Source organism: Drosophila pseudoobscura, chromosome X, assembly GCF_009870125.1.
Source record: "Drosophila pseudoobscura strain MV-25-SWS-2005 chromosome X, UCI_Dpse_MV25, whole genome shotgun sequence".
Classification (NCBI taxonomy): Eukaryota; Metazoa; Arthropoda; class Insecta; order Diptera; family Drosophilidae; genus Drosophila; species Drosophila pseudoobscura.
This window is the reverse complement of record NC_046683.1, coordinates 26,053,501-26,197,679: the sequence shown is the minus strand read 5'-3', so window position 1 is coordinate 26,197,679 and position 144,179 is coordinate 26,053,501. Positions and strand designations below refer to the sequence as shown.

At 43.3% G+C, this 144,179-nt stretch overlaps 3 protein-coding genes, 8 long non-coding RNA genes and 1 pseudogene across 18 annotated transcripts; 7 read left to right on the top strand and 5 right to left on the bottom strand.

The window, feature by feature from the left end:
* The first annotated feature begins 65,374 nt into the window (after positions 1-65,374).
* LOC117184826 (uncharacterized) lies at positions 65,375-67,547 on the top strand. The gene is made up of 3 exons (XR_004470294.1): positions 65,375-65,643; positions 65,727-66,649; positions 67,044-67,547. It is a non-coding gene; the product is annotated as an uncharacterized lncRNA (long non-coding RNA).
* Positions 67,548-69,567: 2,020 nt separating this feature from the next.
* LOC117184829 (uncharacterized) lies at positions 69,568-70,301 on the top strand. Its single transcript, XR_004470296.1, has 2 exons — positions 69,568-69,722; positions 69,806-70,301. It is a non-coding gene; the product is annotated as an uncharacterized lncRNA (long non-coding RNA).
* A 3,231-nt stretch (positions 70,302-73,532) lies between these two features.
* On the top strand, positions 73,533-74,320 carry LOC117184989 (uncharacterized). Its single transcript, XR_004470474.1, has 2 exons — positions 73,533-73,801; positions 73,885-74,320. It is a non-coding gene; the product is annotated as an uncharacterized lncRNA (long non-coding RNA).
* On the bottom strand, positions 74,261-83,849 carry LOC117184984 (uncharacterized). 2 transcript variants are annotated; one of them, XM_033384336.1, is made up of 2 exons: positions 82,665-83,849; positions 74,261-76,002 (listed from the first exon to the last, which is right to left on the bottom strand). In XM_033384336.1, the coding sequence occupies exon 2, from the start codon at positions 75,982-75,984 to the stop codon at positions 75,037-75,039; it is 948 nt and encodes a 315-aa protein (XP_033240227.1). In that variant the 5' UTR covers positions 75,985-76,002; positions 82,665-83,849; the 3' UTR covers positions 74,261-75,036. The 2 variants fall into 2 exon arrangements, with proteins under 2 accessions (XP_033240227.1, XP_033240228.1); XM_033384337.1 differs by lacking the exon at positions 82,665-83,849 and adding an exon at positions 76,071-76,162.
* On the bottom strand, positions 77,428-82,665 carry LOC117184983 (uncharacterized; annotated as a pseudogene).
* Positions 83,850-85,237: 1,388 nt separating the features above from the next.
* On the bottom strand, positions 85,238-90,403 carry LOC26532960 (uncharacterized). Of its 3 annotated transcripts, XR_001450748.2 has the most exons (4): positions 90,293-90,403; positions 89,857-90,228; positions 85,966-86,160; positions 85,493-85,898 (listed from the first exon to the last, which is right to left on the bottom strand). It is a non-coding gene; the product is annotated as an uncharacterized lncRNA (long non-coding RNA). The 3 variants fall into 3 exon arrangements; XR_004470470.1 differs by lacking the exon at positions 90,293-90,403 and having other exon boundaries at positions 85,238-85,898; positions 90,023-90,155; XR_004470469.1 differs by lacking the exon at positions 90,293-90,403 and having other exon boundaries at positions 85,238-85,898; positions 89,753-89,950.
* Rop (Syntaxin-binding protein Rop) lies at positions 89,572-121,765 on the top strand. Of its 4 annotated transcripts, none has more exons than XM_033384334.1 (9): positions 89,572-89,736; positions 103,883-104,062; positions 104,118-104,273; positions 104,388-104,429; positions 105,126-105,229; positions 120,115-120,634; positions 120,698-120,933; positions 120,986-121,153; positions 121,204-121,765. In XM_033384334.1, exons 1-9 carry the CDS (start codon positions 89,709-89,711, stop codon positions 121,609-121,611), a joined length of 1,842 nt encoding a protein of 613 aa, XP_033240225.1. In that variant the 5' UTR covers positions 89,572-89,708; the 3' UTR covers positions 121,612-121,765. The 4 variants fall into 4 exon arrangements, with proteins under 4 accessions (XP_033240225.1, XP_033240224.1, XP_033240223.1 ...); XM_033384333.1 differs by lacking the exon at positions 89,572-89,736 and adding an exon at positions 90,039-90,102; XM_033384332.1 differs by lacking the exons at positions 89,572-89,736; positions 104,388-104,429 and adding an exon at positions 90,356-90,389.
* Positions 90,440-91,361, top strand: LOC117184987 (uncharacterized). Its single transcript, XR_004470472.1, has 2 exons — positions 90,440-90,574; positions 90,644-91,361. It is a non-coding gene; the product is annotated as an uncharacterized lncRNA (long non-coding RNA).
* On the top strand, positions 101,831-103,760 carry LOC117184985 (uncharacterized). 2 transcript variants are annotated; one of them, XM_033384339.1, is made up of 2 exons: positions 101,831-103,423; positions 103,486-103,760. In XM_033384339.1, exons 1-2 carry the CDS (start codon positions 103,174-103,176, stop codon positions 103,488-103,490), a joined length of 255 nt encoding a protein of 84 aa, XP_033240230.1. In that variant the 5' UTR covers positions 101,831-103,173; the 3' UTR covers positions 103,491-103,760. The 2 variants fall into 2 exon arrangements, with proteins under 2 accessions (XP_033240230.1, XP_033240229.1); XM_033384338.1 differs by having other exon boundaries at positions 101,831-103,450; positions 103,526-103,760.
* Positions 117,351-118,992, top strand: LOC117184988 (uncharacterized). Its single transcript, XR_004470473.1, has 2 exons — positions 117,351-118,002; positions 118,087-118,992. It is a non-coding gene; the product is annotated as an uncharacterized lncRNA (long non-coding RNA).
* Positions 118,594-119,708, bottom strand: LOC117184986 (uncharacterized). Its single transcript, XR_004470471.1, has 2 exons — positions 119,668-119,708; positions 118,594-119,608 (listed from the first exon to the last, which is right to left on the bottom strand). It is a non-coding gene; the product is annotated as an uncharacterized lncRNA (long non-coding RNA).
* A 4,584-nt stretch (positions 121,766-126,349) lies between the features above and the next one.
* Positions 126,350-126,926, bottom strand: LOC117184990 (uncharacterized). Its single transcript, XR_004470475.1, has 2 exons — positions 126,544-126,926; positions 126,350-126,418 (listed from the first exon to the last, which is right to left on the bottom strand). It is a non-coding gene; the product is annotated as an uncharacterized lncRNA (long non-coding RNA).
* Positions 126,927-144,179: the final 17,253 nt, after the last annotated feature.

Sequence of the window (144,179 nt, the reverse complement as noted above, 5' to 3'; positions counted from 1 at the left end):
TCAGACAATTGATGCACAGGGATGCAGTTTTTGCGAATTCGAACAGTTGCATTGCTGCTAGCCGACCAAATGGACTGCAATCTGTCAACAAATGGCCTTTCGCATTGCAGTAGCTGCATTGTTGGTTTTTGGTATTCGCGGTAGAACACACGAATGAGCTCCGATTATGCGGCTTGCTTGGCACAGCTTTCTGCTCCTGCTTTGGTTTGTCCGAATTTTCGGCCGAAAGATGCTGATGTCTGCGATTAAGCAACTTTTCACAGTCAGTCCAAAGTGGCAATTTCTCATAATCGAGCTGTTCTTCCCATTTCTCTTTGGTCACCGGATCGACTCTGCTCAAGACGAGATGAATTATCATCGCATTCGAGATCTTTTTATCATCGCCTATCGACAACAACGAACCATATATGGATGAGGCGGTATCGATAAGGTTCCTTAAGGACAATGCTGATTGCTGGGTCATTTTGGGAAGATTAAATAGGGCATCAATGTGATTTTTAAAGATCAGACAATCATTATCGTAGACCCGTTTTAAACTAGCCATTGCTTTCTCGTAGTTGATCTCGGTTACTTGGAAAGCCCTAACTGTTCCCAACGCTTCACCGGAGAAACACGAAAGCAAATGGTTGAACTTTTCGATAATTGGAATGCTTTTGTCATTGTGAACTAGAGTCTCAAATAAACCTATGAAGTTTTTAAAGTCCGAAAAGTTGCGCTGAACTGCAGCAGAGCTAACTTCGGAAGGCGAGCACGAGTTGGGCCACCATAAGCTGGTACTGCCGGTATTGTCTCATCAGCTGTCTTCAATGCGCAAATGAGAGACATTAATTTTGCCTTTGTGACAATTTAGAGTTCTTCCAACTCGACTCCAAATTCATCTTCAATGTCTATATCTTCAATCTTCTCTTGAAATTCGCGTGCCGTGTCAACGCTACGCATCAGCGTTTCGAGGCTGCACTCGAGCTCCGTCAATACCAGCGGAATATCCCCCGCATCTAAACGGTCCGCTAATAAACGATTGCCTTTGACACGACAACTGCGCTTTTAGCTTCAGCTCTTCAAGGGCGATATTGTTGGCTTTTGAGGTCATATTGATTCTCAATACACGCAACTGAAGGCGAAAGATCGTTTCTAATAATCGTATTTAATGCCCAGGCAAACAATGAAATAATGGGTAATTGTACCCAAACCAGGTGAAAAACCAATATACCCGACAAATTTAGGGTAGTGCGTCGCTTGGCTGGCGCGTACACGAAAACCACACAAGAATAGCAACGAACAGCAACGAAAAATTTCACCGCTGTAGCTCTGAAGAATGGATGTTGTGTATACGTATGCACCGACAACGATCGACGCTAAATTGATTTGCGAGGCACGACTTTGTCTTAATTGATAGTTGGATCCTACTGACACCAAACGAATATACCCGACGAAAACAGGGTAGTGCGTCACTTGGTGTTTGGTTTGGATCAAGCGCGCCAAACAAAAGAACAACTATAAGCAAGGGTGAGGAGCGAAAGCGAGACGAAAAAAATCACAGCTGCAGCTGCGTATTGGTATGCGTGCTTGGCCAACGACCCAACTATATATTTGACACAACGAAAACGAGAAAGGGGTGACAGCGATTGCAGTTAAAATGAGTTATATGTGTAGTTATTGCGTCCAAGAGGGTTAGATGTACATATGTATTAATATATATGCTCAACTCTAACTACAGCATGCAAATCTAGCTCTACTATGTCATACGTATGTGCCAAGAATTGAATTGTTTCAGCACAAGACAATAATTGCGAGTTTTTTAATCTTTTCGTCTTCACTCGAGCTTTCAATTTTTGCACACATACCTCTTGATAAGATTGGAAATTCCAGGTGCTGTACTCTCCTCTTCTGATGCTGGATGCTCCACTTGGATCTCTTTTGGTAGATGGTATATATATCTCCTTTGGTATATAGCTGCAGACAGGGTATTGCACGACCGACGCGACGATTTTCAGTTTGTTTGTTGTATTCTTTGCACACACGTCGCGGTCAATTTGGAAATTTAGCTGTAGCACATATGCATGTACATAGGTATGATAGATTTTGGCTATTGATCTATTCTTCACTGGGTCACTGCCACTTTTGCCTTCCACTTTTAATTAATACGATTAATTTGCAAGTCCACCCGGGGGCGCCATGAAATTTTAGAATAGTTTTTCTAAATAAAAGAGACCAAAAAACTTGGGTGACTGCAAATTTGTATTTTACGACGACGAAAAAAAAGGAGTTCGTGCGTTCGTTTCAATAGGTTTTTCTCGACTTTCTTCATATATTCAAAACAATTTCTTCTTCGCCTATCTTACCTACGGTGGCAAAGCGGGGCGAATTCGCCAAGAACGAGAGAGCGAGCTTTTATTGCGCTCCCGCTTTGCCCTAGCCTAACTTACACTAGACTTCATAAGATTCGATCCTAATAAAAATTATTATACGCCAAATGGCGCAACAATAATATCAATTTGAGTTAAAAACAAACACACCCGAATCACTTCCGCTAATCACGCTAATCAAGCTAAAGTCTGAGCGAGTATTGCATGCCATTGAGGAAAAGTTTGCAGTTATGACAAATACAATTTTTGGTATGGCAGAAGAGACGAAAAAACTCAATCAACGTGCTTTGCAACTTTAGACGGCAGGTGAAATCATCCAAGAAGAATAGAGCAGCCAATCGTCTAACTTAAAAATGAGGTAGGTGGCATGCAAGAAATACGTGCGCGAGTTGTAATTTTAAGCACACAATTGTAACGAACCCAAAAGGGTTCGCTACAACGCCTCCCCCAACACCCAATAAAGATCCGGCTACTAAATTACAACACCTCGCCCAAAGTGATTTACTACACGAACACCCCCCTCCACACATAGCCACCGATTGACAGGCGCTGTCTTCGTAGCGCTGACCCAACACCAGGTCACGCTGACTTCCACCACTCCAGACCAAGCAACCGGCCAGTCGCAGTCTTCCGGGTTCATCGGCTACAAAACGATGACACCGCGGAAGCCCACGACGAGCCCCCAACGGCAAACCTGCCAGCTCGCCAAAAACACGAAGAGGCAGAACTAGGTCAACCCGCGATCGCCAGAACAGCGAAGTGCACTTCCGAACCCGCTGACACAGCGCCCGTTGGCGTATAAATAGACGCCGGCTGGAAACCAGAAGGCAACTTACGCAGAGATCCGGCTCACAGTACGGTCGTCGTACCAAAACTTACGCAGAGATCCGGCTCACCGTACGGTCGTCGTACCGAAACCTACGCAGAGATCCGGCTCACAGTACGGTCGTCGTACCAAAACTTACGCAGAGACCCAGCCCGGAGTACAGACGCGGTACCCGGAACCCACCAGAAGACATCGACGCTCAATTAAAAATAAGTCATTCAAACCGCTAAGAAATTTAATAAAGTGTTAAATTTGCAAAGTGAAACACCTCGATTGCGTAAGTTCACCCCAATCAGCCGAGACACCGACGTCCCCCCACCCCAAGTCCACACGGTCGTTCCATATACACAACGGTAGCAACGCCCGCCCGAGCCCCGATCCACCTCTCTACGACAGGCCGCCCTCTGACACCGCCCTCAAGGTTCCAACACATTTCTACAAATTTCTTGTGAACAGACCCCTGGACGTGGCTGAGTTTACCTCAGCCTGAAATAGGATCATCACACAATGTATTGAGCGCACCTGTGCTCCTCCTGTGATTATCCTGATTATCCTGCGGCAAGAGAGTGTGAGAGAGAAGATTGTGTTCTTGCGAGCTGTTGGCAATTATCACAGGGAATCGAAAAACTACTGTCACTGTCATTTAATGGAATTCGACGCCCAGGCTGCTTTTAATAGAGAGTCCTGCTGTTTTTAAAGAGGCCATTAAAGTGAAAAAAAAGAAAAGCACTGTTTTTACTCGTCGGGCGATGGTGCATGTTAAGGTTCTCAGCAGCATTACTAGTCACCTTCCCACTAGGTAGTGGAAAATTCCTGCGAACGTAGAATTAGCAAAGCCATCGTGTAGTCGTTTAGAAAATATGTTGCTTAGAATATACTCGTTTTTCGGTCTTTTTCGAACGGGTCAAATCAAACTTGGTGAAGGTGCCATATGTCTCCGACAGACAACACGGTTCCGCCAGGAGTGCGTTTTAAGGCCGGTTAACAGTTCCACTAAACTTTTAGTCGTCTTTGAAGCATCGAGTAAGACCACTACGGCACATTCCTTGAATGATTTCCAGCTCACAGTGATGGGAGAGCGTCCCGCTGATAAATTTCAAATACATTACTACACTAAGAAAAATCAGATTTGTTTGAACTTGCTTGCAAGAAGCCCTCAGATACGAGAACGCCAAAGCGTCCACAATTGTATCTCTTATGGAAACCGACGTCACACACTTCTGCTCGTCGAGCTTTCAACAAGCTGTTCGCTATTCCGGTTGAGGATCATGTTAAAAGGTTTATATTTCAATGGGCAGAGCATGTTCGGAGCAGCAGCCGTCAATAGCTCTTAAGACATTTCAATAATCCACATTTAACGATATCCAAGCGCCGATCAATGACAGAAGAAGTGGAGGACTGATTCCTCCTCTTCCTCGTCGCTACAACTCTTGAAGGAGTCATAATGATGGATTGACAGTCTAGCTGCGTGAGTGCCGATCTGCCAGTGTTCCGTGATGGTTCGAGTAAGTGCAGACTACTCTGCTTTGCTGACTGTTTACAGCTATGCCCAACGCTTCTTCGATCGATATTGCTATATAGATCTCGAGACTCTACAGGAAACGGTTTGCTGCCATCTCCTATTTGCACTTTGCTCGAATATTTCGTGCGTGAGAAGACGCACGTAGCCAAAGGCGTCGTTACTTGCTCCATCTCCGATGAGAGAGGGATCGTAGTGCCTTCCTTGCTAGCTCATCGGCGGCATCGTTTCCCTCGATATCCCTGTGACCGAGGACCCATATAAGGAAGATATCTAACTGTTCTTAATTCTCATGCAAAGACCTGCGGCAGTCATTTACAGTCGCTGAATTCGACGATATTGAGAACAAAGCTATAATAGCTGCTTGGCTGTCCGAGAAGACGCACACTAAGGGCCACTGTGGCCTTCCTTCCTCTATGCTCAGTTTCCAATCGAGCAACCGTCCTGCATTGCAGCATCCGATCGATTAGGCTCACCGTCCGGGAGTCAACCCCCACGTCCGTCAGTGCGTCCGGAATGGTGGTCGGGAGGATTTTATTAAAGGCGCCTTCTATGTCAAGGAAGGCTACCAAGGCATACTCCTTACAGTTAAGGGACGCTTTGATAATCGATGTGATCGAGTATAGAACCTTTTCGGTGGATATTCCATTCCGATAGGCATGCTGGGAGCCTGAGATCAGACTGGGCGGAATACTCAGTGTGAGATGCAACCTCAGGAGCCGTTCCATCGTCTTCAGAAGGAACGACGATAGACTAATGGGTCTGACATCTTTTGGAGCAGTGTTAGAGGGAGGAAGGCCTTGGGAATAAAAACAGTCTAAACCCAGGTGTCAGGGATGCACCCGTGGGAGATCCTTCAAATCAGCCCCCATACTCCGTTTGTACGCGAGCGCAGCCGACGTAGTCCTAATCCAGGAGCCTTGGGTGGTAGGAAATAAGGTCTGTAGATTGGGGACGAAGGAGTACAAAATCATTGTATCCCAAAATGAAGGTAAGACCCGTACCTGCATACTTGCGAGAAAGCACCAAAATATCTTTCTGCTCCATAATTATAGCGATGGCGACAACACGGCGGCAAGCCTAGAGATACAAGGGACTCAATTCAGGCTGGTTTGATCCTATATGGCCCTTGAGGAAAATGACCCTCCCAACGACCTTGTTCGCAAACTAGCCAATGACAACGAAAGGTCGGAGAGAGACCTGAGCCGTCTTGTGAACAGGTTCACGGAAGCATGCAATAAAGCCATCAAGGCAGCATGCCCTCATAACAGATCAAGAGGCAAAAAGAAGCCCCTTGGTGGTCAAAATAATTAGATATACTTCGCAGAAGCTGCAGGACTCTATTCAATATAACCACAAAAGCTAACGAGGATATTCAGTGGGCAGACTATAAAACCAGTCTAGCACCATATAAAAAATAAACTAGGAAGGCAAAAAGATCCTCCTGGCAAAAATTGTGCTCCGAAATCAAGGAAACGTCGGAGGCCGTAAGACTCCTGTTCGGTCAAACTCCTTTAAGGAACAAGTATTCAAATGATCCTCGTAAAATAGAGAGCCTAAGCTCACTTTTTGTATTTACTCTCACCATGATTGTACTAAATTCACCACTGTATTCTCTCTCTTATACCCAGTACTCAAGCACATTTTGGCGCCCAACGTGGGGCATGTGTGTTATGTTAATTCTTCTGTGAACAATTAAACTAATCGCAATCTACAAAGGCAACAATTACAACATTCGCTCGTCTCGCAGCTGCAATCGAAAGTTCCGAAAACCGTATCAGAATTGTTCGTCTAGATCGCGGGATCGTTGTCCTCGCCTTGCTTTCGCCGTTCTCGCTTAATTTTATCATTCGCTTGTCACCCACAACGCATTCAACGGCGCTTGCATTCTCGGTTCGTTTGCTTTGCAGCTACCTGCTTTGGTCCATCGATCAACGCATTCTTTCTATTGGAATTCCACCGCTTCACTTTCGTTTTGCTTTCGTTGCCGCTGCTGGAACTTTTGCTTTTGCTTTCACCGTTGGATTTTTGCTCTAGCTGCTGCTGCTTGCCGCGTTTTTTGTTGTTGTTATTTTTGGAAGCTCTAGTTCTGTGTCAGCGTAATTACACTACACAACAAATGACGACGCTCGAAGACTTAAAACGCCAACGGAGCAATATACAACGAAATATAACTCGGATCAAATCTGTGGTAGACGCTAAATCGGAAACCCCGATATGCAATGATGAGCTTCGCTATCGGTTGAACATCTTAGAAACGTATTTCAAGAATGTTTTAAATGTCCAAGCTAATATTGAAGACCTTAGTCCGAATGATGAAGAACGGGCAGATTTGGAGGATACATACATAGCAATCAAGCTAGCCATAAAGGAAACAATGGGAGGAGATCTGAACGCCAGCATTATTGCGCCGGACTACCACCCACCGCCAGTGAAGTCATCGTTACCAAGGTTGTCGCTACCCACTTTCGACGGAACATATGCAAACTATAAGAATTTCATTCACTCGTTCGAGCAAATTGTTGTGCGTGAGTCTGGATTGTCTAAAATAGAAAAGTGTAATTATTTGCTGACCTGCCTCACGGGGCCGGCATTAGATACAATTCAGGCATTCCAGGTTACAAGCGAAAACTATCCGAAGGCCCTAGCAAAACTCAAAAGCCGTTTTGATAATCCTACTCTTATATTTTTAGAAGGTATTGAGGCATTGTTTGCACATCAACCTGTGGAAAGGTCAAACAGTCAGCAGCTTCACAGCCTAGTGGATAAGGCATCCGCTATATTAAGCTCGCTGGAGTCCATCGGCAAACCTGAGAACATTGTTCACGCTATGGTTATATATATTATAATGGAAAAGTGTGATCAGCAAACTCGGAACAAGTGGAAGGAATCGCAGGACTACAAAACTCTGCCAACCTGGCTAGCATGCACACAGCTTTTGGAACGCCACTGTCAGTTTCTCCATTCGTCTGCAAACTCGGCTGCTACTTCGTCACAACGAAAGGCTGAATCCAATAAGTCAAATCGTCATTCTAATCACCAAATAAACTCGTCGTTTGCTATCACTAATCCGTCTTGTACACTTTGTTCTAGTTTTGGCCATAAGATCTCTAATTGCGCTCAGTTCAAGGCTATGAACAGCAACCAACGGTACGACAATGCAAAATGCCTCGGTCTCTGTATCAATTGTCTTGGAAATGGTCATAGAGTGGCGCAATGTTCATCGACTCATCGTTGCCGATCCTGTAATCGGAATCATCATTCATCTTTGCATCACTCTCAGCCGCAACAGCCACCCCAATCATCAGCAGGACAATCTTCAACTACTGAACCGGTACTCCAACCAGCGCAACCCTCCTGGCAAACGGCTCATCAAGCTGCTTCACACTCTCATATGGAGATCGCAGCAGATGATCAAATTTTGTTGGCAACAGGTATGGTTTTGGTAAAGGATGCCACAGGTGAATACAAACTCGGTAGAGCGTTGCTTGATTCATTTTCTCAGGTCTATTTTGTACCCGAAACCTTTGCACAAGAGCTTCGCCTTCGTCGCGAAAAAAACACACCATTGGAATTCGCAGTATAGGAGACTCCCTTACTAGTTTGAAGGCTCGTACGACTACCTCTATTAAGTCACGTACTTCCGGCTATCAGCTCACTCTCCAGTTTGGAATTACATCCCATATTGCCTACCAGCCAGATAGTGAGACCGACATATCGAATTGGAACCTACCAGCCAACACTCCATTGGCTGACGAAGCGTTCTATAGGACTAAACGTATTGATTTGTTACTGGGGACCGAAGCCTTCTATGGAGCTCTAGCTGTTGGCCAGATTCGCATTGGTCCAAATCTTCCCACTTTGCAGAAGACTCTTTTTGGTTGGGTTGTTGCTGGGAGGTACCATCGGCAATATAACAGACAGCCACCATTGTGCTTGGCGACTGTAGAAGAGTCGATCGACAAGAATTTGCAGCAATTATGGAAAGTGGACTCATTTGCCGATCCAAGCGCTAGAGTGCTCCCAAATCATCGTCGCTGTGAGGACCATTTCAGGGACACAACACATCAGCATGCCAGTGGGCGGATTGTCGTTCGCTTGCCATTTCAAGAAGATCCAAGTTGTCTTGGAAGTTTTTTCGATACAGCTCGAACTCGATTTTTTGCCATTGAGAGACGTCTCGCTCGTCTACCGGAAATTCGCTCGCAGTATATCTCGTTCATGCAGGAATATGAAAGTCTCGGCCATATGTCCCTCGTACTGAATCCTAACTTAGAGGAACCGCATTATTATATACCCCACCATTTCGTTCTGAAACCAAGCAGTACCTCGACGAAGCTCAGAGTTGTCTTTGACGCCTCTTGCCGTACAACATCTCAAAGGTCACTTAACGATCTACTTTTAGTCGGCCCTACCATTCAGGATGAGTTGTACTTGCAATTTCTGCGGTTCCGCATGCATAGGTTCGGCATCACAGCCGACGTCACAAAAATGTACAGGCAGGTACTTGTGAGTGAGAAGGATAGAAAATTCCAGTACATTTTGTGGCGAGCATCTCCAAATACGGATCTTCAAACCTACCAACTCAATATAGTGACATATGGGACTGCGTCTGCCCCATTTCTCGTAACTCGTAGTTTGCATTACTTGGCTGAGGATTGTAAGGATGCATGGCCATTAGGGGCTGCTGCTGTTAAAACTACATTTTATGTTGATGACCTTTTGTGTGGGGCTGATGATATAGATACACTCTTCAATCTAAAAACTGAAATCACATCAACTCTCGCTCGTGGTCAGTTTCCATTATGCAAGTGGCATTCAAATCATCCAGGGGTGATGGAAGACGAATCTACCAAGGAATTAAACATTTCAGAAAACTCAGTCAGCAGCACACTCGGCGTAACTTGGCATCAACGAAGTGATGCATTTAGTTTCACATTTAATCCAAAGGAAATCTATCCCACTACCACAAAACGAACAATTTTTTCTACTGCGTCGTCGCTATTCGATCCAATCGGTCTGCTATCACCGTTAGTCATTGTCTCTAAGATTCTCATTCTTCATTCTCCATTCTTCAGGAGTTGTGGCTTTTGAAACTCGACTGGGACGATTCTGTCCCCCAGAATTTAAGCCACGCATGGAGCAAGTGTTTGGAATCGCTGAATTCACTGTCGTCACTAGCAGTACCTCGTTTTTGTTTGCAGCCTGATACTAGGAGCATTCAAATACATGGATTTTGCGACGCATCGATTCGGGCATACGGCTGCTGTGTTTATGTGCGCACGGAGAATTCGCTTGGACAGGTCACAGTGAAATTGTTCACTTCTAAGTCTAGAGTAGCACCAGTGAAGAAACAGTCTCTTCCGAAGCTTGAACTATGCAGCGCACATCTACTTTCTCAGTTGTATAACAAAGTCAAGGCCATATTCAGTAAACACACTATCACATCTTATTTTTGGAGCGACTCACAGCTCGTATTGCATTGGCTGCAACAACACTCAGTCACCTTATCGACCTTTGTTGGAAATCGAGTGTCCGATATTCAGGATTTAACGTCTGATGGAAAATGGCGCTATGTGCCAACACATCAAAACCCTGCTGATATTCTGTCGCGAGGCTGTAACGTGAGCGAGTTGATTAAGTCTCCATGGTTTTCGGGTCCTACGTTTCTAGTCGAAGATTCACTAAACTGGCCCGCCACTGGTGGAAAACTTGATATTGACATGGACGTGGTTAACTCGTAGAATCGGAAAAGTTTTTTTGCTGCCGTACACGAGACAAATAATATCCTCAACATCGTCGATAATATCAGCTCGTACACTCACAGTCTGCGTCTCATTGCTTGTATGATTATGTTCATAAGGAGAGGTTTGCATGAAATGCATATGCATAATATATGCCAAAATATGCAAAATATATGCAGCATATGCAAAATATGCAAAAAATATGCAAAATATGCAAAAAATATGCAAAATATGCAACAATTTCCTATGTTAATCAAATCAAAAAAAAATTTAAAAGCGATTTAGAAGGTAGTATAGGTATTGAAATTTTATTAACTATTTTTTGCTATTAAACTAGATACTTAAAACATACGATATAATAAAGGCTTAAAATTTATTAGAAATAATTTGTATTGCAGTAAACAACTAAAATTTTCTCCAAAATTTTTATTAAGAGGCTCTGACGTTTCTCTCCAAAAATCATTTTGTACGCGGAAAAGCTTCTTTCAACGTCACAGGAAGTAATTGGAGCAAATTTATATTTTATTATATTTTCGTTTGTGACTGGTTCGATTCCAGACAGATCTTCAGCATTTAGATTTAATATACTATTTATCTGAATTATCTGAAACGCTGCTGGGCGTGTTGCTGGAAGTACGCGCATTTTCGTTGGAGTCTTTGGACCTTCTGTGAAGTGCAGTAGCAATATGCTGCTGCAATTGAAATTTTTTTTCGTAGGAATCTAAAAAATTAAAAGCGTTAGAACGTACGCAAAAGACTGATAATAATGGTTTAATATGGTTTCCAACAACTTTAAAACACTTTTCGGAAAGGCTGTTAAACCATTTTCCTAACAAATTTCTTTTATACCTGTTGATTTTCGGCATTTCACTACACTTCACTTCAAAGACTGTAGAAAAGTAAAGCAAACGCGCAAATCAATAGCTTAAAATAACGCCAGAGAACAAACTGATAAGAAATTACAGTAACAATATGTTACAGAGAGACTTCTTCATTTAAAGAAGCTGCACATCTTTGGTGTTGTCATAAAGCTTTGCTCTGATTTTAAGTCGGGCTTGCGATAAGAACAACACAACAATATATGGTAAAGCGTTGGACAAGGGAAAGTAGTATATGCTTAAATTTTACGATGAAATTCGTTTGCATATATTTTGCATATTTTTGGCATATTTAAGATATGCATTCAAATTCGTTATATTTGAATGATCAAACGTCTAAATAAAAATTTTGGTAAAAATCTGATGAAAATATGCAAATATGCAAAATCCGAGGTCTAGTCATCATCCATGAGGACAACCTGCCACCGCTACACTGGAAACTAGGCCGAGTGCCGTCTACTGTGCTTGGGAAGGATGGACTTGTACGTGTGGTGCAACTCCGCACTGCAAATGGAACATGTTGCAGGCCAATACACAAGTTGGCAATTCTTCCGGTGGTTTGAAAGCAGTCCTTTCAACGGGGCCGGGATGTTCGGTCAAACTCCTTTAAGGAACAAGTATTCAAATGACCCTCGTAAAATAGAGATCCTCCGCTCACTTTTTGTATTTATTCTCACCATGATTGTACTAAATTCACCACTGTATACTCTCTCTTATGCCCAGTACTCAAGCACTAAAAGTTGTAATAAATAGTTATTTCCTAATGCTCAACTGGATCGATCGACTTTTCTCTTTCTTGTATAGACTTTGATTCGTTTGCAGAAAAAACTAACACACCCCCATCCGTGAATTAACATTAATGCGGAAAACGCTCCGTGTACAAACAACTCCGGAAGGTTCTCTCAAAAACTACCCCTTCGGTATGTTACCTTAAAAAGAACTCATTTGCCCGGATGTACAACCACCGCGCCGACACACCTCTCAGGGACCGGTAAAATTGATGGACCACATCCTTACAAAACGGACCATAAGCTGGGCAGTAAACAGCTTCCATCCGTTTAAATCACTAGGCCCAGGACCCAACTTCAGAAGGCCGAGGATACGGCCATCAACTGGCTAAAAAGTATCTTTAGGAAGATATGTATGTACAATACCACAAGCTTGGCTTAGGCCTTGGATAGTTTTCATCCATATAGCAGGTAAAGCCCCATACTCAACCCCGAAAAACTTTAGACCAATCAGTTTATTATCTTTCCTACTCAAATCTTTGAGGGACTTATCGGGTGTCAACTTTGGACAACCAAAAGTCCTCAGCTGTATTCAAGTGCGCAGCATGCCTACCGGAAAGGAAAATCCACGGAAACGGCACTTCATGAAGTAATATTGAGTGTAGAAGAATCTCTGCATCTCAAAGAATACTCATTAATAGCGTTTCTCGATATCGAGGGCGCCTTTAACAACGTTGTACCGGGCGCTATTACAGAAGCCCTGACTGACCTGGGGGTGGACCGTCACTTGGTGATGCGCATTGATCAATTGCTCATATGCAAGACGGTGACATCATGGATGGGATCGTCCGCCCAGACAAGGTGTGTCCACAGAGGCACCCCGCAAGGTGGAGTCCTGTCTCCATTTCTGTGGAACATGGCAGTCAATAAGATTCTATGCGACCTGGAAGGGGGGGGGGCTTTAAAGTAGTGCCATACGCGGGCGACGTTGCGACCTAAAAGCTTTCTCGATTGTCCGGATGGACAGAATCGCGCGGATTGGGATTAAATCCCTCGAAAATGGAACTTGTGTTATTCACAAATAAATACAAGGTTCCGGCCCTTAACCCCCCAATACTAAATGGATACAGGCTCTTCTTCAGCGATAGTGCTAGTTACTTAGGGTTGGTAACAGGCTGGATGCCCCACATAATTAGTTCTGCCGGAGCTGCAGAGACGAGGACGAGGAGGAGACAGTAGAAAACCTGTTCTGCTCCTGTCCAGCTCTCAGCAGAAGAAGACTACAACACTTAGGCTCTGCCCTTCTAACCGACATTGCAGAGTCTCACTTTGCAGGAAGGGAATGATCCCAAGCGGTATCACAATGGGCCGAAACCGGCCTAAGGGCTCGCGCACACTATAGCTGAAATCTCCTTAAGTGGCATCAATAAATATCATTATAATTATTATTATTATATTGTTAATGAATTATTATTTCACAGCACGTACAGTAGCCAGACGGAAGTTTTCTTCATTTTTTTTTTTAAATTCCGTGTATTTTAATCACATTTCGGTTGAGTTTGTTTTTGTTTTACTTTTATTTTACGAATTATTATTACATTTTTCAATTATTATTTATTTTGTATAATAATAAACATTGTGATGTCTTTCGAGCGTTTACTGTACTTGGGGACATAATATATTATATTTAGTATTGACATATGAATAATATAAATAATACAACTTTTTTGCCCAATTTATCGCCTTCCAGAAATTATAGAAATAAAACTATTATTCAAATATTTTTAATAATCCCGCTTATTACCCTGCGCTGGGTTAACCGTAATTTTGCTTAACAATGTTTTGCCCATTTTCGATAACTTATGAACCAATACACTTGAACAAAATCAGCAATCAGCTTGCTGAAAAAACAAACACACTGATCGATCAAACTAAGCTGAGCTGATTTCAGCCAGCTTTTTCAGCTTTCTGCTCAGTCTGCAATGTGCGTACTTGCACCGGTGCAGTGTGTTTCTTTTTTCAGAGCTTATAAATAATCTATCAGCTCCGCTTTCAGCTCCGATTTCAGCTACTGTGTTCGCGAGCCCTAAGGGTGGCAGGTTCCGAGCGAGCCTTGAAACCTCCGCTACCTACCTAATTGACCCAGCTACAGGTCTATGTCATAAGGATTTTTTAAGCATAATTTTGTGACTGAACATATATGTATGGATGTATTTCGTATGTATGTTTTACAGCCTCTTATTTAACAAGATGATAACATTTTCAAACAAATAATTAAACTGTTTAACATCCGCATGCTTGCGGATGGTACACGGGAACTAAATTTCCGTGTGGTTGAGCGGAACTATTGGTCGCTGCGGAAACGTGCAACGCCTTTATAACCAAACAATTTTTTTTCCGACTCCGACCTCTCCGAAGTGCCGACCTCGGACTAAAGCGTCATTGCTTTTGGAATTGTACCTTCCATAAACGCTATTCTCATTCTAATTATATAGTCACTTATTTATACAATTTCGTACGCTTTTTGCTTTTACACGTTCTGCTCACCACCCTTTTCAGCCATTTTGATTTAAATTTAAGAGCAAAAAGTTCTAAACGTAAAATTTAATAGAGCAAACGTAAGTAAGAGAATATTTAATTATAAGCTGCGTTCAAAAAAACCGAAGTTTGAAACTAAGCGCGCATAACTTCGCGTATTACGTTCGATGAGATCATTTTTGAAGGAAAGAAGTTCGAACCGACAAGGTGCAGGGAGCAAACTCACACCAAGAGACGAATCACATTTGACCTGACTAGACGCGAGCCTTGTTCCAATGCACGACACGCGAAGCGGATGCAACCGAAAGCCAAGCTTTGGCTCGACGTACCAACCGACGTTAGAGCCCCGTTCGACCCCATACGAAGAAAATGTATTTCCAATGCGCGACACGAGCGCTTGCAATAACATAAGTAAGAGCAACATTTGATCTGAGCCGTCAACCATCGCTTGCTACAGGGGGATACACGGATGGCGGGTCGGCTTGTAAAACTGTAAACTCGGAATGAGGCGCAGCCGCTCCAGGTTAGGGCTGTACCCGAGACGGTTTGTACCCTGCACTCCTAGTATACGGTGAGTTGCGAGTGAACCGTCACCCACCTTAACTGTACAACCGGTGGAAGTGCGACCACACTCTCCCCATGAGAGCGGCTGAAAACAGGTCCTGGTACGGTCAAGTCTCCGCCAGGATGCTGGCGAATGGTAGTCGGGCGGATAGAAGAAAACTCTCGGTGAAATTACCCCAATCCAAGGTGACACTGTTATATGCCGAGGGATGCATGGCCGGGGGTTGCCCGGTCCCTAATATGCGGACTCTGGAAACTGACCTCCAGTTTAAATTAGGCTTCTCGGGGCAAGCGGGCTATGCCTCGGGTGACCAACCCCTTCCCGCCTACTCGTGGGAATAAAATACCAAAAAAATTAAATATAACAAACAAAAACACCGCAAAGAAGCTCGGTACTCCTTTTAAAGTGCCGGAGGGACAAACCAATCCCTCTACATCAACGACTGGTAAACCAGGTCCAAAGAAGACGGGGAAGGAGACTGAGTCGGTCCACCGTCTTCAAGCAGCAGCCGCAGCGAAGGGGAGCCCGAAAAGCCAATCGGGTCCTTCCAAGTCGGGTGGCTCCAAGGGCGAATCGGATACCGGGGTGGCTGCTAAGCAGAGCGTAATCGCGGCTGTTAAGCGCACCAGGACAGAATATCCCATGGGAGTCTGCCAGGCCAAGCCCAGCAAGCCAAGCGAGTGAAAACCCACCTCACAAGCTGATCGTTCGCTGAGGTAGGGAGGGGCAAGACCCTGATCGGCGTCCTGGACAGGGTCTGTGGCAAGTGGCAGCTGGTCGAAAACGAGCTCGAGGGCCGGTTCCTGCAAGAACTGGAGGAGAATGGCGGACCACCGCCAAAGTGTGAAGGGGCAAGATTGCATCAAGGCAAGGTGAAAGCCATCGCCTGCCAAGACGCTCGCTCTGCGGCACTCTACATGAAAGCGGTGGTTGCCCTCGAGGAGGTCTACCCAGGGGTGAAACTGGATATCCAAGGGCAAATGCGCCAGATAATCGTCCGACACCATGGACGCCACATCCGGCGCTGGGTTGGTCTGCGCACACGGGGCCTCTCCCGTTGGGATCTCAGGCAGCTCTAGGTCTGACTCGACTTCCGCTTGCCTGCCTTTGCGGTCGGCACCTTTGCCCTTCGATATCCTCGTCCTAAGTGAGGAGTCCCTAGAGCTGCTTGCCCAAACGGACGGAAGAGTTAATTATAATTACAAGAAAATAACCATACCCCCTACAAGTCCGACCGCAAGGGCAGGCAAGCGAAGGTCGAGCCAGACCTAGAGCTGCCTGGGATACCGAAGGGAGAGGCCCCGTGTGCGCAGGCCAACCCAGCGTCGGATGCGGCGTCCATAGTGTCGGGCGACATCCTGGATGGCTACCTGTCCGACGAGAGCGACGTAGCCAGGGGTCTAAGCCACAACGATGTTTGGGGGGAACTGGAGTCCTCCGACAGCAACCTGGAGACAAAAATGGTGAAGCGGAGTCTCGGGAATTTCACTGACGCTCCTGCAGATAAACTTCCATCATTGTAAGGCAGCATGCACTGCCCTACTGCTCCGTCTGGCCAAGAGTGGAGCCGACATAGTCCTCATTCAGGAGCCCTGGATCCTCGGAAACAGGGTCTCTGGTCTGAGGACTCCAGACTATAAGCTAAGACCACAGGTAAAATTCGTACTTACATACTTGCAAAAAGAGAGTTGCACTTGTTTTTGGTCCCAAATTTCAGCAGTGAAGACAACACAGCAGTTAGCCTTGAAGACCAGAAGCGCTCACTGAGGATCTGGTCCGCATACATGGGACATGATCAACCTGACCCCCCTCCACACGCGCCTCTCCGGGCTATAATCGCAGACTGTTCGGCCAAGGACATCAGCCTAATTGTGGGGTGCGACGCCAACGCACATCACTACCAGTGGGGAAGCACTGAGGTTGTCAGTAAGGAATGTCAATAAGGAACTTAGGAAAGCCAAACGCACCTCTTGGCGAAAGTTCTGTAGCGAAAACGAGAACAACTCAGAAGCCTCGCGCCTGCGGAGAGTTATCTCGAAGATAGCACCTAACCTGCGCTACCTGAAGAACGCCGACCAGTCCTGGACCACGTTCAGCGATGAATCACTAAATTTTCTCCCTAATACCCACTTCCCTGGTTGCGATGAGAATAGACTCAACTACTTCGCAACTCCCTCTGTCGTCTCAGATGCTATCCTGAATTTGGTTAACCAGGAGAACATTGCCTGGGCGATCAAAAGTTTTAAACCATGCAAGTCTGAGGGGCCAGACGGCATTATCCCTGCCCAACTGATTCACGCGGGACAAAAAGCCATTAATTGGCTCAAAATAATTTACGAGTGAATCTTCTCCCACGGGTGCATCCCTGACACCTGGCTTTAGACGAAAGTCGTTTTTATTCCCAAGGCAGGCAAGCCCTCGCAAACTTTTTTTTTTTTTTAAATACATATTGATGTTTGCTATTACTTTTGGAGAAACTTATACAACAGTAAACAGTCAGGAAAAATTATAATGATTTCAAAAAAAATAAAAATAAAAAAGAGTGAGTGTTATCAAGGTCAAAGAATTTGGAGGGGGATATTAGGTTAGGTTAGGTTGAGGCGGCTGCCGGGCTCGCTCGGAACCCGTCACACTTAGGCCGGTTTCGGCCCGTTGTGATACCGCATAGGATCATTCCTTCCTGCGTTGTGAGACTTCCTGTCAGCAATTATCCCTTCCAGATGCTCTCACAAAGTTCGCTATCCTCCTGGGACATAGTTTGGACATCTCTGAGATGTCGTGTAGAAGGCTGAGCTCAGGTGCTGTAGCCTTCTTCTGCTGAGAGCTGGGCAGGAGCAGAACAGATGTTCCACTGTCTCCTCCTCTTCCTCGTCTCTACAGCTGCGACAAAAATCATTATGTGGGGCCCCCAGCCTGTTAGCGTGGGTCCCTATTAGCCAGTGTCCCGTGAGGGAACGTATGACTACGCTGCACCTTTTCCTGCTTAACTTGCGGAGCTCGGAGGTGCGCTTCATGTCCATGGTCGGCCATGTTTGCCGAGTTGTGCGACATCATGGCACTGTTTGCCACATATCGTTGGTTAGTCGCTTGTATTGCTCCCTTATAATGAGCTTACAGGTGGCCATTGGCATACAGATATCCTCCTTGTCTTGGAGAAGGGGGATTGTAGTGCCAGATCTGGCCAGCTCGTCCGCTATACAGTTGCCCTCGATTTCCCGGTGGCCCGGGACCCAAATCAGGCTAATAGAAAATTACTGAGCCATCTCGTGCAGAGATTTGCGGCAGTCTGCCACGGTGGCCAAGTTCGAGGAAATCGCACTTAGCGATTTGATCGCAGCCTGGCTGTCGCTATAAATGTTTAGCTTGGTTGCCGTAACGGCAGCCGCTTGTAGGCAGTCTAGAGCCTCCCTGATTGCTATGACTTCCGCTTGAAAGACACTGCAATGATTTGGGAGTCTGAAGGAATGCCTTATGTTTAGCTGTTCAGAGTAGATTCCCCCTCCGACTCTGTCGTCCAGCTTTGATCCATCTGTGAAGATGTTTATGGCCCCATCTGGGCCTGGGAGTCCCTCGAGCCATTCGTCTCTGTGAGGGATGATTGTGTCGAAGGGAGTGACTGTGTACTCTCTTGGAACTTGGTAGTCTGTTTTTGAAGGGACGGTACTGCTATTATTTAATATGACTGTGTGACCTATGCACTGTGTCACCCATTGATCTGAGTCTCCTAGACGTATTGCTGCTGCTTCTGCCCGTTCCTTTCCTACGAGGTCAAGGCTCTGTAGGCATAGGATGGCATTTAGCGCATCATTTGGGGTGGTGCGATTTGAACGGGTTGAAGCTGTTTATTGCCCAGCTTATGTTACGTTTTGTGAGGATGTGATCCATCGCGGTTACCGGTCCCTCTCCTGGAAGATGTACCGTCTCGATGGTTGTGCACCCTGGAAAATGCGTGTCTAGTAGAATGTGCAGGCTCCTCACTGGAGTTAGTCCACGTGCCGTCATGCCTTTTAAGATACCCTACCGAGGGGTTAGTTTTTGAGAGAATCTTGCGAAGCCTTGCGGCCTCTGACGTTTCCTCAATTTCCGAGCAAAATTTTTTCCAAGAGGCCCTTTTTTATTTATTTATTTATTTATTTCCAGCGAGGTTAGAGTTAAAACTATTAACCTAGCTTATTAATGATAGCACTGGTTACTACGACCTTCGGCCAAGAGGCCCTTTTTGCTTTCCTTGTTTCCTTTTTATATAGTGACAGACTGATTTTGTAGTCTGCCCAGTGGCTCTCCTCGTTCGCGCTTTTGGCCCTGTTGAAGAGGGTCCTGCAGCTTTTACGTAGGATGTCTATTTGTTTTGACCACCAGGGGGGTTTCTTTTTCCCCCTAGGTTTGCTAGAGGGGCATGCTGCCGCGAAGGCTTTGTTGCATGCTTCTGTGAACCTGTTCGATCTAAGTCGTCTTTTGTGTCCGGGCATGATGGTGCTTTGGAGGGGAGTAAGTCCTCCAGGGCTGAGCTATATTTTTCCCAGTTGGCTTTCCTGGGATTAATATAGTCCTTAGATTTCGGACACTCGAGGGATAGTGTGGTCTCGATGTATCGGTGGTCAGAGAAAGGGTGGTCATCAAGGACTTGCCAACTCTTGACTATGTCTAACAGGTTGGGAGACACTAAGGTGATGTCAATAACCTCCTGTCGATTTTTAATTATAAAAGTGGGATCGTTGCCCCGATTACAAATAAATAGATTTGAGTTAAGGATGAAGCTGAAAAGTGACTCACCCCTTACATTTGTGTTCGAGCTCCCCCATTGAGTGTGGTGAGCGTTGGCATCGCAACCTATTAATAGGTCTATGTCCGACCTCTCGCTGTCGCTGGCTAGTTTGCGAACAAGGACGTTGGGAGGATCGTTTCCCTCATGGGCCATGGGACGACATCAGCCTTAGATGTGTCCCTTTCAGCTCTAGGCTTGCCGCCGTGTTGTCGCTATCGCTATAATTATGGAGCAGAAAGATATTAAGGTGCTTTCTGGCGAGAATGCAGGTGCGGGTTTTACCTTCATGTTGAGCTACAATTATCTTGTACTCCTTCGACCATAGTCCACAAACCTTGTCTCCCACTATCAAAGGTTCCTGGATCAGGGCTACGTCTGCTCCGCTCTCTTCGAGGCGGAGTATAAGAGCAGCGGATGCTGCTTTACAGTGGTGGAGATTGATCTGAAGGAGCCTCAAGGACATCCTTAGTGTTCTCCACCACTGTAATGTCGGCATCCGGATCGTCCTCGACTTCCTCGTGGCAACACATCGCCTCGAAGTCGCATCTCAGCGTGCCATCGGTGGAGTAGCCCTCTGGGTCTATCTCTGTGTGATCGTCGGGTGCTTCGATCTCCGAGGCAGCGTCCTGCTCGACTGGCTTGTCGACAGGACGTGCCCCGGCCGCCGCATCCGACTTGTAGACCTTTACGGTCACAACGGAACCCAAAATTGAGCTCGCCTTCGGCAGCCTCAATCGGGGCCAGCGACTCTTTGTTGAGGACGATCACCGCCTGGTTTGTGGGGCCCTGTGTCGTCTCAACTTTGACCACCTTCCAATCCGCTGTTGGGAGGTGGGGGTTGCATCTTTGCCACATTTTTAGGATGCGCTCCGGCTCCTTCATGGAGGCGGGCACCCAGACTCTCGCCCTTGGTCTACTGGGCACTTCGCTCCAGTCTACAGCGACGAGCTTCGCCCCTGGGTAGACTTCCCCGACTTGCGCTACCGCTGCTTTGTACAGCTGTACGGAGCGCTCATCTTCACAGGCTACGATTTTTATGCAGCCCTGGTACCAGCCCATGTCTCTGCAGACGGGGGGGGGGGGGGGGGGGGGTGGTGACTCATCCCCCTCCACTTTACCAGCAGGCAGAGCAGCCGCAGGATTGCATAACCACTCTGCCAAGGTATCGGTTTTGGGAGCCAATTCACCACCCACCCCGACACCGGGATGGGACCCCTTTGGGCTCTCCCTAGCATCTTCCGCCGCGCAGGTTTTCCCTGCTCATTTGCGGGTCGGGCCAGGCCTTTGAGCCGCTGCCTTCCCCTGTTTGGGATTGCTCCCTGTTGGCATTTGGGGAGTGCCAGACTCATTTTGTTTGTTTTTAAATTCTTCCATTCTTTTCCCACGAGCTGCAGAGAAGGGGTACGGTCCGTCCGGGCAGAGATCCACGTTGCCCGGATAAGGGATACTTAGAACAGGGGGCTGCCAAGTCCCTGAGCTCTCCGTTAACGACTGGGCTAGTTTTATATACCGGGCCCCCAGCCAGGCTGACTCTCGGCACGGGTCGAATAACACTCTTAGTCCGGCCCGGTGTGAGCTGAATGTGGGGGGTTGGGATGTGGGTAGGTAGTGTGTAGCGATAGGGGAGTGTGTGAGCTACTTATACGAGGCGGCACCACAAGCGCATCGTCAGTGTTGCTACTACGCGAACACCCGCTGGCTGTCCGGGGCTGCTTATTTTCGGTGCTCTCCCTAGGGATGTCCGATTATTCGCAGCTGACCTACCTATATGACCTGTATATAGGTAGGTCGTTCGCTATCCGCAACCTGCGACCCGTCCGGTGGCCTCAGCTAGGCCCCCTTTGAGCCAACTCACGAGCTCATCAGACCAGAGAGGGGGATATTATTTGGTTCACTTATCTGTTCAGGTTTCAAGGGTAAAGGTCCTCTTAGATCATCCTGTTGGGCAGGTCGACTTGGTGTATTCTGGTCAGCCTACGCCGGTATCTTGTTCTTGCAAGACATCTCGCCAGTATATTAGGGCTGTTTCTGAGCTTACACATATGGTTCATCGCTTGATTGTTGATAACATCACCAACATGTGGAACGTTAAGATCCTTGGCAATGTCCCGGTTACGGATATACCACTCAGCTCCGGAGATCCTACGCAGAAATTTACACTGCAACGTCATGATCCTAGCAAGGTTAGTTTTGGCGGCAATCCCATACACCTGAATGCCGTACTTCCAGGCAGGTGCTCGTATGGCTTTTTTTTATCATAACTTTGATTTTTAAACTCTGCTTGTTGCTTTGTTTAAGTAGCCAAAACTTTTTCTGGGCCTTACCCATCAACTTGCTCCTCACGCTACGGATGTGTCATTCGAAAGTTAAACGTGCATCCAGTGTAACTCCGAGGTATGTATGATTCCTACGCTGCTCCACGAATTTTCCAAGAAAGAAGACACCAGGGCTCACCATTACACACTTATCGGGGTTTATGGAGATGTTCCATCTTCATGCCCAGTTTTAAAATAGCTTAAGGTATTGCTCTAGATTGTCTGTGGGATCATAGACACAGCTAACCCTTGAGGGTCTGCCGTGGTTGCCTTCGGACCGTAGAGGGGACCGTAGAGGTGGCATGTCGTGGGTGAATAAGCAGTACAGTGTCGGCCCAAGCACGCTGCCTTGATGGTCTTGGTCAAAGAAGCTACCCCATCCTGGACTACACGGAAGGTCTTCTCCGTCAGAAAGCTTTTGATAACTGCATACAGCTGAGGGTTGAGCATCACTTTGATTTTAGCGAGTAGCCACACTCGGTCGAAAGCCTGCGAAATATCCAGATAAGCAGCTACAGTGTACTGCTTGTTTTGGAAGCCGTCTAGTATGTGTTCCACCACCCTGTGCAGTTGTTCGGTTGTGCCGTGCTGAAGTCTGGCATGGCTGTTTTGACCAGCGGCGACTCCAGTACCCTTCGTAGGATGCAGCGCTCAAACATTTTGCCAAAATTTGACAAAAAACTAATTGGTCTATGTTTGTTGAGGTCTTCCGTTGGCTTTCCTGGCTTTGGCAAGATGATTATGTGGGCACATCTCCAGGCTTTGGGAAAGTATAGCGACGCGTTAGAGATTAGCAAAAGATACAGAATCACTCTGTTTGGTAGCGCCTTTGCCACAATATTACCAATCCTTTCGTCGCCAGGGGCCTTCTTGGACTTAAGATTCTTTATGTCTTCCGAGATTTCTTGAAAAGTGATTGGCGCCACAGGGAGCTCCATCTGGTGGGTCTCATTCAGCCTCTCAGTGACCATCATTGCTGTTCTACTAGATGTCATCCGGAACGGTGTGAATCTTTCTTCGAGGTTCGTCGCAAAAGCCTCCACTCTGTCCATTGCTATTCTTGCCCATCCAGCCGTCAGTGTTCCGTACCGGAAAGCGAGGTGTAGGTTGCCGCTTGTAGCGTCCTGTCAGCTTGATAAATGGCTACCTGTCCAGTGGTCTTTGACGCATCTGCCACACACTGGTCGCTTTAGACAATAGTCTTTCATGTGGTTGAATTCAAAGCAACGGAAGCACAGCCTCCCCCTATTGTTTTTGCGAAGCAGTTCCATTTGCAACCGTTGTCTGCCGACTCTATCGATCTTGAGAGCTTCCTTGGTGTTAGGGGCCTGGGCGAGGTCAATAAACCAGATGTTTTGGTTGGGTGGTTCCCACCTGACTCCATCAGCGCTAATGGAAGGACTCCTCCTGGACTTCGGGTTGTACAGGTTGACCACTCGATTTCCCAACTTCTCAAATGCCTGGTTGATGGTATCCTTGGGTGTAGATGATGCAAGATTTTTTGCCACTACCCTGAAGTTTCTGTCCTCGGAGAGGTCTCCTGAGGGTGCCGTGCGGAATTCGTAGTCCTCCTCTGGGATCGGAGGGCTCAGAGAATCCCCAATGGTAGTAATAGTTATTGCCTTTTCCCCAGCGATGGTTATTGTCATAGGCTTTCGTGGTTTTTTGGGAGTTGTTTCAGCCTGAGTTGCTTGAGCCGCAGGTGAGGTGGACGGGACACCATCAGCAAAGGGCATCTCCCTCGCCGCAGTCTGGGCAACAGTTGAGAAATCCTGTTCACGCAATGGGGGAAAACGGTTGCCTTGAAGGGGTGCAGGATGGGGTCGGGGGCAACTGGGCGGGATTTGTATACCCGATACTCAAAATGAGTATTGGGGTATATTAGATTTGTGGTAAAAGTGTATGTGTGTAACGTCCAGAAGGAATCGTTTCCGACCTCATAAAGTATATATATTCTTGATCAGCATCAATAGCCGAGTCGATTGAGCCATGTCTGTCTGTCCGTCCGTCCGTCTTTCCGTCTGTCCGTCCCCTTCAGCGCCTAATGCTCAAAGACTATAAGAGCTAGAGCAACGATGTTTTGGATCCAGACTTCTGTGATATGTCACTGCTCCAAAAACATTTCAAAACTTTGCCCCGGCCACTTCCGCCCACACAAAGAGCGAAAATCTGTGGCATCCACAATTTCGACGATACGAGAAAACTAAAAACGCAGAATCGTAGAAGATGCCTATATCTTCTAGAGTGCAAAATCTGAACCAGATCGTATAATTATTACAGCCAGAATCACGAAAACAATTTCACTCTTTCTCGCTCTGTCTCACTCTAACACACATGGTTTCATGGTCGGCTTTGCCAATTGCAAAATATGAGTTCAAGGATCTCAGAACCTATAAGAGCCAGAGCAACCAAATTTGGTATCCGCACTCCTGTGATATCGGAACTTGACCGTTTCGTGTCAAAATTTGGTCACACCCCCTTCAGCCCCCGCAAAGAACGAAAATCTAGGGCATCCACAAATCTCCGAAACTATTAAGGCAACAGCAACCAAATTTGGTATCCGCACTCCTGTTAGGTCTCACTATAAAACGTTTACCTTAAAATTTCGCCCCACCCCCATCCGCCCCCACAAAGGACGAAAATCTGTTGCATCCACAATATTGCAGATTCGAGAAAACTAAAAACGCAGCATCATAGAGAATGACCATATCTATCCGGTTGCTGAATCTGGATCAGATCAGATAATTTTTGTAGCCAAAAGGAACAAATCAATTTGCATTGGCTACGCAGCGCCCGACGTCACGCTCAGACTGATTTTCTGTCTCTCTCGCACGCATTCTTTGTCGTGTCGTTTAATATTAGCGGCGTCTGCCGGAGGAGAGCCATACTGACTTAGTATCGGGTATAACTGTAGATTTGCGGTGTCCGCAGCAGCTCACAACGTTCCCCCTCGTTTTTTTTTAACTTTTATTTTTTTTTCCCCATTGTTATTATTTTTTTTTCTAAATTTCAAAAAATTTTTGATCACGTCGTCCGTTCACGTCGACAGTAAACCCAAACATATTTTAGACCCATTAGTTTATCGTCTTTCCTCCTGAAGGCGATGGAACGGCTCCTGGGGCTGCATCTCACGGCAAGTATTCCACGCAGTCTGATCTCAGACTCCCAGGATGCCTATCAGAAGGAAAGATCCACCGGAAAGGCCCTACACTCGATCACATCGATCATCGAAGCGCTCTTTAACTTTAAGGAGTACACCTTGGTAGCCTTCCTTCCGACCGCCATCACGGGCGCACTGGCGGACCTGAGGGTTGACTCCCGGACGGTGAACCTAATCGATCAGACGCTACAATAAAGGAGGGTTGAGGCAACACTGGGGACGTCTACGTCCACCAGATTTGTCAGCAGAGGCACACCGCAGGAAGGAGACCTCTCACCCCTCCTATGCATCGTGTCAGTAAACGAAATTCTGCGGGAGATAGAGGGGGTGGCTGCCGCGTAGTGGCGTATGCGGATGATGTTGCCATAGCATTCTCCGGTAAATTTCCGTAGACGTTATATGAGTGCATGACAAGTACTCTCACGAAGATGTCGAGATGGGCAGACAAATGTAGGTTGGTAGTCAACACGTCCAAACCGGAACTTGTGCTCTTCACTAAGAAAAACAGAGTTCCAGTACTTACTCCGCCAAAACTCTGTGGGGAAGCGCTAGTCTTTAGCAACAATACAAAGTATCTTGGACTAATCCTCGACAGATAGCTCGATTGGAAACTGCGCATAGAGGATAGAGTAAAGAAGGCCAAGGTGGCCCTTTATGCATGCGGGAAAGCCATCGGACTAAAATGGGGTATGACCCCGTATATAGTTCGATGGCTATACACCGCCGACATACGACCAATCATGCTCTATGGAGTGGTGGCTTAGACAAAAGAACTTGCCTCAACAGACCGGGCAGAGTTCAACGCATTACAGAGCAATGCATAACTAGCGGGCTACGCACCACTCCAGGGGGGGCCATGGATACCGTGCTGGACCTCCAGTAGATCTCATGGGAAAGATGGTAGCAACACTTTCCGCCCTAAGAATGAGAGAAGCCAAACTCTCGAAGTTACCGGAGAGGACTGATTATTGTATCCCAAGTAATCACCTCTCGATGCATTTCCAGGTATTAATCCCACCTAGGGAGGACTGGGAGAGGGGCGAACCGGGACCTGCAAATGCGGTTTACTTCTACACTGATGACTCAAAGTTAGACGGCCTCGTCGGGGACTTCTGATGCGAGCTAAACAGCAGTCATTGCTTCAGGCTCCCGAATCACTGTAGTATGTTCCAAGCGGAGGTTGTGGCCATCAAGGAAGCCATTTCTATCGTCTCCAAACTACTTCTACACACGCACATTCAGAATATGTCTTCTCGAACAGCCGAGCATCTATTAAAGCCTTAGGATCACTATCGTCGAATTGAACGACTGTAAATGACTGCCACAGGTCTCTGCATGAGATCGCAGAGCAGTTAGATCTCTTTCTTATATGGGTCCACGGTCACAGGGACATCGAGGGGAATGACGCCGCCGACGAACTAGCCACGCAGGGTACAACGATCCCTCTCTTATCGGAGAGGGAGCAAGTAGCGATACCTCTGGCTACGTGCAGGATTCTCACGCACGAATTGTTCGAGAAAAATACAAATTAAAGATGGCAGCAAACCGTTTCCTGTAAAGTCTCAAGATCATTCACCACCAAGAGATCAGTGATCGATCACAACGCTTGACGGAATAAAACTCGCGTACAAAATCAAGCCAAGTAGTTTAGGAAAAGTGTATTGAGCATGAAATTGAAAAGAACCGTATGATATATGCACAGAAGATGAATTTGTACAGAGCGCGGCAATGAGCATTACCGCTGCAGGGGTCAATGTTTTCTCGAAAAGAAAGACGAAAATAATGTAACCCATTTACGAAGAGACATGCTTATATTCAACAGTTTGGGCATATATACATAAGAGTTGTTCAGTTTTAGCCCAATTCCACAACGCTTAGAGGTGCCGACTTGAGGTCAAAGTTGGAAAATGCGATGCTTGGACAATGGTTGCTATATTGCTATATTTTATGTATCCAGCACCTAAAATTCCATTGGTTAATATTTATGCCACCAATAAATAGCTAAGATTCAGCTAATGTGTAATTACACGTGCAGTGTATTAAAATATAAAATTGCCACCCTCATCTGCCCAAAATACGGTCGGAAGAGGGAATGAAGTGGGAAATAGTTAATAAAATCAAAGAAACCTGTATTGATAGAACTGTATCCAATTCATCCACAATATTAGACAAAAAACTCGTATACAAACGTTCCACTCTTTGACATATTTAAAGATTCCTGGAAGACTAAATCAATTTTAAGTTTGATGTCACTTTTCGGTACGTTGGAACCCATTTAAATGACAGAAAAAATGCTGTAATTAGCTTTTGTCAAATGGAATTGAGAAAACATCATGTGCGTTGTAACAGTTGCGGTTGGGCAGCACAGATCAATGGAAGGTAACTTCTATGGCGCTCGGGCCAATTAGATATGCAGCATAGTTAGGGGGGGGCCCTAAATAGAAAACATCAGAGCTAAGCTGAGGTGCAGCGCATCGCAGAGGAGCTTTCGAAGCGGAGTATTTAGATCGTGTTTTAGCAGTCAAAAAGTACAAGCTCGTTCTCTTTTGAATATTCGAGAATATATAATATTATGAAGGCACAACCTTCACAACAGGGTAGCGAAACCATTCCCTGGAGGGACAACTTATGATTTTTTTTATAAATATTCATTATAATTTTGACCCACAAGCAGACAAAGCCATGAATCTTTATTTACCCTCCCCCTGTAGATACCTCCCCAATTCAAATAAGAAATACATTAAAGAACCACAAAACGATGAGGCCTTTTACTTACTTTAGGGTAGAAAGAACACGAAACCGGAACCAGTATCAAGAACCAACCAGAGCATCGCCAGCCATAAACCTACCTCAACACAGCAGCAGCGCCAAACACAAACGCCATTAGAAACAGCACGAAAGAGAGGAAGACAAAAAGAACTGCGGATCGCTTTTACACCAACGCCACCGAAGCCAGAGAGCCAACGGCCATACACAGATGCAGCGCCAAACACAAACGAAAAGAGAAACGGCACGAAAGAGGGGAAGACGAAGAGAGCCGCCGATCGCTCTACCACCCACGCCACCAAAGCAAGACGGCCCTACGCCCATACACCCGCGAGCAGAGGCCGTCAGCTGCGAAGCGGCAGAAAAGCTGCCGAAAAAGAAAAGAATGAAGCCTGGCAGGGTCCAGCGCGAGCGAGACTCGAGAGTGACTCCCGACCTCCCGCGCGGAACAGTCGAGCCACGGAAAGGCAAAAGCGAGTGCCACGAGGAGCACCAGCAGGAGCCAGGACACAATTGGACTTCGGCGACGGGAGAAAAGGGTGAGCCACCTCACGTATGTGAGCGGGGAAGCGATCAGTGCGTTAGGTGGGGAACAGTGTAGGAGCCAGATTTTTAATTGTTTTCCTCTGAACAGCTTCCTTCATGTACTTGCATGTACATTTTTGGCAGTTGTCCTCCGTTGAAACGTGGCCCCCGCGGAGTGTAACAGGAAGGGCGTTACAATAGACCAGACCTGCCAAGATTCATTTTTCAAATCCAGCGTCGAGATGAAACGCGAGTTTCGGGGTCGTTCCAGTTTGTAATTTATCCTAGAAAACGAGAAGGCGACCGGAATCGAGTGCTCGTTGAATTGCCGATAGTCGACGAGGACGATTGGAGCGCTGTGGAGGCTCCAGGATAGTTCGATCACACCCACCGCCATCAATTGATCGACTTGATCGTCGATGATTAACCGCATGGCTGAGTTCTTTGCGTAGTACCGTTGTTTAATGGGTAATTGGTCCCTCATGACGTTGGTTGGTTCCGTCGTCCCTCGGAGACCTGCGAGCTCTGGCAGTCATTGTTTACGAATTCCTAGATCTGCAGCGGAAGGCCAAGATACGTTCCGGCTCCTCTTCGGTCGGTTCGTGGGTTCCGGGGTCGCGGGCTTGCCCGTGGCCCTCGGGGAGGATAGTCGTGTCAAACGGGTCGATCGAAGACCGGGGGTAGCGTCGGCCACGGAATCGCGTAAAAACGTCCCCGTTCACTCACAAAATTCTGAGAGTTATATCCGAACCATCTTTCACATTAGAAAAAAACCTCGACTATCCTAAAAACTTTGCTCGCACCCAATAAAACCTTGCTGATCGACACTACTGATGACTGAACCAACAGACCCAAACAAAGCTAATGATTTGATTAAAACTTACCACCAAAACAAAAATCAGGGGGCAATCGACGAAACAAACTAACACCTGAAGCGAGAAATCTATGTACCTCAATTGAAAAGGAAATTTCTCAAATAATTCGAGATTGTAAAGTATGCTTCACCCTTAAGTATGATAAGCAACCACAAGAACCACTTTTCAGACCGTTAGACATCATTCACACAGACATCTTTTACACAATTAACAATAATTACAATCTGATAATCATTGACAAATTCTCTAAATTTGCGCAAGCATACCCATTGACAAACAGAAACTCTGTTAGCGTCACAAAAGCATTCAAAGTTTTCATGAGCCAATTCGGCTAACCTAAGAAAATAATCCTCGACCGTGGTGCCGAATTTTCAGGCGCAGTTTTTAAAGACTTCCTTCAACAATATAATATCGAGTTGCATGTGACATCTTTCCAACAATCAAGCAGCAACTCAACAGTCAAGCGATTACACTCAACACTGACAGAAATTTCTAGAACAGTCCTCAATAAAAGGAAGTAACTTAAATTGACCTAAGACCACTACGAAATTCTCGATGACACTTACAACAACGCCCTCCACAGTAGTCCAACTTAACACCTGCCTGGAATATGCTACAATGGTCCGGTAGCTTATACGACAGCCTTATCTCAGGGTCTGTACAGTATAGGCCCTCTCCTACTCCTCCGTCCATCTTCAAGCCGTCTGTGTATATATTGAGGTGCTCCGTTTGGTCTCTTCCGATTTTCCAGTCTTCAGGTCCCAAAGATGTGGTTGTTTTTACGTCGAGGTATGTTTGGGGGGTCATGTAATCAGTTGATCTGGTCATTTCCCTTCCAATTGAACTATGCCCGTATTCTTGTGGCGACATATTTCCTGAAGCGATAAGGTGCTGTGCTGCCTTTCCTGCAGTCAGACGGGCGTGGATGTCTACGGGTTCGATTCCGAGTATGGTTTCGAGTGCTTTTGTTGGGGTTGACCTCAGCGCCCCTGTAATACAGAGCAGAGCCTGTCGCTGAGTCTTTTCCATAAGCTTATGGTATGTCTTCTTTTCAATAGCCTGCCACCACACTAAGGCTCCATACAGCAGAGTTGGTCGCACCACCGAGATGTAGATCCAGTGCATTAGAGCAGGTGACAGGCCCCATGTGCTGCTGAGCATCTTCTTGGATGCGTAAAGCGCAATGGTGGCCTTCTTCACCCTTTCCAATACATTGGGTTTCCATGCCAGTTTACTATCTAGTACTGTGCCCAGGTATTTGACTTGTGTTTTTGCGGTTAGCCTAGTTTGATTGATCTTCGCGGGGGTCCATATCGGTACCTTGAACCTTTTGGTAAAGAGACCTACTTCTTCCGCCCACTCAAGTATTTCCCTGAGTGTACACTCCATTAAGGAGCTGAGTGTCGATGGACAAACACCCGTAATAAGGATGCTTATGTCTTCCGCATAAGCTGTTATTATTGGGGCCTTCCTTTCGTATCTCTTGATAAGGTCGTCGACCACCAGATTCCACAGGAGGGGCGACAGGACTCCACCCTGGGGTGTGCCTCTTTCACCATGGAAGCGGTGCCCCACTCTGATTGCACCCGTCTGCAACCTAGGAGGTTCCTTATCCACAGGTTGATTGCTGGGTGTGTATTAGTCGCTACCAGGTAATTTGTTATTGCTTCCGTAGCCACGTTGTTGAATGCTCCGGAGATGTCCACGAATACTCCCAGTGCATACTTTTTATTGTGAAGGGCTTTCTCAATGGTAGCTACTACCGAATGTAGTGTGGTCTCCACCGATTTCCCTTTAGTATAGGCATGCTGGTTGGTTGACATCAGTCCCCCTACCTCATTCCTGATGTGTAAGTCCAGCAGCTTTTCTAGCGTTTTTAATATAAAGGAGGTAAGGCTTATCGGTCTATAGTCCTTGGGACTCGCATGGCTGCACTTTCCTGCCTTTGGGAGGAAGACAACTCTCGATGTTCTCCATTGGATAGGGATATAGCCAGTACTTATACAAGCTGTGAATATTGCGGAGAGCCATGAGGTAATCGCCTCTTTGGTCACCTGCATCATGGCTGGGAATGCCCCGTCAAGTACTGGTGCTTTTGTGCCCGCAAAGGAGTCTATTGCCCAGTGGATTCGCTTAGTGGTTAACAGATCTGTTGGGGGGTGTTGTTTCTCGGTTGCTAGGTCCTGGTGCTCTTTGGCATCAGCGATCTTGGTGCAACCAGTTAAATGTTCCTCCATTAGTGCTGTTAGGGCTTCGTCACTGCCCTCTGACCACTGTCCATCATCTAGCTTTAATTGGCTTTGTATGGTAGGCTGCTTAGAGAGCAGCTTCCGTAGCCGTGCGGTTTCTGGTACTTTCTCGATGTTGGAGCAGAAGGTCCTCCACGAGTTCCGTTGTGCTTTACGTATTTCCTTCTTGTATCTCCAGAGTAGGAGTCTGTATTCCTCATTGACAATCTCTTCGTTCGCTTGTTTGGCGATCTTGAAGAATTCCTTGAGGTTGTTCCTTTGGAGAGAGAGATCGCAGTTCCACCAGAGTGGCTTGGACCTCCTCTTCGTTCTCGAGGGTTGGCACGATGCATGGTAGGCGTTCAGTAGCTCGTTGGATAAAGTCTTTAAGGACTTCTCTATATCCTCCGCGGATTTCACTGTGCCCGGACTCGCGAGCTTCGAAGTAACTGTCTTTTTAAACTTTTCCCACTTTGTATTCCGGGGTTTCTATAGACTATGACCTTCGAAGAATGTTTGAAGTCGCACTTAAACTGAATGTACTTGTGATCTGAGAAGGAGGGTCTTTCAAGGACCCTCCAGCTAGATACCGTAGTACTGTTTCCCGTTGCAAGTGTTAGGTCTAGCACGTTGGATGAGGTCGGACCTACGAAGGTGTGCTCCTCCCCGACGTTTGCTATATATAGATTAGTTGCTAGTATAAAGTCGAAGAGTGACTCAACTCTATCATTGATGTCGGTGCTTCCCCACACATTGTGGTGGGCATTGGCATCCGTCCCGATGACGAGTTGATAGTTTTTGGTGCCGGCTTCTGTCATCAGGCTCCTGAGTTCGTCGGGTGGTGCGGGTCTGTCGTGAGCCATGTAACAGGAAGCCACCAGAAGGCGCTTTTCCTCACTTTCCAGCATCACAACCGTTAGGTCATCCGTGTTGTAATGAGACATAAGGTAAGCATGGATTCCCTTTCGTACGAGTACGACGGTTCTGTTCCTGCTTACCGATGTTGTGTAGAACACGTTGTGATTTGAGGACTTTAGTCCGGCCACTGAATTGCCTGTTGCAATCCAGGGCTCCTGGACTAGAGCCCTTCCTCCATGGCGATGAGGAGTTGAGCTGCAGCACACTCAGCATGGGTGGCTGGCTCACTTGCATCCGACGGGTTGACTAATAGCGTCAGGTCACCGTCTTCCTCGTCTTCGTCCTCAAGCGCAAGACCATGGGCGGCCTCCACGATGGACTCGAGAACTAAGTCCTTTTCCACCTCACCTACCTGCAGGGTATGCGGGACCTTGTCCTCAGGGTGGCGCTTTTTGAGGCGCAGGTAGACGCTACCCATGCCCCACGCCATCTTCCCGAACTTGGGATACAGCAGATCCTCTGCCTCCTTGTTTATTTGGAGGATCACACATTGGCCCCCCTCGTTGGGTAGTGGGCTACCAATTTGTAGGATCCTCCAATCGGTCGCTGGCACGTCCGCGTTTTGCCGCTGAAGGAGCTTCAGCGCTCGGTCCCCCTGGATTGTGATGGGGAAGAGTACCTTCGCCTTAGGCTTGGACGGGATAAGCTCCCGGTCCACAACCTCCAGCTTGGTCCCCTCCCACATCGCCACCAGTTGGCAGACCGTACGCGTCAGCCACCTTAGGGTTGGATCGTCGTTGCACTTTAGGATCTTAACCCCATTTAGCCACCCAGCACCATCGAACGTGGGCATAGGGGCCGCGGGGTCTTCCTCCATGTTTGCAAACAGTGCGTCGACAAGATGCGCGTGCACAAGCTTCCACAGTGCCGCTGACATCTTGCCGTTTTTCTCGCTCCGGTCGATGAGTTCCACGATCAAATGGCGTTTGGTCACATCGCTGACCTTCGCTTTCGGTTTCGATGGCTTATTGGCCAGTTTCGGTGGAGGGACTGCACTCTTGGGCCCGCGTTGCCACTTGCTCGCTGGAGTGTCTTTAATAGCACTCTCAGTCGAGCGTTGCCTCTTGGTGGCCATCATCTCCTCCACCTTATTGGCATATTCGCCATTCGACGCCCTCATCTGTGGCATCTGAGCGTAATGTAGCCGGCCCTCCTCTACTCGCTGCTCGGCTCAGGCTAGCTTGACCTTCTCGTCCTGCAAGATGTCTGCTTTACCTTGCAGCCGGCTTTTGATCTTGAGGGCCGCTTTGTATTGTGCTTTGGCCTTCATCCCCTCCTTGGAACGCTTCGGCCCTTCCCTACGTAGGGAGCTGGTGCCTGGTTCCGGCGAGCGGAGAAGGCTCTCTTCCTCCGTCCTGCTTAGAGAGAGCACGCTCTCCAGATCTGTTTCTGTGTCGACTACGGCATCTGAGCGGCTCAACTTTCAGGCTGCGGAGTGAGTTGTTTTTGTTGTTGTTGTTGTGGCAGTAGCTTTACAACTGACTTGGCCTGCTCCCGCCAAGTCTGAGGTGTGACCGCTGGCGACACGCAGAGAGGATTGCTCCTCCCCGTGCACGCCGGTGGTAGCAGTCACGCTTCCCACCGACGTTTGGGTTGACATCCCAACCCGTGCTTCATCTATCTTCGCCTCCATATTTGGCCCGAGGGTCCATACTGGCTAATATTTTTCGGGGGTACCACCCCCTAGCGTTTTAGGCCTGACCGCCAGGCACCTCTAGCCATGGCCCTGGTTCGGTTCCCCCGACTTTGAATCGGGAAGACGCCGGACCATAGCCTTAGCTAGACACTGCATTACCCTGGAGAGAGCAAGCGACAGTGCATTACCCTTGTACGGGGTAATGCAGTGTCCATTGCCCAGCCGGCACCCTCGTGGAGGGCTCAGCTAGAGGATTTTCGCCAGCCGATCTACCCTAAGCGGACCCTACCTTTGGTAAACCAGGCGAAGTCGACTTGATTTTAGGAGCTGATCAGCTTATCCTATTGCACTTCATACTAATTTTTATTGGATCATTACAGGCGGCTACCATCTCAGTAGTGATGCTCACAACCACGCACTAGCACATCACACTCACGAGGATCTGCACACTTTGGTTCGATCGTTCATAGACATGGAACGAGTTCAACCAAGTAACGCTACCATTGATGCTAGTGATCCCGCTGAGCAACACTTCGTTCATATGCACACTCTTAGAAAAACGATGGCGTGTACAGCGTCCAATATCCGTTAAAGGATTTTGCTCCTCCCATGGGGTCCACACTGCCACAAGCACTACACCGCTTTTCTTTTTTCGAGCGCAAATTTCGGAAATTTCCTGCTCTCAAACAACAGTATGTCGATTTTATGGAGGATTATATACAATAAGGACAAATGGAGGTGATTCCTTCTATTACCGTAGAAGATGATCCCGTCAATCACAATTACTTAGCCAATCACGCAGATAAACCAGATAGCACCACCACGCAATGCCGAGTTGTATTCGATGGCTCTGGGGAGGACTCCAATGGATCTTCACTTAATTCACGACTATACATCGGACCGCCTATTCAAAGGGACTTACTTGGAGTATGTCTACGTTTCCGTCAGCATCGCTATGTGTTTTGTACGGACATTAAAAAAAATGTTTAGACGCATCCTGGTTTCAGAAGATCACACGCAGTACCAACGGATTGTCTGGCGAAAGGAGGACACTGTTACACTCGATCATTACCGACTGCTGACCGTGACGTATGGTTCAGCGACTTCTCAAGTAGATCGCGCAAGATCATGCCGATTTGTATCCGAGGGCTGCTTGGGTGTTTGTACGAAACGCGTATGTGGATGATATTCCAACTGGTTGCGATAATATCGACGATCTCATTGCACTCGAAGATTAACTAATTTTGCTTTTTAGCCAAGCTGGCCAACTTGACCATTCCTGACGCCACAAGTGCTCTGACAAAACGGATTTTGCTGTCTGAGCTTGCCAAAATGTACGATCCATTGGGGTTGCTTGCCCCCACAACTGTATTTCTAGAGGTTCTCTTTCAACATAGTTGGCTGAGCTCGGTCGAATGAACCGAAGAACAACCCGCGCAGCTATGCGCACGGTGGCAACAGTTTGTAGCTGAAGAACTTCAGGAAAGCTGTCGTATACCTCCCTACCTATCCTCGCCACGTCAAGCAACGGAGCTGCATGGATTCGCCGATGCTTCGTCTCATGCATACGCCGCTGTCATCTACAGTCGCGTGAGACTCAATAATGACTATGTTGTGAGACTGATCGCCGACTGTTGCATCCATCTAAACGATATCCATCCCACGGCTCGAATTGAGTTCAGCCCATCTTCTGTCGAAATTTACGACTCTGGTTAAGCAAGCTCTATCTATTCCTATTTCCAGTACTTCGTGTTGGTTAGACTCCGAAATTGTACTACATTGGCTCTAATCACGCCCACGGACTTGGAACACTTACTGAGATTCTGGAAGCTTTTTCACGTAGCTGCTGGCAACACATTCGCACTGAGGACAATCCCGCGGACTGTGCATCAGGCGGTCTTCTACCAAAGGATCTGGTAGAACATAAACTGTGGTGGAATGGACCACCGTGGCTTTCCCAATCACATCGCACTTGGCCACCTGCTAAGGCAAAGTTCGCACTGTCGACTGAGGACGCTGCGCGGATGGAAGTAAAGGACAAGCCCCTAGATAATTCCGATTAAGGAAATAATATTGATTGTATGATTAACAAAGCTTTCTCCTGGTCTCATATCTGGCGGACAATAAGCTATGCAATAATAAGGACCGCCTGTCATCGATTTAATCGTCGTGGGAGCTTCAATATGCCCGCTCTAGGGTAATCAAACATGTCCAGATGGAGTTCTTCCAACTGGAGTACAAACAGCTGAGCACTGGACAAGCCCTTTCTCAAAAACCCAAGTTGATTCACTACACTCCATTTGTTGACGACCAAGGAATTCTGCGCGTAGGAAGACGCATTGGCAATTTGATGACAATATACTTCTTCCCAGGGAATCACCAGTCGCTGTTTTACTAGCTAGACACCATCACGTCACATCGCTACACGTTGGAGTCGAACTTATATTCCACACGTTGAGACAGAAGTATTGAAGTATACGCCTTTCGCGTTCAGCCCTCTCGCTGCTTTCTACATTCTGAATTGGATTACGCTGGACCAGTTACCATCAAGACATCAGCAGGTTGGACACCGAAGATTGGCAAAGCTTGGTTCGCCATCTTTGTTTGTCTGTCCAATGCTGCTAATATGCTATTTAGTATCTTTAAATGGTCCATAATATGAATAGACTTCCAACGAATAGTAGGATATTGATTCGTACGATGGCAAAACAAAAAGATGGCATAAATATTTGTCATATATTTGAACAATCGAACGTTGATGTAGCTTGTGTTTCGGAAACGTGGTTCATGCCGCACCTATGTGATAATGTCATTTTGTGTACCGGATTTGATATATACCTATCTGATCGGGAAAGAAATGGTGGGGGTGTTGCTATATACATAAACAAGAAACTCAAATCCTAATTATTAATTAGTAATTAATACGTAAACACCCTCCAGAAAGTGCAAAGTGAGTACCTTTTTATAGAATTATCGGCCTCAAACAGTTCTCTTAAATTACTATTGGGCTGTCCACATCGCAATACAATCTACCACCAAGTAATTGACTCAATTTCAGACCTATCTGTAAGCTACACTGGCGTAATTATAATCGGGGATCTAAACAGCAATATACTGAAGGAACGACATATGACGTCAGCGATGGCATCGTTGGGCTTGCATCTAGTCAATAATGGTAGACTGCAAACACATTAATGGACCTTTGTTTTTGTTTTTATACCCGATAGTCAAAATGAGTATTGGGGTATATTAGATTTGTGGTAAAAGTGGATGTGTGTAACGTATAGAAGGAATCGTTTCCGACCCCATAAAGTATATATATTCTTGATCAGCATCAATAGCCGAGTCGATTGAGCCCTGTCTGTCTGTCCGTTCCTATCAGTGCCTAGTGCTCAAGGACTATAAGAGCTAGCGCAACGAAATTTTATATTCGTTCTTCTGCGATATGTCACTGTTAAAAGTATATTTCCAAACTTGGCCCCGCCCACTTCGGCCCCCACAAAAGCTGAAAATTTGTGGCATCCACAATTTCAAAGATACGAAAAAACTGAAAACGCAAAATCGTAGAGGATGGCTATATGTAGAATGTAGAATTGTAGAATGCAATATCTAAACCAGATCGTAAAATTTGAATGGCCAGAATGAAGAAAACAATTTCGTTCTCCCTCGCTCTGTCTCTCTCTAACACACAGGTTTCATGGTCGGCTTTGCCAATTGCAAAATATGAGTTCAAGGATCTCAGAACCTATAAGAGCCAGAGCAACCGAATTTGGTATTAGCACTCCTGTGATATCGGACCTTGACCGTTTCGTGTCAAAATTTGGTCACACCCCCTTCAGCCCCCGCAAAGAACGAAAATCTAGGGCATCCACAAATCTCCGAAACTATTAAGGCAACAGCAACCAAATTTGGTATTCGCACTCCTGTTAGGTCTCACTATAAAACGTTTACCTTAAAATTTCGCCCCACCCTCTTCCGCCCCCACAAAGAACGAAAATCTGTGGCATCCACAATATTAAAGACTTGAGAAAACTAAAAAGGCACGATCACAGAGAATGACTGTATCTATCAGACTGCTGAATCTGGATCAGATCAGATCATTTTTATAGTCAAAAGCAACAAACCAATTTGCAGTGGCTACGGAGAGCCCGACGTCACGCTCAGACTGATTTTCTGTCTCTCTCGCACGCACTCTTTGTCGTGTCGTTTAATATTAGCGGCGTCTGCCGGAGGAGAGCCATACTGACTTAGTATCGGGTATAAATGTAGAGTTGCGGTCTCCGCAGCAACTCACAATGTTCCCCCTCGTTTTTTTGTGGACGTTGACATGCCATGACTGCATCTTTCAAGAGGCGATGCAATTACTACACCGTCAAGTGGCCCGTGTGACACCAGCAGAAGGCTGTTACGCGAGCATGCAGGAAAGATAGCTGTTAGACTAATATTCGAGGAAAATTAGCATTCAAGTTACTGAGAGAACTGGTCATGCATTCAAAATACAATACCACTTCAATTACTAATTACTAGAAAGGTGTGTTTAATTATTAGTGGTGGATATAATATAGTAGAGGGAGTTATAATCTGAGCATAAGACCCTAAACGGTTCATGCTAGGAATAATTGGATCTACAAAGTGGAAGGAACAACGGTATAAAATTTCTAGTAAGTCTAATAGGAATCGTGAAGTTTATGCGGCTCAAAAAATCAGGGCTGTCTATGTCACCGCTGATCAAGTTGTGCATAAAATTCACAAAAATAATTTTCCTACGGTTAACTAAAGATAGGAGGTTTACTAATATCAGTCTACTAGAGTAAGATGGGAGTCTCACACCCGCATCCCAGTTAAGGCCCCGCAGAGCAAAGAGTAAAAAGTTTTTCTGTACTGATTCTATACGGTGCTGGTGTACTTGTACTGAGGGCACCATACACAGGAGCCGTATTCTAAGATCGGACGAGCAAGCGGGGTCTAGAGATTCTTTGTTATATATGGGTCGTCAAATTCCTTTGACAACCTCTTTATAAACCCAAGCACGCCCATGGCCTTATTTACCATGGTAGAAATGTGTTCGGAAAACTTTAACTTGGGGTCTAACATAACACCCAGATCATCCACCAGGGTAAATCTCTCAAGAGAACCACCAAATAGGGTATAGGGAGCCAACAAGGGGCTAGAACGATGAAATGTCATAACTTTGCATTTCGAGGCATTGAGGTATAACAAATTTGCGCAACACCATGACTGAAAGTTATTGAGATCGGATTACAAGCGAGAATGAAATGAAATGTCCTTATACTGGACACAGAGTTTAACATCATCCGCATACATAAGTACTCGAGAGTATGTTAATACCGAAGGCAAGTCATTAATAAAGAGTGTGAAGAGTAAGGGGCCTAGATGGCTGCCCTGTGGTACTCCCGAAGAAACCTTTACTGGTAAAGAGAGGGAGTGTTTGAAGAGGACTCTTTGAGACCTGGAACAAAGATAGCTAGAAATCCATCTCAGGAGGTGGGGCGGAAACCCTAAAAGGTGTAGTTTATGCGCTAAAAGGGAATGGTTTACAGAATCGAATTCTTTACTAAGGTCGGTGTAAAAACCATCCGTCTGTAAGTTACCTTGAAAGCCTTTAATAATGAAAGTTCTAACAAGTTCGTGGTGGTTGATAGCCGCTTTATAAATCCATGCTGAGTTGGAGATATAAGGGACTTGCAGAGATGTTGCAAGTGCGTTGTTAAAACCTTCTCAAAAATTTTGGGAATAGCGGATAACTTTGCTAAACCTGTATAATTTTTGGCGTCAGACTTGCTATCTTTTTTATGGAGAGGAATTATAAATGATTCCTTGGAGATCGGGGGGAAGCAAGAAGAATCAATGGACAGGGTGAATAGTTTAAGCAAGAGTCCACTCAGTGCCTCGGCGCAGTACCTGAGTACACAACCTGGAACCCCGTCTGGACCCGGTGAAAACACCGACATAACTAGTCGAAGATCATGAAGTAAGGAACATTCATTTAACAAGGGACTGAAAATGCCGTTCCACCTCGTTCAACCGTATGGGTACGGATGACCAGAGTAGCTTTCCTCAAAATAGGTGGTTTGGAAAAATTGGGCAAAAAGATCGGCAATTGCCTGATCATTATTTGCCGACGTATTACAAAATGATAGCGAGGATGGGTGTGCGGACATTCTACGCTTACTGTTTACGAAGCAGTAAAACTGTTTAGGGTCCTGAGAAAAACGTATCCTGCATCGAGATAGGTATTTCTTATAGCATTGAGCACTAAGAACGGAAAAGTTTGATCGCTATTACAAAGCGAGAGAGAGAGAAGTAGGAGAACCAGCTTCTTGAAATTTTGTATTGTCCTGATTTTAAGCTTTTTAGACAGGATATCTTTTTGGTTAACTAAGAACGTTTCCTAGACCTAATCGGAAAAGAAAGCGAGACACAAGAATTAAAAAATGTGCCAAGAGCACTGAACAAAATGTTTGTGCCTTTTATGACATCAGTGCACAAGTACAAAGCGGATTAATCAAAATTCCTAATTACGTTATTAAGCTTCGTAAACTCGGCTTTACGAAAGCAACGGACACGTCCAGGTGGCCTTCTCGACCGAGACTGGACTGTGAAGTGTTCCGATGTGAAGATAGAGTCCACTGAAATCAGAACCCCTCCTGCACGTCGAGACGAACGGTCCTTTCTAAAAGTTGTGTACCGACCTGCCAAAACCTCGGAACTAAGAATGTCCGGCCTCAACCAGGTTTCAGTAAACACAATAGCGTGGGAAGCAAATGCAATACTATCCCGGAAAAAAATACTGAGCTTACTAAGCCTCTAAAATTCTGATAGGTTACTAAAAGAGAAGTTAGTTTTTTGGAAAGGTGGAAGCAAGAAAGGAAGTTAAGGTTGAGGGTGGCACACTGGAAAGATTTGTAAGAGATATGGGGGGCCTATTCTTCTTCTTAGGCTTAAACTCCTTCACCACCAAATGTTCCGGCCAAAATTTGGTGGAGCAAATGGTGTCAAATTGAGTTGGGGAGATGCTTATCTTAAACGAGGCTATCTCCCTGGCATAAGAGAAGTTAAATTTCTCCACCTTTAAACCCACGGCTTTTATTTTGCTTTGAATAAAAGCAATTACATCATTAGATGAAACAAGCCGTGAAACAAAAACTTGTCGTTTTGGTGGGACTCCCACAAGTGGTTCCCAGACAACGCTCAAAGCGGAAAAAGTCTCAAAGTAAAAAATGAGAGCAGAGTGGAGAGCGGTTATAGCGAGCGGTACTGAGTAGAGAGCGCTTTTGCTCAGAAAGATTAAAGTGTGAGAGAGAAAGAACAGTTATTGAAGTTGAGGTGATAGCGAGAGAGTGATAAAACAACAAAAGCTACAAGACTAGACACGCAATAATGCAATTTAATTTACTCACGGCAACAACACAAACGCAACAACACAAACGCAACAAGCCGACGCCGAAAAATTTTAGGTTCAATAAATAATAATTAAACACAAATCAAAAGGCATGCACTCGCGGAATAGACAAGATTTCCAGATAGTAGGTTAGGAATATTTATATTTAATGTTTATTTAAGAAAACACCGGTTGTTTATGTAAAACAAAGGGAAAATATGCGCAAAACAAAAACGCGTCTGACCTACGAAAGATAACGACGAATTTTTTGTTAATGATAAAGAAAAAATCCTTCTATATAATCAGTTATCTGTCCCAATATTTTCCAGACACGACCTACTTTTCCTGACTTATGATTTTAATTTTAAAAAGATTGACGGCGACATATGGTACCGAAATTTTAAGAGCATTAACATTACCAAACTTAATGATGAACTTAATACATATGACTGGAATATAATATTTGACATGGATAATGTTAATTCCCAAGTAATTCTACTACGAGCTCACATAACAAGTCTTTATGAGAAATTCGTACCGCTGCGTAAATGAAAGATTGCACCAAAGAAAAGTCCATGGTTTAATCAATTTATTGCACACAATATATCATTAAGGGACAAAGCATATAACAAATGGAAACGCTACAGAACGTCTGTTCAGTATCAAGAATTTAAAACTTTAAGGAAAAAAACCAACCTATTAATACTGGCAGCTAAAAAATCTTTTTATTCTGTAAGGTTTCAAAGTGCAATATTAACAAGAAGGACATGGAGGGAGCTCAAAGACTTGGGAATAGGGAAGAGGACAAATAACACCAAAATTGATGTAGACATAGATGAATTAAATAGAAAATTTGTGATAAACGGGGTACCTGAAGTAGTACCTGTGCTTAAAATTAAGTCAAATGCAATCAGACTGGATGAAATACATCCAAAATTTCTAAAAATCTTACTTCCGAAAATATTACCACATGTTACTTATATGTGCAATACTGTCTTAACAAAATCAATATTTCCAAGTACATGGAAGCTTGCGAACATAACCCCGGTCCCTAAAGGAAAAAATGAATATAGACCTATATCAATTCTATCGTTTTTGTCAAAAGTTCTTGAACAATTATTGTCACAACAAATTCGAACTTTTCTAGATAACAATGCACTACTAAGTGACAAACAGTCAGGTTACAGAAGACAAAGAAGCTGTACTACGGCAATAGTAAATATAACGGAAGACATTAGATTAACACAAGATGAAGGAAATGTGACGCTATTAGTACTACTTGACTTCAGTAAAGCATTTGACACGGTTAACCACGAAATCTTATTAAGTAAATTAGTTAACTTTTTCAATTTTAGTAAGGTAGCTACATATAAAGCTAGTGGTAAGTGGAAGTAGAATTTCTTCAATGATGAGCACTGCACGTGGTGTGCCTTAAGGTTCAGTTCTTGGGCCGCTTTTGTTCTCATTATATGTGAATGACCTGCCAGACGTCCTGTTAAATTGTAAAAGTCATATGTATGCAGATGACGTCCAAATGTATGTTAGTCGTCCATTGAGTAAAATTGATGAGTGTATAAGTGTGTGTAACAGTGATTTGCTCAATGTGAGTAGCTGGGCGAAGCGTAATGGTCTGGCACTTAATCCAGATAAATGTAAATGTGTAATTATATACAAGAAGCAACTAAATACGATGGCCTATCCAAAACTTGAAATCGAAGGAAAACAAATTAATTACATAGATCATGTGGAAAACTTAGGATTAACATTTAACAATACGCTTTCTTGGAGTAACCAGGTAGTGAATACTACTGGTAGAACATAGAGTCTGCTAAGACAACTCGGACTAACACAAAAATTCTTACCAGATATACTCAAACAATGATAGCTAAGACATATTTGACACCCACCTTATGCTATGGAATTGCAATATTTGGAAATTGTGACGCTGAATCTCAAAAAAAATAAAAGTAACATTTAACAATAATGCCCGCTACATATATAATAAGAGAAGAACCGATCATATCTCAAAATTAGCAAAACAAATATTCAACATGTGTCGGGTCAAGCAGCTTAAATATTTTAAATTATTGCCAGTGGTGCGGCCCAAAGGAAATGCATTTTAGTGTTGTCGTTTCCAATGCCCCACTGCAACGATCATTTGCTACCGCATATGCGCATGCAGCGGAATTCTTTCGTCTCCTTATGTCGCAATCTCTCGGACTCGGCTTAACAGCGTCCCCGAGCAGCTCTAACGCTCTCGGGCTATCATACGCTCTCGCTCGCGTCTAAGCTTGCTGCATAGGGCCCAGCAATTTGGCCCGTCAGCCGTTGCATGGGCAGTCTTGAGCTAATCGTTGCAGCTATAAGACTAACATCCTCGCATCAATCGTTCGCCCCAATCATCCCCATATGTACATACGCGATAAGTTGGTTTACATATGCAAATAAATTGTGAATTATAAACAGCCTCTCGACTTTCATTAACTTCAAATTGCAACAGTTGTTAAAAACGCTTAATAGCTTAACAACAGGGATTTAAAGACATGGATAGAGTACAGAACAATTATTTTTCTACATCGAATAATCTATGCCAGACAGCCGAGCTACTTGAATTTAATTTCTGGACGTTGACATACAATGACTGCATCTTGCATCTTGCAATTACTACGCCGTCAAGTGACCCGTCTGAAACCAGCAGAAGGCTGTTACGCGAGCATGCAGGAAAGATAGCTGTTAGACTAATATTCGAGGAAAATTAGCATTCAAGTTACTGAGAGAACTGGTCATGCATTCAAAATACAATACCACTTCAATTACTAATTACTAGAAAGGTGTGTTTAATTATTAGTGGTGGATATAATATAGTAGAGGGAGTTATAATCTGAGCATAAGACCCTAAACGGTTCATGCTAGGAATAATTGGATCTACAAAGTGGAAGGAACAACGGTATAAAATTTCTAGTAAGTCTAATAGGAATCGTGAAGTTTATGCGGCTCAAAAAATCAGGGCTGTCTATGTCACCGCTGATCAAGTTGTGCATAAAATTCACAAAAATAATTTTCCTACGGTTAACTAAAGATAGGAGGTTTACTAATATCAGTCTACTAGAGTAAGATGGGAGTCTCACACCCGCATCCCAGTTAAGGCCCCGCAGAGCAAAGAGTAAAAAGTTTTTCTGTACTGATTCTATACGGTGCTGGTGTACTTGTACTGAGGGCACCATACACAGTAGCCGTATTCTAAGATCGGACGAACAAGCGAGGTATAGAGAGTCTTTGTTATATAGGGGTCGTCAAATTCCTTTGACAACCTCTTTATAAACCCAAGAACGCCCATGGCCTTATTTACCATGGTTGAAATGTGTTCGGAACACTTTAACTTGGGGTCTAACATAACACCCAGATCATCCACCAGGGTAAATCTCTCAAGAGAACCACCAAATAGGGTATAGGGAGCCAACAAGGGGCTAGAACGATGAAATGTCATAACTTTGCATTTCGAGGCATTGAGGTATAACAAGTTTGCACAACACCATGACTGAAAGTTATTCAGATCGGATTGCAAGCGAGAATGAAATGAAATGTCCTTATACTGGACACAGAGTTTAACATCATCCGCATACATAAGTACTCGAGAATATCTTAATACCGAAGGCAAGTCATTAATAAAGAGTGTAAAGGGTAAGGGGACTAGATGGCTGCCCTGTGGTACTCCCGAAGAAACCTTTACTGGTAAAGAGAGGTAGTTTTTGAAGAGGACTCTTTGAGACCTGGAACAAAGATAGCTAGAAATCCATCTCAGGGGGTTGGGCGGAAACCCTAAAAGGTGTAGTTTATGCGCTAAAAGGAAATGGTTTACAAAATCGAATGCTTTACTAAAGTCGGTGTAAATAACATCCATCTGTAAGTTACCTTGAAAGCCTTTAATAACGTGGTGGTTGATAGCCGCCTTATAAATCCATGCTGAGTTGGAGATATAAGTGACTTGCAGAGATGTTGCAAGTGCAGAGTTAAAAGCTTCTCAAACAATTTGGGAATAGCGGATATATTTGCTAAACCTCTATAATTTTTGGCGTCAGACTTGCTATCTTTTTTATGGAGAGGAATTATAAACGATTCCTTCCAGATTGGGGGGAAGCAAGAGGAATCAATGGACAGGGTGAATAGTTTAAGCAATGGTCCACACAGAGCCTCGGCGCAGTACCTAACACCCCGTCCGGACCCGGTTAAAACACCGGGTTAACTAGTCGAAGATCATGAAGTAAAGAACATTCCTTTAGAAAAAGACTGAAAATACCGTTCGACCTCGGTAAACCGTATGGTTACGGGTCATGCTTACATTTGAGCATATGCGTACCGTGCTTGCGCAAGTCAGCGCAGTGGTCAACTCACGTCCTCTATGCTACACACCGGATACTGAGGTAAACTTTTTATCGCCGGCTCACTTTTTAATTGGACGACCATTCACCACCATACCGGAGGCTGACTTGGGTCACATTACTGTGGGTCGATTGGGGTACTGGCAGAGTATCCATGTCCATGTACCAAGGCTTCTGGAAAAAATGGCATCAGGAGTACCTAACCACTCTTCAACAGCGTCCAAAGTGGACCACGTCAATCCCTAATATCTCGATCGGAGACGTTGTGCTTGTTAAGGAGTCCAACAGCCCACCGGCTTCATGGCACATCGCACGAGTTATAGAAGCCTATCCAGGAAAGGACGAACTGGTTCGAGCTGTCAAGCTCAAGACCGCATCTGGAGAATTAACCCGACCAATTATTAAAATCGCGGTATTGCCCCGTTCCGAAACTTTGTTTCAGGGGGGGCCGGGATGTTGAGGAACGTATAACAAGTCCATCGCTAAGCGAAGAACCATCGCCAAACGAGAACAAGAAGAGAATGGAAGAGACGAAAATTTGTATACACACATATTCTTACCGCCGCTGCGACGGCATTTTTCAGTACCAAATAGACATCGAACTGGACAAGAACAAAATAAATACAGTCCACTAAAATCAAATCCGTCGAGCATATTATTCGCGAACAAATGTTAGAATAAAAAAAATCATTCTGTTTAAAAGCGCACAACTATGTGAACTCCATGTGACTAGCGCATTAACATAAAGTGGTAATACTGTCGCGTTAGGAATATATATATATGAATAAATAAAAAAACTAAATAAATTGGCACAAATTAGAAATTGCTAAATTTCTAACGAATCAGGAAATCAACTGGCACTGCATTCCGCCGTCTGCCCCGCATTTTGGAGGTATTTGGGAGACCGGCGTACGCTCTATCAAGCACCACCTGTGCTGAGTAATTGGTTGCAGTGCGTTGACACTTTCGAGGAATATTCAACAATTTAAACCCATATTGAAGGTTTACTCAACTCTCGCCCACTGTGTACGCCCAGCGATCAAAGCTTGGATCCCCTTACCCGCTCTCATTTTCTTACAGTTCAACCTCACATGTCGGTGCCGGAGACGTCCTTGATAGACGTCAACATTAACAGACTGCAGCGTCGGAGGCAATTGCAAGCCAAGATTCAAGGATTCTAGAAACGGAGTCTTGAATATCTTGCTTCCTTGCAACCTCGCACGAAATGGCAGCAGGAGTCCACCAACATAACCGTGGCCAAGACGAGAGGGTTCGAGTGGTCACCGTAAAAACAGCCCGAGGCGTTTACAAGAGAACTATTACCAAAGTTGCTGTGCTTTCCTTGTTCTGAACAGTCGTTCAGGGAAGCCGGTATGTTGAGAAATTAGACGCGGAGTTTTGTTCAATGTTCATTTATATTACAACTGCCCTATTCATATGCTTATGATTGTATTGCACCGCTTAAGTAACTATTTTTACGCGCATAGCTGGGTTGTTATTGCTTGTGTCCAATATAGCTAAAGCCCGCAGCTTCACACGCATACATCGATGTGTACTGTTTTGCATTGGACCGTCGCATCGCATGATCTTTCAATTCCTTTTTGGCTCGACTTATTTTGTGGAGTGGAGGTTAGTATGAAAATAGATTCATAACCAACCGCCCGCATATCGCTGTACTGCCGTACATCAACCCCCCCGATTTTCACACATAACAAATCACCGATATTATATAATCATCAAATATATTAAATAAAACCTAGTAAAATGTATACAGTACACTCATTCATAACGAAAACGTTAATTCATAAAAACATTAGTTTAACAATTTGTGCAGACGACGCAATCTTCTACACTAAGTTAAAAAACACATACACTGTATGTTCGGGCGAAGACCGAGTGTAAATTTTGTAACATCGTTCTATTGCCTATCAATTCACTTTCCTTTCCATTTTGGTCATTATACTAAACTAACGTAACGTAAGCGTAGCTTTATCTATGCTCGCTTAGCAACATGCTCTCATTTAGTCATCTATTCGCTAAGCCGTCAACAGCTGCGCCTGCTCTGGCAGTTACCGCTTGATATAGTTGGAGAACAGACCTTTTTTGTCATCAATCTATTACTTTGGCTCGAGATCGGCTCGCTTGCCTCATCCAAGTGTATCACTCTCTAATACTATTGTAAAAGGCTCTGGCATCTTCGGCCACCCTCAACACACAAATCACCTATAATAAAATTTATAAAGTTTCTGAAATTCTGGAACAATTATAGTCAGCGAAAAAGCGCGTTGTCTCAACATTTGGTGACCCCGACGTGATCGTCAATAACAATTTGGAATTAAACAATTATAAAAAGGGAAAATTATCCACTAAACATAACTGTTCGAACGCGAAGCGGTTAGTTTCCATTTCGTCGCGCGCTTGCTTACAAGTACTAATACAGCTACGTGCATTAGCGGCTTCGGGTTCGTTGCACTTGCGCTTGCATACCAAAAAAAATCAAACGGTTGGTTCTTCGATTATTCTTTGTACTTTGCTAGCTGCTGCCTGTCGAAAATGGATGAGTTCAATGACTTGACGGAAAACAGGGTGTCTTTCTTGGACAAAAGTATCCGACTCATTTAATGTGACTCATTCTAATTTAGAAGAGCTTGATGTGAACGAAATTGGCAGCGACTTAAGCAACATATTTGAGGATTTGGCGATGGAAATCGAAGTTCGTATTCGCTCAGCACTCCGCAGGACTACCCAGAACATGCCGCATCACTCAACGATACGACCCGAGCTCAAAGTTACTGCCTCATATTTCTGACATTAAAATTTCCACTTTCCGTGAAGGTTATACTAAGTGGGCAGACTTTCACTCGATGTTTAGCACAGTAATAGATCAGGAGACCTTTCTATCAAAGATTGAGAAGTTCCAGCACCTGCGCTCATGTTTGGATGGACCTGCCCTGGAGGCTGTTCGCTCTTTGGAAGTATCGCAGAGCAATTATGATATTGCATTGGACATTTTAAACAATCATTTCAATAATAAACGTTTAATCTTTCAGGCACCCGTCGCTGAGATTTGGAGGCATGATACGGTTGAAAATGGGTCAACTACACAGCTACATGCTTTATCGGACAAGCTTCCTTCTCACATGAGAGCGCTTAGGTCGATGGGTACCATGGAGGAAATAGCGGGATGCATCATCGTTCACTCCACATACAAGTATCTCGACTCTGATACCAGGACCAAATGGGAGGAGCTGTCGCCCCCTAACGTCATACCAACATGGGACCATTTTTCGGTTTTTTTGGAGAGGAGATGTCAAGCCATGGAGACCATGGATCAAGCTATGTTGATTCAAACCCATAGCAGTCAGGTTGGAAAAAATAAACGAATCACTCATTCAAAACACAGTCTTGTTGCTACAAATACAATCGTATTGGAATGCGTATTCTGTGACAGTAAAGGGCATAACATTTACAGCTGCACTCGCTTTGGAAACCATTCGCCATCTTTGCGTCTTAGAGAGGCAAGGAAGCTTAGAGTTTGCTTCAACTGTTCGAAAAAGGTACATCGGAATACCTCCTGCAGTTTAGGCTCTTGTCGCACGTGCGGTGAAAAGCATCATACCCTTTTACATACCAACAATCCGCTGCCTACGTCAGTTAACACGGAACCTGCAAACACTACTACGTCTCCTATTAAGACAAACTCATGCTCAGGCCCCAATCTTTCAAGTTTTCTTGTTGCCGCTTCATCACTATGCTCGCCTCCTGCTCAAAATCTTAGCTCAGACGTAGTGCTTCTAGCCACGACAGTCATTATGATAAAGAGTCGATTTGGTGATCTTCTTCCTTGCCGGGCTCTTCTGGATTCAGGCTCTCAGATTAATTTAATAACCTCTCGCTTTGCTCAGAAGCTTCAGCTGAAACGAGCCAAAGGGCCGGTATCGGCGCTGATTCGGCATTTCACACGGAAGGTTCAGTTAATTTGGTCATTCAATCCAGGACTTCCGACTACTTCACTAGTCTCACAGCTCTCGTTGCTCCACGTATTACAGGAAACCAGCCTGCTTCTTCATTTGATGTATCCAAATGGGAAATGCCATCCAATATCAGCCTTGCTGACCCACACTTCAACAAATCTCAGCGCATCGATGTACTTATTGGAGCCAGCTTATTTTACGATATTTTATGCGTTGGACAGATCAAATTGGAGAGGGGACTTCCTATAATACAAAAAACCCGTCTCGGCTGGGTTGTCACAGGTGGAGGTCATTACTCCCATTACTCAGTGCTCCTAGCTGCCCCTAGTTCGACGGAATTGAGTCAAACGCCTACCGTTGGTTTGGATGAGCTAGTGCGAAGGTTTTGGGAAGTGGAAAACTGCCACGGTCCCGCTACAGAAGCAACAAAGGAGGAAATTGCTTGCGAGGAACATTTCAAAAAACATTGCGGTCGGCTTCCAAGTGGCGAGTACTGCGTTCAATTGCATTTAAAACTGAGTGACATTCTTCTTGGAGATTCTTATCAACAAGCCTATGACGCACTTATAAATTGCAAATTTTTTCTTCCTCATCACTGCGTCTTAAGAGAAGACAAAACCACCACAAAACTCCGAGTAGTTTTCGACGGATCCGCTTGTACATCTACAGGATATTCCCTCAACGATATATTGATGTCAGGCCCAACAATTCAGCCAAAGTTAGCTACGACTCTTCTTCGATTTCGTACCGTTCGTATAGCATTGACTGGTGACATTTGTAAAATGTATAGATGCGTCCGTGTCTCGCCCCAAGATAGTTTTCTGCAGTGCACACTTTGGCGTGACTCACCCCTCGAGGAGCTAAGAAAATTCAAGCTGGATATCGTGACCTATTGAACGAAACCAGCAGCATTTCTGGCCGTCCGTTCTATGCACCAACTAGCGGCAGACGCGAGTTCGTCATATCCTATTGGCTCTGAAGTTGTGCTGCGGGACTTTTACGTGGATGATTTGCTAACGGGGGGAGATACTACAAATGAGGTGCTGGAAATAATTCGCCAGGTGTCAGGACTCTTAGCCAAAGGAAATTTCAAGATCAGGAAATGGTGTTCCAACGATACATCTGTACTCGATCAAACACCCCATGAAGATAGGGAAACATTTGTTAAATTTACTGATGGCAGCGTTGTAACCAAGACGCTAAGTTTAGCATGGAATCCCACTTCGGATGAGCTACTATTTTCATTCTGTCCCAATCAAGTCCCTTCGAAACCAACTAAGCGAGTTGTATTGTCAACTATTGCACGATTTTATGATCCACTCGGACTTATAGGGCCAGTAATTACCAAAGCAAAAATATTTCTACAGCAGCTGTGGAAAGAAAAGCTTCATTGGGATGAATGTCTACCAGTCTCCTTACGCACAACTTGGATCAACCTTTTTCAGCAGTTTGACTCTATGCAACAAATTTCTTTCCCGCGCCTATCGTTCCGTCGAAGCAGCAACCTTGAAATGCATGGATTTTGTGATGTCATCCATAAGCGGATGCAAGCATCTACGCTGTTTCGCAAGGCGACAATGAAGTCAAGGCAAATTTTCTATCTTCCAGATCTCGTGTAGCGCCACTGAAGACTATCACAATACCCAAGTTGGAATTATGTGGTGCAGCGCTACTCGCCTAGCTTATGTATGAAGTGTCTTTGGTGAACTTCAATAGCTCTTATTATTGCTGGTGTCACTCCACAGTCGTTTTGGCTTGGATCAAGAATCAACCATCACACTTGAATGTAGTTGTCGACAATAGACTTTCTGTTATTCAGGAACTCACATCTGAAATGTCTTGGCTGCACGTGCCAACTGATCTAAACCCTGCCGATATGCTTTCTCGAGGATCATTACCAGCTGAGCTCATCAATTCTCATCTTTGGAAGTATGGACCTGTAAGGATCAATGGCCAAGTACGCCTGCTCTTCCAGAGCCGGTTTTGGAGGCACGAAAAACCATACTAATTACAAACTGCGCGTCAAGATATTTGGTGGAAGAATCAAAATTTGTAAGTTCCTTCCCCAAAATGCAACGAATTTTTGCGTATGTATGCAAATTCATTCATCGTCGAACGTCTGGAATAACTGTGGAGGTCTTGCAGCGTCTTGCAGGTCTTGCGTTTGGGAATCGAACTGCTTCTTCGTCTTACTCAGCAATCTCATCTATCTACTGAAATAAGAGCCCTGGAAATGCGAAAGGACATCAAGGCTTCGGTTTGCTTCAAGTTGGCTGTCTTGTCTCGACGATTGCATCGATTGACGTTTCATTTCTCCTAGATCGCCACATTTTGGAGGATTGTGTGGCGTCAGTCAAGCTTGCTAAATATCATCTTCGACGTGCCCTTGGATCCTCGCTTCTTGGATTTGATGAGCTGCGCACTCTCGCGTGCAATATCTGTGCAATCATTAATTTAAGGCCATTGTTTCCTTTTTCAGAGAACCCTGCAGATCTCGATGTACTCACGCCCAGCCATTTTCTGGTTGGCGCCCCCTTCACAACCTTCTTGGAGCTTGACTTGGTTCAGCTTCAGCAAATCTTTTGGTCTCGCTGGCGCCAATCGTATTTAACCAGTCTTCAAGAAAGAACGAAGTGGCGCACCCGGAATCCTGAGCTTCACGTCAATGATGTCGTTCTTGTTAAGGACTTCCCTCCTCTGAAGTGGCCACTAGCGAGAATCCTCAAGCTCATGCCAGGAGCTGATGGCGTATCTCGAGTCGCCTTGATCAGGATGCCTACAGGTGTTAGCCGAAGAGCACTTGCAAAACTATGTCTATTGCCTCTACGAGATGAGGTGAAATTCATGGATTATGGGGGAGTATGTTCGGGCGAAGCCCGAGTGTACATTTTGTACCATCGTTCTATTGCCTATCAATTCACTTTCCTTTCCATTTTGATCATTATACTAAACTAACGTAACGTAAGCGTAGCTTTATCTATGCTCGCTCAGCAACATGCTCTCATTTAATCATCCTAGTCGTCCTAGTCGTCCTAGTCTTTATCTATGCTCACTCTTGTTATCTTTTCTTTCCTATGCCGTCGCTACGCCGTCAGCAGCTGCGCCTGCTCTAGTAGTTGCCGCTTGATATAGTTGGAGAACAGACCCTTTTTGTCCCCAATCTATTACTTTGGCTCGAGATCGGCTCGCTTGCCTCATCCAAGTGTATCACTCTCGAATACTATTGTAAAAGGCTCTGGCATCTTCGACCACCCTCAACACACAAAATACCTATAATAAAATTTATAACGTTTCGGAAATTATTAATTCGTGCAATTATTGAACAATCAAAGTCAGCGAAAAAGGTCGTTATCTCAACACTGTACATAATACTCAAAGATATTCAGGAGTGGGGAAACTTGTCGGGTGCCACACACTCGACAAACAAATGTAAAATATTGCATATTTGCAGAAAACATCGCTGCACTTCAAGAAACAATGATCTTAGTTTTCAAAACACGACAATTCAATCTGTAGGACACTTAAAAATTCTTGGAATTGTTTTCGATAATAAATTTAATTTTAAAAAACACTGTCTACAATAAAGATTACAATTAGAATCTAGACTTAACATCATTCGATTTCTAAGCGCAAAATTTTCAAATATCCATGATAATACGTTAGTATACATATATCACAAGAGCTCCTATTCTTGCCAAAAGCGACTACGGACTTCCGATATTCGGACGGAACGCGAATGCAAATTTAAGAAAAATTCAAACACCATAACATAATTGCGTACTCCGCAGCTTCAACGCCTTCCCCACATCTCCAATAAAATGCACTTTAGCAGAAGCTGGCCTTCCGTTCATCAAACATAGGTTGTACGAATCCACAATCAGAATGATAATTAACCGACTACTCAACAAATATTTCAACAGTGCCTTAAATGCCAAACGTAAACACAAAGTACCCTCAACCATACGACGCTGTGCCATGCTCTGAAAACAGGGCAGTTCGTCCTTCAATCTTCAACTTCACCAAGTCAAAAAAGTAAATACTATGAGCGGAGTTTTCCGAAGGCTCTTCTTGGAAGAGTTTTTCAAAAGGTTTCTATTCACCGATGCATCAAAAAACATCTCTGGTACCGGCTTCACTGCAGAGGCTTTCGCCATTCGTAAAGACTGCACAGACGCAAAGGAAAACCCCGACCTATTTATGATCTGCACAGATAGCATCTCCTGGAAAAAATGTAAACTGCCACAATAAAATAATTGCCGAGATTCGTAACCTGTGAATTCAGTATCCAAAAAAGCTTACTCTTTTCTGGGTGCCCAGTCAGTAGGGTATCCAAGGAAATGAGTATGCGGATTTAGCTGCAAATCACGTCCTTCATACTCCCACTGAGGAAAATTATATGAAAAGGCTCATCACCCAGATCTCAACCCAAAGACCCTCTGAAGATTGGAACCAATTTCTCCACCGATACAAGATGTTTAACCCGAGTGGTTCACCCACGATCTATCCAGCAAATCCGCTTACGTATCGGCCATACAAAATTAACTAATGAACACATGTTAAAACCGCACAACGTTGTTCCTGCGGGGACACTCTCTCAGTGGATCACCTTTTAGATGTTTTTACAAAATGGTCAAGGATAGGAAAATAACTCTTTAAAGAAAAAAAGCCCTCAGCATTTCTTGAACATACTAAACCTGAAAACATTAATTTAATTAACCTCTTTTTTAGAAAATGTAATATTATCGAATTTATCTAACTCCAGCTATTGAACAGCAGAGCTGAAGGCCCTAATAGCTAGCGCTCGAATAGTTTTTTTAGTTATTACTTTATATTAGCCTTTAATTTAATAAATAAATAAAAAAATAAAAATTAGAATCCCAATTTTATCACAAGAACGATACCAATTGTACCGTCTAATGCCTTTGCCATTTAATAAAACAAAATGTATAATCCTCCCACAATACATTATTAAAAATAAGCTAGAAATTAAAATTCACCTTGTATTAAACTGGGCGATTTCCATGTATGCAAAGCGCCGACAACCCCCACCAATCCCGATTGTTTATTCAACCTACTCAACAACAACAAAGTTACTTGCAACATCATCGATCGCGGACAACAACCACAAATATGCATGCCAATGAAAGGACTTATGCGCATCTTCAACGCCAAAAATATAAATATCCCTTCTGATTGAATGTCTGACAACAACTTCAGCGGCTCCATGGTCATCCACTACGAGAACTACTGAATCTCCGCGGACGGCATCAAATACGTCGACGCCGCCACCATAGCAGACAAACTCCAGATCGACATGCCTCATATCCAAAACTTAACGACATTAACCTTAACTAGAAAATTGAGCCTCCAGGACTACACCTAACGATCTGGAGAACAGCCTGGAAGTAATTCGGTTAAGAGACCAATCCACTGCACACTTGACAACCGTCTAGGTGCTCTTCGGAATCCGGCTTACAGCCACAAGCGAAAATCGATCATTTTCACACCCACCAACCTGGACTCCATTGTCACTCCTGCCACAACTTCGTTGGCCATGCCCTCATTATGGCCGTCGTTTCAAGTTAGGGGGGGATAAGTTACCGATAACGGTTCTGCAGCACCGCCACCTAAACCCCCCCGGACATTGGCAACATTTCACTGAACGACTATGTCGCTCAACCCGGAAATTGCTTTGTCCATCACGACACTTTGACTGTCGACTACATTTTCAACCGCAGCATAAGCAACCGCCACATACGTGTATATGTCATAACGCCCAGTGGCATAACGCCCACGGGAAAAAATTAGTGTCATAGCGCCCGAGGGCGGGGTTTCAAATCTCTTTTGCGCTATCCTTCGTCTCTAACCGCAGCCTGCTGCCTACCTACTCGGTATAGGCAGCTCAGCTTGTCAGGGTCCCAGAATTTTCTAGCACCAAAAAACAGTCTTTGGCGACGCACAATGTAGAGACTCGAAGAAGAGAGGAAATGAGCGTGGCATTGTCATCAGCTTTTTTTTATGCAGTGTGGGAAAAGGCTATAATCAAATGTTCCTTTTTTTCCATACAAATTTAAGACATAATTTTTTTACGATTTATTCAATTAAGAATTTGATTTTTTTGATTTTTCGTATTGTGGTTACCAAATTTGGTTGCTCTAGCTTTTATAGTCTCTGATATCTAGCCGCTCACTTTTTGCGATAGGCAAAGCCGACCATAAAACGTGTGTGTTGGAGAGAGACAGAGCGAGAAGGAATAAAATTGTTTTCATTATTCTGGCTATTATATTAATAGGAACTGGCTCAGGTTCTACAATCTAAACGATATAATCATTGTCTACGATTTTGCATGTTTTGTTTTCTCGTATCTTTGAAATTTCGGCTGCCACTGATTTTCGCCCTTTGGGCGAAGTTTTAAAATATACTTTTAACAGTGACATTTCACTGAAAAATGGATTCAAAATGTCATTGCTCTAGCTCTTATAGTCTCTGAGCACTAGGCGCTCATAGGGACGGACAGACTAACGGACAGACGAACAGACAGACATGGCTCAATCGACTCGGCTATTGAAGCTGATCAAGAATATAAATACTATAAGGGGTCGGAAACGATTCCTTATGGACGTTACACACATCCAGTTACACCAAAAATCTAATATACCCCTATACTCATTTTGAGTATCCGGGTATAAAAAAAATAAGCATCCAATTCAGTTCCGAAATAGCTAGCCTTATTAATAAAAGGGAAATATAAACAAAAAATAAACTATTCAATTTAAATCCGTTCTTAGATAAAGATGGATTGTTACGAGTTGGAGGTAGAATGCAAAACTCCAAAGCGGATTTTGAAGGTAAACTACCCTTGATAAAAAGATAAGTGTCACTTGACGTCTTTAATTATCAAGAATGCACATAAAGAAACATTGCAAGGTGGAATTAATCTGATGCGAAACTATATCCAGGGAAAGTTTTGGATATTTGGGCTAAGAAATTGCTTAAAGAAAAAACTTAACGAGTGTGTCACCTGTGCTAGGTTTCGACAGATTACTGCAGAACAAATTATGGGAAATCTGCCGAAACACAGAGCTACAATGTCGCACCCGTTTACAAATACAGGTGTAGACTTCGCCGGGCCTTACCATATCCGATGCTCTAAAAACCGGGGGCAGAAATCCTATAAGGGATTTATTGCCGTATTCGTATGCATGGCGACAAAAGCTATTCATTTGGAAGTAGTCAGCGATCTTACTTCAGATGCATTTCTAGCTGCACTTAGAAGATTTTTTTCAAGAAGTGGAAAATGTGCAAAAATGTTTTCCGATAATGGAACCAATTTTGTGGGAGCTTCGCGCAAATTAGACGAGGAATACCGAAAAGCCCTCAAAGACAACATAAAAGTGGTTCAAATATTAGAAAGAGAACAGATCGAGTGGCATTTTATTCCCCCGGCAGGACCTCACTTCGGAGGTATTTGGGAAGCTGGGGTAAAATCAGTGAAATATCACTTAAAAAGGGTAATTGGGGACAAAAATTTAACCTATGAGGAAATGGCAACTCTATTATGTCAAATTGAAGCGGAACTAAATTCACGCCCTTTGTCAACAGATACAAATGATATTGACGATCTGGATGGATCAGGTCATTTTATTATTATTATATTTGGCCCAATTGAGACAATTTCAGAAGAACAAATCTGGAATCTGGATAGGTGGAGATTAATTCAGAAAATAAAAAGAGAATTTTGGATTAAATGGAAAGATTATTTGCACACACTACAACAAAGAAAGAAATGGAAAATAGGACTAATTGCAGCATTGTAGTGCTTGAATTATGTTCCCAAGTTGTTATGATCCGCCTCTTTGCCACCCTGGCCTATCGTTCCCAGCTAGCTCACGGGGAAGTCAGGGGTGTTTCCGACCCGATAAGTCAGGGGACGGATTGAACAAAACAAAAACAAAAAAACATACAAAAAAAACAAATCTAATTTATAGGACAGACTTGTCTTCGTTGGCACTTTCGTCAGCGGGGATAGTTGGTTTCGTTATCCCTAGCAGGGTCCCACCCTTCCATGAGCGCTCCCTTTTCATATTCAGGGTCCCACTCTTCTTCTCGCTCTCGTCCCACCCAACTACCGTTTTCTATTCACTCATGACTCTTTTCAAATTTTCATTTTTATATCCATTATATTTTCTTACTTATCTTCTTGAACATTAATTCCTAATCTAGGTTTATATAACGGAAACAAATACTAACACAAAAAAAATAAACCCTATTTCGGCCGAATTGGCAGCCCCCTTTGATAGAAGTTGTTGCTTCCTGATGCTTGCTGATGTTTACGTTTAATCGTGGTGTTTTTTTTATATGATCGTGATATATTGTTTAATTGTAGGTCGGACGGGTGTAGATGTGTGAAATGTGGTGATGTTATGTGATGTGTTATGAATGAGGGTATACATGCGTGGGTTGGGTGTGATGTGGGTGGATGAAGGTGTGTGACATTGATTCGTGTGGGTTTATTTCGGCTTTGAAGTCCGGATTCTTTCCCCGGGGGGGTTGGTGTGTGGGGACAGAAACGTGTCTCCAGTCGGTGCTCCGCTGACGGTTCCTTGGTGCCGGTGCTCCGCTGACGGTCCTCGCACCAGTTTTCCGGCCTGGCCAGTACCGGGCTGCTGCTGCCGCGGTCCGCCGCTTCTGCTGATGTTGATGCCTGCCGCTAATGTCTTGGTGGGATCGTCGTCTCCACGATCACCAATTTTGTTTCCTCTCTTTTTTCTTTCAGGGCACGTGCGGCCTCCACTATTCTCCACCGGAAACTCTCTTTTTTTTCTTCCTCCTCGCACCGTTTCCTTTTCTCCCACGCAACTCTGCCACTGCTTCCCAGGATCCACTATAGATGCCGCTGTCTCTCTCTTCTCCAGCCCTGATACCTATCGGCTCTCTCCAAAACCGCCCATAACACCACACTACCGTTTCCAGGATTACTCCGCCGAAACGGGAGTGCCAAGCAGGCGGGCTTTTTCAATTAAGGGGCCCCAACGTAGGCCATCGCCCACACCCTGAGATTGAGAGTCTCTGGCTCCATCGACTGAGATGCCCGGGCTACTGCTTCAGATCTTTTGCGTGAAACACCCCAATACGTGAGCCTTGCAACGTCTCCAGCTCGTACTGACGCTGCCTTTCCTTTATCGGCTTGCGCTCGGACCATCTAGCTTCGGGTAATACAGCTTGGTTAACCTTATATATGGTAGTGTAAATATTCTTATTGGTACTTTTTCCTTAGGGGTATCTGATTTAACGTTGGAGGACCTATCTATTGGCTGCTTCTCGGCGACGTGGAACTCGACTCCTCCAATTGCGTCGTGCTCCTTTTCGCGTTTCCCGGTCGACATTTAGGGCATTTAGGGAGGATGACCCCGGCCAGCCCGCACTTGTAGCAGAACAGGTTACGCACGGCCGAATCGCACTCAAAATAGGTGTGACCCGGCTGAGCGCAATTCCAGCACCTCAGCTGGGCGCGATCGCCTCCGGGTTCCCTCGTCCTATGTACAGCATCCAATGCCTCGGTCTGTTCCTCCGGGTCGTGAGTGTTCGCATCCAATTCATGCACTTTGTGATCTTCCCTGCGCCTACTATCCCCCAGGTCTGGACCGCTCCTTGTCCATCGCGTCGCCAGCAGTTTCTCGGCACCCGCACACTCTTCTCGCAGCTTCTGTAGGTTTGGTATCTGCATTGGATAAATCACCCTCGAAATGGCATCGCGAATATTGATCTTTATGATCTTTATTAGATCATAATCCGAGAACGGATTCAGCAACCTCGACCTCAACACCAAAATCTCCTGGATGTACTGGTCTGCCGACTCCCCGTGGCGTTGTCGGCGTTCCCTGAGCTCTTGCTCTCGCTCGAACTCTGTCCGACGAACTTGAAATTGCTGCTGGAGACCATATCTCAAGCCAGTCCGGCATTCCTACCGTCCGAACATGCATCCAGTACCAATCCCTTGCGTGTCCACTGACCAATGTGTGAAAGGCTTTCAACACCTCCGCCCACGGTACCTGATACGAAATCTGTAGGTGCTCCACCCGGAATATGAATTCCGCCACGGGCATCCCCTTCGGATCGCCGTCGAAGCTAAGTCCCCATCTTCGTATTTGCACTTACTCCTGCCTAGCCTCTCCGAAACTCGGTCGATTCCGGTTAGGGTTTGCTCCTGCGCCCATCCCGTTGAACAGCCACTCCTCCACGGGTCTCTGATCGGCTTGGGTCCTCTGATCGGCCTCCAATGTTCGGTTGTCCACAAACAAGTGCGTTGGATGTGCTTGCTGGTTCGCGGGTGCTTCCGGTTGACCTCCTCCCAGACTGGTTGCATTCGATCCCCGATTCCTTCCATTCGCATCACTCGCCGTTCACTCCGCTTTTAACGAACCCACCACAGCGTTGATCTCTCGCATGAACTCTAGCATGTCCGCCTGCATTGACGATCTCAGCGCTTCCATTTGCTGCCCGAGCGACGTTCGGTAGGTCTCCTGTGCTTGGGCTAACGCTGCGTTCACGGCTGAGCTTAACTCGGACGGTAACACCAGGTCCTTACGGGTTCGCTGTTGACCTCCTACCGCTCCGGCCTCTGGGTCCTCCTGGTACAACCCCGCATGTACGTTTTCCGCCACTTGCGACGGCTCTTCCGGCCTACTGCCGGCTTTACCGTCCTGGGACCGAGTCGTCGGCATGTTGTACGGCTGGTACCTGCGCTGTGCCTCTGGGCTACGCCTTGTCTTTCCCGACCCTTTAAAAATCTCCGGGTCACTCATCAACCAATTTTCGTAACGTACTCCTTTCCTTTGTCTATTCTCTATTTACTTAACTACTTAACTTAACTTAACTTAACTATCTTGGTGATAAATAAATTGGATTGTTTATTATCCGACTACCCTACTCCTCTAAACACCTAGTTCCTGGCTAAATAATCTTTAATACTTTCAATCGTAACGAGAAAACAAATAAATAAATAGTGCAATAAATAAATAAGCGAATAATTAATTCAATGCTTAGATAACCAAATAAATAAATTCAAATACATAAATCGGTTAATTTAAATCAATAAATTGATAAATCTAAATATCTAAATTGATTCAATCAAATAAATAAACACCTACATCTACCATTAACCGCCTAATTAAATACAACACTAAATAACTAAATACTTCCTCTCCCAAACAAAAACTCTTTTTCCGATGACTTGCCTAATGCCTACTTCTAAAATTGCTTCCAAACAATGCTAGCGAGGATTGTTAGTCCTCAAAAAAAAGATGATTTCCCTTTGGGTTTTCTTGCTTCGGCTTTCCAATAGTCTGCTAAATCACTAACAAAAAAAAACATATAATTCCCAAACTGCTTGAGACAAAAATTCACCTTTAATTTGTTTGGTGGGACGAGAGACAACTGCATTTATTGTTTTGCAGGTGGGTCCGCTCACTTTCCCCTTGCTATATACCTTCGCTTCCTTTTTCTAAGTGCCAACTCCCTTTGCTGTTTCCTCACTCAGATCACCGTGGATCCCCCAGAATCGGACAACGACGTTAATGCCTCTGAACATAACCCGGACCACGACTCGACAGATCCTCCGGCACCTCTTCCTCTTTTCAGATCCGGACAGCGAGCTCCACGAGTCGGACAACGAGGCTACTACCACCTGGTTATACCTGGACCACAACTCGGGACACACACTTCCTTTTCTTCTACCTCCGATACATAACTACCATGTCTATTTTCCTCACTGCTACTCCTCTCAGCGGATACGACGGCTAGGATTTATTCCCGGCTCGCGGACCGGCTGAGTTTCGTTCTACCAGGGTTCCATTTTACACCGGGTCTTTAAGACTCGTGTTTAAAATCGATCCCTTCTATTTTCCCTTGGGCGCCATTTGTTATGATCCGCCTCTTTGCCACCCTGGCCTATCGTTCCCAGCTAGCTCACGGGGAAGTCAGGGGTGTTTCCGACCCGATAAGTCAGGGGACGGATTGAACAAAACAAAAACAAAAAAACATACAAAAAAAACAAATCTAATTTATAGGACAGACTTGTCTTCGTTGGCACTTTCGTCAGCGGGGATAGTTGGTTTCGTTATCCCTAGCAGGGTCCCACCCTTCCATGAGCGCTCCCTTTTCATATTCAGGGTCCCACTCTTCTTCTCGCTCTCGTCCCACCCAACTACCGTTTTCTATTCACTCATGACTCTTTTCAAATTTTCATTTTTATATCCATTATATTTTCTTACTTATCTTCTTGAACATTAATTCCTAATCTAGGTTTATATAACGGAAACAAATACTAACACAAAAAAAATAAACCCTATTTCGGCCGAATTGGCAGCCCCCTTTGATAGAAGTTGTTGCTTCCTGATGCTTGCTGATGTTTACGTTTAATCGTGGTGTTTTTTTTATATGATCGTGATATATTGTTTAATTGTAGGTCGGCCGGGTGTAGATGTGTGAAATGTGGTGATGTTATGTGATGTGTTATGAATGAGGGTATACATGCGTGGGTTGGGTGTGATGTGGGTGGATGAAGGTGTGTGACATTGATTCGTGTGGGTTTATTTCGGCTTTGAAGTCCGGATTCTTTCCCCGGGGGGGTTGGTGTGTGGGGACAGAAACGTGTCTCCAGTCGGTGCTCCGCTGACGGTTCCTTGGTGCCGGTGCTCCGCTGACGGTCCTCGCACCAGTTTTCCGGCCTGGCCAGTACCGGGCTGCTGCTGCCGCGGTCCGCCGCTTCTGCTGATGTTGATGCCTGCCGCTAATGTCTTGGTGGGATCGTCGTCTCCACGATCACCAATTTTGTTTCCTCTCTTTTTTCTTTCAGGGCACGTGCGGCCTCCACTATTCTCCACCGGAAACTCTCTTTTTTTCTTCCTCCTCGCACCGTTTCCTTTTCTCCCACGCAACTCTGCCACTGCTTCCCAGGATCCACTATAGATGCCGCTGTCTCTCTCTTCTCCAGCCCTGATACCTATCGGCTCTCTCCAAAACCGCCCATAACACCACACTACCGTTTCCAGGATTACTCCGCCGAAACGGGAGTGCCAAGCAGGCGGGCTTTTTCAATTAAGGGGCCCCAACGTAGGCCATCGCCCACACCCTGAGATTGAGAGTCTCTGGCTCCATCGACTGAGATGCCCGGGCTACTGCTTCAGATCTTTTTGCGTGAAACACCCCAATACGTGAGCCTTGCAACGTCTCCAGCTCGTACTGACGCTGCCTTTCCTTTATCGGCTTGCGCTCGGACCATCTAGCTTCGGGTAATACAGCTTGGTTAACCTTATATATGGTAGTGTAAATATTCTTATTGGTACTTTTTCCTTAGGGGTATCTGATTTAACGTTGGAGGACCTATCTATTGGCTGCTTCTCGGCGACGTGGAACTCGACTCCTCCAATTGCGTCGTGCTCCTTTTCGCGTTTCCCGGTCGACATTTAGGGCATTTAGGGAGGATGACCCCGGCCAGCCCGCACTTGTAGCAGAACAGGTTACGCACGGCCGAATCGCACTCAAAATAGGTGTGACCCGGCTGAGCGCAATTCCAGCACCTCAGCTGGGCGCGATCGCCTCCGGGTTCCCTCGTCCTATGTACAGCATCCAATGCCTCGGTCTGTTCCTCCGGGTCGTGAGTGTTCGCATCCAATTCATGCACTTTGTGATCTTCCCTGCGCCTACTATCCCCCAGGTCTGGACCGCTCCTTGTCCATCGCGTCGCCAGCAGTTTCTCGGCACCCGCACACTCTTCTCGCAGCTTCTGTAGGTTTGGTATCTGCATTGGATAAATCACCCTCGAAATGGCATCGCGAATATTGATCTTTATGATCTTTATTAGATCATAATCCGAGAACGGATTCAGCAACCTCGACCTCAACACCAAAATCTCCTGGATGTACTGGTCTGCCGACTCCCCGTGGCGTTGTCGGCGTTCCCTGAGCTCTTGCTCTCGCTCGAACTCTGTCCGACGAACTTGAAATTGCTGCTGGAGACCATATCTCAAGCCAGTCCGGCATTCCTACCGTCCGAACATGCATCCAGTACCAATCCCTTGCGTGTCCACTGACCAATGTGTGAAAGGCTTTCAACACCTCCGCCCACGGTACCTGATACGACATCTGTAGGTGCTCCACCCGGAATATGAATTCCGCCACGGGCATCCCCTTCGGATCGCCGTCGAAGCTAAGTCCCCATCTTCGTATTTGCACTTACTCCTGCCTAGCCTCTCCGAAACTCGGTCGATTCCGGTTAGGGTTTGCTCCTGCGCCCATCCCGTTGAACAGCCACTCCTCCACGGGTCTCTGATCGGCTTGGGTCCTCTGATCGGCCTCCAATGTTCGGTTGTCCACAAACAAGTGCGTTGGATGTGCTTGCTGGTTCGCGGGTGCTTCCGGTTGACCTCCTCCCAGACTGGTTGCATTCGATCCCCGATTCCTTCCATTCGCATCACTCGCCGTTCACTCCGCTTTTAACGAACCCACCACAGCGTTGATCTCTCGCATGAACTCTAGCATGTCCGCCTGCATTGACGATCTCAGCGCTTCCATTTGCTGCCCGAGCGACGTTCGGTAGGTCTCCTGTGCTTGGGCTAACGCTGCGTTCACGGCTGAGCTTAACTCGGACGGTAACACCAGGTCCTTACGGGTTCGCTGTTGACCTCCTACCGCTCCGGCCTCTGGGTCCTCCTGGTACAACCCCGCATGTACGTTTTCCGCCACTTGCGACGGCTCTTCCGGCCTACTGCCGGCTTTACCGTCCTGGGACCGAGTCGTCGGCATGTTGTACGGCTGGTACCTGCGCTGTGCCTCTGGGCTACGCCTTGTCTTTCCCGACCCTTTAAAAATCTCCGGGTCACTCATCAACCAATTTTCGTAACGTACTCCTTTCCTTTGTCTATTCTCTATTTACTTAACTACTTAACTTAACTTAACTTAACTATCTTGGTGATAAATAAATTGGATTGTTTATTATCCGACTACCCTACTCCTCTAAACACCTAGTTCCTGGCTAAATAATCTTTAATACTTTCAATCGTAACGAGAAAACAAATAAATAAATAGTGCAATAAATAAATAAGCGAATAATTAATTCAATGCTTAGATAACCAAATAAATAAATTCAAATACATAAATCGGTTAATTTAAATCAATAAATTGATAAATCTAAATATCTAAATTGATTCAATCAAATAAATAAACACCTACATCTACCATTAACCGCCTAATTAAATACAACACTAAATAACTAAATACTTCCTCTCCCAAACAAAAACTCTTTTTCCGATGACTTGCCTAATGCCTACTTCTAAAATTGCTTCCAAACAATGCTAGCGAGGATTGTTAGTCCTCAAAAAAAAGATGATTTCCCTTTGGGTTTTCTTGCTTCGGCTTTCCAATAGTCTGCTAAATCACTAACAAAAAAAAACATATAATTCCCAAACTGCTTGAGACAAAAATTCACCTTTAATTTGTTTGGTGGGACGAGAGACAACTGCATTTATTGTTTTGCAGGTGGGTCCGCTCACTTTCCCCTTGCTATATACCTTCGCTTCCTTTTTCTAAGTGCCAACTCCCTTTGCTGTTTCCTCACTGAGATCACCGTGGATCCCCCAGAATCGGACAACGACGTTAATGCCTCTGAACATAACCCGGACCACGACTCGACAGATCCTCCGGCACCTCTTCCTCTTTTCAGATCCGGACAGCGAGCTCCACGAGTCGGACAACGAGGCTACTACCACCTGGTAATACCTGGACCACAACTCGGGACACACACTTCCTTTTCTTCTACCTCCGATACATAACTACCATGTCTATTTTCCTCACTGCTACTCCTCTCAGCGGATACGACGGCTAGGATTTATTCCCGGCTCGCGGACCGGCTGAGTTTCGTTCTACCAGGGTTCCATTTTACACCGGGTCTTTAAGACTCGTGTTTAAAATCGATCCCTTCTATTTTCCCTTGGGCGCCATTTGTTATGATCCGCCTCTTTGCCACCCTGGCCTATCGTTCCCAGCTAGCTCACGGGGAAGTCAGGGGTGTTTCCGACCCGATAAGTCAGGGGACGGATTGAACAAAACAAAAACAAAAAAACATACAAAAAAAACAAATCTAATTTATAGGACAGACTTGTCTTCGTTGGCACTTTCGTCAGCGGGGATAGTTGGTTTCGTTATCCCTAGCAGGGTCCCACCCTTCCATGAGCGCTCCCTTTTCATATTCAGGGTCCCACTCTTCTTCTCGCTCTCGTCCCACCCAACTACCGTTTTCTATTCACTCATGACTCTTTTCAAATTTTCATTTTTATATCCATTATATTTTCTTACTTATCTTCTTGAACATTAATTCCTAATCTAGGTTTATATAACGGAAACAAATACTAACACAAAAAAAATAAACCCTATTTCGGCCGAATTGGCAGCCCCCTTTGATAGAAGTTGTTGCTTCCTGATGCTTGCTGATGTTTACGTTTAATCGTGGTGTTTTTTTTATATGATCGTGATATATTGTTTAATTGTAGGTCGGCCGGGTGTAGATGTGTGAAATGTGGTGATGTTATGTGATGTGTTATGAATGAGGGTATACATGCGTGGGTTGGGTGTGATGTGGGTGGATGAAGGTGTGTGACATTGATTCGTGTGGGTTTATTTCGGCTTTGAAGTCCGGATTCTTTCCCCGGGGGGGTTGGTGTGTGGGGACAGAAACGTGTCTCCAGTCGGTGCTCCGCTGACGGTTCCTTGGTGCCGGTGCTCCGCTGACGGTCCTCGCACCAGTTTTCCGGCCTGGCCAGTACCGGGCTGCTGCTGCCGCGGTCCGCCGCTTCTGCTGATGTTGATGCCTGCCGCTAATGTCTTGGTGGGATCGTCGTCTCCACGATCACCAATTTTGTTTCCTCTCTTTTTTCTTTCAGGGCACGTGCGGCCTCCACTATTCTCCACCGGAAACTCTCTTTTTTTTCTTCCTCCTCGCACCGTTTCCTTTTCTCCCACGCAACTCTGCCACTGCTTCCCAGGATCCACTATAGATGCCGCTGTCTCTCTCTTCTCCAGCCCTGATACCTATCGGCTCTCTCCAAAACCGCCCATAACACCACACTACCGTTTCCAGGATTACTCCGCCGAAACGGGAGTGCCAAGCAGGCGGGCTTTTTCAATTAAGGGGCCCCAACGTAGGCCATCGCCCACACCCTGAGATTGAGAGTCTCTGGCTCCATCGACTGAGATGCCCGGGCTACTGCTTCAGATCTTTTGCGTGGAACACCCCAATACGTGAGCCTTGCAACGTCTCCAGCTCGTACTGACGCTGCCTTTCCTTTATCGGCTTGCGCTCGGACCATCTAGCTTCGGGTAATACAGCTTGGTTAACCTTATATATGGTAGTGTAAATATTCTTATTGGTACTTTTTCCTTAGGGGTATCTGATTTAACGTTGGAGGACCTATCTATTGGCTGCTTCTCGGCGACGTGGAACTCGACTCCTCCAATTGCGTCGTGCTCCTTTTCGCGTTTCCCGGTCGACATTTAGGGCATTTAGGGAGGATGACCCCGGCCAGCCCGCACTTGTAGCAGAACAGGTTACGCACGGCCGAATCGCACTCAAAATAGGTGTGACCCGGCTGAGCGCAATTCCAGCACCTCAGCTGGGCGCGATCGCCTCCGGGTTCCCTCGTCCTATGTACAGCATCCAATGCCTCGGTCTGTTCCTCCGGGTCGTGAGTGTTCGCATCCAATTCATGCACTTTGTGATCTTCCCTGCGCCTACTATCCCCCAGGTCTGGACCGCTCCTTGTCCATCGCGTCGCCAGCAGTTTCTCGGCACCCGCACACTCTTCTCGCAGCTTCTGTAGGTTTGGTATCTGCATTGGATAAATCACCCTCGAAATGGCATCGCGAATATTGATCTTTATGATCTTTATTAGATCATAATCCGAGAACGGATTCAGCAACCTCGACCTCAACACCAAAATCTCCTGGATGTACTGGTCTGCCGACTCCCCGTGGCGTTGTCGGCGTTCCCTGAGCTCTTGCTCTCGCTCGAACTCTGTCCGACGAACTTGAAATTGCTGCTGGAGACCATATCTCAAGCCAGTCCGGCATTCCTACCGTCCGAACATGCATCCAGTACCAATCCCTTGCGTGTCCACTGACCAATGTGTGAAAGGCTTTCAACACCTCCGCCCACGGTACCTGATACGACATCTGTAGGTGCTCCACCCGGAATATGAATTCCGCCACGGGCATCCCCTTCGGATCGCCGTCGAAGCTAAGTCCCCATCTTCGTATTTGCACTTACTCCTGCCTAGCCTCTCCGAAACTCGGTCGATTCCGGTTAGGGTTTGCTCCTGCGCCCATCCCGTTGAACAGCCACTCCTCCACGGGTCTCTGATCGGCTTGGGTCCTCTGATCGGCCTCCAATGTTCGGTTGTCCACAAACAAGTGCGTTGGATGTGCTTGCTGGTTCGCGGGTGCTTCCGGTTGACCTCCTCCCAGACTGGTTGCATTCGATCCCCGATTCCTTCCATTCGCATCACTCGCCGTTCACTCCGCTTTTAACGAACCCACCACAGCGTTGATCTCTCGCATGAACTCTAGCATGTCCGCCTGCATTGACGATCTCAGCGCTTCCATTTGCTGCCCGAGCGACGTTCGGTAGGTCTCCTGTGCTTGGGCTAACGCTGCGTTCACGGCTGAGCTTAACTCGGACGGTAACACCAGGTCCTTACGGGTTCGCTGTTGACCTCCTACCGCTCCGGCCTCTGGGTCCTCCTGGTACAACCCCGCATGTACGTTTTCCGCCACTTGCGACGGCCCTTCCGGCCTACTGCCGGCTTTACCGTCCTGGGACCGAGTCGTCGGCATGTTGTACGGCTGGTACCTGCGCTGTGCCTCTGGGCTACGCCTTGTCTTTCCCGACCCTTTAAAAATCTCCGGGTCACTCATCAACCAATTTTCGTAACGTACTCCTTTCCTTTGTCTATTCTCTATTTACTTAACTACTTAACTTAACTTAACTTAACTATCTTGGTGATAAATAAATTGGATTGTTTATTATCCGACTACCCTACTCCTCTAAACACCTAGTTCCTGGCTAAATAATCTTTAATACTTTCAATCGTAACGAGAAAACAAATAAATAAATAGTGCAATAAATAAATAAGCGAATAATTAATTCAATGCTTAGATAACCAAATAAATAAATTCAAATACATAAATCGGTTAATTTAAATCAATAAATTGATAAATCTAAATATCTAAATTGATTCAATCAAATAAATAAACACCTACATCTACCATTAACCGCCTAATTAAATACAACACTAAATAACTAAATACTTCCTCTCCCAAACAAAAACTCTTTTTCCGATGACTTGCCTAATGCCTACTTCTAAAATTGCTTCCAAACAATGCTAGCGAGGATTGTTAGTCCTCAAAAAAAGATGATTTCCCTTTGGGTTTTCTTGCTTCGGCTTTCCAATAGTCTGCTAAATCACTAACAAAAAAAAACATATAATTCCCAAACTGCTTGAGACAAAAATTCACCTTTAATTTGTTTGGTGGGACGAGAGACAACTGCATTTATTGTTTTGCAGGTGGGTCCGCTCACTTTCCCCTTGCTATATACCTTCGCTTCCTTTTTCTAAGTGCCAACTCCCTTTGCTGTTTCCTCACTGAGATCACCGTGGATCCCCCAGAATCGGACAACGACGTTAATGCCTCTGAACATAACCCGGACCACGACTCGACAGATCCTCCGGCACCTCTTCCTCTTTTCAGATCCGGACAGCGAGCTCCACGAGTCGGACAACGAGGCTACTACCACCTGGTAATACCTGGACCACAACTCGGGACACACACTTCCTTTTCTTCTACCTCCGATACATAACTACCATGTCTATTTTCCTCACTGCTACTCCTCTCAGCGGATACGACGGCTAGGATTTATTCCCGGCTCGCGGACCGGCTGAGTTTCGTTCTACCAGGGTTCCATTTTACACCGGGTCTTTAAGACTCGTGTTTAAAATCGATCCCTTCTATTTTCCCTTGGGCGCCATTTGTTATGATCCGCCTCTTTGCCACCCTGGCCTATCGTTCCCAGCTAGCTCACGGGGAAGTCAGGGGTGTTTCCGACCCGATAAGTCAGGGGACGGATTGAACAAAACAAAAACAAAAAAACATACAAAAAAAACAAATCTAATTTATAGGACAGACTTGTCTTCGTTGGCACTTTCGTCAGCGGGGATAGTTGGTTTCGTTATCCCTAGCAGGGTCCCACCCTTCCATGAGCGCTCCCTTTTCATATTCAGGGTCCCACTCTTCTTCTCGCTCTCGTCCCACCCAACTACCGTTTTCTATTCACTCATGACTCTTTTCAAATTTTCATTTTTATATCCATTATATTTTCTTACTTATCTTCTTGAACATTAATTCCTAATCTAGGTTTATATAACGGAAACAAATACTAACACAAAAAAATAAACCCTATTTCGGCCGAATTGGCAGCCCCCTTTGATAGAAGTTGTTGCTTCCTGATGCTTGCTGATGTTTACGTTTAATCGTGGTGTTTTTTTTATATGATCGTGATATATTGTTTAATTGTAGGTCGGCCGGGTGTAGATGTGTGAAATGTGGTGATGTTATGTGATGTGTTATGAATGAGGGTATACATGCGTGGGTTGGGTGTGATGTGGGTGGATGAAGGTGTGTGACATTGATTCGTGTGGGTTTATTTCGGCTTTGAAGTCCGGATTCTTTCCCCGGGGGGGTTGGTGTGTGGGGACAGAAACGTGTCTCCAGTCGGTGCTCCGCTGACGGTTCCTTGGTGCCGGTGCTCCGCTGACGGTCCTCGCACCAGTTTTCCGGCCTGGCCAGTACCGGGCTGCTGCTGCCGCGGTCCGCCGCTTCTGCTGATGTTGATGCCTGCCGCTAATGTCTTGGTGGGATCGTCGTCTCCACGATCACCAATTTTGTTTCCTCTCTTTTTTCTTTCAGGGCACGTGCGGCCTCCACTATTCTCCACCGGAAACTCTCTTTTTTTTCTTCCTCCTCGCACCGTTTCCTTTTCTCCCACGCAACTCTGCCACTGCTTCCCAGGATCCACTATAGATGCCGCTGTCTCTCTCTTCTCCAGCCCTGATACCTATCGGCTCTCTCCAAAACCGCCCATAACACCACACTACCGTTTCCAGGATTACTCCGCCGAAACGGGAGTGCCAAGCAGGCGGGCTTTTTCAATTAAGGGGCCCCAACGTAGGCCATCGCCCACACCCTGAGATTGAGAGTCTCTGGCTCCATCGACTGAGATGCCCGGGCTACTGCTTCAGATCTTTTGCGTGGAACACCCCAATACGTGAGCCTTGCAACGTCTCCAGCTCGTACTGACGCTGCCTTTCCTTTATCGGCTTGCGCTCGGACCATCTAGCTTCGGGTAATACAGCTTGGTTAACCTTATATATGGTAGTGTAAATATTCTTATTGGTACTTTTTCCTTAGGGGTATCTGATTTAACGTTGGAGGACCTATCTATTGGCTGCTTCTCGGCGACGTGGAACTCGACTCCTCCAATTGCGTCGTGCTCCTTTTCGCGTTTCCCGGTCGACATTTAGGGCATTTAGGGAGGATGACCCCGGCCAGCCCGCACTTGTAGCAGAACAGGTTACGCACGGCCGAATCGCACTCAAAATAGGTGTGACCCGGCTGAGCGCAATTCCAGCACCTCAGCTGGGCGCGATCGCCTCCGGGTTCCCTCGTCCTATGTACAGCATCCAATGCCTCGGTCTGTTCCTCCGGGTCGTGAGTGTTCGCATCCAATACATGCACTTTGTGATCTTCCCTGCGCCTACTATCCCCCAGGTCTGGACCGCTCCTTGTCCATCGCGTCGCCAGCAGTTTCTCGGCGCCCGCACACTCTTCTCGCAGCTTCTGTAGGTTTGGTATCTGCATTGGATAAATCACCCTCGAAATGGCATCGCGAATATTGATCTTTATGATCTTTATTAGATCATAATCCGAGAACGGATTCAGCAACCTCGACCTCAACACCAAAATCTCCTGGATGTACTGGTCTGCCGACTCCCCGTGGCGTTGTCGGCGTTCCCTGAGCTCTTGCTCTCGCTCGAACTCTGTCCGACGAACTTGAAATTGCTGCTGGAGACCATATCTCAAGCCAGTCCGGCATTCCTACCGTCCGAACATGCATCCAGTACCAATCCCTTGCGTGTCCACTGACCAATGTGTGAAAGGCTTTCAACACCTCCGCCCACGGTACCTGATACGACATCTGTAGGTGCTCCACCCGGAATATGAATTCCGCCACGGGCATCCCCTTCGGATCGCCGTCGAAGCTAAGTCCCCATCTTCGTATTTGCACTTACTCCTGCCTAGCCTCTCCGAAACTCGGTCGATTCCGGTTAGGGTTTGCTCCTGCGCCCATCCCGTTGAATAGCCACTCCTCCACGGGTCTCTGATCGGCTTGGGTCCTCTGATCGGCCTCCAATGTTCGGTTGTCCACAAACAAGTGCGTTGGATGTGCTTGCTGGTTCGCGGGTGCTTCCGGTTGACCTCCTCCCAGACTGGTTGCATTCGATCCCCGATTCCTTCCATTCGCATCACTCGCCGTTCACTCCGCTTTTAACGAACCCACCACAGCGTTGATCTCTCGCATGAACTCTAGCATGTCCGCCTGCATTGACGATCTCAGCGCTTCCATTTGCTGCCCGAGCGACGTTCGGTAGGTCTCCTGTGCTTGGGCTAACGCTGCGTTCACGGCTGAGCTTAACTCGGACGGTAACACCAGGTCCTTACGGGTTCGCTGTTGACCTCCTACCGCTCCGGCCTCTGGGTCCTCCTGGTACAACCCCGCATGTACGTTTTCCGCCACTTGCGACGGCCCTTCCGGCCTACTGCCGGCTTTACCGTCCTGGGACCGAGTCGTCGGCATGTTGTACGGCTGGTACCTGCGCTGTGCCTCTGGGCTACGCCTTGTCTTTCCCGACCCTTTAAAAATCTCCGGGTCACTCATCAACCAATTTTCGTAACGTACTCCTTTCCTTTGTCTATTCTCTATTTACTTAACTACTTAACTTAACTTAACTTAACTATCTTGGTGATAAATAAATTGGATTGTTTATTATCCGACTACCCTACTCCTCTAAACACCTAGTTCCTGGCTAAATAATCTTTAATACTTTCAATCGTAACGAGAAAACAAATAAATAAATAGTGCAATAAATAAATAAGCGAATAATTAATTCAATGCTTAGATAACCAAATAAATAAATTCAAATACATAAATCGGTTAATTTAAATCAATAAATTGATAAATCTAAATATCTAAATTGATTCAATCAAATAAATAAACACCTACATCTACCATTAACCGCCTAATTAAATACAACACTAAATAACTAAATACTTCCTCTCCCAAACAAAAACTCTTTTTCCGATGACTTGCCTAATGCCTACTTCTAAAATTGCTTCCAAACAATGCTAGCGAGGATTGTTAGTCCTCAAAAAAAAGATGATTTCCCTTTGGGTTTTCTTGCTTCGGCTTTCCAATAGTCTGCTAAATCACTAACAAAAAAAAACATATAATTCCCAAACTGCTTGAGACAAAAATTCACCTTTAATTTGTTTGGTGGGACGAGAGACAACTGCATTTATTGTTTTGCAGGTGGGTCCGCTCACTTTCCCCTTGCTATATACCTTCGCTTCCTTTTTCTAAGTGCCAACTCCCTTTGCTGTTTCCTCACTCAGATCACCGTGGATCCCCCAGAATCGGACAACGACGTTAATGCCTCTGAACATAACCCGGACCACGACTCGACAGATCCTCCGGCACCTCTTCCTCTTTTCAGATCCGGACAGCGAGCTCCACGAGTCGGACAACGAGGCTACTACCACCTGGTAATACCTGGACCACAACTCGGGACACACACTTCCTTTTCTTCTACCTCCGATACATAACTACCATGTCTATTTTCCTCACTGCTACTCCTCTCAGCGGATACGACGGCTAGGATTTATTCCCGGCTCGCGGACCGGCTGAGTTTCGTTCTACCAGGGTTCCATTTTACACCGGGTCTTTAAGACTCGTGTTTAAAATCGATCCCTTCTATTTTCCCTTGGGCGCCATTTGTTATGATCCGCCTCTTTGCCACCCTGGCCTATCGTTCCCAGCTAGCTCACGGGGAAGTCAGGGGTGTTTCCGACCCGATAAGTCAGGGGACGGATTGAACAAAACAAAAACAAAAAAACATACAAAAAAAACAAATCTAATTTATAGGACAGACTTGTCTTCGTTGGCACTTTCGTCAGCGGGGATAGTTGGTTTCGTTATCCCTAGCAGGGTCCCACTCTTCTTCTCGCTCTCGTCCCACCCAACTACCGTTTTCTATTCACTCATGACTCTTTTCAAATTTTCATTTTTATATCCATTATATTTTCTTACTTATCTTCTTGAACATTAATTCCTAATCTAGGTTTATATAACGGAAACTGTTTGTAGTGGGGCGGATCGAGGATCAATTATCCAACGGCGAGGTGTATGTTCCAGTAACCCTCCTAGCAGTCTTCACAGAAAGGAAAGGCCGATGGGTTTCGTTGTGTGTATATGTATATATATATTGTTCATGTATTGATTCGGTATTCGCGCGGTATGTCGACAGGTTGAAGCGGGGGTGAAAACGTAACTAACTCTCTATGCCTTATGCTCTATGCTTTATGCTGCCTTTGTGCTGCCGTGAGCGCCGTGTGGATCGTGGATTGTGGATCCGAGCGCCCCTCCGAGCGCGCGAGCGCGAGCCGGGACCGAGGCGCGCGGAGCCGGCACAGTGCCCGGAAACTGTCCATTGCTGGCCTGAACATCCTCCCCCCCCCTTGCAGGATTGCAAAGTATAATGGGGTGGCCTATGGCTGGGTGCACGCCCCCGACACGATCCATCCAAAAACGGTGCTCTGGGCCACCGGCAGGCCGTCCTCACGCGCAAGGAACCCGGGCTGGATCACCTTCGGGTAGACATCTGCTCCCAAGATGAGCGAGATTGTCGCCGGTCGATGGAATTGTTCATCGGCAAGCCTCAGGTCACCGAAACGCGCCCGCACGGAATCGCTCAGCTGTCGGATAGGCGTGCGGATGCGCACACGGGGCTCGACCTTGAGCATCGTCTCCAATTGGAAGTCGCCCATTTTGGCGCGGATCACCGCCGTACACACTTTCTCGTCCCCCACACAAGTGGTGGGCAACTTGAAGGCGCTGGCCAAGGAGTCGTCAATACAGCTCACCGGCGTGCATGGGTCGATGAGCGCCGCCGTCTCGAAGTTTTTGGAACCCGTATCCAAGACCACCAGCGCCGTCGGGAGTAGGATGAGGCTTCGATGTTGTAGAAAGGAGTCGACGGATGGTGCCGGGGGCCCTGCCACGGGGCGGCTCACGGGGAGACGCGGGCGGCGGTCGGCGTGGGCCGACGTGGATGGCGACGATGCAGCCGAGGCTGAGCGGGCTGGACGCCGAGGTCGGCGTTTGACGTGGGGCGCTGTAGATGGCGACGATGCTCCTGAGGCCGAGCGGACTGGACGACGCGACGAGGGTATGTGGAGTAGAGTGTGGTGGTTTTTTCCACACACCCGGCACAGCCCGCCACTGCGACAATCCTGGCCGGAGTGTTGGTGGGCCAGGCAGTTCCCGCAATATTTGTTAATGAGGACAGCTCGGAGTCTCTTCTCAGGGCTCAGGCGAAGGAAATGGTGACAGGTCCGTAGCGGATGAATTCCTCGGCAGACCCGGCAACGGTACGAGTTGATCCCTCGATCACGCCGGCTCTCCGTGGTGCGGCTGGCGCGGATCCGTGGGGCCATGTCTGGATGAGGATGGAACTAGGATGGAATAGAGAAGTCGAAGAAGTATTAGTACGGAGCTGTGAATGGGACAAGTGCACATTCACGTTATTGTTGGATGGAACTACGGGGTTCTACTGGCAGGAGAACGACCTTGACAATCGGTCTTTTGAGGGTACCGCGGGCAGTAAGGATATCCACCACACGGACCCTGTCGTCGGCACCGGGATACACGGAAGTTATCCTTCCGAGCCGCCATTCGTTGGACGGCAGGTTATCCTCCTTGATGACCACCATATCGCCAACCTGCAGATTTGGCGTCGGCGTCTGCCACTTAGTCCGCTTGTGGAGCTCCTTGAGGTATTCCTCCTTCCACCTTTGACAGAACTGTTGGTTGAGGGCCTTCAAATGCTGCCACCGATTGATGATCGAATTAAGGTTCCCCTTTATTTCGGGCTCGGCCGTACTCATTAAGGGCCCCCCAATAAGGAAGTGCCCGGGAGTGAGGGCTAGCAGCTCCGTCGGATCATCGGACATCGGTGAGAGCGGCCTGGAATTGAGGCACGCTTCAATCTTCGCGAGCAGCGTAGAAAGCTCTTCAAACGTATACCTCCGAGTGGACGTGGCCTTGTAGAAGAGAGTTTTGAAACTCTTCACTCCGGCTTCCCATAGGCCTCCCATATGTGGAGCTCCTGGTGGGATGAAGCGCCACGAAACCCGCTGATGGCTATACGCATCAGTACCGAGTCCTTAAACGCGTCAAGGAAGTCACTGGAAAGCAGGGTTGCTGCACCAACGAAAGTTTTTCCATTATCTGAATGGATACGCTGTGGACATCCGCGCCTTGCGACGAAACGAGCGAAGGCGGCGAGAAATTTTTCGGTGGTGAGGTCGGACGTGGGTTCTAAATGTATCGCCTTTGTGGAAAAACACACGAATACGCACACATACCCCTTCGTGATCAGACATGCTCTCCCTGTATAGTTCCGTATTTCGAAAGGACCCGCGTAATCAATCCCTGTATGCGTAAACGGTCTGGAACAGGACGACCGCTCGGTTGGGAGATCTCCCATCATTTGGGTTTGCAACCTTCTTTTGTGAATAACGCAGACCTTGCAGGAGCTCACAACCCCCTTCATAAGCCTTTGAACCTTTGGAATCCAATACTTTGATCGAATGAGGCGCACCATCAATTGGTTGCCGCCGTGAAGAGTTATCCGGTGTGTAAATTGCGCGAGAAGGCGAGACAATCGACAATTATATTGGAGAATGATTGGATGTCGTTCGTCGTATCTTATCACTTCAGAGGATCCGGCGGTCTAGGAAAGGGTTCATGTTCAGGATAGAACTTGACCTTGGCGTTGGCCGCTTACCGCTTAGGCAGCGATACTTTTCGGGGTATTCTCTACGCTGCGTCTCTAGGATAAGAGTTTTTTCAGCTTCGGTAATTTCGCCGCTCGTAAAATGGCCCTTTTGCGCGGTGGCTAACTCCCGGCAGCGCTTGGTGAAGCGCAGGATATATGCACGGACTCGTAGAGCTCTCTCCAATTGGAGAATCGTTCGAGGAAGTCTTCGGCTGGGTTGAGTGCGAAATGGGCTTTTACAGTTCGCTGCTCTAAGGTCATAACGGGGGAGTTATTAACTGGTGCCGGCCATTGATCTCGGCCCTTCTGCAGCCAAGTTGGTCCGTGCCACCAGAGTTGGTTCTCCACCAACTCCTGTAACGGCACGCCTCTGCTGGCTAAGTCCGCGGGGTTCTGTTCGGATGGAACGTGGCACCACTTCTCAATATCGGTCGCTTGAGATATCCTAGTCACTCGGTTGGCCACGAACGTGGTCCAGTGACACGCGGGCTTTGCCAGCCAGGCGAGGACTATGGTGGAATCGGTCCAGCAATAGCAGCTCGTACTTGCTGTTGGCATATTCGGCAGGATAGCCGCCGCCATTTCGGACAAAAGCACTGCCCCGCAAAGCTCTAACCGGGGGAGCGACACGGTTTTCACGGGTGCGACTCGCGTTTTCGCTGTGAGAAGCTGCACCTCGACCAAACGGTCAATCTCAATGCGGACGTAGATGGCGGCACCGTAAGCCCTCTCGGATGCATCGCAGAACCCATGATGTTCGACTTTTACCGCTGGCCGGGAGCCGACCCATCTTGGAATATGGATTTGGTCGAGAGCGGAGTAGCTCCGCAGGAAACTTTGCCAGCGCTGGCGCATCTCGCTTGGAAGCTCATCGTCCCATCCCAGGTCCTGCAACCAGATTTCTTGCATGAAGATCTTGGACCGAACAATGAATGGGGCCAACCACCCCGCGGGGTCGAACAGCCTTGCGATCTGGGACAGAACTGCTCGCTTGGTGTATGACAACTCAGGCGCCAACTCGGGAGGGACAAAAAAAAACTCGTCTGAAGTCGCTTTCCAGCGAATCCCGAGAGTCTTAGCCGTGCTCTCTTCCTCCATCTCCAGAAAATCTGTGTGGAGACGATGAGCACTCGGAATTCCTGCCAGAATAGCTTTGTGGTTTGAAGTCCACTTCCGCAGCGGAAAACCTGCAGAGCTAAGTGCGGCCTGCAACTCGCGGATCGTTAGTCGAGCCTCATCGGTAGAATCCGCTCCGGCTAGGACATCGTCGACATACATGAATGATCGGATAATGCGACTTGCTTTCGGAAATCTGGACTGGACGTCGCTTGCTAGCTGTTGCAACACTCGGATGGCAAGAAAAGGAGCGCAATTGACTCCGAAGGTTACGGTCTTAAGTTCATAGTCGCGGATGAGTCCCTCCTTGTTTCGAAATAATATTCGCTGGAAAGGGGTGTGTTTCGGGTCAACCCAAATTTGGCGATACATCTTGGTGATGTCCGCGTTGAAAACGTACCGCCACTTCAGGATCTGGAGGGTCAAGTCAGATTGGAGGACCGGGCCGGCGTGCAGAAGATCATTCAAACTCACACCGTTGGTCGACGGGCTGGATGCGTTAAATACCACGCGGACCTTCGTGGTAGTGCTCTCAGGCTTGAAGACAGCGTGGTGCGGAAGGTAGTAGGTTGAGGACCCATGAGTCGGAGGAACTTCTGTCATATGTTCAAGCTCTAGGTATTCTTGGATTACGGTGTCGTACTGCTCTTGTAGGGGACCGTTTCTTTTCAAGCGATTTTCGTTTCTTAGGAACTGGGCCAGCGCGGCTGCCCTTGAATACCCCAGATCTGATCCGGGATGATCTGGGTCGCGAAACGGTAACGTGACGACGTATTTCCCGCTTGGCGTTCTTGACGTAGTTCGGAGGAAATTTCTTTCGCAGTACGAATCCGATTCGCTTTCTATTTTAGTAGGAATGTCCTCCACCTCCCAAAACTTTGTGAGGAGTTTGTCCAACGGAGTCTCTAGCTCGGTGGAAATTTGCGTGGAGAAGGATGCGACCCGGCCTTGTACCGTGTTTGGCACTGGGCCTGTAAGAACCCACCCGAAAATGGTTTCCTGTCCGAGGAGAGATCCACAGATGTTCGTCTGTGAGCCGCTCAAGAGGATGGATGGAAGGATGTCGGCACCAATCAGGACATCTATTTGTGAGCTTTCGTAAAATGTCGGGTCTGCCCATGGCAGGTTTGGCAAGTCTCGCAACGAGTGTTGCGGGATCGGATGGGAGGGAAGGCTGCCTGATAGTTCCGGCAGGACATAGGCTGTGGCGTCCAATTGTAAGCCCGGCTTAGTCGGGGAACGGATGGAAAAATGGCAGAGTTTCTTAGACTGAGCGGATATTGTCTGATTGAGGCCCGAGACCTGTGCCTGGGCGAGTCGGAATGGCAACTTAATGATCTGGAAGAGACGTTCCGTAATGAACGTCGCCTCGGAGCCCGGGTCGATTAGAGCGCGGGCGCGAAAATTTGTCCCCAAGTGGCAAATATTAATAATAGCCGTGCCTAGGAGTACCGCCCTCTTGCCGGAGGCGAAATAGTTCTGAACGCTAGGCTGAGCTTCGGCAGAAGTCGGAAGTGGTACGGAATTGGGCACGGATTGGCTGGAAACTGGAGTGCCACGGTGCAGCAGCGTATGATGCCGGTCTCCACACGTGTTGCAGTTGTGGGCGCTTTGGCATTCACGAATCTGGTGCCCTCTTGCGAAACAGTTTAAGCAAAGCATTTTTTGCTTAATATAGCTGGAGCGAGCATCAGGTCTCATCTGAAGGAATTGAGGGCACACCCGGATCGGATGGTTCTCTTTGGAGCAAAGATCACACGCTCTCCGCTTCGGATCCACAGTTGTTCCGAAAGAGTGAACCCGCCTTGCAACAGGGCTCTCTTGGGAACGGAAAGGGTTGGGATTGCCCTTTGACCTCTCTGACATGGGTAGACTCGCCCTGGAGTGAGCCTGAGTCTCCATGCCTGGATGGCCGTCCTCGGTCACCTCGAGAGACAGGTACCGCTCCGCCAGGAACTTGTCCATAGCGTGCCAGGTGGGATTTCGGACTTGTGGGTCACGGACTGCTCCCAAAGCTCCAAAGTCGTTTTCGGCAACTTCGCGGATATGAGGTACACTAACACTCCGTCAGCGAAAATGCTGTCTGTGGAGACCTCGGAGTGGTTGAGTGTCGTAAGGCACTTGTGGACGGCCCTCTGAAGCTCTTTTAGCGCTGCAGCTGACTCGGTGCGGATTTGGGGCAGACTGAAAAGGATCTTCAGCTGGGCCTTGAGTATCAGCCTCTTGTTCTGGAAACGCTCACGGAGGGCGCTCCATGCGGACGCGAACCCTTCGTTCGTGAGTGGAGCCTGTGCCACTATGTCGTGGGCCTCACCGCTTGTTTTTTTGTTGAGGTGGAACAGTTTTTCTACTGGAGCCAACCTAGGGTTCTCTATATATATGGCGGTGAACAGGTCTCGGAACGTGGGCCACTGCTGATAGTCCCCACTGAAAACTTCAGTGTCACATGGACGAAGACGGCAACCGCCGGACGTCGGCACTTGAACGGCCAGTTGAGGCGTGTGAGGGACAGTCGGGGGTTCGAGCTGATCGTTCAGTTCGGCAAGGCATTGCGCGTAGACCGTGTAGCAGTCATCGTACATCCCCTGGACGTCAGCTACCCCCTCTGGATCTACTTCCGTTATCGCCTCCACACAGGCCTCGAACTCCGCGTCCACCTTCGCCCACAGGCTTCGGAGTTGATCTCGATGGACTTGGGAGAGCGAGCGGGTTGGTGTCCTAGCATCTGGAGCGCTGAGCTTCTGGTCGAAGCGTGTCAGTCTGCTTGCAGCCAAGGCAAACTTAGACCGTGCGGAACTGGCGGCCGATTGGGCCATAGTGCTCGGAACCGTGCGAGGGACGACCGAGGGGAGCAACAAGGCCTCAAAGGCATGTGGTGTGTGAGCCCTGGACGTGGTCGGACCTCGCTCAGTTGGGGACGGACGGGAAGATGTGGGCGTAGCGATTGAGCCGTTGGAGCTGGGTGGATGGGTTAAACTCAGCGAACTCACCCGCTTAAACATCTTGCGAGATTTCTTATCACCAGTGGGCATGGTTGGCTGATGGATTTGCGATAACGCGTATCAGAGTCGCAAAGCAGGTGAGCGGAATGGAGAAGTGGAAGTTTTGAACGACGAACCGTGGATATGTGGCCTTGGCGGAATTTATCGCGAGTATTTATATAGTAGAAGTCGGGCTCCGTGGCCGGAATATAAATATAAAATACTACGATCAAATACAAAAAAAATGTCCAACCAAGAGCGACTAATGGATGAGCAATGATATTGATGCACAAGGTCCCCCTATATAGAGTCGGTTACAAAACGAATGTTCAAAACAATATACCCTTGAAAAGCAGGGTAGCGCGTCACTTGGCGTTCCGTTACGGTCAAGCGCGGCACCGAAAAATATTCTCCCACCAACAACAACGCAAGCAAACGGTGGAGAAGCGAAAGCGAAAGGAAAAATGAACAGAATGCGTCGCTTCTGTTGCTTGTATGTGTGTGTGTGTATGGGTGTAAGTGCTAGGTACCGTGGCTTGGATTAACGACCCCCCCTTTTGACGAGATTGAAACAACGGGTAAAAAAAAAAACGGAGTAACCGTTTTATGAGGTAATACAATATATGTATGTATATACAGATGTGCAAGAGTTGTTAGTTGAAAATGCGTGCGCATATGTAAGATGATATGTATGGAGTCGTGTTTTATTTTTATTGGCAATATAATGAGTTAAATAAAGATTGGTTGTGATTTGTGATTTGTTATTCTATATTCTTTAAAACAAACGAAAGAACTGTAACCCGTTGAGCATGCACGGAATGAACACCAAATTAATTGCAAGAATATGTCTTTTTGTTTGTCGCCAGCCGCTTGGATTGCGTTGCTTACACATACATATGTACATATGTATGTATGTTGGTGTGCATGTGCAGTTGTCAGCAGCGAAAGCTCAGCTGGTAGCTGGGAGCGGTAGGAATATGATTTACAGACAGCTATGTATATATTAATGTGGGCACTGGATCGGAGGAGGAACGCAGGAGCTAGCTCGGATCAAATTAAACCTTTGGAGAAATAGGAGGCCACAACCGTTGGCAGAACGAAGTATGGTTTAATTTGGAGCTGGAGCGAGAAAGGCATATATGTACATATGTATGCCGCGGGCACTCGGACTGGGATGGGAAACTCGCACAAAATCACTGCACTGGTGTTGGGCACAATCGAAGGGTTGTACTTATCTTACACTTGGAGCGATCCGCCGATGCTGGCTGGGGTGAGCTTCTCCTTATGGGGAAGGCGAAGATCCGGCTCGAAGGACCAATGTTTGTAGTGGGGCGGATCGAGGATCAATTATCCAACGGCGAGGTGTATGTTCCAGTAACCCTCCTAGCAGTCGTCACAGAAAGGAAAGGCCGATGGGTTTCGTTGTGTGTATATGTATATATATATTGTTCATGTATTGTTTCGGTATTCGCGCGGTATGTCGACAGGTTGAAGCGGGGGTGAAAACGTAACTAACTCTCTATGCCTTATGCTCTATGCTTTATGCTGCCTTTGTGCTGCCGTGAGCGCCGTGTGGATCGTGGATTGTGGATCCGAGCGCCCCTCCGAGCGCGCGAGCGCGAGCCGGGACCGAGGCGCGCGGAGCCGGCACAGTGCCCGGAAACTGTCCATTGCTGGCCTGAACAGAAACAAATACTAACACAAAAAAAATAAACCCTATTTCGGCCGAATTGGCAGCCCCCTTTGATAGAAGTTGTTGCTTCCTGATGCTTGCTGATGTTTACGTTTAATCGTGGTGTTTTTTTTATATGATCGTGATATATTGTTTAATTGTAGGTCGGACGGGTGTAGATGTGTGAAATGTGGTGATGTTATGTGATGTGTTATGAATGAGGGTATACATGCGTGGGTTGGGTGTGATGTGGGTGGATGAAGGTGTGTGACATTGATTCGTGTGGGTTTATTTCGGCTTTGAAGTCCGGATTCTTTCCCCGGGGGGGTTGGTGTGTGGGGACAGAAACGTGTCTCCAGTCGGTGCTCCGCTGACGGTTCCTTGGTGCCGATGCTCCGCTGACGGTCCTCGCACCAGTTTTCCGGCCTGGCCAGTACCGGGCTGCTGCTGCCGCGGTCCGCCGCTTCTGCTGATGTTGATGCCTGCCGCTGATGTCTTGGTGGGATCGTCGTCTCCACGATCACCAATTTTGTTTCCTTTCTTTTTTCTTTCAGGGCACGTGCGGCCTCCACTATTCTCCACCGGAAACTCTCTTTTTTTTTCTTCCTCCTCGCACCGTTTCCTTTTCTCCCACGCAACTCTGCCACTGCTTCCCAGGATCCACTATAGATGCCGCTGTCTCTCTCTTCTCCAGCCCTGATACCTATCGGCTCTCTCCAAAACCGCCCATAACAAAGTATCAAATGCAAACATTGCTGCCAGAGGAACGGCGAAGTGGTCAATTGAAATAATGAACCACTTCGATATATTTGGACCCGATGGGGGACGTTGAAATAGCATAGCTCGCAAACGACGGTCAAGCGCTCACAGCAAAAGTGTCTTTAAATGAGCAAAACCAAAAAAGTAAGTCTGAGTAAAGTCTGAGTAAAGTGTGTTTTTAGTTTTTTTCGTGTTTATGTTTACTTATTCATGTTTTCCGCATCTTTTGGGCTATTGTATGAGAGGTGTTTATCAGACACGCCGAAAGTGTCAACAGTTATTTGTGAGCTATGGGACATAGTCGCCTCGTCCTGGGATTTAATTGTTTATTATAACATTGACCCGTATTTTCAAATGATAAGAAAGGGGAAAGAATTGATTGGGAAAATGAGAGTTGTGTGTGGTAAGCTTTATACTTTTGAAGATCAATGCAATAATGTTATCTAAACGCGGAAAGAAACATTGCAGACTTGGATAAAAATAATAAACTTTTCATAACTCAGGAGAATAAAAGAAAGACTTTATCACTTTATCATATATTGTTTGGAATAATAGACGCCGAAGATAGGGAAACGTTGGAAGGAAATATGAAAAATTTATTAGAAAACCAACATAACCTAGATGATGAAATTAAGAAACAAACATCAGTGGTAGAGTCAACGGTAAATATCCTCAAAAGAACTATCGAGGATATAAATTTAAACTTTAGAAGTATGAGAGCTAGGGTAGAAGACATTAAAGGAAAGTTTTTATGTGTACAAGGAATCTATCAATTTCTTTATGGTAACAAAGCAACTAAGCTCCTTGATTGAAAAGTTCGATAAAATTCAATCAGCAGTTATTACTACTACTGATAGATATTAATCGTGGTAGACTAAAGCCAAATATTTTAAAACCTATACAGTTAAAGGGAGAAAAAGCATAAATAGAAGATAACTTATTAGAAACATTGGTGCTTCCAGGAAAAAGAATAGGAACAGAATTGAAGGAAATTTACAGCCTACCAACAGCGAAAGGAATTTTGTTGATAAACAATTAATTCTGAACGTGAAGGATAATTCCAATGCCGGTTGAGCATTAATAAGAATTGGTCAAGGTAGATTTGAACTCCTGGTATTTAGTATATAACTTCGAAATTGATTCCTATCATTCGATGACTGAAGCTACCAATAGAGGAGTATGCGAAGGTAATTGGCTTGTGAGATAGCTCCTTTCAAACCAAAAGGTAATTCAAATTGCGTGTATCAGGAGCCAACCAGCACAGCAACGCTCTGCATGAGTGAGTATTGCACGCACAATATGATTTCACAAAAATATGTGATGATCTGTATGTATCTATTAGATACTATCTACATATATATCTACTATCTACTGTATATGTATGATCTTTTCGTTTTTTAGAGTTCTGGCCCTGCAGTACGGGCCTTCGATGACTCATCTACTATCATGTCGATGACAGCGTCACTTCCGTCGATGACATAGTTGATGATCCGCCATACGCTAAGCTGTTGACATTAACATGGAAAGATCCTATGGCATGATGACACTGTCATCATGCATTTTATAAGCGATGATATTTTTCGAAAAATCATGCACTTAATAAGCGATAATTTTTGTCGAAAATGAATGCATTTAATATGGAAAAACATTAATTTGGTAATTTTTGTCAATTTGCTTTATTTATAGAAAATGTAATTCTTTTCTGCGGTGTTCAGAGCCTTGGATTTGTTTGATTTGATCTTGAGCTCTTCAGAAAGGCACTATTCTTAATATTATGAAGAGCCTTGCGAATGGCCTTTTCAGTTTGCTCGTTCGGTATTTTTATTTTCACCGCCGCTGAAGTAATATGGATTAATTAATCAATTATTATGTTTTTTTAAGTATTTTTTCCAGGACATTATAAAATTCCTTGAAACTTCCAAGGGAACTCTTCCCCGAAGTTCCAAATAAATTTTACTCCAAAATAATCCTCTCGTGCACCATATTTTTTAAACTTCTTGACATTGATGGGCTCGTCCCTATTACGTTCCGTAATTTGTTAGTCTGATAAAAGAAAATAATGGAAAAAAAACATTAATTAGCTGCCATGGAAAGATAGGCTACCACTCACAAAGAAATCGGTGCGCTCCGGAGTTATTATCGAGTTGAAATGCTCCAACTCCGTCGTCGATTATGTAATTTTCTGCTACTTTTGGCTCTTTTTTTATTTGTAGCTTCACAAGTGCCACCGCCCCCGCAAATTTTTCTATCAAAACTTCGATTTTTTTCTAAATTATTATTTGGACTAACATTTCGCCATTTTCTTCTGAAATATAAACAAAAAAATGCATATTAGTGCACATGGATTTCAAACTTTCGAATCGATAACTTTTCGACAGCCATTTCTTACGTCCAAGCTTCCTTCGACCAAAATACCACGATTGGTGTTCAAACATGAACTTATTATCGTCAATACAATGCCACTTTCGGCCCCTTGCAGAATGTTTAAACATAAATAGATTATTGTACCCATTCACTCATGTAACAACACAGAAATCTAAAGAAATCACATAAAGTAGACAAGTTATGACTGCACTGGTGTAAACAGCGATCTGTAACCCATTAATACGACAACAAAACACAAGTGGAGAAAACACTTAACAAATGCGGTCCTAAAATAAAACTAATGTAAGCATGTACTCAAATAGACACCCTCATTGAAGTGTATCCTCTGCTTAGGTCTAACGATAATTATAAACTGCCAAATTGTACCTCCTACCTCATTGTCAAATCACATATAAGGCTCTGATTTTAAGAATAAAATTTAGTTTGAATTTAAAGTCAACTTGCAAATGTCTAGACTTTTCTTTTAAGGTCTTAACAATTGGTATACTTAATTCCATCCGTTGATATCCCAGGCGGTGCGCGTGATCTTTCGGTTCACCAAAATCTCACACACAATTGCACTTCACATGCGAAAGGGTTAATTTGACTTGGGCCAACCCTGTTTGTTTGTCCCTTGTTACCGAATGACTTCGCTAACATCTACAAAAAGGCGTTGAGCGAATTTAAGAGGTTTTATTGCTGGTGGAGTATTTTTTTTTTTAACATTTTTTTTTTTTATTATGATTTGCCAATGGAATTAAAATAACCCTAACTGGCTAGACTTACTTATATATATTTTAAAAAGATATAAGTCAAAGCCCATGTCAAAAGTCAAAACGCATTCCAGCTGGCAGCGTATTGTGCTGGCGAAGCGCCCGGCAAATGGGCTCATTAAAGCCATAATTGGTCCGGTGGAGATCAACTACAAAGAATGAAGCTTTAGGCTCCTGGCAGGCGTACTGAAGCCCATCCTACTAAGCTGGTCAGGGCAATCGATGATACCCACTAGGAGGTCATAAATAATGATCTGGGCCGCAATGGTCCTTCGATCCTCAAGGGAGGAAAGATGCACGAGGCGACATCTGCATTCTGGCAAAGGCTGGAGTGCCAATTTCAGACTCTTTCTTTGCAGTCTCTGGATGCGAGAAATTTGAACGACCCCACTGGGATTCCAAACCATTGAAGCGTACTCAAGTCTCCAGCGCACAAGGAATGAGTACAGACTTAGCTTCGTATACGGGTCCCTGAACTGGGATGATTTCGCTTAACGATGCCGAACATAGCATAGGCTTTTGGCAATATTAAATTCAAGCGCTCTACAAAAAGATTTTGAGTCCAATATGACCCCTATAGAGAGGATGGCCATCTATTCAATATATGCGGCTAACACATTGAGGACACACTTACTAAAAAAAACAAAGTAAAATTTGCTAAAGTTGGGAGAAAACGACTTAAGTCTGCAACAAAGAGAAACTCTATCCAGGTCGCACTGAAGAACATAAGGTCACATAAGGTTTTGAGAGATCGGAAGATTTTAAGATTATCAGCATAAAGCAGATGCTCAGAAGCTTGAATGCTGATACATATGCCGTTGATAAATATTAAGAACAGTAGTGGGCCAAGTGCACTTCCCTGTGGAAGGCCGGAAATAGCGAAGAATGAGTCGGAAAGCTTTGCACTTACCAATACGACATCCTATCGCAGCTCAAAATTTGATCTAAAACAACTGAGCAGGCAGGAATGAATTCCTAACCGATGCAGCTTGGCTATTAGGGCACAGTGGGAGACTTTGTCAATGGCCTTAGCAAAGTCAGTATACACAACATTTACTTGAGCGTGCATTTCAAACACACGAGTACAGAAATTACAAAAAGCGATAAGATTAGTGCCCGTTGATCTACTCAGCATAAAACCATACTGATTTGGGCTAATGTCGGCCTCCATGAGGAAAATGATCTATCTACCAATTCGCTCAAGAAGTTTTGAAAAATTTGCTGATTTGGCAATTGGTCTATAATTAGAGATCAATTTTTGGCACCTTTCTTAAAAATTGGCGTAATCGTGGCAACGTTCCACTTGCCAGTAAACCGACCTGTTAACAGCGAACTTATGAAGAATTATAAGAGGCTCACTGAACGCAGTTGCCATCAAGAATTTTCCTTTCATCAATTGCCTCCAAACTGTACACCAAGTATGCCAATATCGACCAGGGAATAGAGTTTAAGATATCGAAATTATGCCAAGCTTCGTATGGCTCAGAATTGGAGTTAAAAAAAAGGTAAAAAGGTTTGCTATGTCGGGTTTCTGACTCTACCCAAATGTCGAGAGCAGCGACGGCGCAAGTATAGCACACGAAGCCTTGCTATAGCGGTAATTGTTGGAATGATGACGTTAGAAGCGTGCGTACTCGAGAAAGTCCGCCAGCATCGTCGTCTGATCCAGCAGAAACCGAGTGAATATCGCACAAAGTGCAGAGTGAAGAAAAATGTTTTGTTGTTGTGTGATTGGAGATCGCCAAAAATGAAACAAAGGGCTGTTGCTCATAGCAAAAAGTAAAAAAAGTGCAAGCAGAATATGTTGTGGAGAAGTGGCGATCATAAAACCAGAGTCGCCGTTTACTGGGGGTTTTTTGAAGTGGATGGATCTGGAGCTCCCGGAGTTGGCGTGGACGTCCGCACAGCTGTACGCAAATTAACTGCTATCAAATAAGCTGCCGGTCTCTGTGCACAAAGCGGGAAACCCTTACCGATACTTCCCAGAATTTGTCATCAAAGCCCACACGAAAGGGGTTCAGGGGCCCAAAGTTTACAGCTTACGAATTTCAAAGCAGAATTTCATCACCGCCTCTGGCCCCGTCTTAGTAGAAAATTTACCAATATGAAGGTATTTGTTGCTCTGCATCACACTCAACGGCTCACAGCACGGAGCAACACCAACAAGACGATTAAGTTGTTTGTTTCGATTCTTCCTCTCTTTCCATCTGACTGTAATGAAGCCCTCCAAATCAGATGGTGGAGCAGCGGCTGATCCCAAGTCAATGACCTCAGTCGAGGTGGCGGCCACTAACCGTGGAGTCATTAAGTCGATCGCCGGCATGGGCTCGCTGGAATCCTTCCTTGGAGCAATCGGCTTCACCCGCTCATGATAATTGACCGAAAGTGCAGTCTAAAAATCAGACTAAGATCCCGAGAAAGGGTTTTAAGCATCAGAACATTGTTATTAAATTCATTTTCGAATGCGAGTCATTCGCAACCACACAGTTATCACATCAAAAGCAATTGGTGGAATACCGCCAATGGTAAAAAATATCGATCAGAAAATTTCGTTTATATCGTTTATATATCAGATATATCGCTAAGTAACATCATTTCTAGTTTTCTCAACTCCATCAAAACTACAAATTAGAACCAGCTTAAAAGCATTTGGTGTGCCAAAAATATTTCTGTGTGTTTGCAGTACTTGGTTGAATTGCGTTTTTGCTCTGTTAAGATGGCATTGAAAGTATTAGTAGGCCAGAGTAAGTGCATACTAACCTTTTAAATTTATGTGCGACATGTTTGTCGTTCATTGATTTTTCCAAACAAAAATGGTCAGTGACTATCAGTATAGGAAAAAATAAAAATAAATGTTTCATTACCTGCTACCACACCATTACATGTTCACCACACCTAATGGATTAACCATTTCACAACATAATAATCATTTCTTGATTTCACTAACATTACTTTCTTTGTAATGAGTCATAAAGCATGTTGTGTATGTGTCGACACTATTGATGTGGTGTTCTCATTTTAAATACGTACATTTGTATGTATGTGAGCCAGTTCATGATTCATGAACGAAAATAATATCGTTCAGATTAAAAAATCACCGCTTTCGCATGGTGGGTTATGTAAGATCAGCGTCAGTATCCAAATCGATATAAAATTGCTTAAGCCTAGTTTTCCGATGGTCTTGTAGCTAAAGCAACCGAATTGTTTGTTTCCAGTGATATCAAACTGAAATATAACTGTTCCAACCATCATGAATCATAAAAAAGTATTATTATAGAAAGAGGAAGAAAAAAAATGTACCGTGATCTCTCCCTTCACACACTCTCTCAGACAGGAACAGTAGAAGTAAAGGAATTTTTCTCATGTGACACTAGTCAAATGTTTTTTTGCCAGCTTGGTAAGCTTGTGTTGTAAACCTAGTAGTCAGATCGAATAAAATTTTCACCGACTAGAAGTCGTACTACATATTTTGCTAGGGGTAAGGGTGTGACCAGGTGTTAATGCACTACGGTTACACTGTCTTGTGTTTATAGTCATATGAAACTAGACTTTGCTAAACTGGAAAGCCAAGCTAATACATATGTATGTATTTATACCGCTCTCACTGTATGGTTTTCCTATAAAGATATGTACATATCTCTGTTTTTTCAGTTAGCAAAGTCTAATGTCATCGCACCACAAAGCTGGTTGTAAACGATGCAGCGACTGCAAATGCAGCATTTATGTCTGTATCGCTTCATGCTTTGTCATTAAATTAGTTGTGCTATCTCGCTTGTGCCAACGTAAGCTAAATGGAGTTGATATTCTGTGCAGCATAGGAATGTTGAGTGAAATGAGATTGTATGCCTCACACGTACACATGCTCTCATGCAGCCGTTGTATCGTATACAAACAGCTTAAAAGCTATGTACATATACAGTATGTCTATTAATGGTTTGCAAAATGAAAAAAGTCACGGAAGTTCAACTTAAACATAATTATTTATTAGAAAAGGCACTTGTTTTCATGTTCAGTCATATACAATGGTTTTCTTTAGTGTATTCTTAACAAAATAGGTAACAAAAGAAAATGAAAAAGAAACAAAAACATAAACAATTCATAAAAACAAAAAAAAACAGCAAATATCGTGTGTCTATTAAATCTTTGCAAAATGCAAACAGTAATTTTCACAAATGGATATCTTTAAAGGATGCAGCTCTATGTGGCTAATATTTTGTGTGTCCTCCATTAGCATCCAATACTCCTCTGAGACGTCGCGACATCGATGATATTAGGACATTTATGTCGTAATATTCGGGTATTTTTAGCCACTCCTCGTTTATACACTGAATCAAATGACTTTTTGAGGTGGGGCGTCGTTTGGCCACCCTTTTCTTTAACAAGGCCCACAAATTCTCAATAGGATTAAGATCCGGACTCTGGGGGGGCGTGTCAATGACTTTGTTGCAATTGTAAAGGAGCCAAGTGCGGCAAAGGAATGATTTGTGCTTTGGATCATTGTCCTGGTACAGCTTGTATTTAAGTTTGCTGGTGTTCTGTGGATCAACGAAGCCAAAATTCTGCGCACTTTTTGTCAATTCATTCCTTAAAATGTCCAAATAAAATTCCTTTGTCATAATTTCATTGAAAATGCGCAGCTCTCCAACACCTTTGGAAGAAATACAGCCCCAAACCATCACTGAAAGCTTGCCAAATTTCACAGTGGGCACAATGTTCTTCGACTGGAGGGCAGTATTCGGCTTACGCCAAACTTTTCCAGGCCCATCATTATAATAGAGCATGATCTTGGTTTCGTCACAAAAAATCACGTCGTTCCAGTACTCAGGAGGCTTGTCAACATTAAATATCGCAAAGTTTAAGCGTTTTTCAATATTAGCTGTGGACAGCAACGGCTTCTTCCTTGCCACGTGTGAGGAATATCTGTGGACATTTAAAACTTTTCGCACAGTCTCAGGGCAAACGGTCTTGTTTAGATTAATTTTGATATCATTGACCAACTCTCTGAGGCTTGTTTGCGGCTTATTTTCCACGGTTTTCAATATTTTCGAGCAATCCCGGCGAGAAAGCTTTTTTGGTCTGCCGGTAGAGCTCTGCAATTCCAGCCTATTTTCTTTTTCTGCACGTTGAATAATATTATAGACTGTTCTCAACTTAATATTGAACATATTGGCCAACTCTTTAGCTGTCTTTCCTTTGCCATAATTAAAATAAACCAATTGTATCAGATTATCTTCAGTTCGCTTACCGGGCATTGCTAAAACTTCAAATAACACAAGTAACTGAACTGAATTCAAGAAAATTTGTAAACGAATGACTGCAAAGAAGACTTAAGAAAAGCACGCGTCTGGTCGTTTTTGATTTTGATGTCCCGTTTGTTTTTCCTTCGTCTTCTTTCAATCAGTGTTTACATATTGCAAAGAATTAATAGACAGAGGCATACATGCCGCTTTTTTGTTTTTTTTAATTTCTTTACCGTTTTTCTTGGAATTTTGCCCTTTTTTTTCGTCATACCTACAGCTTAAACACATCTTGATAACAGTTAATAAAAAAAATTCCCCCAACTTATGCCTTTACTCATATTTTCAATGTTGAAGTCAAACTTATGTGCCTTTTTACATTTTGCAAACAATTAATAGACATACTGTATGTCATTAGTCTGCTAACTGGCTAGCTGCCAAAACAGAGACGGACGCGGCCGTCTAACTTTGAGCCATCAGTGTAGAAGTGAGCCGCATTTGCAGGTCCTGGTTCGCCCATCTCCCAGTCCTCCCTAGCTGGGATAGATACCTGGAAAGGCGTCGAGAGGTGATCACTGATACAGTGATCTGTCCTCTCTGGTAATTGCGGGAATCTCATCAGGATTCCCGGGTGCCCAACCTCGGATCCTTTCCGACCCCATAAAGTATATATGTATATTCTTGATCAGCATCAATAGCCGTCCGTTCGTCCGTCCGTCCGTCCGTCCGTCTGTCCGTCCATCTGTCTGTCCGTCCCTATTAGCGCCTAGTGCTCAAAGACTAAGAGCTAGAGCAAAGACATTTTATATTCGGACTTCTGTGATATGTCACTGTTACAAGAATATTTCAAAACTTTGCCCCGCCCACTTCCGCCCCCACACAAAAGACTAAAATCTGTGGCATCCACAATTTTAAACATACGAGAAAACCAAAATCGTAGAGAATGATCAGATGTTTCAGACAGCAGAATCTGATTTGGATCGTATCATTATTATAGCCAGCATCAACAAAACAATTTAGTTTTTTTGTCGTGTCGTTTAATATTAGCGGCGTCTGCCGGAGGAGAGCCAGACTGACTAAGTATCGGGTATAAATGTAGAGTTTCGGTCTCCACAGCAACTCACAACGTTCCCCCTCGTTTTTTTGTGGGTCTGTGTAGTTCTTGATAAATGTTTTTCCTCAACGTCTCTCGTCTATTTTTTGAGGAAATACGAAATATGTAAGAAAAAAAAAGTGTGCAGCTTCTTTTCGGCACATTTCTTATTGGCGCTGAAAATGCAGAGGGAAAATTATGAAAGGCATTAAAAAGTTTTCATTTTGTCCCACAGTGTGATTAATGAAATTTGTAATTATAGAAAAAACTAAAGGCACAACTACAGCTATTGATATCGGGGATGAAAATCAACGTTTTTCTCAGACATGCTTGGCACTATTAATTATCTGATACATTATGTACTATTCTATTCCATGTCGATTTTTATACTCGGTACTCAAAAAGTTATATTAGGTTAAATTATATTATTTGAAAGTTATATTAATTTCTTGTAGATGTATGTATTTAACAGCCTGAAGGAATCGTTTTCGATCTCAAAATATATATATGTACATATGGCCATTTCCATTCTGGCGTTACCATACAAAATTAAAAAAAAAAAAAAAATAATAATAAAATGTCGAATTAACAAACAAAAAATACAAATATTTTCGTTGAATAGTAATTGGGGGGACAACAAAATTACAAAAATCGATTTTAAAGATATAAGCGGAAAGACCTAACGTTACGTCACATAAAAACATACATAAGGCCACATTTGCGAAGACCACCCACTAGAGAAGTCACAAATGCATGAGATTTCAGAATGCGGCTTTTTTTTGTCGCTGACTGTAGAGTCTAGACCACTACTGTGGTCCTCGTTACCTTATCCTCTGACCAACCTGTTGGCGTCGCCACTAAGACCAGGACCTCCTTGACCTCGCCACCGTCTTCGTGTAGAGGGCTGCCGAGCGAGCGTCCTGACAATGGCTTTCACCTAGCCTTGATGCCACCCGGTATCCTCACATTTGTGCGGTATCCCGCCGTTCTATTCTAGCTAATGCAAGAATCGATCCTAGAGATCTTTCTCTACCACATGGCATTTTTCTCGATGGATCTGACCATCCCTTACGGAGATTAAAGTCTTGCCAATCGCCATCTTGGCCGCCTGATGGCATTATCAGGGGTTCCCCGGGGCCCATGCGCTTTTTTTTTTTACCAAATTATTTGTAAGCTGGCTAAAACTTTTCACCAGTAAAGGTTTCTTCGGGCAGCCATCTAGGCCCCTTACTCTTCAAACTCTTTATTCATGACTTGCCTTCGGTATTAACATACTCTCGAGTTCTTATGTATGCGGATGATGTTAAAGTCTGTGTCCAGTATAAGGAAATTTCATTTCATTCTCGCTTGCAATCCGATCTCAATAACTTTTAGTCATGGTGTTGTGCAAACTTGTTGCACCTTAATGCCTCGAAATGCAAAGTAATGACATTTCATCGTTTTAGACCTTAGTTGGCTCCCTACACCCTATGTGATGGTTCTCTTTAGAGAATCACCCTGGTGAATGATCTTGGGGCTATATTAGACGCCAAGCTAAAGTTTTCTGAACACATTTCGACAATGGTAAATATGTCCATGGGCGTACTTCGGTTTATAAAGAGGTGGTCAAAAGAATTTGACGACCCCTATATAACAAAGACTCTCTATATCTCGCTAGTTCGTCCGATCTTAGAATATGGATATAGAATCAGTACAGAAATATCTTTTACTCTTTGCTCTGCGGGGCCTTAACTGGGATGCGGGTGTGAGACTCCCATCTTACTCTAGTTGCTATTAGTAAACCTCCCATCCTTAGTTAACCGGAGGAAAATGGTATCCACCACTAATTCTCTTCCTCTTATTAAATTACTAATCCTCACAAAGCTTTCTAGTAATTAGTAATTTTAGTGGTATTTGTATTTGTATTTTGACTGCATGCTTGGGATTTTAGTAAGTGTAGTACTAATTTTCCTCGTATAGTAGTCTAAGAGCTATCGTTCTTGCATGTTCACGTTCGGTACGGCTACGCGCCGCGCGTCAGCCTTCTGCGCGTGTCACACGGGCCACTTGACGGTGCATTAATTGCATCGCTTCTTGAAAGATGCAGTCATTGCATGTAAACGTCCAAGTATAAAACGAGGGTGAACGTTGTGAGTTTCTGCTGCGACCGCAACTCTACACTTATACCCGATACCTAGTCAGTATTGCTTCATTCAACTACAAAGAATGCGTGCGAGAGAGACAGAAAATCAGTCAGAACGTGTCGACGGGCGCTGCGTAGCCACTGCAAATTGAAGGGTTGGGGCGAAGATTGGAAATAAACTTGTGCAGGTTCGATATCATAGAGATCTCTGAGATCTAGCCACTAATGTTTTGCGCTAAGAAAAGCATGCTATGCTACGTGTGTTAGAGAGAGACAGGGCGAGAAAAAATGAAATTGTTTTCTTCATTTTAGCTAAAATAATGATACGATCCAATTCAGATTCTGCAGTCTAAAAGATATGGTCATTCTTTACGATTCTGCGTTTTTTGTTTTCTTGGATCTTTAAAATTGTGGATGCCACAGATTTTCGTCTTTTGTGTGGGGGCGGAAGTGGACGGGGCGAAGTTTTGAAATATACTTGTAACAGTGACATATCACAGAAGTCCGGATACAAAACGTCGTTGCTCTAGCTTTTATAGTCTTTGAGCACTAGGCGTTCATAGGGACGAACCTGGAAGGAAGGACCTGGAGAAGCGAGTCGCGCGCACGTGGAGGAGGCGGAAGATGGAAGGCGGAGCATTCATCCGGCCGGATATTAAACATATTGGAGACCTCCCTTTAGCACTAAAAGCAGCCCATATCATTAGAGATCCATCACCATGGTTTGGCTTGTAGCAATTTGCCCGTGGATGACGCGGGTCTCTCCAATATTTATGATCGACATCTGAACCGTGTAAACTAATTTTTTTTTCATCACTAAAAATTAAATTGTCTAATTCGGGGTCCCAAGACTTGTGTTTTTCAAAAATGACATGCGCGCATCATTATGATGTTTAGTGTAGAGGAGTTTGCCCACTTTCTTTTGATATGTCAGGTTAAAATTCTCGTTCAAAATTTGGCTCACACGTTGCCTGGGGATTGTTAACCCGAGTTCTGCCTTGAGAACCTTGCCCCAAGTGCCGTTTTGTCAATTCTATTATGGTAGATACTGGGCCAATTCGACGATTTATGCGGTAACCGTCTGGATCTATGCAAATTTTTGAAATAGTATTTCGATGTCGATACATTAGCGGAGCTATTCGACCATTTTTTAATGCCGGCTAATTTCATTCTCTTGATCCCTCCCTGTTCTTCCTCAGAAAAAGATTTACCATGTGGTATTTTTAGCTAAAATGCAATTTTTTTTTTTAATTTTTATTGCTTTGAAGCAATAATAAGTGCTTACGTACAGAATCAATCAGCTTGTCACTTTTACTGAAAAGATGCTAACACTCTCAAAACATGAATAAACATATTGCACATATATCTATTTTCTACGTAGAGCGCGCGCTTGATCTCTTATTTAAGCTAATGGTACCACAAATGGAGTTCAAAGAAGACGAAAATTTTTCATAACTGAGCACAACAATAAGAGATAAGAACTGCATAGTCAAATCAAACAAGCATCTATTACTTTTTGAGAAAAATTGAAAATAATTTTTGCACATATATGTAGCCATTTTACTAAGGTACTATTGTACTTGAATATTTGTAGATTTTGATTTGCGTGAAGTAAAAATATATGAAGGGCCCCTCCCAGCACCCGCGAGACATATCCTGTTGGTTTCGTTTATTGTGAATATTGATATAACAAGGCGAACATTGTGAGTTTATCTAAATTTATACCCGATACTTAGTCAGTATGGCTCTCCTCCGGCAGGCGCCGCTAATATTAAACGACACGATAAAAAGTGCGTGCGAGAGAGACAGAAAACAGTCTGAGCGCGTCGTCGAGCGCTGCGTAGCCACTGCAAATTAATTTGTTCCTTTTGGCTCTAAAAATGATCCGATCTGATCCACGTTCGGCAATCTGTAAGATATGGTCATTCTCTATGATTGTGCGTTTTATTTTTCTCGCATCTGCAATATTGTGGACGGAAATTGGTGGGGTTTTGAGTTGATTTTGAGATATACGTTTTATAGTGAGATCAAACAGTAGTGTGGATACCAAATTTGATTACTTTAGCCTTAATAGTCTCTGAGATTTGTGGATACCCTCAGATTTTCGTCCTTTGTGGGGGCGGAAGGGCGTGTGGAAATTTTGATTGCTCTAGACCTGTGTGTTAGCGAGACAGAATGAAATTGTTTTCTTGATTCTAGCTATAATAATTATACGATCCAATTCAGATTCTGCAGTCTAGAAGATATGGTAATTTTCTACGATTCTGCCATTTTTGTTTTTTTGTATCTTTAAAATTGTGGATGCCACAGATTTTCGTCTCTTGTGTGGGGCGGAAGTGGACGGGGCGAAGTTTTGATTTATAGTCTTTGAGCACTAGGCGCTTATAGGGACGGACAGACAGACAGGACTTAATCGACTCGGCTAACGATGCTGTATTCTATTGATACTTTATACATTATGAGGTCGGAAACGCTTGCTTCTGGACGTTACATACATCCACTTTCACCACAAATCGTGAATTGATTCTATTTTTCAAGGCGAGCTTTATTTTGCATATGGTTTTATACCATATACCAAAACATAGACTACAATAAAAAAAAACCGGAAAACCGTTAAACAAAAATATTTTGGTAGCCGTCGCTATTTAAAGTAAATTTAGAACCAAGAAATTGGAAAAAAAAATTGTATGCTTGTTAAAAATTTTAAAAATTGTGCTTTTGCGTCTTCAATGGGGTTGCACAGTGACAATAATTAATCTTAATATCTTTTTGGTATAACTTGACTGTGTATTCATTTGAAGTAAGCAAACAATTTTTTTTTAGTTAAACATTTTTTTTAATTAAAAAAAAATATATATATATAATCCGAAATATCGAAAATTCTCAATGGCCAGCAATTAAGAAATTTACATGGGGAGCGGAGCGCATTTCGGCCGGTGGAGTTCAATGCTATTGACAGTGTTCGGGCCAGCCGCCGAAGAATAACGGTAAATGTTTATAGATATTGTTATTGTATGTGCAGAGTGAGCCGCCTATGGTTTGCAAGCGTTGACGTTCTGCAGAGCTGCTGCGCTCTCCCGCTAAAAGGGCTTTCTGACGCCGCCACTTCGGCAATTACCTTGCTGTGCCGCCGCCACTTCGGCAATCACTTTTGAACTGCCGCCGTCGTCTTTTAGTTCCATACTAACCCCTTTGCGCATCGGTTGCATATCAACCTCTTACCTATCTGGCCCTAGCAAGCAATCGGCTTCAGCTCAGCCACAATATTTAGGTAAATGTTATAAAGATTAACCAAGTCGCTTTTTTATTGTGGAAACAAATATGTGCCAAAGAAGCTAGGCATCTCAAACAATGGTGACCCCCCGACGTGATATAAAACCATTGCTTAATCGCGTTCCGTTAAAACACTTATAATTTATACAATATTTTGTTGTTGGGTAGTTTAACTACCAACAAATACATTTGGGTGCACGTTGAAAAACAGTTTAAAGTGCAAATTCAGTGAGAGTGCGGCTGGAATATTTATAGACAAATTCCGGTATTTTAAGCCTCGAATCTCTCATTCTCTGCGCAGCTGCAGCCGCGGTTCTTGACTTTTCGTGTCTTGCATTCTCGCTCTCGCGTCTATACATTGTCGCTTAAGCGGTATTTCATTTCATAATGAATTGGAGGCTCTCGATCAAAACGAGATTGGGAGTGAGCTGCGCGAAATCTTCGATACTCTTTTCATATCGTTGAAAGCTGAGTTGCTGGCTGCTGTTGAAGTAAGCCAGTCACACGCCGCTGCCCATTCTACGACTCTGCCAAGCCATTCCGGACATAGTACCATCATCATAGCTCACAAACAGCGACTTCCTGAGCTGAAGGTGCCTAAGTTTTCTGGTGGATACCTCGAGTTCTCGGATTTTATGGCAATGTTCAAATCGGTGATTGAAGCGGATGCGGATCTCAGTGACATCGAGAAATTCCAGCACCTTCGCTCTTGCCTCGCTGATGCGGCTTTGGATCCGGTTCGATCGTTGGAGCTCTCCAGTGCCAATTATCGTGCGGCTCTGGATATACTCAATAAACGCTCTAATAACAAAAGACTTGTTTTCCAGGCACACATCAAGAAGATTCTTGAGCTTAAGAGGGTAGACTCGCCTTCTGCTAAAAGGCTTCGGGAGTTTTCGGATGCAGTCAATTTACACATGCGAGCGTTGCAGACATTGGAAACTGCTGAGGAGATTTCAGGATTTATGGTCATCAACATGCTGCTGCAGAAGTTGGATTCGAAGACGCAAACCAAATGGGAGGAGCACACATCGTCGGATGCTATACCTACCACAGAGGAATTCTACGAATTCTTGCAGCAACGCTGCCAGAAAATGGAGCGGTTGGAATATGCTACAGCGACACACGCTAGTAGCGATCAGGTGGGAAAAAACCATTCCTATACGCAGGTTAAGAAAACGTTTGTAGCTTCCAACTCTTCCGCCGACCCGTCTGTATGCGTCTTTTGCCACTCAGCGGGCCATGGAATATACTCGTGCAAGATATTCGGAAATCTCTCACCGTTGCTGTGCCACAAAGAAGTGAAGAAGCTTTCGCTATGCTTCAATTGCCTAAAACCGGGACACCGGACCCGCGCATGCAATAGTGGAAAATGTCGAGTATGCGGCGGTAGGCATCATAGTTTGTTGCACATCGATAGTATACAGCCCACAACACAAAGCTGCCCAGGTATTATTCCTCCCGATCTGGCCGTTCAACCGGACACTCTTTCCGTTGCTCAAAATTCTGCTAGCAGCTCGTCTCTACCTTCGTCTACCTCTCTTGTTGCCCAAGGTCTTCACTCTGATGTCGTGCTTCTGGCTACAGCCGTGGTTCTCGTAAAGAATCGGTCTGACGTTTTAGTTCCTTGTCGTGCCATCTTAGATTCAGGATCGCAGCTGCATCTCGTCACATCCAGGTTCGCCCAGCAGCTTCAGCTTAGGAGAACTCAATCGTCTGCACTTGTGTCTGGACTGGGCGATACCAGCGTTTCTACTGAGGGATCCACCATAAGCATTTGTATGCATTCTCGCACCTCTGCTTACACAACTACGCTTACTGCTCTCATCGCCCCCACGATTACCGATTCTCAACCAAGTATGACAGTAAATGTATCCGATTGGAGTATTCCATCTAACATTCAGCTCGCTGATCCTGCATTTTTGATCTTCTCTGCGTAGGGCAAATCAAACTCACCGATGGCCTGCCTCTTCTGCAGAAGACCCGGCTTGGGTGGATCGTATCTGGCGGTGGAAAGAAGGTATCAAGCTCGGCGCTTTTGGCCACACACAATTGTCCAGATTCGATAGCTGAGCAAGGTTGGATAAAACTCTTCGTATGTTTTGGGAAGTCGAGAATTGTGTGGACGTTGGGTTGAATACCAAAGATGAAGACTATTGTGAAGCACATTTCGTAAGCCACCTATCACGGTTGCCATCCGGGGAGTATGCAGTTCGTCTGCCACTAAATAACAATACTGATCGTTTAGGAGAATCTTATGCTCAGGCTTATCGACGGTTCATCAGTCTGGAGCGAAAACTTGAGCGTAATCCTACACTCAAGGAGCGGTATTCCGCCTTTATGAGGGAGTACATTGATTTGCATCATGTTTACCAAGTCAACCCTGATTCCCGTAGCCTCTGCAAATATTTCTTGCCTCATCACTGTGTCCTAAAGTAGGACAGTACGACGACAAAACTCCGTGTCGTTTTCGATGGATCCGCAGCTTCATCAACTGGATATTCTCTAAATGATGTGATGATGACAGGCCGTGTTATTCAGCCTGCATTGTTTAACATATTGATTCGCTTTCGAACATATCCAGTCGCTCTCACTGGGGATATTTGTAAAATGTTCCGCTGCGTACGAGTGTCTCCACCCGACAATTTGTATCAGTGCATCCTATGGCGAGATTCCATCGAGTCCGAGGTTCAAGTCTACACATTAGACACCGTCACATACGGGACGAGGGCTGCATCATTTTTAGCGGTCCGCGTAATGCACCAGCTGGCCATCGACGAGGGTGAGTCCTACCCACTTGGCTCAGCTGCTCTGCGGCAGGAGTTTTACGGGGATGACTTTATTTCGGGTGATAATTCGGTCGCACAGGTCATGGACAAGATGCACCAAACATCAGCTTTACTGTCCCGTGGTAATTTTAGACTTAGGACCGTGGGACCCTGCTTCGGATCAGCTGCTTTTTGCCTTGTCCGCACTGGACACAAACTCAAAGCCATCAAAGCGGTTGGTTTTATCTACGATTGCGCGGTTCTACGACCCTCTTGGATTGATAAATCCAGTCATTGTCAGGTGCAAAATCTTCCTTCAGAAGCTTTGAAGAGAAAATTTGGATTGGGATGAAAGCCTACCCTCAGCGTTGCATTCAACTTGGATGGACTTGAGAAACAGTTTGGCAAGCATTTCTCGGATCTCATTTCCTCGCTTGGTACTTCGTTCTAATGTGGCTACAGGAGTTCACGGATTCTGCGATGCCGGCTTAGAAGCATATGGCGCTTGCGTATATGTCAAGTCCAGGGAAGCCCAGTCTTTCAGCCACGTTTTGTGCTCAAAGTCGCGAGTGGCGCCAGTAAGGACAATATCGATTCCTTAGCCGAAATTAAGTGGAGCCCACTTTGCTTGCGAAATTTCAAGTTTTCGTGGCAAATGGAGTGGCATCAATTCATGAGTTGACGGCAGCCATGGAATGGAGCTATGTTCCCACATCTTTAAATCCTGCTGATATCTTCTCGAGAGGCTCGCTTCCCAGCCATCTTATCCATTCAGAGCTATGGTCTCATAGCCCATCTTTTTTGCTAGGCTCCAAGGATAAGTGGCCAGTATCTTCTGCTAACGACATAGAAACTTTGGATCTTCGCAAGATAGTATTGCTGATCACGTCTCCACAGGCCGATCTCACGTCCGGATGCATATTTGCAAATTCGTTCTTTCGCCTGAAGCGCACATTCACCTACATGCATAAATTTATACATCGTCTTAGGCATCCAGGACTCACCGTTTCTGATATTTGGCAAGGAACGAATCTTCTGATTCGACACATTCAGCTGGCAAATTTGTGGATGGACATAAAGGAGATTCGGCGCAATGAACTCCAGTTCTATTAGTTCGCTCAACCCATTCATCGACTGGGATTCTGGGATTCATTCTGGACTACTTAGAGTTGGAGGTCGTCTTGGCAACTCATCGCTAGGATTTGACGCTCAGCACCACTCATTATGCCAAACGGACATTTCATTAGTTTTGCGCTGATAAGATATTATCACGAAACGAACCTCCATGCCGGACCTCGCGCCCTGCTATTTAAAATATTGGCACATTGGAGGTATTAATGCAGTGTCAAGGGTCGTCAGCAAGTGTGTGAGATGCTTCAGGACTAGGCCGCGCATGGTTGAACACATCATGGGAGACCTACCTAAGTAATGTTTCGAAGGATCTCGAGATTTTTAAGTCACTGATTACTGTGGACCTTTTTTATACTCAACCGTTAACTGCCGCCCCTTACTCTCGCTTTCGGAAAATCCTGATGATTTAGATGATTTGACAACTCTGCTTCTAGTCGGCCCCATGAGCGAATTCTCGAGCCTGACCTAACAAAGGTGAACTAAAATCGTCCGGATGGCTGGCAGCGGGTCACCCAACTACAACAAATATTTTGGAGGCGCAAAGAGAATCTCACGATATGTATCGCGCGAAGTGGCGTACCTCCGCGCAAATCATCTGCAAGAACGATCTCGTCCTAGTGAAGGACGAAAATATTCTTCCGATGCTTTGGCCACTGGCTGGAGTGGTCGATGTCGTTATGGGCAAGGACGGAGTGTGTCGCGTCTCTGACCTGAAGACATCCTTAGGAAACATCAGGATGGCCGTCACTCGGCTATGTTTGCTGCCCCTTAAGGAATCTGTTGAGAGACTACCTCCCAACGAGGGAAGTACGTTCGGGCCGCCGAAGAACAACCGTAAATGTTAATAGATATTGTTATTGTATGAACAGAGTGAGACGCATATGGTTTGCAACCGTTTATATTCTGCAGAGCTGCTGCGCTCTCCCGCTAAAGGGGCTCTCTGCCGCCGTCGTCTTTTAGTTCCATGCTAACCCCTCTTCGCATCGGTTACGTACCTCTATCTGGACCTCTCAAGCAATCGGCTTCAGCTCAGCCACAAAAATCAAATAAATGTTATAAAGAATTAAACCAATTCTCTTATTTAATTTGGAAACTAATAGGTGCCTAAAAAGCTTTGCATCTCAAACAGATAAGTATATATAAGGTATACCAAATAATGTGGACAGTCCCCGACTAGCTAGTAGTCTATTAGGTCATATACTCAAACTATTATTATTATTATGCTATAAAATGAAATGTATTTCTTTATTTTGCATGAAACCTTAGAAATCATGAACGAGGTGGTCAAGTACAAGCCACCACCACCGAAGAAACATGGTGCTCCATTGGCTGTCAAAAATGGAGCTGGTGGCATGGAATGGCGGGTGTTGGTGGTGGATAAGCTGGGAATGCGAATGGTTTCCGCCTGCACCAAGATGCATGAGATTAGTGCTGAGGGTATTACTTGTAAGTGTTTTTTTTTTACTTACTTACAAAAATGACTTACATATATTATTCGTAGTGGTAGAGGACATCAACAAGAAACGTGAGCCATTACCCACCATGGATGCAATATATTTAATTACCCCATCGGATGATTCTGTTCGTGCATTGATACGGGATTTTGAGAATCCTGCGCGCCCCATGTACCGCTTTGCGCATGTGTTCTTCACCGAGGGTATGATTCAAGTCGCCAGTTATTATTGTTCTTGTGTATTTGGGATCCATTTTTTTTTTTATAATTGTTTTGATTTTTATTATTTTCATGAAATCTAACCACATTACTGAATAGCCATTCCTACCAGAGCACTCGATATGCTGAAAGCACACAAAGGTATTTGTCGTCGTTATGTCCGTACCTGCAAAGAAATCAATATTGCATTTCTAGCCTCTGAATCCCAGGTATTGAAAGCGTCCAGCGCTTTTCTAGTCAAATTAAAACTCCTATGCCGTTCTACTAATATATAACAACAAATCTATATTACGCTTTTTAAATCTACCTTTTATGTGTGTTAAGTCACTCAAAAACTTATACCATTGAAAAATAATGGGGAAAATTATGTAGGCCGATTATAAAAAATACGTATAGCTCCATCCTCAATTTGATCATATATAACTATAAACACTTTATAGTTTTGTTTTTTTAGTTGCCAAGTGAGAATCCTTTTATTATTTCATTATTTCGTCTTGGAATTTTCTTACCACTGAGTATTTTTTCAGAGTCAAAAGAAATTATAACCGTTTTATTATCTGAAAACGGAAAATCAGAATGAATTGCAGTTTTACTGGCGAATTCAAATAAATTTATACACATACATACATGAACATATACACTATATATTCTTTATTACGTATTTTTTAGGTACATATACATAGAATTAGACATATAAAGCATACAATATACATATTACTTTTTATGTATATATGTATACATATATATATATATATATATATATATATATATATATATATGTATATATAAAGTACATAAGTATACAAATCAAAAATTTTAATGTATATATAATTATAGTTTGCCCGGAGGAATTGTTTAACGATTTGTGTAAATCGTGCGCTGCAAGAAAGATCAAAACTCTAAAGGAGATTAATATTGCATTTCTACCTTACGAATGCCAGGTGCGCTCAAAAACTAACACTCATATTAAGTGTATACTAATTTATATCCAACTTCATTAAACCAAGCGACATTCTTATATAATGTGCCTAATAAGTTAATCACATCAGTGCTCCTGTGGTTGGCTTTTTTTCTATTAATGTAAATGTTCATTATTAACAATTGGAATATGTCTATAAATTTGATAGTGCCTAAAAAGAGATTTCGAGTGCTAGTTTATAGCACACTTTTTTTTATCACTGTCCCTACGTACAATATTATACTCGTACATCTAGCTTTGTGTCGTATTTATTGTAAAAAAAAATACGTTTTAATTCACAAATTACCTTGCGCGGTCTTGCTCTGGCAAATTTTAGCTCTGAAGCATCTACAAAAAAATCTCCTTAAGTTTTGTTAAACTTGTTTTGTAGTGTTCAATTTAATGTGTGTTAATTGTATGCAGACAAACAAATCGTATAAAAAATATATACAAAAATTATAAATATCAACAAAAATTAAGTAAAAGAGGCCCGGCCCGATCAATAAAAAAATATTAATTTAGTGTTATCCTTGAACTTTTTCACATGTGTACATATATTCGGCTTATTCGTAATTTTCTTATGATCAAAAAAAGTATTGAAATGGCCACATATGTATGTATGTAAATTAAGGTTGCGCTTGTTTATAAAAGTTTTATTTTTTAAAATTTCAGGGTCTAAAAAATGTTCCTTTTGTTATAAAACAATAAAATAAAAAGTTTCAGCCAAATTCGATAACGTTTAGAGGTTCCGATTTGAGGTCAAAGTTCAAAAATACGATATTTGGCCAATTCTTCCTATGGCAGCTATACTATATATCGCTCTAATGGGATTGATTTTTTTGTGATGGAATCGAATATTAGAATATTCTAGAACTCTAGAATATTATCGTGGAGATAATGTTTTTTATCCCCAATCGGCCGACTAATTATTCCAATTAAATAAAACTCGGCGCAGAAATAAAATTGCGATATGTTCTTTAATGCGTGACATCCAAATTGCAAGTGTGGCTTGCCGCTCGGCCGACGTCGGTAGGCAGACGCAAAGCGGAGATAGCGAAGAGCGAGCTGGCAGAGCGCAAAGCTTTAACAAACAAATGAGTGACATAGATATAAGTAACAAACAAAATAAGCGGCTGAGGGCCAAGAATTAGGTGCTAGTAAGCAGCTAATCGGCTGGGTTCTGCTCCGAACAATTATAATATAATCCATCCCGTAAAACAGCATGTTCGGTTGTATCATTAGCCACTTTTTAAAAGTGATTTTAATATATTTAAAGAATAAATGAAAATTACTTCATTACTATGCCATTCTGAAGAATTAAGTGTCACAAAATCAGATAGTCTCCGTGTAATAAACGTTGGATAGTCATTTTCTTAAAAATTTGGCGTTTTGTAGAAGTTTCAACATCATCATGGTCAACCCGAAGTGTCAAGAGTTGCTTTGGCATTTCTCGTTTCTCCATGAAAGTAACTTTATCGTCAAGCAATGCAATTGCGCTATTTTCATCAGATAAATAAAACAAATGGCTGCAAGTCTTTTTTAAAACGACGTTTGCAATTTTCGGATAAAATTCTTTATAGTTGTACATTTCGCATATAAATTGAAAGTCCAGATTTGGAGCTTCAACATCTAATGTTGGCCGAACCAAATAATTTATATAAGAACGCACTATAATAAAAGAATCGACAACTCTTTTCGAATTGTCAACTTTAACTGATCTCGAAAATAGGCTTCCATCGTGCATGGTTCATTGGTCCAGGTAGTCGGAAACAATGACCTTTGGGAACCGATCCAAAAACAAACGAGGGGGAAGGTTGTGAGTTGCTGCGAAGACCGCAACTCTACATTTATACCCGATACTTCGTCAGTAGGGCTCTTCTCCGGCAGACGCCGCTAATATTAAACGACACGCCAAAGAGTGCGTGCGAGAGAGACACAAAATCGTGTCTCGATGTCGAGCGTGACATCGGGCGCTGCGTAGCCACTGCAAATAGATTTGTTCGTTTTGGCTATAAAAATGATTCGATCTGATTCAGATTCAGCAATCTGATAGATATGATCATTCTCTATGATTGTGCGTTATTAGTTTTCTCGAATCTTCAATATTGTGTATGACGGAAAGGTGTGGGGCCAAAATTTGAGATATACGTTTTATAATGAGATCAAACAGGAGTGTGGCCTCCTTACTCTAGCCTTAATAGTCTCTGAGATTTGTGGATGCCCCAGATTTTCGTCCTTTGCGGGGGCGGAAGGGGGTGTGGCGAAATTTTGAGACCAAGGTCCGATGTCACAGGTATGTGGATCAAAAATTTGGTTGCTCTAGCTCTTATTAGTTCTGATATCCTTGAAGTCACATGTTGCAATTGGCAAAACCGACCATGAAACCTGTGTGCTAGAGAGAGACAGAGCGAGAAAGAATAAAATTGTTTTCTTGATTCTGGCTATAATAATTATACGATCTGGTTCAGATGCACTCTAGAAGATATAGTCATCCTCTACGATTCTGCGTTTCAGTTTTCTCGAATCTTTGAAATTGTGGATGGCACAGATTTTCGCACTTTGTGAGGGCTGAAGTGTTCGGGGCAAAGTTTTGAAACATTCTTTTAACAGTGACATATCACAGAAGTCCGGATATAAAATGTCGTTGCTCTAGTTCTTATAGTCTTTGAGCACTAGGCACTGATAGGGACGGACAGACAGACAGGGCTCAATCGACTCGGCTATTGATGCTGATCAAGAATATATATACTTTATGGGATCGGAAACGATTCCTTCTGGACGTTACACACATCAATTTTCACCACAAATCTAATATACCCCAATACTCATTTTGAGTATCGGGTATAAAAAGTGAGTTAACTCTAACAATTCAGCGTAATCAGTAAATCATGAGTTTTTTCAATTAAACTTGACAGAAGCTAATTATTGCATTTCTTCTGTCATTTAAATGTCTTGCAACGTACTGATTAGTAAAACCAAACTTAAACTTGATTTGTTCAATAGTTCTCCAGGAATCTTTAAATTTTCCAAGGAGTGCAACGTTTGTACCGGATGTAGCTTCTGCACATGACTCAAATGCTACCCGCAAATGTATGATGCACCATGTAATGCATGACATAATTGCATCATGGCACCAGACTGTTGCGATGTCTGCATGGTACATATGTACAGCTGCTGTCAAAATAATAGCAGTGCATAGTGGTAATAAAAACTTGTATTTTTATTTGTTCTCAATAACAAGATTCAGCATTTCAGCAAAACAAATTTTTTTTCCGAGCCAAATTTGAGGTTGGTTTAAAATGAAATTATTTATGAAGAAAGCACAAGTTAAAATTTATTTATTTATTTATTAAATTAACAAATTATCTGTTAATAATGGTACTTAGTTACTAAAGGCGGAAAAAGATAAGTTAAAAGTTAGCTAAATTTAAATGATTATAAATATTGGATAGGGTTTGACAGAGGGAGTTATAATTATGGCATAAAACCCTAAAAGGTTCATGATCAGCATAATTAGACCTACATATGGGTAGACGGATAGGCCTAAAAGTACGGGTAGGTCTAGATGGAACGGCCAAGTCAATCTGACCCAAGAGAGTTTGGTAGTCAACAGTCCCGAGAAGGAGCTTGTGCACGAACATTACGCCATTGCATATTCTGCGATGGTGCAACGACGGCAAGTCTTTAAGATTTAGCCTAGACCGGTAGGGTGGCAAGATTCTACCCGAGTCCCAGTTAAAGTTCCGAAGGGCAAAAATTAAAAATTGCTTTTGCACGGATTCAATAACAGCCTGCTGCTCTTTATTCTGCGGGCTCCACACACAAGAACAATACTCCAATATAGGACATACTAACGAGATGTACAGTTGTTTCGTAACGTACGGGTCATCAAACTCCTTGGACCAACGCTTGATGAACGCTAAAACACCCTTAGCTTTATTTACAGTTGCAGCTATATGGGTGTTAAAACACATCTTATAATCAAAGTTCAGGGTATAGGTGTCAAGTTGATGTTAATGCTTCAATAAGTCATACATTTTTTTCCTTTTGCAATTAATGTTCGGTTTGTTGTATAAAAAGCCGTTTGCTTTTCATTTCGTCAACAAAAAAGACGAAGAAATCTTGCGGAATGTGAATACGGAAGCCCCAACTTATGTGATTTCAAAAATAAATCGGAAAACTTTTGTGAAAGTAAAAAACGGAGCCTATCTTTTATAGTAACTTGGCTAATTATAGCTTTTAAAATATTCGTATGTGTAGTTATATGTGTAGACAATTTTAATGTTTAACCTTTAATAGTAGCCTTTTCTATAACAGCTTCACAGTGCTTTGGAACGGAGTTAACAAAATTTTGGCATCGCTATTTTGTCCTCCGACAAAAAAATATTCCTTCACTTTTCCAATGGTTATTTGTATTCCCTTGCAAACTTCAACCTTGCGTCTTGTGTATTAAATTTTAATCTATTAGGCTTCTGCTATTGTTTTCAATACTAGTTTCCAAATTAAAAAATGTTTAAGGAATGAGCAAAAGGTGAAACCTTGCCTGTCGTAGTAGTCGATCTACTGATATTTTTGAGAAAAACTTTGCCGATCCCGGGTTTTACTTAGCGTTCTTATTTAAAACCATCTGCACCTCGACATATTTCGTTCCTTCTGAAAGGAACGCTTTTCGCTGCTGTTGCTGTTGTAATGCCGCTTACGTACACGTGGATAACAGTGGTTGGCACCAATACAGTGTTTCGTTTCGTCTTCTGTCTACTCACACAAACGCACCATAAACATGTGAAAATGTGCGTGCCGACACCTAAGGTACATTAATTAGAAGATTAACAATATTTAAAACCCATAGAAGCAATTTAATTTGGTATTTGAACCGCAACTGTACATTCTAAATTTGTGTGACAATCCATTCTATTAAATACATGCTAAATATCACTACTTATGCGGAGCAGTAGCTGGTAACTACTTTCCCTTGCCCTTGTCATAAGATCAGAGAGACGAAATTGGAGAGAAAATGAGATCCGTGCAGTACGGCAAATTGGAAAGCTGCAAAAATAAAGCTAGTTGAGGTAGTTTAAGTTAAAAGGAATTCGTGAGTCGGGAAGTGCGACAGCACACAATACTCCTTTTTATGTAATATGTAAGGGCTCGCGCACACTGTAGCTGAAATCGGAGCTGAAAGCCGAGCTGATCTGAGAGCTATTTTCAGGCTGGCAGGTGCGTACATCTTCGGTTGAGCTGAAAGATGATCTGATAGCTATGTTTCTGCATATTAAACTACTATTTGAGTTTAAGAACTATCTCAACGAAATGCAACAGCATATATGTATATTTTATAACTTTGCCAATCACTTGTTTTTTTTTTTTCATGTGGAAAATTTGTATTTTATTGTAAACAAATTTACTGCTACCTTTCGTGGCAACTTAATCTAGTTTTACATTTAAGGGGAAAAACAATATATCAGAGGAGATACATACATAAACTTAATGTTACATATATGGAGTAGGTACATACATTATTTACAATATTTACAAAAAGTTATTGAGATATTATAGGAGGGATCTAGTAGGGAGATCCAGTGGATGACACCTTTTGAGTCTTCTTTTCCTTTGCGGGTTAATTAGACGTCTGGCTAGCGCATTAGGGTGACCACCAAGTCGTTGCAAGTACCTTGCTGCATGTAATTGTATAACATCGCCCACTTTGGGAACCTTTAGGTCCCTCTCGATGTCGCTGTTTCGTATGTACCATGGAGCATTGCATATTCTTCGTAGAATTTGCCGGTTTTTGCCGCGATGCCGTAAACTTGAAGAGCGTATTTCCATATGGGGCTGAGGATGGACTTGTATATCGTGACTGCTGTACAGCGACAGCTTATTTCTTGGCGCAAGTAGCCACGCCATCTTTCCCGCTTTCGCCATCACCGACTGTCGAACCATGGTAGTATGGGTTTTGGCCAATCACTTGTTGAAATGGAATCTAACATCTGTATTTACATAAAAAAGTTCTATGAAAAAATTCTTTGTTTTTTTAACACAGTCAGCCCAAAACTTTCCACTTGTGTAATTACATGTTTGTACGTAGCCCACACATTTTTGATGAAAATCGAACCACTGTGTATGTAATATAGCTGCCATAGTAAGGAAATATTGATGGTAGATATCAGCAATCAGCTTGCTGAAAAAAAAATGCTTGATGGATGAAACTAAGCTGAGTTGATTTCAGCGAGCTTTTTAAGACTTCAGCTCAGCTCAGTCAGCAATGTGCGTACTTGCCCCGGTGCAGTGTTTGTTTTTTCAGAGCTTATAAATAAATTATCAGCTCCCCTTTCAGCTAGAGTGTGCGCGAGCATAATTTGCACTAAGTTCCAGCAGTGTAAATAAAACGAGGAAACGTTGGGGAACCTTGTGAGTTGCTGCGGACACCGCAATTCTACATTTATACCCGATACTTAGTCAGTATGGCTCTCCTCCGGCAGACGCCGCTAATATTAAACGACACGACGGGGGTGGGGTCGAAATTTTGAGATATACGTTTTATAGTGAGATCTAACAGAAGTGCGGATACCAAATTTGGTTACTCTAGCCTTAATAGTCTCTGATATTTGTGGATGCCCCAGATTTTCGTCCTTTGCGGGGGCGGAAGGGAGTGTGGCGAAATTTTGACACAAAACGGTCAAGGTCCGATAGCACAGGAGTGTGGATACCAAATTTGGTTGTTCTAGCTCTTATAGGTTCTGAGATCCTTGAACTCATATTTTGCAATTGGCAAAACCGACCATGAAACCTGTGTGTTAGAGAGAGACAGAGCGAGAAAGAATGAAATTTTTTTCTTGATTCTGGCTATAATAATTATACGATCTGACTCAGTTTTCCAGTTCCAGTTTTCTCGTATCTCTGAATTTGTGGATGCCACAGATTTTCGCCCTTTGTGGGGGCGGAAGTGGGCGGGGCAAAGCTTTGAAATATACTTGTAGCAGTGACATATCACAGAAGTCCGGATATAAAACGTCGTTGCTCTAGCTCTTATAATCTTTGAGCACTAGGCGCTGATACCGACGGACAGACGGACGGACGGACAGACAGACAGGGTTCAATCGACTCGGCTATTGATGCTGATCAAGAATATATAAGGAATGTGCCGAAAAGAAACTGCACACTTACAATTTCAATTTCTCGCAGTGCGGGCTTTCGATCATGCCGTTCGTTAGAAAGCTTGAGAAATTCTGCGTTGTTTGCATGTTCCTTTTTCACTATTCGCTTATCAGTTTCAACGATGCCTCGAATTAAAGAGCAAGGTCGCAAAAAAAAATTATGCACAATTATTGCACAGAAAAAGATGTGTCTTACAGACAATTGGCTAAACGCTACAAAGTTAGTGTTAATAGTGTTAAAAATATAATTAAGTTTGGAGAGACATGTTCTTTAAAAGATTACCAAAAACTGGGAGAAAAAAGGGTCCAAGGGATCAAAATATTGATGAAAAAGTATTAGCCTTAATCCACAAACATAACACGATGTCCGTTCGAGAATTGGCAAAAAAAGCGCGAAGTATGAGTATGGTTAAAAAAAAAAAAAGCAACGCCATAAGACATACAAAAAACAAAAAGTTCCGAAAAAAAGTCTGCGACAAGTAGAAGTCGGCAAAACGAGAGTGCGAAAGCTTTATGATCGCTTGCTCAATGATGCAGTTCAATGCGTTATTATGGACGAAACTTATGTCAAATTGGACTCGAAAACTTTACCCGGCCCTGAGTTTTATACAAAAGTTAAAGGTGGAACTGTTGACGAGGCGGTGTCAACAATTCAAGTCGATAAATTTGGGGAGAAAGTGCTAATATGGCAGGCCATTTGCATCTGTGGCCTAAGAACCAGTGCTTTTTTCACAAAAGGGACAATCAACGCCGATGTGTACATGAAGGAGTGTTTGAAAAAGCGTCTTATACCTTTTTATGAAAAACACAATGTGTTAAGAATATTTTGGCCAGATCTGGCGTCCGCGCACTATGCCCGCTCAACTTTAGCGCTACTTGACTCAAAAGGCATCAATTTCGTGTCAAAAGAGGAGAACCCACCAAATTGCCCAGAGCTCCGGCCAACTGAGCGATATTGGGCATTAGTTAAAAGAAATTTAAAGAAGGATGGTAGTCTCTCCGAAAAAAGATATGAAAAAAAACTGGATGCGTGCGACCAGTAGGATTACCAAAGAGTGTTGGCAGAACTTAATGAGCGGTGTTAAGCACAAAAATTCGATCAAAAATAATAGGCTAGACATTTTTTCAAATATATTACAAAATTGAAAGTTAATGTTTTTCTCCAAAATTAAAAAAAAAATAAAAATTGAAATCGGAACGAAAACATCGAAGTTATAAGAAAAACAAAGTGTGCAGTTTCTTTTCGGCACATTCCTTATGTATACTTTATGGGGTCGGAAACGATTCCTTCTGCACGTTACACACATCCACTTTTACCACAAATCTAATATACCCCAATACTCATTTTGAGTATCGGGTATAAAAATGTATAAAATTCTAGAGTGCGGCTTTTTATTTTGTCGCTGGGTGTATGCTTTATTTATTTAGAATGGTTGTACATATATCATACGAGTCGTCATATACATATTTAGAAATACGTATTTTTTAATTTTGTACTTTTTAACGGTTTAGCGGCCATACTGAAGAAAAACCGAGGAAAAACGTTGTAAGTCGCAGCTGGGGCCAGCGCGCTGGGTACGTTGGGTAGCCACTGCAAATTGATTTGTTACTTTTGGCTATATTATTAATCCGATCTGATTCAGATTCAGTAATCTGCTAGATATGGCCAGTCTCTACAATTTTCGCGGTGGGGCTTTCCCAAAATATTTCTTTCGTAAAAACCTTAAAAACCTTTTTGCGAAATCGGACCAGCTGGGCCTTATATGTATAGTCCCATACATTTTTCACTCGTTTTTTATATACAGTATGTCAAGAAACTCTTTACACACTGAAAATAAATTAAATTGTTTGACTTTGGATAAGAAAATAATGGTCTTTGGTTCAAATTTATCAAATTTTTTTAATTCCTAACCATTCAGGGATTAATTATAAAGTAGTTAGTGAAAAAAGAATAACAAAACTATAAATAGGTAACTTACAAAACAACAAAAACAATGATTACTCATTTTTGACACTGTCAAGAAACTCTTTACACATTTCGTTTTCGAGCTCTGTTTTGATCTCGTTCTTAGAAAAAACTATGCTTTTGGCGTTGCTCAGTGATGCTCTATTTTTGCATTGACTTTGATTTGGTTGCGAAATTTTGACCGGTGCACATGTACAGAGTAACATTCTGAAATTTTTAAAATGCCTGGCAAAAGACTTAGTTTTGACGTTGTCCAGTTGATTTACTATAATCACCAGTTGGGCAAATCTGTTGCAGACATGGTAGAAATGTTTTCAGTATCAAGGAAAACAATTTACAATGTCCTAAGTCGCGCGAAGAACGAAGGGAGACTGGAAACAAAATCTGGAGATGGCCGTAAAAGGAAGATAGACAGACGGGCAGACCGCGTAATCATGAGGAAAGATAATCCGAATCCGCAAATATCGGTCAGGACTCTGGCCAAGGAACTTGACTTGGTTGTTTCACACGAAACAGTACGCCAGGTTATTCTACGCCATGAATACTCTTCCAGAGTGGCACGAAAAAAACCGCTGCTTTCGTCGGTCAATGTGGAAAAGCGCTTCACTTTCGCTGTTAACATGATCAGTAAGCCGGCAGAGTATTGGGATGACGTCATATATAGTGCGACGAAACAGAAATGATGCTTTATTACAATGATGGTACACCCAGAGTATGGCGCAAGCCGTTAATAGCTTTAGATAACCGAAACATCTTTCCGACTGTAAAGTTTGGAAAATTTGCGGTTATGATTTGGGGGTGCATCTCTATCCGAGGAGTGGGAAATATTGCATTTATTGAGAACACAATGGATGTCAAACAGTACCTCCAAATTTTAAAAACAAATTTAACGAGGGGGAACGTTGTGAGTTGCTGCGGACACCGCAACTCTAGAGTTATACCCGATACTAAGTCAGTATGGCTCTCCTCCGGCAGAGGCCGCTAATATTAAACGACACGACAAAGAGTGCGTGCGAGAGAGACAGAAAATCAGTCTGAGCGTGACGTCGGGCGCTGCGTAGCCACTGCAAATTGATTTGTTCCTTTTGGCTATAAAAATGCTCTGATCTGATCCAGATTCAGCAATCTAATCGACATGGTCATTATCTATGATTCTGCGCTTTTAGTTTTCTCAAATCTGCAATATTGTGGATGCAACAGATTTTCGTCCTTTGTGGGGGCGGATGGGGGTGGGGCGAAATTCTGAGATATACGTTTTATAGTGACATCTTAAAGGAGTGTGTGTACCAAATTTGGTTACTCTAGCCTTAATAGTCTCTGAGATTTGTGGTTGCCTCAGATTTTCGTCCTTTGCGGGGGCGGAAGGGGGTGTGGCGAAATTTGGACAGGAAACGGTCAAGGTCCGATATCACAGGAGTGTGGATACCAAATTTGGTTGCTCTGGCTTTTATAGGTTCTGAGATCCTTGAACTCATATTTTGCAATTGGCAAAACCGACCATGAAACCTGTGTGTTAGAGTGAGACAGAGCGAGAAAGAGTGAAATTGTTTTCGTGATTCTGGCTATAATAATTATACGATCTGGTTCAGATTTTGCACTCTGTAAGATATAGTCATCTTCTACGATTCTGCGTTTTTAGTTTTCTCGTATCTTTAAAATTGTGGATGCCACAGATTTTCGCCCTTTGTGGGGGCGGAAGTGGGCGGGGCAAAGTTTTGAAATATTTTTGGAGCAGTGACATATCACAGAAGTCTGGATCCAAAACATCGTTACTCTAGCTCTTATAGTCTTTGAGCATTAGGCGCTGAAGGGGACGGACAGACGGACAGACGGACAGACAGACAGGGCTCAATCGACTCGGCTATTGATGCTGATCAAGAATATATATACTTTATAGGGTCGGAAACGATTCCTTCTGGACGTTACACACATCCACTTTTACCACAAATCTAATATACCCCAATACTCATTTTGAGTATCGGGTATAAAAAGCAGTGCGGAGAAATTTGGGCTCATTACGGACAATATGGCCAAATTCAAGTTTTATCAAGACAATGATCCCAAACATAGAGTCCAATGTGAGAGCTTGGGTGCTTTACAACTGTGGAAAAGTTATTGATACACCACCCCAGAGCCCCGATCTTAGCCCCATTGAAAATTTGTGGGCCTATTTCAAGAAGAAAGTGGGAAAAGACAGCCCAAAAACCGCAATCAGCTAAAAGAATTCATACTGGAAGAGTGGCAAAAGATTCCCTTTGAGTATGACCTACAAAAACTGATAAATTCGATGAAAAAACGGCTCCAGCATGTAGTCAATGCTAAGGGAGGACATACCAAATATTAAAATAAGTTAAATATATTAAATAATTACAAAGAATTTTGAATTTAAAAAATGAAAATATTTTGTGTAGAGTTTCTTGACAGTGTCAAAAATGAGTAATCATTGTTTTTGTTGTTTTGTAAGTTACCTATTTATAGTTTTGTTATTCTTTTTTCACTAACTACTTTATAATTAATCCCTGAATGGTTAGGAATTAAAAAAATTTGATAAATTTGAACCAAAGGCCATTAATTTCTTATCCAAAGTCAAAAAATGTAATTTAATTTCAGTGTGTAAAGAGTTTCTTGACATACTGTATATGTACTTATGTATGTATGTATACATTTCATATGAAATAAATTTAGGTCACATATTTTGATATTAATGTCAAAATGTAAGTTATAACCAGGGACCGCAAATAAGTTATGAATACAAATTTTATCGAAATAAATCAATGTGAAGTTAATTTCTTACGGCGACACGTCCGTTTTTTCGAATGGTTTCTGGCTGTTTGTGAGCGTGTGTGTTTTTATTTATTTGTGTTGTGTTATTTTGAATCGTGCTAAATGGAAATTTTTATTTTGTTTAAACTGTGTTAAATATAATATGTTAAAAATACTTCGTACAAACGGAATTAGATGTATATGTATGCATACATATGTATATAGATATAGAAGTTAAATTTATTTCTAATCACACCTCAAACCGTCCATTGTATTCTGCTACATTCTGGGCTACAATTAAAATACAGTTTTCTGTGTACATTCATACATAAGTTTTTTGCATGATTTTGAATAAATTCAAGGATGCATAATAATATTTATAATATAATATATGTATGTATATTATATATAATATTGTATACATCTTTTGTTCGTTCCTTTACAATTTGGTTGGCTCTATTTCCAGAAATCAAAATATCTTTAATAGGGTTCATTCTGCTGTCAAGGATTGAAAAAGACTATCGTTGGCAATAACTCGATTATGGGTCTAAAACTGCGAATCTAAATGCAAATACCCTTCGGTATTAGGCTGAGAATAATTTCAACATGCACACTAGGGTCCTTTTTTTCGCAAACAAAATTTTAACACGCATACACTCTCTTTTTTTCGTTTTATTATACTTATTTTATTATGTTTGTGTATGTAAAAGCATAACTTCTAACACGATTCGACACGGCTAAGTGTAATTTAAAAATGGTAAAACAAGTTGCTTTAAGTATGAAGATACAAAACTACAAAAAAGATAAGAACCCAGAAATCTTATTGCTTTACTGGAACGCTACGGAATATATGGAAAATATGCATCAAAGTTGGTACGAATGTTATGTTATGCTGGAAGGCGAATCAGGCAAAATGAAAACTTGCTATGTATATTATTATTTCTTTCTTTCTACCAGAAAAAAAGTACTAAACGATAAATTTTTACGTTTACCTTAATCTTTGTACATATGTATGTACATGCTGGGGTCGGCAGGATTCGGATGTATGACTGAAGTAATACAAAATCTGAATCATAATACGCCATCAAAATTAGTTTACTGTGGATTCATGGAGGGATCTACAGTATGTCAAGAAACTCTTTACACACTGAAAATAAATTAAATTGTTTGACTTTGGATAAGAAAATAATGGTCTTTGGTTCAAATTTATCAAATTTTTTTAATTCCTAACCATTCAGGGATTAATTATAAAGTAGTTAGTGAAAAAAGAATAACAAAACTATAAATAGGTAACTTACAAAACAACAAAAACAATGATTACTCATTTTTGACACTGTCAAGAAACTCTTTACACATTTCGTTTTCGAGCTCTGTTTTGATCTCGTTCTTAGAAAAAACGGGACTTTACCGTAATCTATGCTTTTGGCGTTGCTCAGTGATGCTCTATTTTTGCATTGACTTTGATTTGGTTGCGAAATTTTGACCGGTGCACATGTACAGAGTAACATTCTGAAATTTTTAAAATGCCTGGCAAAAGACTTAGTTTTGACGTTGTCCAGTTGATTTACTATAATCACCAGTTGGGCAAATCTGTTGCAGACATGGTAGAAATGTTTTCAGTATCAAGGAAAACAATTTACAATGTCCTAAGTCGCGCGAAGAACGAAGGGAGACTGGAAACAAAATCTGGAGGTGGCCGTAAAAGGAAGATAGACAGACGGGCAGACCGCGTAATCATGAGGAAAGATAATCCGAATCCGCAAATATCGGTCAGGACTCTGGCCAAGGAACTTGACTTGGTTGTTTCACACGAAACAGTACGCCAGGTTATTCTACGCCATGAATACTCTTCCAGAGTGGCACGAAAAAAACCGCTGCTTTCGTCGGTCAATGTGGAAAAGCGCTTCACTTTCGCTGTTAACATGATCAGTAAGCCGGCAGAGTATTGGGATGACGTCATATATAGTGCGACGAAACAGAAATGATGCTTTATTACAATGATGGTACACCCAGAGTATGGCGCAAGCCGTTAATAGCTTTAGATAACCGAAACATCTTTCCGACTGTAAAGTTTGGAAAATTTGCGGTTATGATTTGGGGGTGCATCTCTATCCGAGGAGTGGGAAATATTGCATTTATTGAGAACACAATGGATGTCAAACAGTACCTCCAAATTTTAAAAACAAATTTAAAAAGCAGTGCGGAGAAATTTGGGCTCATTACGGACAATATGGCCAAATTCAAGTTTTATCAAGACAATGATCCCAAACATAGAGTCCAATGTGAGAGCTTGGGTGCTTTACAACTGTGGAAAAGTTATTGATACACCACCCCAGAGCCCCGATCTTAGCCCCATTGAAAATTTGTGGGCCTACTTCAAGAAGAAAGTGGGAAAAGACAGCCCAAAAACCGCAATCAGCTAAAAGAATTCATACTGGAAGAGTGGCAAAAGATTCCCTTTGAGTATGACCTACAAAAACTGATAAATTCGATGAAAAAACGGCTCCAGCATGTAGTCAATGCTAAGGGAGGACATACCAAATATTAAAATAAGTTAAATATATTAAATAATTACAAAGAATTTTGAATTTAAAAAATGAAAATATTTTGTGTAAAGAGTTTCTTGACAGTGTCAAAAATGAGTAATCATTGTTTTTGTTGTTTTGTAAGTTACCTATTTATAGTTTTGTTATTCTTTTTTCACTAACTACTTTATAATTAATCCCTGAATGGTTAGGAATTAAAAAAATTTGATAAATTTGAACCAAAGGCCATTAATTTCTTATCCAAAGTCAAAAAATGTAATTTAATTTCAGTGTGTAAAGAGTTTCTTGACATACTGTACATAAATACATATTTACGTTAATACAAATCATTGGTTTAACCGTTCTTCAAACTTACATATAATCTGTAACTCCTATGCTTACTTAAATAAACATTTACTTTCAAATGTTCTCTTAATAATATCGATTTTTCCCTACTCAGGTCTATTCGCTGGACTCACCGGACACGTTCCAGTGCTTATACTCACCGGCATTTTCTTCCATTCGAAACAAGCACATCGAGCGCATTGCCGAGCAAATTGCCACATTGTGTGCAACTTTGGGCGAATATCCTAACGTTCGCTACAGGAGCGACTGGGATCGAAATATCGATCTGGCTGCTTCGATTCAGCAAAAACTGGACGCCTACAAGGCTGACGAGCCGACCATGGGCGAAGGGCCGGAAAAAGCACGTTCCCAATTGCTTATTTTGGATCGTGGCTTCGATTGTGTATCACCGTTTTTACATGAGCTTACACTTCAGGCTATGGCCTATGATTTACTACCAATTGTTAACGATGTGTACCGCTATACTCCAGGACCCAACCAACCTGAGAAGGAGGTGTTACTGGATGAGAACGACGACTTGTGGGTAGAGTTGCGCCACGAGCATATTGCAGTCGTGTCAACACAGGTTACGCAGAATTTGAAAAAGTTTACCGACTCAAAGCGGATGAGTTCCAGTAAGTCTTTCATAACATTTTTCATCATTAATCACTCTAAATGTTTCCATTTTTCGCATACAGCTGATAAGTCCTCAATGCGCGATTTATCTCAAATGATCAAAAAGATGCCGCAATATCAAAAGGAGCTGTCAAAGTACTCAACTCATTTGCATTTGGCCGAGGACTGCATGAAATCCTATCAAAACTATGTGGACAAGCTATGTCGTGTTGAACAAGACTTGGCGATGGGTACTGATGCCGAGGGCGAAAAAATTAAGGACCATATGCGGAATATTGTGCCTATATTATTGGATGCGGTAAGCTCCAATTATTTATATTATTTATGATCTATCTAAAACCCTGTTCTAGAATGTTTCTAACTACGATAAAGTTCGCATAATTGCCCTTTATGTGATGATCAAAAATGGGATTTCGGAGGAAAATTTGACTAAACTCTTCACGCATGCCCAGTTGTCTCCGAAAGATCAAGATATGATTCGCAATTTAAGCTACCTGGGAATCAATGTCATTGCTGATGTGAGTAATCTACGGAAAAGATGAAAAATGTTAAATTTTTTATATTTTAGTCTCGCAAAAAGGTATATTCAGTGCCGCGCAAAGAACGAATAACCGAAAGCACCTATCAGATGTCTCGTTGGACGCCCGTAATCAAGGACATAATGGAGGATTGCATTGAGGATAAGCTCGATCAACGACATTTCCCCTTTCTTGAAGGTAGGGCACAAAATACGAACTATCATGCGCCTACTAGTGCCCGTTATGGCCATTGGCACAAGGACAAGGCCCAGGCGCAAGTAAAAAACGTTCCCAGGCTGATTATATTCATTGTGGGTGGCATGAGTATGTCTGAAATGCGGTGCGCTTATGAAGTAACTAACTCTGTGCGTAACTGGGAGGTGCTGGTCGGATCATCGCACGTTCTTTCTCCTGAAATCTTTCTCAGTGACTTGGGAAGTCTTTCTAAGGAAGATTAAATATAAAATTAAGTGTTTTGTTTCGCACTCTTTAAACGCTAAACAATTTTATTTATTGTTTAAAATTTGCCGTTAAAAATCTATACATTTTTGGTTATTAAAAAATTGCCACAAATTAATTATATTCAAAATATATAAACGCATATAAAAAATATATATATAGACAGATATTTTCTAAATATATATGTAATAGAAACATAGTAGAATTCTAGAGTTATAAAATTGCTAATATTCTAAAGTATATAAATATATATATCTATTTATATTAACTAATAAAATTATATTGTATACATGTGTAGAGAGTATATGTATTTATATGTATATTTGTATAATTTAACATATTTATATATTTCAATAGATCACCGGACACTACAGCCACCCTTTTTAATTTTCTTTCGATTTAAAAAAAAAAAGATTTATTTTTCGGAAACTGCCCTTATGACCACGATTTTATCCACCAAAATATCGGTTTAACACGAAAAATTCCATTAAAAGTTGTACTTTCTTTGAATTTAACAATTTTCTTGAAACTTTTTATACTACAAGTCCGGGGTCTAATTGAACCATATATATACAAATATATTTCCATACATACTTATAAATGTATATATAAATGTAAAGGGGAAGTGTGCCGGTTGTGGGCGCCGTTTTTGTCAAAGCCAAGTGCATATTATACAAACATAAGTGGGCGAATTAAAGCTATAGGTCTTAGGTAACTGTCAGTGAAGGAAATAAATTAATACCTTCAAATGGTAAAATTGTATCAATATATTAGTGAAGTAAACATTTTTTGAAAGAGGAAATATTGCACTCGTCTGTGGGCCTCCGCCAAAAATTAAAAAATATGAAAAAAAACTACCGCAAATAAAGAAAAAAAAAATTAATTATTTTAAGCCTTAACTGGTATAAATAACAACAAATATGACACGCTTTCACATTTATTAAATGATTTTTCCATTGTTAACTTGGCTAATATCACGTAAAATGAATTAAAACAGTGATAAAATACTTTACGTTAACATAAATTTAATAACGTGATTCGTAAATTTTGGTTAAGCACGACGACAAATCACAAAATGAAATGAAACACTGGAAACAAAGTGAAACACTCGCCTTGGTTGAAAAATTGATCTTCAAAAACAATTTAAGCCACTTTTTTCTTTATTAGAAAAATTCATATATTTGTTTTGTTATCAGCGCGAAAGCTAGGCACCGTTAATTCCCACTAATCAGATCTGTAGCGCCCGCTTGCTGTCCAAGCTTGCGTAGGGGTGCCCACAACCAGCACATATGCCCTCCTACTTTATATAAACTATATAATAACCTTATAATTATACTGTATTTAACACATAAATAGTGAAATTCACGACATCCAGACGCTCACATAAGAGACATGGAAATAAATAATACACAATATATGTATGTATGTACGAAAAAAGTTACGCAGTATGATTTCGATGCTTTATTGGTTCAGTCAAAGCGGGAATTCCCAGGACTTCAGAATTTGTTTCGATTCGCTTGGATCTCTGTTTTTCGTTTGTATTTTTCTTGTAAAAAGAACAAGAGAGCATTACAAAAATTGTTAGTTAATTTATTTTAAATGAAAATGAAAAATGAAACACTGGAAACAAAGTGAAACACTCGCCTTGGTTGAAAAATTGATCTTCAAAAACAATTTAAGCCACTTTTTTCTTTATTAGAAAAATTCATATATTTGTTTTGTTATCAGCGCGAAAGCTGGGCACCGTTAATTCCCACTAATCAGATCTGTAGCGCCCGCTTGCTGTCCAAGCTTGCGTAGGGGTGCCCACAACCAGCACATATGCCCTCCTACTTTATATAAACTATATAATAACCTTATAATTATACTGTATTTAACACATAAATAGTGAAATTCACGACATCCAGACGCTCACATAAGAGACTTGGAAATAATACACAATATATGTATGTATGTACGAAAAAAGTTACGCAGTATGATTTCGATGCTTTACTGGTTCAGTCATTGCGGGAATTCCCAGGACTTCAGAATTTGTTTCGATTCGCTTGGATCTCTATTTTTCGTTTGTATTTTTCTTGTAAAAAGAACAAGAGAGCATTACAAAAATTGTTAGTTAATTTATTTTAAATGAAATAACTTTATATTTGTGTGTGTTCATCTTTGTTGCTGTGCTTATGAGCCCTATAAATACACCGCCTGAGCAACGTGCGAAAATAAATGCGAAATAAACAAAAAATTTGGAATAATGCAAATACCCAAAGAAAATTTTCATTTAGATCCGCAGTTCCAGATACCACATATGAGTGAATAGGAACGAACCGTCCAAGTCTAAAGATTGGTATTATTAAAACGCATCGTAAAGAGCTGACTATAGTAATACATGTAATTTGGAGCTTACAATGGATACAGGCAGGGCTCTACTACATACATTAGGGTTTACAGGTGCTGACTTAAGGTCAAAGTTCAAAAATACGATATTATGCCAATGGTTCCTTTGGCAGCTCTATTATACATCGCCCTAAAATTGCATCTCGATTGGTTAATATTTAAGCCAACAATAAATAGTTAACATCGAACTTTTCATACTAATGTGCAATTCGTTCTGTGTATTAAAATATCGAATTGATGTAGTGAGTGAAATATATTTGCGGGCAGCGTTTGAGTCATGAACAAACCAAGTTTTGTTTAACTGATCTGTACGTTGCAACAAATTTAAATGACAGAAGAAATGCGAAAATTAACTTCTGTCAAATGAAATTGAGAAAAAATCATGTGCGTACTGATTATGTTTAGTTGTTAGAGACGATTTATGAAATGTTCTTAAAATATTAGCACATTTAAAATTGGTTTTTGATACAGCTGAACTTATGAACTATAACCAAATGACAGGGAGTTGTGAGTTGCTGCTACGGCCGCAACTCTACATTTATAACTGATACTTAGTATGGCTCTCCGCCGCCAGAGGACACACACATTGCATGACGAACAGTGTGTAACAGAGAGAGAGAGAATGAGTAAGTGCGTAGCTAGATTTGCGTAGCCCCTGCGAATTGATTTGTTCTGATTCCGATTCGGTAATCTGGTAGATATAGTCATTTTCTATGATTTTGCGTATTTAATTTTTTTGTATCTTCAAAATTGTGGATGGTACGGCGACATTTAGAAATTCACTTGTGAAGGTCCCATATCACAGGAGTGTGGATACAAATTTTGGGTTACTCTAGCTCTTATAATCTCATAGATTTAGGCGCTCATTTTTAGCTGTAGGCAAAGCCGACCATGAAACGTGTGTTTTAGAGAGAGACAGAGCGAGAAAGAATGAAATTTTTTTCTTCATTCTGGCTATAATAATCGCTATATAATAATACGATCTGCTTCAGATTCTGCAGTCTAGAAGATATAATCATTCTCTACTATTCTGCGTATTATGGTTTTCCCGTATCTTTACAAATGTGGATGCCACACCCCCTTCCGCCCCAGCAAAGGACGAAAATCTGGGGCATCCACAAATCTCAGAGACTATTAAGGTTAGAGTAACCAAATTTGTTATCCACACTCCTGTTAGATTTCACTATAAAACGTATATTTCATAATTTCGCCCCAGATCGGATCATTATATAGCTAAAAGGAACAAATTAATTTGCAGTTGCTACGCAGCACCCGACAACATGTTCAGACACGTTTTCGGTCTCTTCCGCACGCAATGTAGCCATACTGACTATGTATCGGGTATAAATGTAGTGTTGCGGTCGCCGCAGCAACTCACAACGTTTCAGTTCGTTTTTTTTTTCTTTCAATTTGTTAATATTTAGTCAAGTTCAAGTTTTGTCAGAAGTTATATTTTTTTATAAAACGCTTCTCAATACAATCCAAATATTGAGTAGAGTTTTATAAAAATGATGAAATGAATAAAATTAAATTTATCTCATTTCTTAAAAATATCATTGCAATCGACTTTCGCATGTTTGAAAGGGCGAAAATCTGGGCATCCACATTTTTGAAGATACGAGAACCGAACACACAATCATAGAAAATTACCATATGAACCAGATTGATTTTAATCGTATCATTATTATTCCTAAAAGAAACATATGAAATTGTAGTCACCACTCTCGCGCTTACTCATAACAAATTTGATTGCTTATAGTCTCTGAGAACTAGGCGCTCATAGGGACGAACAGACAGACATGGCTCAATCGACTCAGCTATTAATGCTGATCAAGAACAAATCTACTTTATGGGGTCGGAAACGCTTCCTTCTGGACGTTACACATATCCACTTTTCCCAGAAATGTAGTATATCTCTATACTCCTTTTGAGTTTTGGATATAAAAACAAGATGATTTTCAGAAGTTGCTAAACGTTGGAAAGGAATATGCTATTCAACATTCATTGATTAATAAAAATTGTTAATTTAATATAAAAGTTGACTGTTGACTATTTTTTGTGGGGTTCAGTGTTAACCAATCGAACTAAAATAGATAATATAGATATAATATAGCTGTCATAGGAACCATTGGAAAAATATCGTGTTTTTTCGACTTTGACCTCAAGTCGGCACCTCTGTCAAATCGGGCTGAAATTTTATATTTTTTTTACTTTTTTATTTTTAGACAAATAAGCGTACATACATACAAATTCAAATGTATAATTTGATAGAATTAAATGTGTTTTATCTGCATTTATATATACATACATACATTTATGTATTTGTATATATAAGTATAAACTACTTACATGTACATATATCAATATACAATCATAGAAATTACACATTAAGTTATGTCAACACCTGTTTGCGAATCGCTACGTTATAAAAAAAATGGTAATTAGCTATGGTTTGGTTTACTTTAGTCGACAATTCTGGCGAACGTATTTTTTGATTCAGACGCAATAATTATCCGAATGCAATTGGAATCGTTTTCTTATACCTTAGGTAAATAATAATATGTGCACTACATGTGCATGTAACAAGTTGCCCGTGGATGACGCGCAACTCTCCAATATTTATGATGGCCATCTGAATACGGCCCAAATTAAATTTTTTTCATCGCTAAAAATTACATTTGCGAATGCGAGGTACCAGAATTTCAGAATTATGTATTCCATACAATTTCGCGATTTGCAGGGGCCTAACAAAAATCACTTGGTTCAATGTGATATAGTAGGAGTCTGTAAAAAGAAAAGCATGTTAAAGAAGATTATACAAAACGAGCAATAACGAGGGGGAACGTTGTGAGTTGCTGCGGACAGCGCAACTCTACAGTTATACCCGATACTAAGTGAGTATGGCTCTCCTCCGGCAGACGCCGCTAATAAAAAACGACACGACAAAGAGTGCGTGCGAGAAAGACAGAAAATCAGTCTGTGCGTGACGTCGGGCGCTGCGTAGCCAATGCAAATTTATTTGTTCCTGTTGGCTATAAAAATTATCTGATCTGATCCAGACTCAGCAATCTGATAGATATGGTCATTCTCTATGATTCTGCGTTTTTAGTTTTCTCGAATCTGCAATATTGTGGATGCAACAGATTCTCGTCCTTTGTGGGGGTTGGAAGGGGGTGGGGCGAAATTCTGAGATATACGTTTTATAGTGAGATCTAACAGAAGTGCGGATACCAAATTTGGTTACTCTAGCCTTAATAGTCTCTGAGATTTGTGGTTGCCCCAGATATTCGTCCTTTGCGGGGGCGGAAGGGGGGTGCGGCGAAATTTTGATTTTTTGGGCCGATATCACAGAAGTGTGGATACCAAATTTGGTTGCTCTAGCTCTTATGGGTTCTGAGATCCTTGAACTCATATTTTGCAATTGGCAAAACCGACCATGAAACCTGTGTGTTAGAGTGAGACAGAGCGAGAAAGAGTGAAATTGTTTTCGTGATTCTGGCTATAATAATTATACGATCTGGTTCAGATTTTGCACTCTGTAAGATATAGTCATCTTCTACGATTCTGCGTAGTTTTTAGTTTTAGTTTTCTCGTATCGTCGAAATTGTGGATGCCACACATTTTCGTCCTTTGTGGGGGCGGAAGTGGGCGGGGCGAAGTTTTGAAATATTTTTGTAGCAGTGATATATCACAGAAGTCTGGATCCAAAACATCGTTGCTCTAGCTCTTATAATCTTTGAGCACTAGGCGCTGATAGGGACGGACAGACGGACGGGCGGACAGACGGACAGACAGACATGGCTCAATCGACTCGACTATTGATGCTGATCAAGAATATATATACTTTATGGGGTCGGAAACGATTCCTTCTGGACGTTACACACATCCACTTTTACCACAAATCTAATATACCCCAATACTCATTTTGAGTATCGGGTATAAAAATCATATTCATAGTAACATTCATACATATGACCATACATATATGTAGTACATGGGCAACCGTGGAAATATCAACCGAAGCCAAAAATAAAAGTCAAGAAAAACAGATTTCCATATACTTTTGTGCCTATATTATTTTCCAAATCGACATAAACTAAGATAATTTAACTAATTGGCATAAGATTTCAATAACCTTCATCTGAAAACCTATTCAAATAAGCAAAAGATCACTTTTTGTTTTGGTATTTTTCGTTATTTTTAGTCATGTTTTCCTTTACTATTTCCTCCTATAAGAAAGAAACCACAGCCACACGAAAAAAGGTTTGGGCGCGGCTGACCAGAGTATCATATCTATCACATCAGGTTTTTTTTCAACCTTAAAAAAAATCAATTCGGTCGAAGCATGGTGAAAGCTTTTTTGAAAAATTCATCGGATTCGCTTGAAACTCGTGGCCCGAAGGTTTTTGGGGTCGCTGAATTTGAATTTGACGTCAGTTTTCTTGTTTCGAGATGAATCGTGTTATTTTCTCTTCAAAAGATATATTTAAAGGAGGAATCTAAATGTTTGCGGCCCGCGGAAATGCCCATATGTAATTATAAAAGAAAACAAGTCTAGACAAATAATTATCTACAATTGGCAAAAAATAACATATTTCTTATATGTTTATTAATTTAATTTCACATTCACATACGATACAACAATTCTGATAGAATTTTACGAGGCTATGCGTTATTGGCTTTATACATCTTTAGACATCTCCATCAAAGAGTTATTTTCGAAAACCTTGGGCACGTAGACTTACAAGCGAAACCTGAAGAAAGATGACTAAGATTCAAAACACAAAATACATACATGCCGGTCCAACGCTCGTGACCGAGAGCTCGAAAAAAAAAACAGTGTATAAGGGTAACTTAATTTTCATTAATGTAATCCGATTTGAAACTTCGTAAATAGGAAAATAATAAACTAGTCTCCTCATCTGTAATGAAAGTCAAGCTCCGTAATACTTAATTTTGACTCTGACAGATACTTTTAAATTACAGAACTGCGAATAATCATTGTTAAATTAAAAAAATTAAACTAAAAATTAAATGAATTAAATTAACGCAAGACAACGATTTTTAAATAATTGAATAATTGAAGCTTATTGGATTGAACCTAAGATTAATTGTAAAGGTAGTCATTCGAATCAATCGCAATGCTGAAATTTGATATTATGTTATAAAGTTTGTTATCCTTATTACTTTTATTGGAAACTAACTACATAAGCTGCGTACTCCTTTCTGTAAAACAAATAGTTTCGAAATCTAAAAAATATTCCAGTTTCTTTAACAAAAGAAAACACACTCCTTTTTATGAAGTTTACAAATCAAATAATATAAAAAGTCTGCTTTCTCTAAGCATAAATATATATTTAAAATCTGACTACACCATTGTACTTATTCACCAAATCAAATTGTTAAATTTATTTTTATTTTTGTATATTTTTTTTACAAAAGAATTACTCTTAAAAACGTCGTTCTCATGATTTATGGATTATTTCCATTTTTATACCCGATATTCAAAAAGAGTAAAGGGGTCCTTTAGATTTGTGCGGAAAATGGATGTGCGTAACACCCAGAAGGAAGCATTTCCGACCCCATAAATTATATATATTCTTGATCAGCATCAATAGCCGAGCCGATAGAGCCATATCTTACAGACTGCCGAATCTGAACTAGATCATTTCAGCGTTGAATCTTATTTCAAAAATTCATCGAATTCGATTGAAACTCGTCACTCGGGGGATTTAAGGGTCAAAAATGAAGAATTTGATGAAGTTTTTTGAGGTGCTGTGTTATAATAGCCAAACGGAACAAATTAAACTTCAGTGGCTACGTAGCGTGGCCACGCCGCTTACTCATTTTCTGTCTCTGTCTCACACACTCTTTGTCGTGCATTATGTGCGTTCTCTGGCGGAGTGGAGCCATACTGACTAAGTATCCGGTATAAATGTAGAGTCGCGGCCATAGTAGCGACTCGCAACGTTACCTCTTGTTTTTTTTTTATACAATGGTTTTTTACAACCACTTTTCAGGCTTGCACAGAAAGCTTAAAAGAGGAATTGGGAATAGGTTCTTCTAAATCGCGAAATATTCTTTCTGCTGGAAAATAAAAATGGGCTACAGGTTGCAAATTGAAAGTTACAGAGCACTGAAAATTAAAATTTTTTAATTATTTTTCTACGAATAAAATGTGTTTCTGCGGATAAAGACAGCGTTTTTGGATATTTAAAAAAAAGTACAGCTAAGCCCTAACGTGCTGAGATAACATATTTTCGTCAATCCAAATTTTTGAATAAAAATAATCGATGTTTTTGTTGTATTTATTATAGTAGATAAGGTCTTGCCTGCCACCGCAATCAAAGAGCGGACAAAATTCCTGAAACATACACGTTTGCCTACTATAGCATACTAATGCACGAATAAACTTAAATGATCATTTTAAAACTTTTTTTTAAACCTTTATAAGGAATAATTCAAGATATTTAATAGCTGTTCAAAGTTTGACCATTTTTATTTTCAAAGTTGAAATTTTATCAGGAATACCTCGCACGCGAAGTCCCGTTACCTTTAATTTAATTTAAGTTTCTCCCTTAAAAAAGGAAAATATGTAGTCTCGAATTACTTTTTGAAAAAAATGCATTTAACTTTAAATTTTTTAGCACGTTTATCCCGTTTCAAAGACGGGAGGGAGAAACTTAAATTAAAGGTAACGGGACTTCGCGTGCGAGGTATTCCTGATAAAATTTCAACTTAAAAAAGTACACATTAAACATACATACATATGTACTATGTTCTATTTTAATTTAATTTTGATTCCGTTGGGTAAAAATTACTGTAAAAGCGTTAAAAACGTGTGGATTTCAAAATAATTTGTTTCTAAGTATATGAATATGATGTAAACAAAAATTAGTATAAACTTTGGTTTAAAATTGTTAAAGCGACAAAAAAAAATTAAAGAAATCGGATAACATTTGGGAAAACCTTATGCTGGAGAACTCAAACATGCATGAAATTTCAGACTTATGAAACTTCCAACTTATGAAAGCACGTTGGTCCATATAAAACATTTGTTGAAATCCAACCTTTAAAAGAACACGTAAATTTAATTGTATAGGAGAGACTGTTCTGTACCAAAAATGTTCTGCCAATTAGGAACAAATTGTACATTTTTTCTTGGACGTTGACATGCAATGACTGCATCTTTCAAGAGGCGATGCAGTTACTGCACCGTCAAGTGGCCCGTGTGAAACCAGCAGAAGGCTGTTACGCGCGGATCACAGGCAAAACGCATTACACATTACATTACAGTTTTAAATTAAATGTCATAACGTACATAATGCCAGAATCTAGCGAAATATTTGAAAAGGTTATTACTTAAAGGCATACTTTCGGATAACCGAAAGATTCCGAAGTTTAGTTGTATTTTCGACATCCTATAAATTGTACTAAGGCTGTTTAAGAACAAATAAACACGATCAAACGGTAGAACACAAACCAAACAATTGTTTTAAATATTTAAGAAATACCCATTGCACATTTTGTGAATAATCGATTGCTCCACACATTTCCCCCCTGAATCTTAAATTCATCTTTTAGTTTCATTAGTTTAAGTTCGTTCGGAACTAAACTTCTTGTCCCGAATATTTTCATGTTATATGTTTAGTACTCGTATGGTCATCACAGGAACTCTTTATTTTGGTAATGCGTAAGGTTGAACCATGACTCTCCAATGAAATCGACTTAATTTAAAATGCTTACGTCCGCCATATTGGATCCGCCATTTTGCATTTTTAAAATCTGACTTTAGTTTCGCAATTTTGTTTTTTAAATATACTGAATATTAATTTTGTATGTTCTGTTTTTATTTTTTTCTGCTGGATTGGATGCCAGATTGTATTTTATGGACGTTACAGAATTGCAATACTCAACGTTGCCTGGGAAATAAGTGGCGAATATTTGTTGGACGTTGACATAAAAGGACTGCATCTGACAAGAGGCGATGCAATTACTGCAACGTTAAGTGGCCCGTGTGACCCCAGCAGAAGGCAGTTTCGTGCAGATCCCAGGCAAAACGCAGCCCTCCTCCATCGCAACCGACCGAGGGACGCTGCCACATGACGCGCGGCGCGGTGATGTGAGGTTTACTATTAGCAGTATGATGGGAGTCTCACACCCGCATCCCAGTTAAGGCCCTGCATAACAAAGAGTAAAAAGTTTTTCTGTACTGATTCTATACGATCCTGGTGTACTTTGTACTGAGGGTTCCATACACAGGAGCCGTATTCTAAAATCGGACGAACTAGCGAAGTATAGAGAGTCTTTATTTACCATGTTGGAAATGTGTTCAGACAACCTTAGCTTGGCGTCTAATACAACAAGATCATCTAACAGGGTAATTCTCTTAAGAGAACCACCACATAGGGTATATGGAGCCAACGTGGGGATAGAACGATGAAATGTCATAACTTTGCATTTCGAGGCATTAAGGTGTTAACAAGCTTGCACAATACCATGACTGAAAGTTATTGAGATCGGATTGCAAGCGAGAATGAAATGAAATGACCTCATACTGGACACAGAGTTTAACATCACCTGCATACATAAGTACTCGAGAGTATGTTAGTACCGAAGGCAAGTCATTAATAAAGAGTGTGAAAAGTAAGGGGCCTAGATGGCCGCCCTGTGGTACTCCCGAAGAAACCTTTACTGGTAAACAGAGGGAGTTTTTTAAGAGGACTCTTTGAGACCTGGAACAAAGATACAACAAAGATGGAAACCCTAAAAGGTCAAGATTATGCACTAAAAGGGAATGGTTTACAGAGTCGAATGCTTTACTGAAGTCGGTGTAAATAACATCCGTCTGTAAGTTACCATGAAAGCCTTTAATAATGAAAGAGGTAAGGTCTAACAAGTTCGTGGTGGTTGATAGCCGCCTTATAAATCCATGCTGAGTTGGAGAGATAAGTGACTTGCAGAGATGTTGCAAGTGCGGAGTTAAAACCTTCTACAACATTTTGGGAATAGCTGATAACTTTGCTATACCTCTATAATTTTTTTCGTCAGACTTGCTACCATTTTTATGGAGAGGAATTATAAACGATTCCTTCCAGATGCGGGGGAAGCAAGAAGAATCGATGGACAGGGTGAATAGTTTAAGCAAGGGTACACACAGAGCCTCGGCGCAGTACCTGAGTACACAACCTGGAACCCCGTCTGGACCTAGTGAAAACACCGGCTTAACTAGTCGAAGATCATGAAGTAAAGAACATTCATTTAACAAGGGATTGAAAATGCCGTTCGACCTCGGTAAATCGTATGGGTACGGATGACCAGAGTAGCTTTCCTCAGAATAGGTGGTTTGGAAAAATTGGGCAAAAAGATCGGCAATTGCCTGATCATTATTTTCCGACGTATTACAAAATGATAGCGAGGATGGGTGTGCGGACATTCTACGCTTACTGTTTACGAAGCAGTAAAACTGTTTAGGGTCCTGAGAAAAACATATCCTGCATCGAGATAGGTAGTTCTTATGGCATTGTGCATTAAGAACTGAAAAGTTTGACCGAGCTATTATATATATTTTCATATATTATATATTATAATATATAGCGAGATTGAGGTAGTCAGGTCGAGAGGAATGGTCCTTTCTAGAAGTTGTGTACCGGTGTGGCAGGTGCCAATACCGTGGAACTAAGATTGTCCGGCTTTAACTAGGTTTCGGTAAACACAATAATGTGGGAAGCAAATTCATCACTATCCCCAAAGGGTGTAAGGGTGGAAGCAGGACGTTAAGATGGTGATGGCACATTGGGATCATTTGTAAGAGTTATGGGGGGCCTATTCTTCTGATGATTAAGTTCAGGTTCTCTTCGCTTAGCTGGTGGATGTACGGTAGGCTGAGCATCATGTCTTGGCTGCTGATATTTAGAGGGGTGGACGCCGCTACGGCGGGGGCTGTCGTACCCGGTACAGCCTTAAGAGCTGTCCCCAGGAAGTCAAGGCTTCTTACCCTTCTGTGGTGAAAGTTTGTTTCCTAGCCTGCGGTTGCTTCTTACTAGGACTTCTTCGCCTACTTCGAAGACCCTGTTCTGTCGGTTTTTATTTATTCTTGCATTTTGCTCGACATGGGCTTCTGCTATCTTTTTTATAATGCCCTGAAGCAGTGGTTACGACATCCTTGGGCCTTTGCTCAATTACCGAATGAATGGAGCTGTTATATTCGACAGGCTCGTTATCGTATTCTTGCAGTGCCAGAATTTTGTGGCTGGGAAGGCTTTTATCACCTCGTGTTGGATTTTGGCCAGTGTTGGCAAGCTGCAGTGAATTGCATTTACTACTCTCCACTAAGGTTTCTTTGTCGGTGAAGTTTATCAAGTAGCGAGTTTTTTCGCCGAATAGGATAAAGTTCTTTTTAGCGGATAAGTCAAGGACAACTCACTGCGGATCGTGGCCGCATCGGACTCCGGCTCCTCGTGGTTCTTTTGTGGGGCGTTAACGTTTTGGCGCGATAGATCATCAGCCACGTGGTTTTCTTTGCCTGGTTTGTAAAAGAGCTTGACCCCTGTTTTGTCTATTCGGGCTTGCCAGCGTTTGATTTAAGCATTTGGGTTGCTCTCGGATACTGAGAACGTGAGCGGCTGATGGTCGGTAAATATGTTAAAATTTTTCGCACCGTAGAGGAAATGCCGCAGTATGGCTAAGGCCCAGACGATAGCTAGCTGTTCTCGCCCGTTAGTAGCGTAATTTGCTTCTCTATCTTTCAACGATCGAGATATCATTGTTTATGGCCGGCCGTTCTGGGACAGAACAGCTCCGATGCCATAAGCCGAAGCGTCTGTGATCAGATCGAATGGCTTTTGGTAGTCAGGGTACATGAGGGTAAAGTCCTCCGAGGTTAGAATGTTTCTTAATTTTTCAAACGCGTTGCTTTGGGCCTCATTAAACTGTACCTGGACCTTTTTTTGATCTGTACTTGCTGACGGATCCGTTTTCTCCTTTTAGATTGTCCGAGATTGGTTTCGCGATTGCTGCGAAATCCTTAATAAAACAATGGTAATAGCTGGCTAGACCCATGAACGATCTGACGCTAAGTACCGTTTTAGGCTCAACGTACTGCTGAATGGCTTTTACCTTTTCAGGGTCCGTTTTTGCGCCGTGTTTAGTTACGATAAAGCCGAGGTACTCGACGATCTCTTTAAAAAATTGTGACTTTTCGCGGGCCACCTTTATGTTTGCACTATGAAGGTCTTTTAATACCCAACTAACGTGTTTGACGTGTTCCGCCTCGTTTTCGGAGACGATGACATCGTCAACGTACGTAGCACGACTTACCGATTTGTTTCCGTAGAACATCATCGATCGTGCGCTGGAAAATACCTCCGGCATTTTTTAAACCGAAGGGGAGTCGACAAAATTCGTACTTCCCCCCGTTAACTAAGAATACCGTTTTCTCCCGATCAGATCGAGTATCATGTGTCATGGTGATGCTCGGCATGGGGTATGTGTCGGAGATGGTTTTTAGATTCAATTTCCTGAACTCGATTACTAGGCGTTTCTTCCTATTGCCCATCTCATCCGTCCCCTTTTTGTCCACTACCCATACCGGATTGTTTTATGGGGATCTGGACTTCCTGATGATGCCATTTCGTAGGAGATCTTTGACCTTTGAAGTTACGAAATCTTCGACACCTTTGGGATATGGATGCAGCTTTGAGTAGATCGCGTTTTCGTCGGTCGTACGGACTCGTTACGACTCGTTAGAGTCTGCGAAAGCTTTTTGGTCGCGGTCAAGCATTTTTAGGAAATTATCTTTCACTGTAGGTGGTGTTTGTTTATCTTTGTTTTTGGTGTGGTTGACGTTAGTACCCTTGAGGTACGGCAGCGCCTCCAAAACTGCACCCATTTTTATTGTGCCTTCATCAAGGCATTATACAAAAAACTTTTGTTCTCTTTCGTAGTGATCAGACGTGTTTTTGTTTTGCGCTCCGCATTTTTTCCGTTTGTTTTGAATAAACAGCCGGTGTTTTCCTAACTAAATTCTAATTATAATTCCTAACCAGACAACAATCTGGAAACCCATTCTATTACGCGAGTGCCTGCCTTTTGATTTGTGTTAAAACATTATTTAACTTTTTATTTTTCGGCGTCGGCTTGTGTTTGTGTTGTTGCAGTGAGTGAGTATTGCATTGCAGTCCGCTCTCGTCTGGTAGCTTTTGTTGTTTTATCAATCTCTCGCTATCACCTCAACTTCAATAACTGTTCTTTCTCTCTCGCTCTTTAAACTTTCTGAGCAATAGCGCTCTCTGTCTAGTAGCTCTTGCTATAACCGCTCTTCACTCTGCTCTCTTTTTTTTTCTTACCAATTCCGCTTTGAGCGTTGTCTGGCACATTGGTCTGATACCAATTTGTTTTGGAAATTTTAATTTTTTTTCGTAAATTTTCTTGAGCAAATATATAAATAATAAAAATGGAATACGCTGTGGTCTGCGCCAAAAAAACCTGTAAGAAGCAGATCACTCACGATCAGCCGAATGTCCCCTGCTGGCTCTGCGACAGCGTAGTCCACGCAAAATGCGCGGGATTTTCTGGCCTCGTGAGTGATGCTATAGCCAAACGTAATGGCTTGCATTACAGTTACGAGGCATGCCGTGCGGTGGAGAAGGAAATGGTATCTTTCATGAGGCAGCCGCGGAGTGGCTTTAAGGAGCTGACCGTTGGTTTCAAAAACCAATACGATCGGCTCCTAGCCATGGAGGCTCAGTTTAGCGGTTTAAAACTGCTGAATGAGTCTCCGAGGCGCAAAAAGGTTCTGTTTCGTTTCACGGCTGGCCCCTGACCTCACATCTAATGATGTAATTGCTTTTATTCAAAGCAAAATAAAAGCCGTGGGTTTAAAGGTGGAGAAATTTAACTTCTCTTATGCCAGGGAGATAGCGTCGTTTAAGATAAGCATCTCCCCAACTCAATTTGACACCATTTGCTCCACCAAATTTTGGCCAGAGCATTTGGTGGTGAAGGAAATTAAGGCTAAGAAGAAGAAGACCATAGTGTTGTTAACCCGAGCCCTTCCGCTCACTATACCTGAAGACGCCTACCACCCTACTTTCGAAGTGTCGCTAGATATAGGACCAACTGTATTGGATCGGTCGAGTAGACTACCTGAACGTGTCCGCTGCTTTCGTAAAGCCGAGTTTGCGAAGCGGAATAACCTAATTAGGGATTTTGATTGGTCCGCTTTGTACTTGTGCACTGATGTGACAAAAGGCACAAACATTTTTTACAATGCTCTTGGCACATTTTTTGATTCTTGTGTCCCGCTTTCTTGTCCGTAAACTCTGGAAAACCCCCTTAGTTTACCAAAGAGTTATCCAGTCTAAAAAACTTAAAATCAAGACTTTATACAAAATTTCAAGAAGTGGGTTCTCATACTTCTCACTCTCGTTATGTAATAGCTCGGTCAAACTTTTCAGTTCTTAATGCTCAATGCTATAAGAACTACCTATCTCGTTGCAGGATACGTTTTTCTCAGGACCCTAAACAGTTTTACTGCTTCGTAAACAGTAAGCGTAGAACGTCCGCACACCCATCCTCGCTATCATTTTGTAATACGTCGGCCAATAATGATCAGGCAATTGCCGATCTTTTTGCCCAGTTTTTCCAAACCACCTATTCTGAGGAACGCTACTCTGGTCAACCGTACCCATACGGATTACCGAGGTCGAACGGCATTTTCAGTCCCTTGTTAAATTAATATTCCCTACTTCATGATCTTCGACTAGTTAAGCCGGTGTTTTCACCGGGTCCAGACGGGGTTCCAGGTTGTGTACTCAGGTACTGCGCCGAGGCTCTGTGTGGACCATTGCTTAAACTATTCACCCTGTCCATTGATTCCTCTTGCTTTCCCCCAATCTGGAAGGAATCGTTTATAATTCCTCTCCATAAAAAAGGTAGCAAGTCTGATGCAAAAAATTATAGAGGTATAGCAAAGTTATCCGCTATTCCCAAATTGTTTGAGAAGGTTTTAACTCCGCACTTGCAACATCTCTGCAAGTCACTTATATCTCCAACTCAGCATGGATTTATAAAGCGGCTATCAACCACCACGAACTTGTTAGAACTTTCATTATTAAAGGCTTTCAAGGTAACTTACAGACGGATGTTATTTACACCGACTTTAGTAAAGCATTCGACTCTGTAAACCATTCCCTTTTAGCACATAAACTTGACCTTGTAGGGTTTCCGCCCAACCTCCTGAGATGGATTTCTAGCTATCTTTGTTCTAGGTCTCAAAGAGTCCTCTTCAAACACTCCCTCTCTTTACCAGTAAAGGTTTCTTCGGGAGTACCACAGGGCAGCCATCTAGGCCCCTTACTCTTCACACTCTTTATTAATGACTTGCCTTCAGTAATAACATACTCTCGAGTACTTATGTATGCGGATGATGTTAAACTCTGTGTCCAGTACAAGGACATTTCATTTCATTCTCGCTTGCAATCCGATCTCAATAGCTTTCAGTCATGGTGTTGTGCAAACTTGTTACACCTTAATGCCTCGAAATGCAAAGTTATGACATTTCATCGTTCTAGCCCTTTGTTGGCTCGCTACACCCTATTTGGGGGTTCTCTTGAGATAATTACCCTGGTGGATGATCTGGGTGTTATGTTAGACCCCAAGTTAAAGTTTTTTTTTTGTTATTGGACGTTGACATGCAATGACTGCATCTAACAAGAGGCGATGCAATTACTGCACCGTCAAGTGGCCCGTGTGACACCAGCAGAAGGCTGTTACGCGCGGATCCCAGGCAAAACGCAGCCCTCCTCCCGCCCAACCGACCGAGGGGCGCTGCCGCATGACGCGCGGTGCGTAGCCGAACCAAACGCGAGCATGCAAGAAAGATAGATATTAGACTAACCTTCGAGGAAAATTAGCACTAAACTTATTAAGAAATTAAGCATGCAATAAAATACAAAATACAAATACCACTACAATTACTAATTACTAGAAAGGTGTGTAAGGATTAGTAATTTAATAAGAGGAAGAGAATTAGTGGAGGATATAATATGGTAGAGGGAATTATAATCCGAGCATAAGACCCTAAACGGTTCATGCAAGGAATAATTCGATCTACAAAGTGGAAGGAACAACGGTATAAAGTTTCTAGTCAGTCTAATAGGAATCGTGAAGTTTATGCGGCTCAACAGATCAGGGCTGTCTATGTCACCCCTGATCAAGTTGTGCATAAATATCACACCAAGCATTTTTCTACGGTTAACTAAGGATGGGAGGTTTACTAATAATAGTCTACTAGAGTAAGATGGGAGTCTTACACCCGCATCCCAGTTAAGGCCCCGCAGAGCAAAGAGTAAAAAGTTTTTCTGTACTGATTCTATACGGTGCTGGTGTACTTGTACTGAGGGCACCATACACAGGAGCCGTATTCTAAGATCGGACGAACAAGCGAGGTATAGAGAGTCTTTGTTATATAGGGGTCGTCAAATTCCTTTGACAACCTCTTTATAAACCCAAGTACGCCCATGGCCTTATTTACCATGGTTGAAATGTGTTCGGAAAACTTTAACTTGGGGTCTAACATAACACCCAGATCATCCACCAGGGTAAATCTCTCAAGAGAACCACCAAATAGGGTATAGGGAGCCAACGTGGGGCTAGAACGATGAAATGTCATAACTTTGCATTTCGAGGCATTGAGGTATAACAAGTTTGCACAACACCATGACTGAAAGTTATTCAGATCGGATTGCAAGCGAGAATGAAATGAAATGTCCTTGTACTGGACACAGAGTTTAACATCATCCGCATACATAAGTACTCGAGAGTATGTTATTACTGAAGGCAAGTCATTAATAAAGAGTGTGAAGAGTAAGGGGCCTAGATGGCTGCCCTGTGGTACTCCCGAAGAAACCTTTACTGGTAAAGAGAGGGAGTTTTTGAAGAGGACTCTTTGAGACCTAGAACAAAGATAGCTAGAAATCCATCTCAGGAGGTTGGGCGGAAACCCTAAAAGGTCAAGTTTATGTGCTAAAAGGGAATGGTTTACAGAGTCGAATGCTTTACTAAAGTCGGTGTAAATAACATCCGTCTGTAAGTTACCTTGAAAGCCTTTAATAATGAAAGTTCTAACAAGTTCGTGGTGGTTGATAGCCGCTTTATAAATCCATGCTGAGTTGGAGATATAAGTGACTTGCAGAGATGTTGCAAGTGCGGAGTTAAAACCTTCTCAAACAATTTGGGAATAGCGGATAACTTTGCTATACCTCTATAATTTTTTGCATCAGACTTGCTACCTTTTTTATGGAGAGGAATTATAAACGATTCCTTCCAGATTGGGGGGAAGCAAGAGGAATCAATGGACAGGGTGAATAGTTTAAGCAATGCTCCACACAGAGCCTCGGCGCAGTACCTGAGTACACAACCTGGAACCCCGTCTGGACCCGGTGAAAACACCGGCTTAACTAGTCGAAGATCATGAAGTAGGGAATATTAATTTAACAAGGGACTGAAAATGCCGTTCGACCTCGGTAATCCGTATGGGTACGGTTGACCAGAGTAGCGTTCCTCAGAATAGGTGGTTTGGAAAAACTGGGCAAAAAGATCGGCAATTGCCTGATCATTATTTGCCGACGTATTACAAAATGATAGCGAGGATGGGTGTGCGGACGTTCTACGCTTACTGTTTACGAAGCAGTAAAACTGTTTAGGGTCCTGAGAAAAACGTATCCTGCAACGAGATAGGTAGTTCTTATAGCATTGAGCATTAAGAACTGAAAAGTTTGACCGAGCTATTACATAACGAGAGTGAGAAGTAGGAGAACCCACTTCTTGAAATTTTTTATAAAGTCTTGATTTTCAGTTTTTTTGACTGGATAACTCTTTGGTAAACCAAGGGGGTTTTCCAGATCTAATCGGACAAGAAAGCGGGACACAAGAATCAAAAAATGTGCCAAGAGCATTGTAAAAAATGTTTGTGCCTTTTGTCACATCAGTGCACAAGTACAAAGCGGACCAATCAAAATCCCTAATTAGGTTATTCCGCTTCGCAAACTCGGCTTTACGAAAGCAGCGGACACGTTCAGGTAGTCTACTCGACCGATCCAATACAGTTGGTCCTATATCTAGCGACACTTCGAAAGTAGGGTGGTAGGCGTCTTCAGGTATAGTGAGCGGAAGGGCTCGGGTTAACAACACTATGGTCGGATCCGATACAAAGCATAGATCAAGCAATCGACCCAAGGAATTTTTCACATGATTGACTTGAGACAGGGACAGGTCAAGCAAGCCGTCAACAAAGTCATGTCGTGACATGGGCACTAGGATACTAGACTCGTTTACCGAAGACCAAACAGTTCCTGGCAAGTTGAAGTCACCAAGAACTATCATACGATCTTTATCAGATAGCGAGGAAGCAACAGCGGTTAAAGCGGACAAGTGCTGCTCATAAATTGAAATATCCGAAGAAGGTGGGATATACGAGCAAGTAATGAATATAGCGAAAGCGGGAAGAATCAGTTTTACACACAGGAATTCCAGTTCCTGTTGAACTTGGACTGTGAAGTGTTCTGACGAGAAGTAAGAGTCCACTGCAATTAGAACCCCTCCTGCACGTCGAGACGAACGGTCCTTTCTAAAAGTTGTGTACCGACCTGCCAAAACCTCGGAACTAAGAATGTCCGGCTTTAACCAGGTTTCAGTAAACACAATAACGTGGGAAGCAATGCAACACTATCCCGGAAAAGAATGCTGAGCTTACTACGCAAGCCTCTTACATTCTGATAGGTTACTAAAAGAGAAGTTAGTTTTTTGGAAAGGTTGGAGCAAGACGGGAAGTTGAGGAAGAGGAAGTTGAGGTTGAGGGTGGCACGCTGGAAAGATTTGGAAGCGATATGGGGGGCCTATTCTTCTTCTTAGCCTTAAACTCCTTCACCACCAAATGCTCCGGCCAAAATTTGGTGGAGCAAATGGTGTCAAATTGAGTTGGGGAGATGCTTATCTTAAACGACGCTATCTCCCTGGCATAAGAGAAGTTAAATTTCTCCACCTTTAAACCCACGGCTTTTATTTTGCTTTGAATGAAAGCAGTTACATCATTAGATGTGAGGTCAGGGGCCAGCCGTGAAACAAAAACTTGTCGTTTTGGTGGGACTCCCACCAGTGGTTTAGTCACCGCAGGTCTAGTACCTGTGGTGGCAATATCCGGAGGTCCGGAACGTCTATTTACTGGTGGGATCAGGATAGACGGGACAACTAGTGAACTTGCGGACACCACGGACACGGACGCAGCAGACGTACTTGGCTGCACATTCTCCGAGGCGATGAATTCGGCTACCGAATCTGCATCGCCAGCAGCTGTCGTTGCCTTTGGAGTGGCAAACGAGATCAACTGCTGTACACTTGGAGTGGTCGGAGTCAATTTTTCGGCGGCGCACGGCTGAGTGACGGTTGGCACTTGCAGGTCCCGCGGAGTGACCTTTTTGCGCCTCGGAGACTCATTCAGCAGTTTTAAACCGCTAAACTGAGCCTCCATGGCTAGGAGCCGATCGTATTGGTTTTTAAAACCAACGGTCAGCTCCTTAAAGCCACTCCGCGTCTGCCTCATGAAAGCCACCATGTCTTTCTCCACCGCACGGCATGCCTCGCAACTGTAATGCAAGCCATTACGTTTGGCTATGGCATCGCTCACGAGGCCAGAAAATCCCGCGCATTTTGCGTGGACTACGCTGTCGCAGAGCCAGCAGGGGACATTTGGCTGATCGTGAGTGATCTGCTTCTTGCAGGTTTTTTTGGCGCAGACCACAGCGAATTCCATTTTATTTGTATTATTCAAATATTTTATTAAAATCAAAAAAATTAAAAATTTCCAAAACAAATTGGTATCAGACCAATGTGCCAGACAACGCTCAAAGCGGAATTGGTAAGAAAAAATAGAAAAAAATTTCCGAACACATTTCTACCATGGTAAATAAGGCCATGGGCGTGCTTGGTTTTATAAAGAGGTGGTCAAAGGAATTTGACGATCCCTATATAACAAAGACTCTCTATACCTCGCTTGTTCGTCCTATCTTAGAATACGGCTCCTGTGTATGGTGCCCTCAGTACAAAGTACACCAGGACCGTATAGAATCAGTACAGAAAAACTTCTTACTCTTTGCTCTGCGGGGCCTTAACTGGGATGCGGGTGTAAGACTCCCATCTTACTCTAGTAGACTATTATTAGTAAACCTCCCATCCTTAGTTAACCGTAGAATAATGCTTGGTGTGATATTTATGCACAACTTGATCAGGGGTGACATAGACAGCCCTGATCTGTTGAGCCGCATAAACTTCACGATTCCTGTTAGACTGACTAGAAATTTTATACCGTTGTTCCTTCCACTTTGTAGATCGAATTATTCCTTGCATGAACCGTTTAGGGTCTTATGCTCGGATTATAACTCCCTCTACCATATTATATCCAATACTAATTCTCTTCCTCTTATTAAATTATTAATCCTTACACACCTTTCGATTAATTAGTAACTGTAGTGGTATTTGTATTTTGATTGCATGCTTAGTTTCTTAGTAAGTTTAGTGCTAATTTTCCTCGAATGTTAGTCTAATATCTATCTTTCTTGCATGTTCGCGTTCGGTTCGGCTAAGCGCCAAACTTCATGCGGCAGCGCCAAGAATTAAAAAAAAAAAAAAAAAAAAAATACCGCCCCTACTTGTTTTAGTAGGTCAAGTCCTATGATCCCATCGAATGTAGTCATGGAATCTAATAGGAAGAAGGTGTCGTGTCCAAACATGGGTATCTTGCATTTCTGCGTGATGTTGTTTGAGCCATGGACAGGAGTAACGTTTTTTAGCCGTTCGTTTGGTCTGATATAATTTTTGGCCGAACCCGTGTCGATTAGAAAAGATATGTCAATCCCTGCTGTTCTGCGCCGAATGAACGGCAGCAGGGACCTTCCCCTAAAAAATTTGCTTTATCGCTATTATGGTCAGAGTCGTTTCCATCGTTTTCGGCTATTTCAGCTGCCGCTTCCTACGCTACTTGTGCGTAGGTCGCCTCTTGTCCAGCGACTGCCTTTTTTTTTTTTACTTGGACGTTGACCTGCAATGACTGCATCTTTCAAGAGGCGATGCAGTTACTGCACCGTCAAGTGGCCCGTGTGAAACCAGCAGAAGGCTGTTACGC

Excerpts from the sequence above, each read along its gene's own strand:
- LOC117184984 (XM_033384336.1), bottom strand. The coding sequence starts at position 75,984 with ATGGCCCCACGGATCCGCGCCAGCCGCACCACGGAGAGCCGGCGTGAT.
- Rop (XM_033384333.1), top strand. The coding sequence starts at position 90,054 with ATGAACGAAAATAATATCGTTCAGATTAAAAAATCACCGCTTTCGCAT. Across the intron at positions 120,635-120,697 it reads CTCAAAGCGGATGAGTTCCA|CTGATAAGTCCTCAATGCGC; the intron begins GTAAGTCTTTCA and ends TTTCGCATACAG. Across the intron at positions 121,154-121,203 it reads GAATCAATGTCATTGCTGAT|TCTCGCAAAAAGGTATATTC; the intron begins GTGAGTAATCTA and ends TTTATATTTTAG.
- LOC117184985 (XM_033384338.1), top strand. The coding sequence starts at position 103,174 with ATGTATCGCGCGAAGTGGCGTACCTCCGCGCAAATCATCTGCAAGAAC. Across the intron at positions 103,451-103,525 it reads CGGGCCGCCGAAGAACAACC|AGCTGCTGCGCTCTCCCGCT; the intron begins GTAAATGTTAAT and ends TATATTCTGCAG.